The 111,873-nt window shown below is 39.4% G+C and overlaps 1 protein-coding gene across 19 annotated transcripts; it reads left to right on the top strand.

Annotated features, from left to right (window-relative positions):
* Positions 1 to 8,705: 8,705 nt before the first annotated feature.
* Positions 8,706 to 103,959, top strand: RUFY3 (RUN and FYVE domain containing 3). Of its 19 annotated transcripts, none has more exons than XM_025289936.3 (19): positions 8,707 to 9,294; positions 48,385 to 48,438; positions 68,934 to 69,107; positions 69,909 to 70,026; positions 70,854 to 70,955; positions 75,802 to 75,925; positions 76,973 to 77,034; positions 78,585 to 78,650; positions 80,572 to 80,641; positions 84,515 to 84,607; positions 86,283 to 86,366; positions 88,593 to 88,760; positions 89,453 to 89,550; positions 93,893 to 94,012; positions 95,728 to 95,830; positions 96,914 to 96,993; positions 99,681 to 99,708; positions 100,486 to 100,557; positions 102,510 to 103,959. In XM_025289936.3, exons 1-19 carry the CDS (start codon positions 8,946 to 8,948, stop codon positions 102,651 to 102,653), a joined length of 2,109 nt encoding a protein of 702 aa, XP_025145721.1. In that variant the 5' UTR covers positions 8,707 to 8,945; the 3' UTR covers positions 102,654 to 103,959. The 19 variants fall into 19 exon arrangements, with proteins under 19 accessions (XP_025145724.1, XP_025145727.1, XP_025145731.1 ...); XM_025289937.3 differs by having other exon boundaries at positions 8,708 to 9,294; positions 96,914 to 96,978; XM_006069324.4 differs by lacking the exon at positions 8,707 to 9,294 and adding an exon at positions 28,436 to 30,337.
* Positions 103,960 to 111,873: the final 7,914 nt, after the last annotated feature.

Raw genomic sequence — 111,873 nt, 5'->3', positions numbered from 1 at the left:
CTAATTTTCTTGAAGTGATCTCTAGTCTTTCCCATTCTGTTGTTTTCCTCTATTTCTTTGCACTGATTGCTGAGGAAGGCTTTCTTATCTCTTCTTGCTATTCTTTGGAACCCTGCATTCAGATGCTTATATCTTTCCTTTTCTCCTTTGCTTTTCGCTTCTTTTCTTTTCACAGCTATTTGTAAGGCCTCCCCAGACAGCCATTTTGCTTTTTTGCACTTCTTTTCCCCCATGTCCGCACAGTGGCTGCGCGGGCGCAGGAGGGCCCAGAGGAGCTATCCCACGTTGAAGGTCAGGAAGGGCGGCAATGAGGAGATACCCCTCGTCCAAGGTAAGGAGCAGCGGCTGCGCTTTGCTGGAGCAGCCGTGAAGAGATACCCCACGCCCAAGGTAAGAGAAACCCAAGTAAGATGGTAGGTGTTGCAAGAGGGCATCAGAGGGCAGACACACTGAAACCATACTCACAGAAAACTAGTCAATCTAATCACACTAGGACCACAGCCTTGTCTAACTCAATGAAACTAAGCCATGCCCATGGGGCAACCCAAGATGGGCAGGTCATGGTGGAGAAATCTGACAGAATGTGGTCCACTGGAGAAGAGAATGGCAAACCACTTCAGTATTCTTGCCTTGAGAACCCCATGAAAAGGCAAAATGATAGGATACTGAAAGAGAAACTCCCCAGGTCAGTAGGGGCCCAATATGCTACTGGAGATCAGTGGAGAAATAACTCCAGAAAGAATGAAGGGATGGAGCCAAAGCAAAAACAATACCCAGCTGTGGATATGACTGGTGATAGAAGCAAGGTCCGATGCTGTAAAGATCAATATTGCATAGGAATCTGGAATGTCAGGTCCATGAATCAAGGCAAACTGGAAGTGGTCAAACAAGAGATGGCAAGAGTGAATGTAGACATTGTAGGAATCAGTGAACTAAAACGGACTGGAATGGGTGAATTTAACTCAGATGACCATTATATCTACTGCGGGCAGGAATCCCTCAGAAGAAATGGAGTAGCCATCATGGTCAACAAAAGAGTCCGAAATGCAGTTTTGGATGCAATCTCAAAAATGACAGAATGATCTCTGTTCGTTTCCAAGGCAAACCATTCAATATCACAGTAATCCAAATCTATGCCCCAACCAGTAACACTGAAGAAGCTGAAGTTGAAGGGTTCTATGAAAACCTACAAGACCTTTTAGAACTAACACCCAAAAAAGATGTCCTTTTCATTATAGGGGACTGGAATGCAAAAGTAGGAAGTCAAGAAACACCTGGAGTAACAGGCAAATTTGGCCTTGGAATATGGAATGAAGCAGGGCAAAGACTAATAGAGTTTTGCCAAGAAAATGCACTGGTCATAACAAACACCCTCTTCCAACAACACAAGAGAAGACTCTACACATGGACATCACCAGATGGTCAACACCGAAATCAGATTGATTATATTCTTTGCAGCCAAAGAGGGAGAAGCTCTGTACAGTCAACAAAAACAAGACTGGGAGCTGACTGTGGCTCAGATCATGAATTCCTTATTACCAAATTCAGACTGAAATTGAAGAAAGTAGGGAAAACCACTAGACCATTCAGGTATGACCTAAATCAAATCCCTTATGATTATACAGTGGAAGTGAGAAATAGATTTAAGGGCCTAGATCTGATAGATAGAGTGCCTGATGAACTGTGGAATGAAGTTCGTGACATTGTACAGGAGACAGGGATCAAGACCATCCCCATGGAAAAGAAATGCAAAAAAGCAAAATGGCTGTCTGGGGAGGCCTTTTAAGAATCAGTCCAACATAATTAGATCAACCTTCAGAAAAGGAAATTACTCATTCTAACTGCTGTACACCAATGGAGTTAGATTAAAAATAGGGGGATGAAAACCAGCTAGGAGTCCTTTGCAATAACACAGGCAAGAAGAGACAAAAATTTCAATTAAAGAGGACAGATTCAAGGAAAGATTTGAGAGAAATTTTGAAGGAAACTTGGAAAAAAAAATGAAAATTGAAACAAAGTGTGGGAAAAGCCACAAAGCAAAGTAACAAAGGTCAGCAAAAGCAAGTAGCCATGTAGTTTCAGCAGTTCTATTAAGATATTGAAAATCTAAATAGACTCAAAATAATGATAAGCTCCTCTAGGGTGCCTCTCGAGTTCCACAGTATACTCAACACAATTTTGCTGTGAATAGATCATTAGAAAGATATAATTATCAATCTATTAATAAAACAGTCATTCAACATTTTATTTTCTATTATAAAAGTAATATATTCATTATAAACTTCTTAAAAATGCAGAAAAGTAGAAAAATGGAAAAATACATCCATATTTCTACCACCCAAAGAAAAGGGCCATTGTTTGATCTTGATTAAATATATTGCTTGGGTTTTCCAAGTGGCCCTGTGGTAAAGAATCTGCCTGCCAGTGCAGGAGATGCAGGTTCGATCCCTGGGTTGGGAAGATCCCCTGGAGGAGGAAATGGCAACCCACTCCAGTATTCTTGCCCAAAAAATTCCATGGACAGAGGAGCCTGGTGGGATATAGGCAATGGGGTCATGAATCAATGGGTTCAAGAGTTGGACATAACTGAGTGACACACAAATATATTGCATAAGAGAAATATATTTCTTTAGAGTCCATTGTACTCTTAATAAGAGTATTGCATTCAAAGTAGTGATCATAAGAGGGGTGGCCAGTTGGTACAAGTGGGAAGACCCTGAAGTCACCTCCAAGACACAGGAAAGTTACAACTACTTAAAGAGTAGTGACCTAGGAGAACAACCTTAAGATTAGCAGAGAAGATTTCCCACAACTAAAGACATAAGGAAGGAGCCACAGTGAGACAGGAAGGGTAGAGATGCAGTATAGTCAGGACCCACATCCCCTGGGTCTGGTGACCCACAAACAAGAGGAATATTTTAATCACAGAGGTCTTTCCCCAAAGAGTGAGGAGTCTGAGGCTTGTACCAAGCTCCCCAACCTGGTTGTCATGGATCAGGGAGATGAGGCCCCAGCATATCTGGCTTTGAAAACCATCAGGGCTTATGTTCAGTAGAGCCAGAGGCTTATAGCAAACAGACTGGACTCTTAAAGGGCATGTGCAATATCTCACATGTTCCAAGTCCCAGCACAGAGGCAGTAGTCTGAAATGAACCTGGATCAAACCCAGTTAGTGAGGCTCAAACCTTGGTGAGGCAGGAGGCAACTGGGACTTCCCTTTGAGATAAAGACACTGGCAGCAACCATTCGGGGAGCTCGTTCTACTGTGATAACATTGGTGCTGTTAAGTTCAACTTTGGAATCCTCCCTCTGGCTTATTAGCACCAGAGACCCAGCCCTGCCTTACAGCGGGCCACAGCAGCCACAGCACAAGACACAGCCTTGCAGCCAAATGGGCCGGGGGCCAGCTCCTCCAACCGTACACCTGCAGGAGTCATTTACCACAAAAGAAGGGCACACACAGTCTACCTGGAGTGGGCACCGCTAGAGCACTCTGGTGACCAGAGGGGAGCATGTTGTTGGACTTCACAGGGTTTCTTTTTCAGAAGGCCACTTGTCTGAGATCAGGAAATGTAGGGAGCTCCCTGGTGTCCAGTGGTTAGGATTTGGCACCTTCACTCTCACAGCCTGGATTCAACCCCTGATGGGGGAACCGAATTCCACAAGCTTTACTGCAAAGCCAAAAAATAAATAAATAACAAGATCAGGAAATTTAACAACCTACCTGACACATAGGAAATAAGCATAGGGAGTTGAGCAAAATGAGACAGAGGCATATGTTCCAAACAAAGAGGCATAACCTCAGAAAAAACTAAATGAAGTAGAGATAAAAAACCAACCTAATAAAGTGTGTGTGTGTATCTGTGTGTTAGTTGCTCAAACATGTGCCCATGAACTGTAGCTTGCCAGGCTCCTCTGTCCACGGGATTCTCCAGAGAAGAATACTGGAGTGGGTTGCTATTTACTTCTCCAGGTGATCTTCCTGACCCAGGGATCAAACCCAGGTCTCCTGAATTAGCAGGCAGACTCTTTACCGTCTGAGCCACCAGGGAAGCCACCAACCTGATAAAGAGGTCAAGATAAGACCACAGAGATGCTCACCGAACTGGGCAGGAGGATAGATGAACACAGTGAGAATTTTAACAAAGAGAAAACATACATAAGACTCAGAGCTGAAGAAGATAATAACTGAAATAAAAATACACTAGAAGGAATCAACAGTAGATCAGATGATATAGAGAAATGGATGAGTGATCTAGAGTAGTGTTACTCAAGCTGAACAGAAAAAAAATGTTTTAAAAATGAGGATATTTTAAGAGACCTCTATGACAGCATCAAGCGTACTTTTATAAGCATCCCAGAAGAAGAGAAAGGGACAGAGAACTTACTTGAAGAAATAATAGCTGAAAACTACCCTAACCTGGGTAAGCAAACAGATATTCAGGTGCAGGAAATACAGAGTCCCAAACATGATAGGCCCAAAGAGGTCCAAACAAAGGCACATTAAAATTAAAATCCCCGGAATTAAAGATGAAGAGAGAATCTTAAAAGCAGCAGGAGAAAAGCAACTAGGTACATACAAGGGGACTTTCATAAGGCTGTAAAGTTTTTCAACAAAAACTTTGCAAGCCAGAAGGCACACACACACACACACACACACACAAAGCTACAACCAAGAATACTCTACCCAGAAAAATTATCATTCAGACTTGAAGAAGAGATAGAATTTAACAGACAAGCAATAGCTAACAGAGTTCACCACCACTGGGAAATAGATGGGGAAACAGTGGAAATAGTGTCAGACTTTATTTTTGGGGGCTCCAAAATCACTGCAGATGGTGATTGCAGCCATGAAATTAAAAGACGCTTACTCCTTGGAAGGAAAGTTATGACCAACCTAGACAGCATATTCAAAAGCAGAGACATTACTTTGCCAACAAAGGTCCGTCTAGTCAAGGCTATGGTTTTTCCAGTGGTCATGTATGGATGTGAGAGTTGGACTGTGAAGAAAGCTGAGCAGCGAAGAATTGATGCTTTTGAACTGTGGTGTTCAGTCCTGGGTGTGCTGGGTGTTCTTTGGAAGGAATGATGCTAAAGCTGAAACTCCAGTACTTTGGCCACCTCATGAGAAGAGTTGACTCATTGGAAAAGACTCTGATGCTGGGAGGAATTGGGGGCAGGAGGAGAAGGGGACGACAAAGGATGAGATGGCTGGATGGCATCACTGACTCGATGGACGTGAGTTTGAGTGAACTCCGGGAGTTGGTGATGGAGAGGGAGGCCTGGCGTGCTGCAATTCATGGGGTCGCAAAGAGTCGGACACGACTGAGCGACTGAACTGAACTGAACTGAAACCAGCTTTAAAAGAAACCTTAAAGGGACTTCTCTAAGCTGAAAAGAAAAGGCTGCTACTACTACAAATATAAAAAGTATGAAAGAAAATTATCTCACATACATGTACTGAAAGTGTGAGAATGGAAAAGGTATTCCATTCAAATGGAAATTAAAAGACAGCTAGGGCAGCAATACCTATATCAGACAAAATAGACTTTAAAGCAAAGACTGCAAAGAAGGACATTTAGTATGATAAAGGAATCAATCCAACAAGAAGATGTAACAATTATAAATATATATGCACCCAACATAGGAGCACCTAGATATATAATGCAAATATCAACATATAAAGTGAAAAACTGACAATAATACAATAATACTAGGGGGAATTTAACACCCATTAGGGGGAATTTTCGGAGAAGGCAATGGCACCCCACTCCAATACTCTTGCCTGGAAAATCCCATGGACGGAGGAGCCTGGTAGGCTGCAGTCCATGGGGTCGCTAAGAGTTGAACACGACTGAGCGACTTCGCTTTCACTTTTCACTTTCATGCATTGGAGAAGGAAATGGCAACCCACTCCAGTGTTATTGCCTGGAGAATCCCAGGGACGGAGGAGCCTGGTGGGCTGCCGTCTATGGAGTCACACAGAGTTGGACATGACTGAAGCGACTTAGCAGCAGCAGCACCAGGGGGAATTTTACATCAATTGACAGAACATCCAGACAGAAAATTAATAAGGAAACAATGGCCTTAAATGACACATTGGTACAGATAAACTTAATAGCTATTTATAGAAGATTCCTTATGAAAACAGCAGAATATACATTCTTTTCAAGTACATATGGGATAGATCACATGCTAAGCTACAAAATAAGTCTCAGTAAATTTAAGAAGACTGAAATTTGAAAAAGAATATCATCCCTTCCCAAGTGATATCTTTTTTCCAATCACAGTTCTAAAAAGCTTAGCCTAAAAGAACATCCATGACATGGATCTTATAAAATTTTTAATATATTCTGTGTCATCCTTAAGATCACCAAAGGGTTTCAGAAAACTGAACATGAATAACTAAAAACAAAATGCAAATAAAATTGAAAAACACCTTTTGCTTTATTTCACAGCAAAATTAATAGAACTTGATTCTTACAGTGGTTTGGATTTTAAAACAGTATAGGAAGTTGTTCACTTCATAAAGGAACATCAAGATTAGCCTCATTTTATAACCTGAGCTTCCCTAAATGTTCCAGCTAACTCAGCCCTTTATGTCTCTAAACCTTATGTAGAGCTGTGATTATAATATTGATCCAAAAGCTAAAAGCATAAGAAACTAGGAACTTGAATATCATCCACCTTTAAAGAAAATCCCTATAAACAGCCTTGCCTGTAAATTTTAAAGGACTCATATGTCAGCTGATCTTCTATATTCATTGTATATAGAATGTACATGGTGAACTCTTTTAGCTAATTCATTGTAACTGATGACATAAAGCATAAATAGAATTGTTTTAAAAGTAAAGAGGCACAAAAGACTCCATATACTGCAAGGTTCCATAGCATGTCAACATTTCTAACACCGTAGGTAACGTGGCTAACTGGAAAGGAGAAAGCTGGTAATTTAGATAACATTTTATAGTTTGTTAACTTGGTGACTCCTTTGGCTACAACTGGCGTTTCTCAAAAGTCTGATCTCTTTTCTTCTACCTACAATGGGATTGGTATATATTCTTGTTAAATTCTTTACTGAAAAACTGCAAAATATCTTTGTGAAGGAACCTGACAAGAACATGATACTTATAAATTTCTGCATGCAAAAACATGGTAAGAGAGCCAGTTAAGGATCACTTTGTTATACAGAAGAAATGAGCACAACATTGTAAATCAACTATATTTCAACTAAAAAAAAAAAGCAATTAAAGACAGGTAATAAAATCATATATCTGGAATGTTATAGTTTTTCTCTTCAAGGCATTATAGTTTATAATTCCTAAAAGGCAATTTTATTTTTTATCAAGACTCCACCCTCAGACTGAAAAGGAAAGGCCCAGCAAAATTCCAAAATGCTACAAAATAGGATGAAGAAGCTTTCCCCCATTTTGTTTTTATTACTGCAGGTTGTAGGCTGTTTCAATAAAACAATAATACATAGTTAATAATAACAATTATTTCACCCTATTCCAGAACAGGAATCCAGGTTCACAGGACAAATAATTTAAGTAGGCAGTAGCACTGGAATCAACAGGTCAGGAAAATGCCAGAAACTGAATAACTACTAACTTCTTGAAGTTAGCTTCTTATAAACACCTTTTAAAATGTTTTGTTCAAAAGATTTGGTGATAGTATTAGAAGTCTCACGATAATTTCTTGTAATTTCAAGATGATTTTCAGAGAATAACAACAATAAAAAGGTTTACTTTCCCTTTCAGAGAGGGATAACGACAGAGGGAAAGGCAGACCAGAGAAAGAAGGAAAATCAGGTGGACAAAATGTTACACAATAGTGATTTTTAATTACGAGTCAACATGGATTCTATGCCAGCATTTTGCAGCCGGAACACAAAGCTAAACAGCTGGGAAATACTCGGGCACGTTCAAGGAATCTAGCGTAAGGAATAACAATAGTAACTGGAAATTGTCTTATTCAAGAAGGAAATGTTTATTTATGGGAATTACTGGATCAGTAATCGTTGATTCAAATATTCAAGATAAAGCAACAGTGGCCAATTACTAGCGAGACACGGGCGATATCAAAGTGAAAACCTGTAATAGATGCTTGTCATATAAATTCTAAGCTGTTTGGTTTAAAACGCATTCATGCGCACCCGAAACACCGGAAAACCAGGGAGTTCAAGTCAAAGCAAATACAAGATTTTTATACAGGGCACATGACAGCGAACAATAGAGGTGGGGGAAGGTGGACACCCACCTCTGGTTTCTCACATAAAAAGCTCATAAATCAAAACCTTGAATGAACGGTTCAAGTTGTAGTGTGTGCAAGGCAAACGGTACTGTTTAATAAGAGGGTGGGGGGAACGGGTAGGTTCCTATTTAAAATTAGCTTTCGCCTCTTTTTCAACCCAGATCTTTGTGCCTCCGTGCTACTGATGAAGTTGGGCGGTTACACACACAAGCGCCGCCAGCTATTTCGCCGGGTCTCCCACCGTTCAAGCACCGGGGGTACACACACCTGACCGCTTAGGAGGGCCGTGCCGGGGGCGGGTAAGGACCGGGCTCCCGGCGCCGTCTCCACCCCCGGGTCGGGAGGGAGCTCAGCGCCGCGGGAGCCGGGCGGAAGGTGGGCACTGGGAAGAGGAGGAGGTCGCCCCCTAGGGGAGCCGCGCCGCAGGCCCGGGGCCGGGGCGGGAGGGGCGGGCGGGAGGAGGCGGCCGGTAGGGAGACCGCGCCGTCGGGCGGGGCCGGCCCTCCAGCTGGCTCGGACCCCGGCGGGGCAGGCCGTAGACGGAGCGGCAGGGCCCGGACACCGGGTCGTAACCCAGGAGAAAGGGGGCGGAGGCGCGGACGGGACGGGGCGGCGGCTGCCCGCCGTGACCCTCTGCTCCCCCACCCAGGTCCGGGCGCGAGTCGGAGGCGGCGGCGAACGAAGGAGCCAGCATGGCTGAGACCTCGCCGCCGCCCACCGCCGGCGCGGAAAGTTGTAGCGAGGAGCCGGCGAGGGGTGGGAAGCAGCGGCCGGAGGAGCCGCGCCGCGCTCCAGCCGGGGGCGCAGACCGGGAGGACGAGGCGGGGCCGCCGCTGGCCTCCCCCGCGGGGCAATCGGAGCCCGGCTCTCCGGTGGCCGCCCCCTTCTTCCTGCTCTACCCGGGAGATGGAGGCGCCGGCTTCGTAGCGCGCCCGCCGCCGCAGCAGCAGCGCTCCTGGAGGACCCCGCCGTCGCCGGGCTCCCCGCTGCCCTTCCTGCTGCTGAACTACCCGAGCGGGGGCGGCGGCGGCGGCAAACACCGTGAGTGGCGGCGGGGAAGGGAGATGCCGGCAGGGAAGGGGGGCCTCGGCCGGGAAGGGCCACTCAGGCTGCGCGGAGCTCCGCCTCCCGCAGGCTCCCCGGAGCGGAGCGGGGCGCCGGGCCAGCGGGGAGGCAGGGGCGCTGGGGGCTGCTCTCCGGAAGCTCGCGTCCCGGGGTGCAGGGGTGGCGGGGGTGAGGGGGACGGCCGAGGTCCGGGCGCCGGACTGTTTACCTCCGAGTCTCCCCAGGCCTCAGGCTCCCGCCCGGCCTCCCCACCACTCCCCTCCCGGGCCGGGCGTTCGTCCTTGCCAGCCTCCCACGTGCTCGCGGATCGCAGCCCCGGGTTTCGGGTGGGAGTCGTCCCGGGAGGAGTCAAGGAGGGGGCGGCGCCCGGAACCTGGGCCGCCGGGCAGGTCAGCCGGGTACGGGCTCCCAGCGCCGCGGCCGCCGAGTAGGTGTGGCTGCTGCGCCGCCGCCGCCGCCCGCGTGGCCTCGGTTGGACCACTGAATTTTTTACGAGCGTTCAGTCTACACGCGTAAATATCACAGATCCGTCCTCCCACAGTGGGAAGAGAAATCGGGAACTGTGTGCGGGGGTGATGAGAAGGGAAAGTGTGGCTTGGGGAGGGCACCTCTCGGGATGATCTCGTTTGACAGGAAGAGGCCTCCACCTTTTTAAGAACACTGTCACCGGAGCCCTCTGAATGCAGAGGACCCACTTTGTGCTGGATCGGTCCAGAAATGTCTGGCGCTCCTTGCTAGTGAGCGCGGCCCTAGAGTAGGCAGTGTGTACACAAGACTTGCGGGAGTGTGAAGTCTGGTTTAAGACGACAGGATCTTAGAGTGTGAAAATGTGACTGAGGATACAAGACATGAAATGATTGCCGAAAACTTGGCTTGTATGAGTTCTGAAAAGGGAGACTTGCCTAAGGGGAAGAGAGAATCAGTCTATCTCTGTCTCAGGTCTGTCTCAGAGCTAGAAATTTCTTTTTTAGCACCAAAGCAAACCCTTTAACTGTTCTGCACTGCCAAGAAACCCTGACATTGCCCTTTCTCCCTCTGATCCGTCCCCTAGAAAAAGATTAACATTAGTTGAATATTTTCTTTGTGCCTGTGCTGCGATCATCGTAGTTAACCCTCACATCGCTATATGTCAGTATGCCGCTTTTTCAGGTGAGGAAACTGAAAATCAGTGTGTTTAAGTGATTTGTCCTAAGTAACAGTATGAGAGAGGAATGAAGTTGACCATATTCTGCCTACCGAGCCCAACGCTCTTTGAGCGAAGAGCAGACGTGATTGGATGGTTCTTCTCTAAATTAGGGTCCATTGGGTTCTCCTGGAGGGAGTCCTTTGTTAGCTTCTCTGTTTTACTTACCTAGAATGGGGGCCAACACTAACTATTGACTAAGAGTCTTAGTAAAATCTTCCTTTGGGTGTTGCAGTAATCCACTAATCTCCGAAAGGGAGTGTCTAATTTTGTCAGAAATGAGTCTTTTTATAAGCAGAGGAGGTGAAGGTAAGAGTATTCTCAACACTAGTTTTCATTTTCTAAGGAATCTGCTTTCTGATTTGTTCTTTAAGCACTGCCTTCTTCTTCCTAAAACTGTATTTTTGTATACCGCTTATTAACCAGTCATTGTAGAATGAAGAAGATCCTCCCCTCAGTTCTTTATAACTCTGTGTAACAGTTGTGGTAGAAGGTGTAATGTAGAAAAAATTTTCAATTATTGGCCAGGATCTGTTATGGGCATTACCTGAATTTCAATTGATTTATTTGATTCCTTCCTCTTATGAGGGCTGACTTTTTTTTTTTTTTTTTAAGTATTTTCAGAAAATTGGGGCCTTAGCTTGATCAAGATCAGCAGTGAGAATTTAAAGCTTAAATTTTGTAACTGTGATTCCTTGGTCTCTACCTTACAATAGTAGATATGTGGCATGATTTGTCCACACATAAAGTTCTCCTGTCCTTTAATTTCTGAAATAGTTTATATGTGTGTAAATACCCAGAAAAATTATTGGGGAAATATGTGTCCCACTTAACACTTTTTATAGACCAGTCACTGAGGGACAGTTTATATTGTAAAAGATCACTGATACTTACTTTATTCAACTATAAAATTGTCTTCAAGTGGTTCTTATTTTGTACTGTTTTTATTTTTACCTGTTATTTTAACATATACTTTAGAATACACAAACTTGGAAAAAGGAATACCCTAGATATTAATAAAAATACTTCCTTGTTGCTACTCTGTAGAGGCAGTGCAATATTGCTTTGTGTAATGTACTTGGATATCAGAACATGGGGTCTTCTGATTCCTCATTTGAGCAACCTCAGACCAACCGTTTTTAGAAGACTTCTCACTTCAGTTACCAGGGCAGTACTTAGACTCAACCTCAACACGTAATGAATATTTGCCTCTTCAACACCAAATTTTTAACTCTTGCTAATGTATTTGCCAGAAGTGTATACATATACAGTAATTTTGACAGGGTGTCTATTAAGGTATTATTATCTCTTCATTTTAGAAATCTTGACTGTACTCAGAGATTTAAAAAAGTAACCTTTACGTTTGACTTTAGAAGCTTTGTTGTAAATGACACCGATGAAGAATAGCAAAAATGTGTGCAGAGGAAGTAGCCTAAACTGTGTAGGAATCATGATATATAAGGTTTCAGTGTAAAATCTTGCAGGATATACGGTCTATAAAATAACTCAATGAGCTTAAATGCAATATGAAACTTTTCTGATGTGCCTTGTCAGATTGTGTCACATTCTGACTCTGTGTGCTAGTAATCTGCTAAATTTTTATGCTTCTAGCTTTTAAGTCTCAAAATTCTACCATGCCTTTTTTTAAAATAAAAATTACAAGTAATGCATGCATCTGTTCTTACTCTTTAAATGTTTTATAGTGCAAAAGTACATTGAGCACCAAAAAAAATAAAAAAGTACATTGAGCACGAAGTGAACTTTCCTCTTTGTGGGCCCTCAAGCCCTCCTGTCCCCCAGCTTCTTCCATCAACACCATAGTTTATTATCAGAGAATACCACCTTTGAGTTTGGTGAGTTTTCTTCCAGAACTTTTGCATGCATTCACACAACTGTGTGTGTTCATATTGCATGGGGCATTCTCCCCCTTGGCATATGACTGTTCATTCCAATTTTTCATCAGCTCTCTGAGAAGGAGCTTCTAGCATGCCACAGCCCAATACTTTTGAAACCGAGTCCCCCTAAAACACAATTCTTATGCCGAGTTTAGGGTTAAACCCTCTATTGAAGACTTCATTCTCTTTTTTGTCCCACAACTGTTCGCCTCAGGATCAAATAAAAGGGGGGATTGAAACCAAGCAGGACCCTGTGGGGCCTTTCCAGGAACAAAAGTCATTCTGTGTCCCCCATTTCTTATTTGTTAAAAAAAAAAAAAAGACTTTAGACTCAGGCTTTTCCTGAGTGCCAAAGAGCAGCCTCAAGACAAGGACAGGTTAATGAAGAGGACAGTAGAGTCACAGGATTCCTAGTTTCTCCTGAAGGGATATAGATAACAATCTGACACATACCTTTGAATTGTTCTGTAGAAACTAAGACCCCCCCACCCAGGTGGAAGATGTCCACCACATGCAGATCTCAAGCATGGTAGACCCCAGACTGGTTGGAACCAGAAAGTTGAGATTCCTGAAACTTAAGCATGTTATCAGCCAATCAGAAGGTTCTTGAGCTGATCATGCATCCTGTGACCCTCTCCTCTTGCTGAAAGCCATCCAGGAGTTCAGGTCTTGTCAGCATGAGCTGTCCATTTTGCTTGCTTGGCATCCTGCAAATAAACCCATACCTTGTTTCAAACACCTGTGATCAGAGTTTGGCTTTCTGTGCCAAGAGCACACCAATAACACTTTTAATGCCTTCCTTTTCCATCTTAACTTTTGAGATGTCTTGTGGGTGGACAGAATGGACAAGAGATGGCTTCTCCTTCCTTAGTCGGAAGGAAAAAGCATCCCTGCCATCTGCATGGTTATCGGCTTCTACTGACAGCTCTTTTTCCTCTTTCAACTCCCAGAGCCACCACAGACATTTGTGTTTAAGGCAGTGCCATGCAAATAGCCCACATCTCTGCCATTTACTCTCTCGAGTACAGCAGTGTACAAAAAAAGTCACACTTTCATAGAAGCAGCTTTCTGTATTTGTGTATGCTGTTTTGAGATGGGAGGAGGGCTAGGAAAGGAATAGAAAGAAGGGAGAAAAAGCCTTGGGGAGGACTGGCAGCGTTGCTATGACTACCCACTTGAAAGTTGAGTATATGTAACAGTGAATGCCTTGGTTGAGCCCTGCAAAGTGCAGAGGACGAGGCTTCTAGAAGCATTCAGCTGTTTCTCACAGATGCACTTTAAGAGTCCATGATTTAGGGAAGGAACTTTCTCATTTACGTATAAAACCATGAATGTGTATTTAAGGGGAGAAAGTCAATTTTATGTTCCCAGTTTCGTACACACATTTACTGTATAAATATATATATATATATATATATATATAATATATATATAAGTGTGCATATATACATTATTTGTATATGTATGTATTCATTGACTTTAGTTTATTCAACATGGATATTTCTATTATTATGTCTCTCTCCTTTTTTCATTGTTTAACAGTACTGTAGAAAACATTACACCTGGTTAGGAGTTGAATACACATTTATCAGTTCATCTGCTGTTTGCTTTTTAAACTTTGAAAAAGACAAAAGTACTTTCTCTGGTTTTGCAAATATAGAGGCCTCTGCCCCAAATGCAGAGGTATGAAGGGAAGGGTCCAGCCATCAGAATGGAAAAGTTTTGCACATTCACCTCATTAGTAGGTTTTTGCTTGATTTGTGACTTTTAAAAAGACAGCCTTTTGTCATAATCAATGTAAAGCAGTGCCTTTCTTTACAGCCTTGTGATTCACAAATCTATAACCATCAGCTCTTTTTCAACTGTGTTCAGAATGCAAGGAGCCACTTTCTGATCCATTAAATGCCATTTTGTCAAATGGCAGCTATAAGGACTCGTAAGAAAAGGGGGAAAACCTCAGAAATGCAGCATCTAAAGTGTATAATTGTTTGTAGCTTGGTGACTACCAGAGACCTGTAGTTTAATTCTTGACCTTGCTCAGTTGCTGAGTCCTGTCCGATTCTTTGCGACTTCATGGACTGTAGCCTGCCAGCCTCCTCTATCTATGGGATTTTCCAGGTAAGAATACTGGAGTGGGTTGCCATGCCCTTTTCCAGTTTAGTCCTTAAGAGTATCTATTACTAAATCCCGGTGCATCTTTTCTACACACAGTTGAAATTACCTGGGATCCTGAGCATTTCAGGCACTGGGTTGTGCCCCAGTTCCTGCCTCATGACTAAATTAGCTGTCTACCTCTTGCCTTCCTGATGTCACTTTCATCACCACTGCTGCCCGGACTCTCACAGTTGTCTCCAGCTGTCTTCTCCCCTTCTTTTCTGCCTACTTTCTTTTCTTTTACCTACTCTTCTGGCCTGGCATTATCAAAAACTCCTGTTAGGCTCTTAATGGACAAAGCAACAGTTTCAGAATAGTAAATGTAATCTCTGAGCCTTTGACTTTGTTTTGGCTGCTCTGCTAGTGGGTTCATTCATTCAGAGTTTTCTTATTTCTTAGTTCTAATCTTAGCTTCATTTTAGATACTATAGGATCCTAAAAGGCTGTTCATTAGATGACAAAAATTTTACTGTAGTTCTTTAACCCAGACAATTATGAATAAAGAACATGACTAGCAAGCTAGTCATGGTACTTAGTGGCTACCATTTCTATGAATAGAATATTTTATGTGCTAGGCAGGCAGGCAAAAACTTCACATGTATCAGTACTTACCAGTTTGGGGGGTTATATTTATCAGGTATTTCTTAGAATTTCCATCTGATAGAAGAGCCAATACACAAAACTACTCACTTAACAATGAAAGCTGAAAAGAAAAAATGGGGAGGAGGAGTAGTGCATATAGAATTCATACAGGGAGATAGATGGGTGCAACAGATGTTTGTCATCAGAGTATTTGACTCAGTCTCTTAAGTGCCTTATCGAAACTATTACATAAAATAAATTCTGATAGTAACCTTGGATTTAGAAGATTATATTCTGGAGATACTGATTTTTTGGTTTTAGAGAGTCTTATCTCAAACCTTAGCACACATCAGAATCACCTGGTGGTCTTGTTAACAGAGATTTCTGGCCCTGTCCCTAGAAGTGTGTGTGTGTTTTGTTTTGTTTTTTCTGTTTTTACTGAGGTATAATTGACATTTTTAATTTTATATTAGAGTATAGTTGATTAACAATATTGTGTTAGTTTCTGGTGTACAGCAGAGTGATTCAGTTATATGTATACATGTATCTGTTGTTTTTCAAATTCTTTTCCCATTTAGATGATTATAGAATATTGAGCAGAGTTCCCTCTGCTGCACAATAGGTCCTTGTTGATTATCTGCTATAAATATGGCAGTGTGTACACGTCAATTCCAAACCCCCAATCTAACCCTCTCCCCACCCATCCTCCCTTGGTACCTATTATTGACATATTATGTTAGTTTCAGGTACATAACTTGATAATTCAATATTTGTATATATTGCTTTTTTTAAAAAACTGAAGGATAGAGAATGAATTCACATTCCTGAATAGTCTGAGTATCCAAAGCTCATGAGTTAATCACGGTATGCTCCCTCACCAAGGCCTTAAAGAAACCAGTTTGGAGAGAGGGCAGTAAAAATAGTTGCTGGGTGGGAGAGACAGCAGAGAAAAGATGACAAAGAAAGCAGCTTTTCAGACTGAAAGAATAGTATTGGCCAAACATGTTCACCAGAATGTATTTTGTCTCACATCTTTTCCCTTTGTGACTTTTTAAAATTTATTTATTTTTAATTGGAGGATAATTGCTAGACTGGTTCCAAATAGGAAGGAGTACGTCAAGGCTGTATATTGTCACCCTGCTTACTTAACTTATATGCAGAGTACATCATGAGAAACACTGGACTGGAAGATGCAAAAGCTGGAATCAAGACTGCCGGGAGAATTATCAATAACCTCAGATATGCAGATGACACCACCCTTATGGCAGAAAGTGAAAAGGAACTAAAAAGCCTCTTGATGAAAGTGAAAGTAGAGAGTGAAAAAGTTGGCTTAAAGCTCAACATTCAGAAAACGAAGATCATGGCATCCGGTCCCACCACTTCATGGGAAATAGATGGGGAAACAGCGGAAACAGTGTCAGACTTTATTTTTCTGGGCTCTAAAATCACTGCAGATGGTGACTGCAGCCATGAAATTAAAAGACGCTTACTCCTTGGAAGGAAAGTTATGACCAATCTAGATAGTATATTCAAAAGCAGAGACATTACTTTGCCAACAAAGGTCCGTCTAGTCAAGGCTATGGTTTTTTCCTGTGGTCATGTATGGATGTGAGAGTTGGACTGTGAAGAAGGCTGAGCGCTGAAGAATTGATGCTTTTGAAGTGTGGTGTTGGAGAAGACTCTTGCGAGTCCCTTGGACTGCAAGGAGATCCAACCAGTCCATTCTGAAGGAGATCAGCCCTGGGATTTCTTTGGAAGGAATGATGCTAAAGCTGAAACTCCAGTACTTTGGCCACCTCATGCAAAGAGTTGGTTCATAGGAAAAGACTGATGCTGGGAGGGATTTGGGGCAGGAGGAGAAGGGGACGACAGAGGATGAGATGGCTGGATGGCATCACTGACTCGATGGATGTGAGTCTGGGTAAACTCCGGGAGTTGGCGATGGACAGGGAGGCCTGGCGTGCTGCACTTCATGGGGTCACAAAGAGTTGGACACGACTGAGCGACTGAACTGAACTGAACTGAACTGCTTTACAATATTGTGTTGGTTTCTGCCATACATCAACATGAATCAGCCATAAGTATACATATGGCCCCTCCTGCTTCAACCTCCCTCCCACCTTCAGAAACTAAGAGAACATATTTTTCTATTGTAGGTCGTAGGTAGTAAAAAGTCTAGGTGGATGATGATAAGAGTTTAGCCTTATTAACTGGATGAAATGATGATAACTCCTTGTCAGCTAATATTTTAGAAAATTCCTGAAATAATTAAACAAGTTGCATAAAAGACACGTTGCTTCTCTGTCATTGCACAGGCAACTGGTAGCCATCATAAATAAAAGTAGAATCCCATTTTAGTGAACTTTGCAGAATATCACACCTGTCACATTTCTACACAAATCTTATTAACATTATAATGTCTTCTACAGTGCAAAGTCGGAGAAGGCAATGGCACCCCACTCCAGTACTCTTGCCTGGAAAATCCCATGGACAGAGGAGCCTGGTAGGCTGCAGTCCATGGGGTTGCTAAGAGTCGGACACAACTGAGCGGCTTCACTTTCACTTTTCACTTTCATGCATTGGAGAAGGAAATGGCAACCCACTCCAGTACTCTTGCCTGGAGAATCCCAGGGACAGCGGAACCGGTGGGCTGCCGTCTATGGGGTCGCAGAGAGTCGGACACGACTGAAGTGACTTAGCAGTAGCAGCCGCACAATGCAAAGTAGCTCAAATATGAGCTTTTAAATTTATTCTGGGAATAATTTAATAGTATACCAAAGCATTAAAGAATTGATTTGAAATTATGTGAAAAAAAATGCTTTTAGATTTACAAAAGCAGTGGTACTTGAGAGGGTATGTATCAATATGGTCATGCCCTCTACTGTAGCTATTTGAATAACTGTGCAAAGTTAATTCATAGTCTTCCTAAAACATAACAGATCAGGAATCAGGCGCTGCTGGGCCAAGATCATACTCTTTGCAAAGAACATCCTAAGTGTGTGGTTCTAGACTTGCTCTATACGGAGTGGACATGAAACTCCACATGTGTCGGGAGAGTGGCGTGAATGGTGGGGCAGAGGTGGGAAGTTTTGAAACCTCACAATCCATAAGGAAAGGAGAGATTGGCAGACTGTGACAAGTGGCACATAGGAAGCAGAAGAAATTAATTGGTTCAGTGTGTTGCCTTTTAAAATGAGGTTCCTCTCTAACCGTACAATCTTTTTAGGGACTCTCCACAGACATTTATCTGCTTCCCCTGCCTTTTTTTATGAACTTAGGAGATACAGTCACCGGATGTGAAGGCTTGGTAAAACTCTGACCCCTCTCCTCTTCCTTCCTCAAGGCTCAAGAGTTACCCTAGCATACCCTTTGCTCAGATCACCTTTTTACTTTCCTCTACCTTAGTCCCTTGAACATTGATCCTTACTGACTCTTATTTCATGTGATGATAGGTTTTTATTTATATTAGAGTATAATTGCATTACAGTGTTGTGTTAGTTTCTGCTGTACAACAGCGTGAATCAGCTATGTGTATATATATATATATATATATCCCCTGCCTCTTTTTTTTTTTTCCCAGAACTCTCAAAGGCAGAATCACTTGTGAAAATGATGATAATGGCTGCCATGTACTGACTGTCTGCTTTATGCAAAGTGCCATGCTGAGCATTTTACTTATGTTATTTCATCTAACTCTGAAGTAGTTAATAGGAGTATCCCCATTTTGTCACTGAAGAAACAGGCGCCGAAACAAATACTTTGCCAAGGTTACTCAGCTTCTAAGTGGTGGACTAGGATTCACTGTGGGATTCTGACTTGAGTCCACATGCTCTCAGCCTCCTTCACTGTCTCCCATAACTGGAATCACATTCTAAACTGGAGGCTCCTCCTTAGGCAGCAGTGGTTCTGCCCAGCAAAGCCCTATTTGCTTTAAAAAAAAAAAAAAAGAATGAATGTGAAATTCACAAGATACCAGTGTGATAGAAAAAAACAGTTATATATGTAAGTAACACTGAATTAGCCATGTGTGTGACAGGGACTTCGGAATTCCTTAAACACCCATAATTTTCTGTTTCTTGTCTATTGCCTTTGTTCTTTCTTCATATCCATAGTGACTAGCACATAATACCTTATACATTGTATGGCATCATCAACTCAATGGATATGAGTTTGAGCAAACTCCAGGAGATAGTGAAGGACAGGGAAGCCTGGCATGCTGCAGTCCTTGTTGTCACAGAGTCGGCACAACTGAACGACTGAACAACAATACTTGTTAAATGATTGAATTTGTTATGTATAAATGAATAAAGCCTGTGTTAGAATGAAGTGTCTTTTGGGGCATAAATATAGCTTGATTTTCTAGAACTTGGGGTTTTCATGACTGAAGTGAAACAGGAGGGTGGAAATACACCATTGCAAAAATATAGAGTACTTTAAAGTTTCATATCTATACCAGCAAGTATCTACTGAGAGTCTAGTATTGGGAAGGTACTGTTTTAAGCAAGTGTGTAATGGTGTGCAAAACAGGCCAAGTTCTTACAGAGCCTGTGGTCTTGAAGCTAGTTATTTATTTCCTTTTTAATATCTGAATGAATTGAGATAAGAGGATAAATTTCTCAAGATGGCCTACTAAGCAGTTGGTAGCTTTACATCTGTAAATTATTACCTCCTGCCACTTAGCCATGAAGTCCACTTTAGTTATTAAGGCAGGAGTTATTTTTGTCTTGTGTTGGTTAATTTTAACAAGAAAAATGTGCATTATAATATTACTCCTGGTGGTGTTTGGCAGTCAGAGTCTGGCCGTCATGACTCAGCTTCTCAGGTTACTCATTGTATATAATATCATTCTTGGCTAATATCTAACCAAGTAGTACTGAGCTTGCCAAATGTATAAACCTAAACTTGCAGCAATCTCAACATCAGCAGTAGATATAACGGAGCTTTGTCTGGGAGAGGGAAGGAAGTGGAGGGAGGATGGGAACATGTGACAAAGTCATGATCACTCAATTGGATAATCTTATAATTTAGCAGAAACATCTGGTCTTTCCCATGTGTCATCATGATGATAATTCATCGAGAAAAACACTTTTGTGCTAACAGCAACTAGTGAAATTTGAGGGAAGGTAAGACTTTTCTTCTTAAATTGTAAAACCATGACCCAGGAAGCCTTGGGAAACAGAACTTGTGAGCTTTACAAACTGATTTAGTTGCACAAGTTGACTGATTTTAAGAAGCACTATTGTGTGTAGAATAGGAACTCCGTAATAGGAGTAGTCAGCTAACTATAAAAGGAATAAGTGAAGTGGTCTCTTACCTTCAAAGCTGTTGGAGAAGAATTGGCATACCTACCAGAAATCTATTTCTGAAAAGCAACTAAATAATACCATTTAAAAATGAAAATTTATTAGAAATAAGCCCAATGCTCACCAGTGTGAAAATGGATAAAAAACTGTTTATATATAGAATGGACTATTACCTTGTAATCAGCAGCCCGAAAGGTAAAGTACAGCTACACACTACAGTATTAAGATATTAAGAAGAGATGGCAAGAATACACAGAAGAACTGTACAAAAAAGATCTTCACGACCCAGATAATCACGATGGTGTGATCACTGACCTAGAGCCAGACATCATGGAATGTGAAGTCAAGTGGGCCTTAGAAAGCATCACTACGACAAAGCTAGTGGAGGTGATGGAATTCCAGTTGAGCTATTCCAAATCCTGAAAGATGATGCTGTGAAAGTGCTGCACTCAATATGCCAGCAAATTTGGAAAACTCAGCAGTGGCCACAGGACTGGAAAAGGTCAGTCTTCATTCCAATCCCAAAGAAAGGCAATGCCAAAGAATGCTCAAACTACCACACAGTTGCACTCATCTCACACGCTAGTAAAGTAATGCTCAAAATTCTCCAAGCCAGGCTTCAGCAATATGTGAACCGTGAACTTTCTGATGTTCAAGTTGGTTTTAGAAAAGGCAGAGGAACCAGAGATCAAATTTCCAACATCTGCTGGATCATGGAAAAAGCAAGAGAGTTCCAGAAAAGCATCTATTTCTGCTTTATTGACTATGCCATAGCCTTTGACTGTGTGGATCACAAGAAACTGTGGAAAATTCTGAAAGAGCTGGGAATACCAGACCACCCGATCTGCCTCTTGAGAAATTTGTATGCAGGTCAGGAAGCAACAGTTTGAACTGGACATGGAACTAGTTCCAAATTGGAAAAGGAGTTCATCAAGGCTGTATATTGTCACCCTGTTTATTTAACTTATATGCAGAGTACATCATGAGAAACACTGGACTGGAGGAAGCACAGGGTGGAATCGGAATTGCCGGGAGAAATGTCAATAACCTCAGATATGCAGATGACACCACCCTTATGGCAGAAAGTGAAGAGGAACTAAAAAGACTCTTGATGAAAGTGAAAGTGGAGAGTGAAAAAGTTGGCTTAAAGCTCAACATTCAGAAAATGAAGATCATGGCATCCGGTCCCATCACTTCATGGGAAATAGATGGGGAAACAGTGGAAACAGTGTCAGACTTTATTTTTCTGGGCTCCAAAATCACTGCAGATGGTGACTGCAGCCATGAAATTAAAAGACGCTTACTCCTTGGAAGGAAAGTTATGACCAACCTAGATAGCATATTCAAAAGCAGAGACATTACTTTGCCAGCAAAGGTTTGTCTAGTCAAGGCTATGGTTTTTCCTGTGGTCATGTATGGATGTGAGAGTTGAACTGTGAAGAAAGCTGATCGCCGAAGAATTGATGCTTTTGAAGTGTGGTGTTGGAGAAGACTCTTGAGAGTCCCTTGGATTGCAAGGAGATCCAACCAGTCCATTCTGAAGGAGATCAGCCCTGGGATTTCTTTGGAAGGAATGATGCTAAAGCTGAAACTCCAGTACTTTGGCCACCTCATGGGAAGAGTTGACTCATTGGAAAAGACTGTGATGCTGGGAGGGATTGGGGGCAGGAGGAGAAGGGGATGACAGAGGATGAAATGGCTTGATGGCATCACTGACTGGATGGACATGAGTCTGAGTGAACTCTGGGAGTTGGTGATGGACAGGGAGGCCTGGCGTGCTGCGATTCATGGGGTCTCAAAGAGTCGGACACGACTGAGTGACTGATCTGATCTGATCTGATCTGACACACTACAGTATGGATACATCTTAGAAAATGCAGTTTTGAGTGAAAGTGTGTTAGTCGTTCAGTCATGTCCAACACTTTGCAACCCCATGGACTGTAACCTGTGAGGCTCCTCTGTCCATGGAATTCTCCAGGCAAGAATACTGGAGTGGGTTGCCATTCCCTCTCCAGGGGATCTTTCTGACCCAGGGATAAAACCCCAGTCTTGACACTGCAGGCAGATTCCTTATGGTCTGAGCCACCAGAGAAATCTTAGAAAATGCAATATTGAGTGAAAGGCTTAGATTATATATAGTGTGAAGCCCTTTTTGCTGAAGTTAAAAGGCTGAAGCTGAAATACTACTTGAAAGAAAGTGTTAGTTACCCAGTCATGTCCAACTCTTCGTGACCCCATGGACTATATAGCCTGCCAGGCTCCTCTGTCCATGGAATTCTCCAGGCCAGAATACTGGAGTGGATAGCCGTTCCCTTCTCCAGGGGATCTTCCTGACCCAGGAATCAAACCCAGGTCTCCCACATTGCAGGCAGATTCTTTACCATTTGAGCTACCTGGGAACCCCAAGATATTGTTTAGGCATCCATTATTTGTAAAAATAGTTTTAAAATAAAGTAATGGTTTACACAAAATTCAGAGGTAGTTGCCTCAAAAGGGGAGGCAGAAATTCAAAAGAGAAGTGAAAGTTGCTCAGTTGTGTCCAGGCCAGAATACTGAAATGGATAGCCTTTCCCTTCTCCAGGGGATCTTCCCAACCCAGGGATCAGACCCAGGTCATTGCAGGAAGATGCTTTACCAGCTGAGCCACAAGGGGAGCCCAAGAATACTGGAGTAGGTAGCCTATTCTTTCTCCCGCGGGAACCAGGGTCTCCTGCATTGCAGATGGATGCTTTTAACAACTGAGCAATTGGGGAAGTTATCAGAAGAAAGAAGGCATGTGTAAATGTAAGACACTGGTCTATTTCTCCAGCTGAGCAATGGTTTCATGGATATTACTGTGGTTTTTTTTTAAGACTTAAAATTACGCATTGAAGTTTCTTGTTTAAAGATGTTCTGAAATGAGTCATTTTAGAGAATAGTTCCCCTCTTCATTTGTCTTCTCACACTTCTGAATGTATCAGGTATTCTTAACATGTTCACCTGAGTAAGTAAATGTGGCAGAAACTTGGCAAGGTGGTTTTTTCAGCTCTTAGAGAGGTGGTACAGTAAGCAAGTGACATCCTTCACGATAGGAAGAATTCGGTTGATCCTTTGCCAGCACAAGCAGAAAGATCCATACTGGATTCGCAGCTTCTCAAAAAATGCCCACTTGGGAATTCCGTGGTGCTCCAGTGGTTAGAGCTTGGTAACTTTCACTGCTGGGACCTGGGTTCAATTCCTGATCCTCGAAATAAGATCTCACAAGCCACACTCCAAGGCCAAAAAAAAGAGGAATAGAAAAAAGGCCCACTTGTTAAGAACCTAAACTAGCTATATAAGGGTGACTAAGTAGAATATATAGTTTGTGAAGCATTAAGGTGTAAAGTATGAAAGCTGATAACATTTTTCTCTTCTTCAAATCTTAACTTTGTTGAAATTGATGTTTAGGAAATTTCAAGAGTACCTTGCCTGTGTTACTTTGTTTTTGCTTTTATTTCCTTTTATTTTCCCTGTGATCCTTGGGGTGAAGTGCTGAAGTTGCCAAGTGTAGAAGAAAACATGGACTTCAGGGGCATTCTAGAAGCAGCTGGAAATCCCAGATCTGCCACTTGTTAATTGTGTGATCTTGGACCAGTTAGGTGGCTCCGCTTGGCTTCCTTGAATATAAAGAAGGAATATCAGTATCTACTTTGCAGGAGTCTTGTGAGGACCTGCTATAATAATTATGAATGAAGCACCTAACAGAAAAAAGAAATCCAATAAATGATAGTTCCTTAAGTAGTGATAATTTTTCCACATTGTATAACAGGGACACTGAGCATGACAAATCAGTCTTTGTCTTAGGAGCTGAGTAAATATACTTCAAAGGAATGTAACTACTAACTTTGAAAAGTGAATCTCATTTGCTTTCAATCATAATGTGGAAAATTCGAGCTGTGTAAGCAGCTAGAACATAGGTATTATTCAGATCATTATCTTGAATTTAAACTTTACATAGTCTTGTTAATTCTGTTTTACGGCCACAGACTGTACCCCAGCCCCTCACAACTATTTTACAAATATATGCTGTTATTCACAAGTGCACTCACGTGAGAAAATAGTCCAATACAGCTTATAAGTAGTATGTTTATGAGAAAAAAGTTCAAAGTTTGTATATCTTGCCAATGACTTAATATTGCCTTTATGTTCTAAGCTAATATGTTTACATAATAAAGACCCAAATGTGAAAACACGACTAAGCAATAATTTAAATTACTTTTATTTATTGGAGAAGGAAATGGCAACCCACTCCAGTATTCTTACCTGGAGAATCCCATGGACAGGGAGCCTGGCCTGGCAGGCTACAGTCCATGGGGTCGCAAAGGGTTTGACACAACTGAGCGACCGAGCATAGTTCTCTATAAATTGTGCTGGTTTTCATAGTAAATGTATTGCTTACGAACACTGAGCAACTGTCATGTTGAAGACTCAAGAGTGTTTACCTGCAAACAGATGTAACTTGGTAGAAGTACAGGTTTTCCTGCCCATCCACAGTTCTTATTTCTGAAATAAGTGTTAACACCTCCTCAAACTGATAGATGTGGGAAACTCAAGGGTAACCAGTGTGTACACATTTTTCTCTCCTGGGCAAAAGTTTTAGTTGCTTTGGACTTTGCTCCCTGCGCCCTCCACCTGAAGAGAAGGACCTTGGAAGGAACGTTAACCAAGGTACTCTGCTTGTTGACATAGATGTTCATTTTGTGCTCCTATGTTGTAATGAGTCCAAATCTCCTGTTCAGTGTTAAATAAATGCTTTACTGTTTGATTGATGGGAAGATTGTCCGTCACTGTTTGTGACCTGCTGGATTCATATATTGGTGTACTGTGCTTAGTCACTCAGTCATGTCTGACTTTCTGCAACCCTGTGGACTGTAGACTCCTCTGTCCATGGGACTCTCCAGGCAAGAATACTGGAGTGGGTTGCCATTTCCTCCTCCAGGGGATCTTCCCCACCCATGGATCGAACCCATGTCTCTTAGGTCTCCTGCATGGGTAGGTGGGTTTTTTTTTTAACCTGCTGATACCACCTGGGAAGCCCAACACAGGCAATCCCAGAGCATTCAGATTAATTTATATAATCACTGTTCTATGTTTTAAGAATGTATCAGTGACCTAGAATCTTGATGTCATATGTACAGATAGCCAGGGTTGTTGGATATTGTGGTTCCAGGAACTATTCAGTGTAACTTTGAAGATTTTCAGTTCAGTTCAGTCACTCAGTCGTGTCCAACTCTTTGCGACCCCATGAACTGCAGCACGCCAGGCCTCCCTGTCCATCACCAACTCCCAGAGTTTACCCAAACTAATGTCCATTTTGATGCCATCTATCCATCTCAATCTCTGTAGTCCCCTTCTCCTCCTGCCCTCAATCTTTCCCAGCATCAGGGTCCTTTCAAATGAGTCAGCTCTTCACATTAGGTGGCCAAACTATTGGAGTTTCACCTTCAACATCAGTCCTTCCCAGGATCACCCAGGATTGATCTCCTTTGGGATGGACTGGTTGGATCTCCTTGCAGTCCAAGGAACTCGCAAGAGTCTTCTCCAACACCACAGTTCAAAAGCACCAATTCTTCAGCGCTCATCTTTCTTTATAGTCCAACTCTCACATCCATACATGACCACTGGAAAAACCATAGCCTTGAGTAGACAGACCTTTGTTGACAAAGTAATGTCTCTGCTTTTGAATATGCTGTCTAGGTTGGTCATAACTTTCCTTCCAAGGAGTAAGCGTCTTTTAATTTCATGGCTGCAGTCACCATCTACAGTGATTTTGGAGCCCCCCAAAATAAAGTCAGCCACTGTTTCCTCTGTTTCCCCATCTATTTGCCATGAAGTGATGGGACCAGATGCCATGATCTGTTTTCTAAATGTTGAGCTTTAAGCCAACTTTTTCACTCTCCACTTTCACTTTCATCAAGAGGCTCTTTAGTTCTTCTTCACTTTCTGCCATAAAGGTGGTGTCGTCTGCATATCTGAGGTTATTGATATTTCTCCCAGCAATCTTGATTCCAGCTTGTGCTTCATCCAGCCCAGCATTTCTCATGATGTACTCTGCATATAAGTTAAATAACCAAGGTGACAATATACAGCCTTGACGTACTCCTTTTCCTATTTGGAACCAGTCCGTTGTTCCATGTCCAGTTCTAACCCTTGCTTCCTGACCTGCATACACATTTCTCAAGAGGCAGGTCATGTGGGCTGGTATTCCCATCTCTTTCATAATTTTCCACAGTTTCTTGTGATCCACACAGTCAAAGGCTTTGGCATAGTCAATAAAGCAGAAATACATGTTTTTCTGGAACTCTCTTGCTTTTTCGATGATCCAGCAGATGTTGGTAATTTGATCTCTGGTTCCTCTGCCTTTTCTAAAACCAGTTTGAACATCTGAAACTTCATGGTTCATGTATTGCTGAAGCCTGGCTTGGAGAATTTTGGCTATCACTTTACTAGCGTGTGAGATGAGTGCAATTGTGTGGTAGTTTGAGCATTCTTTGGCATTGCCTCTCTTTGGGATTGGATTGAAGATTTTAATGACTCCTTAACTATGTTTTAAAGTGTTGCATGGCTTAAAGTTCAAACTATAAACTATCTCCCTTTAAGCTTTAATATAAAAAGATGGAAATTTGTCTGGCTAGAAAGAAGTTGTGCTATAATCAGATGTGAATGTGTTAAATAAAGGCTTATATTCTGTATTTGGAAATTAAGTTTAGTCGCTAAATTGTGTCCAATTCTTTGAGACCCCATGGACTGCAGCATGCCAGGCTCCACTGTCTTCCACTATCTCCTGGAGTTTGCTGAAATTCATGTCCATTGAGTCAGTAATACTATCTAACCATCTCATCCTCAGCTGCCCGCTTTTCCATTTGCCTTCAATCTTGCCCAGCATCAGGGTCTTTCCCAACGAGTTGGCTCTTCGCATCAGGTAGCCAAAGTATTGGAGCTTCAGCTTCAACGTCAGTCCTTGCAATGAATATTCAGGGTTGATTTCCTTTTGAATTGACTGGTTTGATATCCTTACAATCCAAGGGACTCTTAAGAGTCTTCCAGCACCGCAATTTGTTGGTGCTCAGCCTTCTTTATGGTTCAACTCTCACATCTACAGATGTGATATACATGACTCCTGGAAAAAACCATAGCTTTGACTAGCTGGACTTTTGTCAGCAAAGTGATGTCTCTGCTTTTTAAAAAGTTGTCTAGGTTTGTCACTTGTGGCTCAGCTGGTGAAGTATCCACCTGCAATGCAGGAGACCTGGGTTCGATCCCTATGCTGGGAAGATCCCCTGGAGAAGGGAAAAGCTACCCACTCCAGTATTCTGGCCTGAGGATTCTATGGACTATACAGAGTTGGATGCGACTTTCACTCTCACAGATTTGTCATAGCTTTCCTTTCCTAGGAGCAAGGGTCTTTTAATTTCATGGCTGCAGTTTGCTTCCTTGAAAAAGTGATCTTAAAAAAAAAAAGTGTTCTGATCTTACTGCTCCATGCCGAGTGCCTGGCATGTGGAGTACTCTTAGTGAATATTTACTGAATGAATGAAGGAATGTCTGGTCCAAATATAGAGGTAATGTTGGAAGAGATTTAAACAGAAAAGAATAAACCTACCTGGAATATTTTGTTTTCCTTATAACTTGCTGATTTTCTTCCTAATTATAAATAAGTATATTCATATACGCATTCTTACATTTTGCCAGTTTGCCTTCCCTCTAACAGTGTGAAAATGCGTTTACCTACAGAATCTGGTTCTTAGTATTTTTTCCTTTGAGCGCAATCTCAAATTTGGGTGGAGGCATTTACAAATTTTTTTGTATTTGTTGTAAACACTTTATTCCAATACAGCTTTCCTTTTCATTTACTTTTTAAGGAATTTTTGTTGTTGTTGAAATATAGTTTAATTGTAATGTTGTGTTACTTTCAGATATACAGCAAAGTGATTCAGTTATTTATATATATGTAACATTTATGACATTTTAATAATACTCAAGAAGAAATTTTTCTTTCAGTTGTTAGATATCCCTCTCATAAGAAATCCTAGAACAGAATAATCGTAAGAAATCCTAAAATAGAATAAATCATCTTGGGACATATTTCTTGAAGTTTTATGTTCCTCTTTAAAACCAGACCCTTCAGCAAAAGAAAAAAAACTTGTTTGCAACCATCCAAAGCATTTTCAAAGAAAATCTCTGTCATCCCTTATTTTTTTAGCTCAGAAAACAAGTACCTAAGTTTTCACTTCCAAGGCACAAAGGCCTCATTGGATAATATAGATATGTAGAGGGGTAAACTGGTTGATTGGTTTAAGATAATATGATAGGACTTCCCTAGTGGTCCAGTGGTTAGAACTCCACACTTCCAGTGCATGGGGCACAGGATCAATCCCTGATCAGGGAAATAAGACCCTACATGCCTTGTGGTGTGGCCAAAAGATAGAAAAATAAAATATGCAAAATAGAGAGAATATGATAATGTGCACTTAGGATGTTCCAGGGTGGGAGAAATTTTAAGATGTAGCGTAGTTTTATCCTCTTATTAGAAACAATCTAATGTAGAAACTCGGTGAATACAGCAGTGTCAGAAGTGAAGGAGGGACTGCCATAAATCAGGAAGAATTTAACTTCTAGGTTGGTTTTTTTTTTTTTTTTCCTGCATTTCTGTCCAATCTGAAAAATTAAGTCTTTGTATTTTGGAGAAGGAAATTATGAATGCCTGAAAGTATATTTAAATCAAAAATTTGCTTTAGTTTTTCTTAAAACACCACCTTTAGCAGAGCAAAGAATTTTGATAGCTAAGTATATAAGGATAAAAGAAGTGAATTATGTGCATGTTAAATTAATCCAACTACCTCTTTTACCATTTTTACTGTGCAGCGTTACCCAGTATTAATTGTCCTCCTGTTACCCAGCCCTTTTATCCTACAGCAAGGGGAATTGATGAGAATACGTGCATTGTGTTATGTCTGATCACAGTTTGACTAGCAGAGTCTGGAAGTGGGTTGTGCACGATGAGAGCAGGCAGCCTAATTGCTCTCCCTGCATCAGCAGCATCTATAAAGCATCCTGGGAATTGCTCGCCCTACGTTCAGAGCAGCTGGTCACATGAGCTTGAATTTTCAGTTCAGTTCATTAGTCAGCCATTTTGGTCAACACCCTGCTTACTGCGCACAACCAATCCTATTAGAACTCAGCATCCCGGCTCCTCTGAGCAGATCCTGGAAGTGATTTCTGCAATTCAGGATTTTTTTTTTTAAGCTAAACAGAAAATATTGGTTTATTTTTTGTTCATTTTTTTCTTTTGTATTTTTTTTTCTGTAAAAAGAAGGAGGATTTTTCACTTACTCATACAGAGGCCAGTTTTTTTTAAAGCTAACTAAGGTAGCATCGGCTGTGCAGGATTTCAAGCCTCTGCCTCAGCTGAAAAAGAAGGGGGTAGGGAAGGGAAGATAACAGGAGAGAAGCTGGAAGAAGATAAGCATCATCTTATTTTGCTATGTGGTAGGAACTGCCTCTGAGAAAACATAGCATAGAATTATTTATCTTGAACACTTGGTGCTTAAAGCATAGGTATTTTTCCGCCTTTTTTTTTTTTTTTTAAACCCTCACCTGCCTCTTTTCTTGAGAGCTTTGTTGCAGAGCTTCGGATTTGGGGGTTATTTATTTTTGTTTGGGGTGTGTGTGTGTGTGTGTGTGTTGTGGTCCCAGCTGAGTCATCATGTCTGCTCTGACGCCTCCAACCGACATGCCAACCCCCACCACTGACAAGATCACACAGGCTGCCATGGAGACCATCTACCTTTGCAAATTCCGAGTGTCTATGGATGGAGAATGGCTCTGCCTGCGAGAGCTGGATGACATCTCACTTACACCTGACCCAGAGCCTACCCATGAAGGTATGGTCAGAACCCGTCCTCCAGTATCTCACCAGCATCCTCATTGTTAATCAGGCTGGGAGGGTCAGGGAGAGGCAGGAAGAACCCATACTCTAAACTAGCTAATGGCCCTGAAAACCTTTCATCCTTAAACCTACTACCAGCTCCCCTTCTCTACTTTACTGGGGGAAAAGATTTTTTCCCTGCCCTCTGAGGTATCCTTTCAAAAGATGCTGGTGCTTGCTTAGAGTTCTTTGTCTTGAAGGCTGTAAAGAACATTTGAGATCACTTATCACATCTGACCCTAATCAACCAATGGAAAAGCTGTTAATTCTGATTAGATACTAACATATTATAGAAATTATAGTTGTTTTTAATAGAGTAAGGTAAAATTGCATGACTAATTAATTATAGGAGCGTACGTGATATGGTTGAAGCACTCACGAAGGGTATCCTATCATCAAGATATAATGGTAAACAGGCTGTGGTATCTAGAAAATACATGGTCAAACATTCTTTTTTTAAAATAATATAGATTGTAAGGTTAGATGAGAAAGCAGTTTTACGTTCAGTGCTTATTTAATGAATATGGTCTCAAAAAAGCATAATACCTTAAAAGGTTAAGCATGATTGATAAGGTAATTTCTACCTATGGAACCGATGGGGCATTGCTTTTTATAAGTTGTTTGTGGTAACTGTTGACCCATGTGAAATCTCCACTGTCAGTCCCTTTGAGACCTTTGTAGTCTCTTGACTTGTGTCTTTCTCCCAGAACCTTTTCTAAATTCTGAGAGGCTTTTATCTTCTACCCCTAAATTTTGTGAACTTAATACCATAAGGAAGAAAATTAATTTGAATCAAATTGTTTTGTATTTTTGTGTACTGGCCTCTTAACTAGTGTTTGTTCTCTACCCTTAAAATAATGAAGAAAGAAATGCTCACATATGAGAATAAATTTTACATAAAATCTGCCCAGTGTTTAGGCATACTGCAGGACAGAGGGCACAAGGTGAATTGCACCTAGCAGTTGGGTTAGAAAAAGTGATTCCTTGCCCTTGACCAAGCATTGCAATCTTATCATGACTCAGATTTCACTCTTTGTTTCTGAAAAGGATTTTATTTTCCCAGTTAGCCGCTTTTAGAGAGGGTTAACATCGAAGCACAAAGCAGTCATTTGGGTGTGTCTTTAAGGGCAATGTTTAAGTAGTTTCTGAGGCCCTTTGCACCCTTTAACAATTGGTTTGTCTGTTGGACAGCTTCCTTTGGCTCTGAGTTTCAGAATGTGCCGCATGGCGGTCAGGAGACATCAGCTGGAGGCACATACAATGCCAGTACTGTTTAGAACAGCCTCTCGAGCTTTAAAAATCTTTAGGGAATAAAAGTACATTTTGAGAATGCTACCAAGAAGTCTTTTCAGCGGATGCCTCAGTCTGCATATTTTGTTTTTAAAATATTTATTTTGAAAGTCACACAATATCATATATTCCCTTAATTATAAAATTTAGTGTGTCATTGTCTCTAATTTTGAACAAATTTAATCATTTGAATGGGCTTCCCAGGCGGCTCAGTGTGCAAGAGACACAGGTTCAATCTCTGGGTCGGGAAGATCCCCTGGAGAAGGAAATGGCAACCCACTCCTGTATCCTTGCCTGGGAAACCCCGTGGACAGAGGCGCCTGGTTGGGTACAGTCCTGTGGGTATCAGGAAGAGTCGGACTCTACTTAGCGGCTGAACAACAGCAACAATCGTTTGCATACCTATTTGTTTTTTGAGCAAGATTCCTGTGAGTAAGCAAAAGTGAGCTGCTTGGTTCACGTAAGCATTTGTAGTGGTGCTCTTTGAATTCTCTATGGAGAAATCGGTGATGGAAACATATGAGGGCTGCAGCCTAAGCTCAAGTGACACATCCTTGGGTTAGGGGAAACAGACAAATAGAAAGTTTCCAACACCTTAAAATCAGCTGGAGAATGGGTGGAGGAAAATAGAGAAAGGCTGGCAATGAATTTTGGAATTCTGCCTTCAACTGGGTAAAAGAAGCAACAATTTCAAATTATTAGTACTAGAAGTAATAAAAGAAAGTCCAGGCCCAAGAAAACATCCATAGGTTTAGTGATCTAGGAAGCCAGGTAAATAAAAGACAGGGATTTTATTCTACTGGCTAACTCTGGATGTCTAAACAGTGACTTCAACCCAAGAAATGTCTGCCTTAATATTAATGCTAGAGACAGTTGTTAAGTTTAATTTAGCTATTAACCCTTAAGTGGTGATTGCTGGACCAGTGATAACAGGAACCCTACTGTGTTGACAAAAAATGGAGCACTCGGTGCCCAGACACAGTGAGTGTTCACAGAACACTTCCCAGTTGATTTGTAGACACAAGGAAGGACATCTGACTGTGCAAATTCTGCGTTGGGGCCCCCGACTCCCACGAGAGAAAACTGGCAAAAACGTCATGTATCTTCTTAAGACGATAATCTCATTGTGGCCTCATTGGTAGAAGCTTTGAGGTTTCCAACTTGTGTTTTCTGAAAACAGCTCTTGTCTTCACTCTGCTGGCCACAGTGTAGACCAGACCCAGAGTTTTAGCCCACCTTAATTCTTAAATACATGGGAATAAAAACTTACTTCATTAGTTTAGTACTTATTGGTGGTCAAGGAGATCAGCTATCTCTCATTTCTTTTAGTACACTTTTGTAAAAACCTGGAACAAATGTCCAGATCTTTGATTGCATGAAGAACATTCAGGAAAGGCTTCATCCGGCAAGTGACACTTGGACTAGGCTCCACCTTGTGTGATAACTGTAGGATCACAGGCAGATACTATTGTGGGTGGGGACTGGAAGGGACGTTTCAAGCAGCACACAGTGAGATGCTGGGCTGGACTATAGTAAGTTGTTAGGAATGGTAGTCACGATAGTAAGTTAGGAGCATTAAGCAAGATATTTAATGTAAGATCAGTTCAGTTCAGTCGCTCAGTCGTGTCCGACTTTTTGCGACCCCATGAATCGCAGCATGCCAGGCCTCCCTGTCCGTCACCAACTCCCAGAGTTTACTCAAACTCACGTCCATCGAGTTGGTGATGCCATCCAGCCATCTCATCCTCTGTACCCTATAAATGTTAGTTATTTGTGTAATAGTTATTCATGAAACAATGGTTTGAACTTCAACAGTTGTAAGCCCCATTGTTAAATCTCTTGCCTTTTTAGTATGTATTTCTATTTTTGTTTCTGTTTTTGTATTTAACCTTTTGGAATAGTCTAAGCTAGACTATTCCAAGCTTAAACTATTCCAAGCTTAAAACTCCACAAGCTTAAACAAGTCTAAGCTTGTTTGCTGGACAGACTAAAGGTGGTTAGTAGCTTAAATTCACATTTCAGCATTGTCCTTTCTTGGGCCTTTGCAAACAGGAAAATAATTGGTTAAAAACAAAAGTCGGTTATCAAGAAATACTTGTTTTCCCATTAACTTTCTTTTAAAGAAGAGGAATCTGACATTGAGAAGTGAAATAGATCAGTTTAGTACAGTAAAATAGGCCATTTGGTTACAAAGGTAACTCTTAAGATTTGAATTATTTTTTGACTTAGAAAATACCTTTTTCATATACAGATAGTAAGAGGCAGACTACAAAGAAATGATACAGCAGCAGACACATTAAGAAGAGAACCTCTGGTCAAGCCTTTGATTTTCAAGTTACAGAGAACTTTGGTTATAGAAAACCGTGTGTGATGACTGACTTCAGACACGCTGTTACTGCATAAGTGTCCAGTTTTCCCCTGGTAGTCACATTTTGCTTTAGTGTGCATTTAGAGTATCTGGCACTTACACAGTAATGTATAAGGAGCTAGCTTGTATGTAACATCTGTGATTGTAGTAACGATACTGTACTACATGTAAGGATCCTGTACTACTGTACTGCATGTGTTTGGTCTGTCAGTTGATCAGAAATATTTATTGAGCATCCCTTGATGCAAAATCCAGTTCTAGAGACTGAGAAATAATGGCCTTTGCCCTGAGTGAATTCACAGTCAAGGAAAAAAGATGAAACAACAATGTCAGAGGCTGCTGTAAAACAAGGGTAAACTACTTAGTTGCTAAAGGACAATCATGTTTCATAGGAACTGGACATGGACTTCTAATCCATAGTGACCATACTTCCCAAGGGACAGTATGGGTGTAGATTTCAGATCAGGTTTTCCCATATAGTAGGGAATAATCTGCTGATATAAAAGCAAGGAAAATAATCCCCTGAAGATGAAATAGAAAGTGTGTGTTTTTTGGTGACTGCTGAAAGTGTCTGGTTCTGAGATAACTCCATTGACATTTCCTAATGTATTTTTACTCATTAATATCAGTGCACAAGAGTAAAACCCCATTCTGCCTGGGAACTGCATATGTTTTAATGAAAAAAGTGCATGACCCAGCAGGCATTTTGGCAGGGGAAGCCAAATCGCTGTTGACCAAGAAACTTCATAGCATCAACTCACTACAGTCTAGTTGCAGGGCTTCTAAACCTGGGAAGAGGATCCAAAAACTTATATATAAAATTTTTTATGTGTACTTTATTTTTCCTGGGGAAGAAAAAACCTTAGGAACCATTAGTATCGCCAAAGAAAATAAATGTTTAGAAAAACATGCATAATTTTAATCATGAGATCAGACCCTTGGCCCTTCATTCAGCACACACTTAAGTGTCCCACCTGTAATTTATGCTCCATGCTATGCTAGGTCCTGAGGTATAGCACAGTGCCCAAGCCTGCTCCTCTGTATTTTCTGAGCTTATTGACAAGCAGGAGGTGGGGTACTTCAACAAGTATTGATAAAATGGCTTCCCAGGTGGCTCAGCGCTAAAGAATCTGCCTGCCAACACAGGAAATGCAGGTTTGATTCCTGGGCTGGGAAGATCCCCTGGATGAGGAAATGGCAACCCACTCCAGTATTCTTGCCAGGAAAATTCCCTGGGCAGAGGAGACAGAAGGGCTACAGTCCATAGGGTCACAAAGAGTCGGACATGCCTGAGCATCCATGCATGAGTGCTATGGTATAGAGCCAAACATGTTTTATTAGGAAGGTCCAGGGAAATTTTCCAGTTGAAGTAAGTAATGTTTGAACTAAGACCTAAAGGATATGCAAGAGTTAATCAGGTTATAAACTGGAGGCAAGGGACGTTAAGGGTGGGGAATAGGGAGGAGACAGCATTTGCAGAGACCCAGATACCAGAGCTGAAAGATTTTCAGTCTCTCCAATTTTCTTTCCAGCAAGTTTTCACTTCTTTGAGAAGAAATACTAATAAAACTACATGCTCTACCAAGGACAAAATGTTAGGGTTAGTGAAGAAATAGTATATTTCTTCTTTTCTGATTGTGTATGTTATTTTTTAACAGTAAAATCTGAAGTGTTTTAATAGTGAATAAGTTCATTAGTGTGTGTGTTTATTTCCATACTTTAATAAAATAAGTATATTTTAAATCATCATATAATATGTGAATTTTAATAGCCCTCTTGAATAAGGCTTAAATAAGAATTTCTCCCAATTAATAGAAAAATAAAATATCAATAATAAAATAATATTGAATACCAGTAAAGTTTATAAAATAAAATAAGTATATATTAAAATATATATATTTAATATATACTTATTTTTATAAAATAAGTATATATTAAATCATCATATAATATGTGAATTTTAATAGCCCTCTTGAATAAGGCTTAAATAAGAATTTCTCCCAATTAACAGAAAAATAAAATAATCAATAATAAAATAATATTGAATACCAGTAACATGCAAATTTGTGAGAAGACTTTCTATTTTCACATATTTATGTGTGAACCTTCCCTTATATTTTTTATGATGAACATGTATTTTCTACTAAGATAATTATAAACCATGTGAAGCTCAAAGATTCTTAAATGAAACCGCTTTAACTGAAGTTGATGAAAAATCAAGGCTTCAGTTATTTTCATAAGTAAACATATGTTAATGATATCCAAAGCATCACTTAGCTATATATAAATGATCTTTTCTGCATTTGTGTGTGTGTGTATGAAATTATATAAACTGGATTTAAGGCATCCAGCTATCATAGTTTTCTATTATGATTAAACAAATAGTACTATATGTGTTAGGGCATAAAAGAGAGAGAGGTGCTCTTTTCCACCTCAAAGACTTAATTTTGTCTTCCCTTTTCATTTCCACAACCACCAGGATCTAACTCTGTCACATTCAGATTCCCACACCTACTTTCAGCTTTTCTCCAAGCCATTTCTCTTCCTATTATACTGATTCATTCTTTATAGAATTGCCAAGTAAGTCTTCATGAAAATAAACTTTTCATTCTTGTATAAGAGTCTGTTTCAGACAGTCTTTATATTGAATGTAGAATATTCTTGAAAAAGTGATGGCGACTGGTGTAGGAAGAGATGCTGTCTTTTATTGAGCAGCTACTTTGTGCCAGGAACTGTTTCCTCTAAGTAATATATATATGTATTACCTCATTTAATCTGTACAAAAACCCACTGAGCCTAGGTACTGTCATCCCCATTTTACAGATTGACAGAGATGTAGTAAGTGGTGGAGCTAGGAGTCATTTGGGCAGCCTGGATCCAACCTACATGCAACTTTGCTATACCAGAATTCAGTGAGTGTAAGTCCAGCAATAGACCCGCACATAATACGGGACATCTTCTTCCCAGTCTCTGGTGACATATTTCCATCCGTTTTATACACAGTGGAATGTGGCATTGGCCAGCTTATGTCCAGGGAGCACCCAAATGTGTCCAGAAGCATGCCGTTTGGCATACTTGGCAATTGCCATCAGTTAAATTGGATACCTTAGCATTTTATCCACTTGGTTTTTTTCTTTTTTCTCTTTCCATCCATTTTTATAAAGTCTATGAAAATATTTATATGATTGTACAGATGCTGTCAAACAATAAAAATAATACACTGCTGAGACTGACCTGGCGGGCAGGTGGTACCTTTATGTGTTAAATTTTAAATGTTTCTCAAATCAATGTGCAGTGACATGGAAAGCTGTTTGTGGTAGCAGTAATGTTTGTGATTATGGATTGTCAGAAACAATAACTATGTTGAATCCTTATTCTTTAGCGAACTAGTCCCATGTCCTTCTTTTGGATAATTTTACTTATCAAATGTTTTTTTCAAACTCCTTTTCAATACTTGCCTATTTCAACCAGGCTGTGATTCTGTACTTTACCGAAAAAATGGTTATTCTTGTTGTTAATACTATTTCTGCTTTAAATTCTTCTCACTGACATTAAATTAGAAACCAGAAAGGACCCCTGACTCCCTTCATCCATGAACCTTCTTTAACAAGTCCAGTATCCTTCATCTCCTGAATCGTTGGGTTCTGTCTCCATCACTTGATTGAATACACTTGAAATCATTCTCTGATGATTTATTTTAGCCTATGTGATTCATACTTTTATAAAATTATACAGAAAGTTCTTTAGGGCAAAACTTTTCTTTTGTACCCTTAAGAAGGCCTCATATTACTGTATATACTATTTATGGTAGCTATCTAATACACTTTAGGTGAACTCAATGCCCATATGGCACTAGTAGAATCCACCTGCCAATGCAGGAGACCTAACAGACTCGGGTTCCATCCTTGGATGAGGAAGATCCCCTGGAGGAGGAAATGGCAACGCACTCTAATATTTTCAGAGAATCCCAGGGACAGAGGATCCTGGCAGGCTACAATCCATGGGGTTGCCAAGAGTCAGACATGACTGAGCATCTGAGCACACACACACAAATGCCCCATAATCCCCAGAAAATGATCACTTTTAAAAGAAAAGACTGTTGTAATACCTTACCTTCCATTACACACAACTATGGTTTTTGGATATTAAAAATTTTTTTTGAAAACACTTAGTTCACAATTCAGACACATTGTATTTTATTTTGAAAATAGAAGTTTAGTATAACAAGTAATTTTTTGTTGAACATATCTGAATACTATTCAGTGCTGATGAAAATAATAGGAAAATTCAGGTGCTGGTAGAATATTTATTGGCACAGATTTTTGAAAATCGCTTTATCAGTGTGAATCAGGTGCCTCAAAAATTAAGTTCCAATGGTTATACCAGACATTTATCTCAATGAAATAATCAGATATGGGCAAAATATACAACTATGTATAATCATCACAGTATTATGATTTATAGTAGCAAAACTTTAAGTATAACTTAAATAACCTAACAGGAAAATTATTCAATAAATTGTAGAGCATCAGTACCACAAACATTGATAATGATGTTGTGGAATACTTAGTGGTCTAGGGTATTGTTTAAAGTATAGTAAGTTTTAAAAGCTGTCTCCCAAGCCACATATACAGTGTGATCACAAATTGATTTAAATATAGATACATGTACACCCAAGTGAAAGGAAATGTACCAAAAATATAAAAAGTGGTCTTCTCTGGAGAGTGGAACAACAGAGGGTTTTTATATTCTTCATACTTCTTTATGTCTTCCAAATATTCTCGTTAATTGTTCAGTCGCTTAGTTGTGTCTGACTCATTGTCACCCCATGGACTGCCACACGTCAGGCTTCCCTGTCCTTCACTGTCTCCCAGAGCTTGCTCAAACTCATGTCCATTGAGTCAATGATGCTATCCAACCATCTCATCCTGTTGCCCCCTAATATCCTATAAGAGGGTATATTACTATAATCAGGATACTATGTTGTTTTTTCTTTAAAGAAAAAAGCTTTATGAAAGCTCTAAAGTACAGACGGATGTACTCATCCATCTGTCTACCTCAGAGTTAAGTATCTTCCGTTACAGTTTCCCACATCCACGAACAGGAACCATAGCTCTAAAAGCAGGACTACTGCTTTAGATTCAATGTCCAGTATAATTTTTTAATATTTCTAGTTAGACATTTAGAGTTTTTCCAGGTAACAGGCCAAAAAACATTACTTTTTGGCATACTTTGTTTTCAAAGCTGACTATACGCCGCATACAGTGCACGTGTGGCCCACAGTGTCTAGACTTGGGTGCATTCAGTACAGCATTTAATTTACGCCTATCCTATGCTCAGAAAATAAAACCTGAGTGGGTCAGTTCAGTTCAGTTGCTCAGTCGTGTCCGACTGTTTGTGACCCCATGGACTGCAGCATGCCAGGGTTCCCTGCTGCTGCTGCTGCTGCTAAGTCGCTTCAGTCGTGTCTAACTCTGTGCGACCCCATAGACTTCAGCCCACCAGGCTCCCCCGACCCTGGGATTCTCCAGGCAAGAACACTGGAGTGGGTTGCCATTTCCTTTTCCAATGCATGAAAGTGAAAAGTGAAAGTGAAGCTGCTCAGTCGTGTCCAACTCTTAGTGACCCCATGGACTGCAGCCTACCAGGCTCCTCCGTCCATGGGATTTTCCAGGCAAGAGTACTGGAGTAGGGTGCCAGGCTTCCCTATCCATCACCAACTCACAGAACCTAGTCGAACTCATGTTCATTGAGTCGATGATGCCATCCAACCATCTCATCCTCTGTCATCCCCTTCTCCTCCCTTCAATTTTTCCCAGCATCAGGGTCTTTTCCAATGAGCCAGTTCTTCGCATCAGGTGGCCAAAGTATTGGAGTTTCAGCTTCAGCATCAGTCCCTCCAAAGAATATTCAGGATGTCCTTTAGAATTGACTGGCTTGATCTCCTTGCAGTCCAAGGGACTCTAAAGAGTCTTCTCCAATGCTACAGTTCAAAAGCATCAATTCTTCAGTGCTCAGCTTTCTTTGTAGTCCCAGTTCTCACATCCATACATGACTACTGGAAAAACCATAGCTTTGACTAGACGGACCTTTGTTGGCAAAGTAATGTCTCTGCTTTTTAATACGCTGTCTAGGTTGGTCATAGCTTTTTTTCCAAGGAGCAAGGAGCATCTTTTAATTTCAGGGCTGCAGTGAGTAGGATTGTCTATTTTATAGAATCATGTTACTGTTCTTTCCTTTGGCACGCCTCCTTTTGTAATCTGCTCTCAGTGAGATTACTGGAACATTTGTTGCTACCAGCCGGTTAGCCTCAAGTTTACATGGTCAGGTTCTCTGAGTTGTGATTATGCATGTACAGGGCAGTCTTTGTGAAATTCTTGCAGTGAATAGATTATAGATTCTATTGCCATCTCAGAACCCTGCCAGACAAAGTTTTTTGGACGGGGTTCATTCCTTCTTGTTGCTCTGATCTGGAAATAGCCTGGCTTGTCTCCCTTGTATGGTAAGTTTTACCCACTTGCTTCTGGGATTTTATAGAATCCTGAATTAAGGACAAATGTCAGCAGGGTTCTCTTTGCACCCCAATTCACAAATGAAGCACTAGAACAGCTCCGTGCTGCCTCTGAGCTGATGGTAACCTGCTCTCCCTAAAATTAGCTTTCTTCAGGTCTACTTTCAGTTTCTTCCCAGCTCCTTGTTACTCCTGTCACTGGCATCTGCTTTAGTGCACGGTCATTAATCACGGCACGTTTCTACTGTCTTTGCTCTATGTTGGTGAGCTTTTTCTGGACCTTTTTTGGATGGAGCTTTTAATGTGTGCCTTTCTTTGTAGTTCACATCATTAATAACTCTTCTGTGGCTCATCAGCTTCCAGTGCCAGAACGTCCTGTGTCCTAAGGTAATCACAGACGTTGTGTATCATTTTCCAGAGGTAAATGCTGTACCAGATTACGTAACTAGTACTCAGTGATGGAGCTCAGGAATTCAAGTTTTTGGATTCCCAGGCCTGGGCACCTGTGAGACCTTTTTGGGAAGAGAGCATGGTTGTCATTTGAGGGAACCCACAGTATTCTCTGCTCTTTACTTGTTTAGTTGCTCAACAGTATCTGACTCTTTTGCGACCCCTTGGATTGTAGCCTGCCAGGCTCCTCTGTCCACGGGATTTCCCAGGCAAGAATACTAGAGCGGGTTGCCATTTCCTTCTCCAGGGGATCTTGCCAACCCAGGGATTGAACCCTCATCTCCTTCGTTGGCAGGCAGATTCTTTACAACTGAGCCACCAGGGAAGCCCCCTCTTCACTCTGGTTCTGTATTATTTGGGGTTTTTTGGTTGTGCCCCTTTTGGGGAAGGTAGAGAATATAATGGGGCATGATTTTCCATTGTGATTGTTCCAGCTCCCACCAGTCACTTGGATTGCTATGAAGTGCTCTTGAGTACAGGGAAGTAAATATTAAATTATTTCTCTTGCAGTTTTTCCTATTTGAACTTTGTCAGAGAACAAATAGAAGAATTTGATGAGCTTAAAAATACTTGTGTAGAGGGACAATGAAACAGACTTATTGTGAAATAGCCTCTAAGTAAATATTTTCCCCCATAATTAAAATTAAATCAGTGTATTAGAATTAATGGGGTTCTTCTAGAAAATACATTTAGTATTACTATGTAATATTTTAGTGAAAACAACTTTATTTTTCTAGTTAAAAAATAATATATTCACATTTAAAAGGTCACAGAATACAGAAAAGTAAAAAATATAAAACAGAATTCATCTACAATTCTAGTACCTATCAATAACCACTAGTAGGATTTAGTAACCAGATTCTCTTTTTTAATATATAGACATGGAGTTCATTTACAAACTCACACAATCTTATAAGTTGTGTGTATACCTTTGTTGTGTGACCTGCCTGTTTTCTCTCCACATTAATAGATGGAAATCTGTACCACCTCCTTTAATGCCTTAGTTGTTTGGATGTGCCATAAATTCTTTATTCCCTTATTACAAGCATTTAGGTTATTTCTAAATTAGGCTACCACAAACATTCTTGGTGTATCATTGTGTTTCTGACTTGAACAATTTTCATTTTTAGAAGTGGAATTTCTGGCTCAAATAGTAATGTATTTTAATTTTTTATACACATTTCCAAGCTGCCATAAACATTAAAAAAACTTTAATGCCATGGTATCATGAATGTTCCCATTGGCTACCTCCTTGCAACTCATTTTTGTCTGTGACTGCTGTAGTTGGTTGTGGTTTCTCACACTGATTAAAATCTCAACTCTCCAAGGAAACAGTGTGGTTTTTTAGGACAGTTGATTCAGTAGCTGTAAACTGCATGACATTTTATCTGTTTTTCTGTTTTCTTTAAGCTAGTAACAATGTTCTGTGCAGAAAGGAATGAGTTTTACTTCTGATTGTACACTGAGAAATCCATGCTTCTCTAAGATTGCTAGCATTTACTTTCTGGGGTTAAAAAGGCTGCTGGGGCTTCTTTTTTCTTTCTTCTAGAGGTGTAAAAGTTAGGATATTTCTGAGATGTACTGTCTTATCTGAGAATGTCACCGTGTCCTGTTCTATGGGCAGCAGCTACCCAGTTGAGGTCCACAAAAACACTTCATTTCTGACATTTCTTGTCACCAAATGTGTGGGGTTTTTTCCAATAGCAGCAATTCTTTAACAAGGTCAGGGTGTCCCACAGTTTAACTCATTTCTAACTCTGTTCTCCTGGAGATAGCATCAGATCCCACAGGTCAAGGGCTCAGATCCTCAAGACTATTCCCTGACCCCCACCACACACAGGCTTTGGCTGCAAGTGGCAGGTCCCCAGGTTACCCACCATTTCTAGCTGACTGGGCTACAAATCGGAGGTTCCCATGACCTTCTCTCTCTTGAATTCAGTTATTTGCTAAACAGTCCATACAACTCAGGGAAACCTTTACCTATGTTACCAGTTTATGAAAGGATGTGTTGGAGGATACAAACATACAGCCAGATGAAGAGACACTAGAGTGAGGTCTGGAAGGCCCAGAGCACAGAAGCTTCTGTCCCTTTCTAGTTGATGTACGTCACCCTCCTGGTTCATGAATGTGTTCACCAACCTGAAAGTTTTCAAACCCCATACTATTGGGATTTTAAGGAGGCTTCCTCATATGGATAAGACCCATTATTAACTCCATTTTTAGCCCCTCTTGTCTCTCCAGAGAAGTGGGAGTGGGGTGCTGATAATTCCAAACTATTAATTATGGGAACCAACTCCCATTTGAGAGACCCCCAGAGTAATCTCATTAGAACAAAAGATGTTTGTAGTGTTCTTATCACTTAGGAGTTTATAAGATTTCAGGAGCCTGTGTCAGGAACTGGAAATTAAAACCAAATATACATTTATTATTATAAATCACAGTATCACAATAACTTAATTTTACTTTTTCCAGGATTGTTTCTATTTCCCTGCTAATAGTTTTTTTTTTTTTTTTTTTGTTTACTCTGGGAATAAAATGGACCTTGGCCTAACTTACTGGTTAATTCTAACAGGACCTCTTAGCTTTTTTTTTGTTAGCTTGATAAGTTAGCTTGATAGCTCCTTTGCTAATATTTATTATTATGTCACCAACCCAGTTACTGTTAGTTTAACAGAGCCTCAGTTGCTAAATTTGTCCTTGGTTTACTTAACATTGACTTATGTTATTTCTCTATGTTTAATAATTAGTTTATTTATTTTTTTCAATCCAGTCTTCTCTATCTCCTTTAAATAAGTATGGCAAATACTTAGAGGACTCTAGTCTGTAGCCAAATCAAAATACAGGGTATGCATTGGTTTCTTGTAAATGTAAAGTTGACATTTATTACCTATGATGCACTAAGTACAGGTACTCTTAAGTAACAATTATGTTCACAACAGTCCTTCAAAGAGTTATTTGTGATCAGTGATTGGGTTTCAGGAAGGATTTCCCCTCAAGAAACTGTAATAAACTTTCAAAAAGTAACACTCTAAATCAAAGACACCTTGGAAGCACCTTAAATGTCCATCAACAGATAATGGATAAAGAAGATGTTGTGTGTGTGTATATATATATGTCTGTGTATATATACATACACACACAATGGAATATTATTCACCCATAAAAAGGAACGATATTGGGTCATTTGTAGAGACCTGGATGGACTTAAGAGTGTGTCACACAGAGTGAAGTAAGTCAGAAAGAGAAAAACATATATTGACTCATATATATGAGTGGAATCCTTTTGTATAGCACAGGGATCTCAGTGCTCTGTGGTGACCTGAATTGAGTGGGGTGGAGGGAGACCCAAGAGAGAGGGGAGAGATGTATGCATATAGCTGATTCACTTCATTGTATAGCAGAAACTAACACAACATTGTAAAGCAGTTATACCCCCAATAAAATAAAAAGAAAACACACCTAGCCTCAAGGAGACAGTGTAACTTGTCTCTAAACTGGACTGTAACTCAGTTGTCTATACTACAGACCCTATGGTAATAATACTGAAGAGAGAATATATCAAGAAGAGGGATCTCACGAGCATGGGTACATAAACAGCGGAGAGGCACTTTGTGGCTATTCCAATGCGTCTCAGGAGGGAGGGAGCTGCAGCCCTACCCCGCCCGCTCCATCGTTGAGAGAGAAAAGGAGTAGCTATGCAAGGCCCAAAGTCAAAGCCAGGGCCTCTTTCCCCAGACACACTGCATCATCACTGAGTCACCATGTACCATAAGAGCAACTGTCTTACAGTATCACTAAATTAAATATTTAATTCAAGTAAATTAGTCTGCTCATTTAGCCAGGAAATAAGCTATGCTTCCTTGAAAATTCAGAGCCTTTGTACAGTTGCAGCCTGTCTCTTTGTCTTTTGACTTAAAGTATGTCTTCATTCAAATGGATCTTAAAAATAAGATGATAGAGTCAGTTAGGGGCAGCATTTTGCCATTTAATCCAAGTGCTTAGAGTGGAGTGGTGGTCCTGATGTTGCGTTGGTCTCGTGGCAGCAACCCTGTGACAATCCACACCCCTTTCTTTGTGAGTCAGTGTTCTGAGTGAGAACTGAGTAGCTAGCGTAACTTTGGAAGCACCCGTTTACCACTCGACATTTAGAGTGCATGTCTGTCACAACTGTGATCTCCACAGCTCTGAACTATGCTTTATCTAGAGCAAAATTTAATCCAGACCTTATCTTCTGTATCAACGAGTGAGGCTCTATATTACTCTTCTTTGCAATCTGTGAATATGTATTATGACAAAAATTCAAGGTAATATAGCTTTTTAGATCAGGCGAAACATACTCGAGGCAACAAACTGCTACTCCTCAAAAAAGGAAATGTTCTGGGAAAGAGACAGGAGTTGGCTCTGCTGCCTCCCACCTCTTTGATTCATATATTAGATGCTTTTGTTGTTGTTGTTGTTTTAACAAGTTGAACATATTCCAGAGGGCACAATTTTTTAAAGAAATCTTTTATAAATTCTTCTTTGGGGGTTATAAAAGAATATTGTGGTATGCATTCTTTATTACAGTACAATTCGGAGCATGCCAAGGTGAAGTGGGGAACAACTTTAAAAAGAGAACACATACCTATTACCTTCCAGGGAGCAGGGCTGTCTCTTTTAAACTGATTCTATCACTCTGGCACTCATGATTTTAAGTGTTGTTTTAGAAACAAAACAAAGTAAGTGGATGGAGCAGAAAAGTGCTCTAGATGAGACATGCCAAGGGAGAGTCAGAGAGACCCCTTGTACCCATCACCCATTTCTACCTAGAAATTCACTTTCCTGAGCTCTTCTTTGCATAGATCTTGGAGGTTCTTTATATTCTGCTTAATAAGATAGACTTTTATTAGGTGACAAATGTAGTTTTTGGTTAAAGAAATGCAGGCTAAAATAAGAATAGTCCAAGTCTATACGACAGAGGATAAGATGGCTGGATGGCATCACTGACTCGATGGACGTGGGTCTCAGTGAACTCCGGGAGTTGGTGATGGACAGGGAGGCCTGGCGTGCTGCGATTCATGGGGTCACAAAGAGTCGGACACGACTGAGCGACTGATCTGATCTGATCTGATCTGATATAGAAAAATATCATGACTGTTAGAAAAATAGGTTCTTATAAATCTATAAGCCTACACAATATAAATCTGTAGCACATTATATTTTCAGAGGATTATACTTGAAAATCATATATGCAAAGATGTCTGTATATGATGTATTTTAACACAAATTCATTGTAAAATAATAGAATTGTGCTTTTTCTGTATGAGACACTTTGAGTATTCTACACATACAGATCCACAATCATAAAATCCAGTAAAAGCTCTGAAAGCATTTTTCATAAGTTTGTCTGAACTTATTTGGTGCTGAAATACGACCTAAATTTACGTGAGGCTATTTATAGTCTTTATTGATTCTTTTAATTTGAATATCCATCATTTCCTGCAGAAATACTAATGTGCTTGCTTGTGACACCGCCCCAGGCTGTGCTAGTTCTGCATGTTTGTTGGCCTCAGTATTGCCATTTCACCTTTCTAAAAAAATAAAATTCTGAATTTCAAAGTTCATTTGGCCAGAAAATAACTAGATAAAAGATTTTGGACTGATGTTTACTCTTTTACTCGTTGCAACAGTTCTGTAAGATAGATACTGTTCTTGTCCGTGTTTTATAGATGAGGAGACTCAGGAAAAAGAGATGAAGTCTCTGGACCAAGGTCATAACAGGCAGTGAGGGGTGGAGCTGGGATGTGAGCCCGGGCAAAGTCATTAATGGAAAGACAATACAAATGTAATAGAATAGAGATACTTGCTTGCTTTTTATATTAGCTATCTTTGGGTCTGACCTAACAATAATCTTTTTATATGTAGTTTTCATTCCATTTTAATCACATGTCACCTTACTAGATCCCCATCTGCTTCCCTGTTTTCTGAATTTAAATTTAAACTTTTTCTATATTTTTGGGTTTTTTGGTACATTTTTACAGGATAACTGACCGTATATTTGACACTGGAATGTACCCTTACACGCCGCTTGAAAATCACTATGCCACATGAGAACCAAAGTTAACCAGTTTAATTACAGTGATAATTTAATAAACTTGTGAGAAAAGGACAAATGGTAAATTCTTTTTCTAGATGGTTATTTCAAGTTATTGCTTCAGATCCAATGCTGACTTCCATGATAAATTTTTTAAGAAAGAGGGCTTATCATGGGCAAAATATTCTTTGCTCACTTTCTTATTTTTGCTATGCTTTATCCTCTGAGAACTTACTTTTATATGCTAAGTATTTATACATATAAAATTCACATGATTTTGTGAGTTTAAGTATGAATGTTGCAGTTGTGTGTAATGGTTTCAGTTTCTGAAGGATAAAGCTAATCCATTTTTTAAAAAATTTCTGTAGGTTCTCAAATTTTATAGAACAGATAATGATCTTACAGCTTAAGACACTGTCAGAAGAAACTATAATGAAGTATCTTTTATATTTGAAATCTTGACATTCTTGTCCTTTTGCCTCACATGGAATATTCTGTATACAAGAGTATTGAATTTATAGTGGGGAAGGAAATCCAAAAAAGAGGCTATGTATACATATAGCTGATTCACTTTGCTGTGCAGTTGAAACTAACACAACATTGTAAAGCAACTATGTGCTAATCAAATTTAATTTTAAAAAACATTGAATTTATAGTAAGAGGAAAGAGTACTATACATTAAATTGAGTAAACGTCTATCTTTATTGAATTATAAGTGATTTATTTTGTCTTCAAAACAGCAATTTTTCCTTTATTTTTGTTTTGAGGAAGGAGAACCATCGGGGTGGAAGGCTTGAGACAAGTATTTAGATTGTTCTTTAATTATTTTTACTGTCTAAGCCACCATTTATTTTAAGAAAAGTCACTAGTTTTCCATCATGATATTTGGCCTGAGTCTAAAACACACTCCACATGCGTTTTAGCTTCACGGAAGGTCAAAATAAATATTAAATGAGGTCAATGGTATGCACACTTAGAATGCAAATCTTGATTTTTGGTGGGAAAAAAAATCTGTTACTTTTTATGGGATGTACATCTTTTTCTCCTCTGATGAGAAGCTTTGAAATTGTTAATCTTAGCTTTGAGACATGTTTAACAGTCATAGTTGATTTATCTGCTTGGTTAGTGTCGCATGGCTCCTTGGGTACGTTCCCAGCACTTTTCACTGCTAATCTCCTGGTTACGCCCAAAGAGTTCTAGGAATCCCCCTTTCAGTTACCCCTTTTGATACCTTGTTTTTGATAACACTTTTCTTTCTTGGCTTGCATGACATTTTATCTTTCTTTTCCTTTCTTTTTGCCGTTTGCAAAGACTCTTGGGAGGATTTGACAGATTTGGTGGAGCAAATGCGCGATGATACAGAAGGTGCGTGCCACACCAGCATCTTTCAGCTTTTTTTTTTTTCTTTCTTTCTTTTTCTTTCTTTTAATTTTCTAACCACCTTTTGATCGTTTTCCATAAGAGGAAGTGTCCACTTTAGGTTTTATTTCCCATTGACAGTAGCTGGAGCAGTAAGCATGTTTGCCAGATTGTCCATGCAGGTGCTTCATACAGGAGTAGGATTTTCAGAGTCTTGCATTTAAAATCTTTATGGTTCCAAGTAAAGTGGCATTAATATATGTTTATGCTGTTCCTTCAGGATATTTGTTAAATGACATGTTCAAAGGGGACTTTATTTCAAGATTGTATCAGTTTTTTCTGTCTGTTTTTTCATTTGTTTCTTAGGAAAATGTAAATGGTTTTATATCATTCATTTAAAAATGTATATATACGTGTGTGTGTGTATGTGTGTGTGTGTGTGTGTGTGTATATATATATATGAATATATATATATGTATATATATATATATCTATGAATTCCACAAACAGTTTAAAAATAAACAGACCCCTGGAACATCAAGTATTTGGTCTGGAATGTTGCTCTGATTTGTAGATTTCCATCACAGTAAGCACCTTGAGCTTAGTCATCTTATAGCATTCCTTTCTGGTGGAATTTCTTTGACAAGTAGCATATACATTTTAATGCATGGAGGCTCCCAAACCAGTAATTATTTCTTCCATAATCGGTACCTTACTTTAAGGAGCTCAAGGTGATTTGCACTTTTTATAAGAAAAATTGAAGTCTGGCTCCACTTCACTGTATCATTTTACTTCCTCCCACTTTGGCTGGGCAACTGAAAGCCCCCCAGCTTCAGTGTACATTCTCTTAGCACACGACCACCCACCGCTCTGCTCACACTGGCCTTTCCACTGACTGCATGAGCTGCACTCAGCCTCCCCTTCTGCCTTGTTCCCATGACATCCCAACCAGAACATTCACTCCCCTTCTCCCTGCCCCCAGCTCCGCACCCCCAGTCTCTTCATGAGAACCCTATGGAAGCACTCCCTGACCGCTTTGACACAGTTCATTTTTCCATAAACTCAAGTCCTGCAGAACCTGAAGCTTAAGGTTTTTTACTTGTTCTCTCCTTCTTGTGTGTTTACATTCATAGCTAAAGTGTAAAATCCTTGAGAGCAGACCCCGTCTTAAAATTCTTGGTACTCATATCAGTTTGGGACAGTATTGTCCTTGATAGATTTGGTCACACGGAACAAAAATATAAGTCAGTTTCTCTCTCCAATGATGCCCAATAGTTTCTTCTTCAGCACTTTACTTTCAATGAGTCAGTTATCCTGAGTTTCATGCCATTTCCTAGAATCAAACTATCTTTTTATTCTGTCTTGGTTAGCTATATGTATTCTAAAGAAAAAAACAGATCAGTATTATCTAGTCCTGAGAGTTTCTAGACAAGGAAAAAAAGAGCCGTGTTGATTCATTCAGTGAGTAGTGTCTGCTATGTTAGCTGCCATTTTGCTTATGATTATTATTTACCAGACACTAAACAGGTTTAAGGTTTTGATTCCTTTAATAGACTTCATACATAAAGGCCAACAAATCTGTGTCCTTCTTAATAGACTTCTTCTCTATGACTTAGTCCTGGCAAAATTCTGTTTCTTAGATATGAATTACTGCTGTAAGAATCAAGCCTACTGTGGGAGTCAGCCTCCTCTTTTTCATTTCTTTTTTGATGAAATTTTTGTGAATCATTAGAGGGGAAATCAGAAAGGGAAAAAAAAAACAAGATATGAATTTTTTTTTAAGTATAACTGAACTATATTGTATTAATTACTGCTGTACGGCAAAGTGACTCAGTTATACATATAAAGTGAAAGTGAAAGTGAAGTCTCTCAAGTCGCGTCAGACTCTTTGTGACCCCATGGACTGTAGCCCACCAGGCTCCTCCATCCATGGGATTCTCCAGGCAAGAACACTGGAGTGGGTTGCCATTTCCTTCTCCAGGGGATCTTCCTGACCCAGGGATCGAACCCGGGTCTCCCGTGTTGTAGGCAGATGCTTTACCATCTGAGCCACCAGGGAAGTCCATACATATATATGGGTATATATATATATATACACATCCTTTTTCATATTCTTTTCAATTATGGTTTGTCACAGGAATCTGAATATAGTTTCCCGTGCTATACAGGAGGACCTTGTTGTTTATCCATTCTATGCGTGCCAGTTTGCATCTGCTGATCCCAGATGCCCACTCCATCCCTCCACCAGGGCCCTCCCCTTTGGCAACCACCAGTTTGTTTTCAGTGTCCCTGATTCTGTTTCTGTTTCATAAATAGGTTACTTTGTGTCATATTTTAGGTTCCACAAATAATAAGTGATGTCACATGGTATTTGTTTTTCTGATTGACTTAGTGTGATGATCTCTAGTTGAAACCAAATAGCAAATAGCATTATTTTGTGCTTTTTTTTAATAGCTGCAAAGAACATTATTTCATTCTGTTTTATGGCTTAGTAATATTCCATTGTATATATGTACCACATCTTATTTATTCATTGCTCTGTTGTTGGACACTTAGGTTGCTTCCATTTCTTGGCTATTGTGAATAATGCTGCTATGAATATAAGGGTGCATGTAAGAAGATGTGAGTTGTATTACTTTGATGATCCCTACCAGTAAAGTGGAATATGGTAATGTTAGCCAAGAACCTATTTACAGGAAAGTCTTATTGCAATACAGCTTAAAAAAGAAAATCAGATTCAAGGAAGGAAAATGGCTTTACTTGTTAACTCTGTTGAGTTTTTTGTTTTGTTTTGTTTTGTTTTATTGAATTCAAACTATTTACTGTTGTAAACATTAAACAAAAGCATTATGAGTTCTAAATACAGTCTTTGACAATTCCAACAAAATAAGTGGTACGTTTAAAAAATAAAGCTGATGAGCAATAGATCCACTCTATATATTTTCTTTCAACAGTTCCAGCAGAGAGAGCAGAGTTATTTTAAAAAAGTATACAGCAAGGATTGTTCCTATTGTAATGGCAAATTCTGGAAACTGTAAATACAAATAGTCATTGAACAGTCAGACGGTCATATTCCTAATTCAGGAAGAAGTAATGTAAGAACAGTCTGCAATCCAGTTATACTCAATTGTCAACAGAGAATGCTTTTTCATAGTTCTTTTCTCAAGAAACAGCAAAACTTTGGCAATTGAATGTATTGAAAATATATTTTCAAAGTTCAAGATACAGTCATAACATTGTGTGAAAGGTGATCTGTACACCAAGGCTCAGAGGTTGGTAAAGATAGCTTACAAAGCTGCTGGAGCAGTTACCAGCAGAATCTTGAGTTCTATTTGCATAGCTCACACATCCCTGGAATGTGGAAAGGTATGCTATTTTTTTGGCAAGAGCAAAGGAGACATCCTTGCCTTTGTATAGAATTTTCTGCATCTTGTGTTTCGTTTCAGTTATATGAAATACTAGAATTTATGAGTCAGGCTTCCGTGATGGCTCAGATGGTAAAGAATCCGCCTACAATGCAGGAGACGCTGGTTCAGTCCTTGGGTCAGGAAGATCCCCTGGAGGAGGGCGTGGTAACCCACTCCAGTATTCTTGCCTGGAGAATCCCATGGACAGAGGAGCCTGGCAGGCTACCGTCCATGCAGCCGCAAAGACTCGGACCCAACCGGGTGACTAACACTTTGACTTTCACTATGGAGTATTACCCACACATAACAACCATAGCAGCTCAGGGTCAGGAGAGGAGCCTGCAGTCAGACCTGGAGAAAGCTACTGATGTATGTAGGCTCAGATCTTTTCAGGAGACCCTTCACTGCTGAGCTGTTGTAATTATATTTCTTATCAGTTATTATGGCTGTGTCAAAAGAGGTGGCTTTTTAATAGGCAAAGTGTTAACACTAGCTTCCATTTTCCTGAAAAACTGCTCTTTAAAATACCAAACTCTAGGAGGTCACAGATTTAACTGTTCATTTTGGTGTTTGATTTTTCTTGTGTTTTATTTTGATTTTGGCCAGATTGAAGGTTTTTCCGGTGAACTGATTTCTTACAGTGATGGTTGGTTTTACAGTCAACATGTCTATAACTTACGTCTGGAAGAATATGAAATGTCTTCTTAGGACAGAATTGTATCATGTTTACAACATTGGTCAATCATCTTACATATCATCTCATATGTGCTATTAATTCAGGCTGAAAAGTTTTGAAACTCACTAAAAGATTATGAAGACTAAATGAAATAATAAAAGCACATGGTTTACTCTCTTTAGTTCTCACTAAACACTGAATTCCTATCTGTACTTATTACAAACCTTTTAAACAGATTCTGTATATTTGCAGTTACCCAGATTACTCATCTCTTTGAGCACTGGAGTGGCTGGGATGTTATTTGAATTAGGGAAATAATTTACTTGTGTGAAATAATACCTGATCAAGATGGCTTACTGGTCCCTTGATGTATTTCATGAGTTAAGATTTGATGTCCGCCATCTTGAAAAATGAAAGGAATATATCTAAGAGATTTGTTTTAGCATCTAGTACTATATCGGGCTTCCCCAGTGGCTCAGACGGTAAAGTGTCTGCCTGCAATGCAGGAGACCCGGGTTCGTTTCCTGGGTCGGGAAGATCCCCTGGAGAAGGAAATGGCAATCCACTCCAGCACTCTTGCCTGGAAAATCCCATGGACGGAGGAGCCTGGTAGGCTATAGTCCATGGTGTCGCAAAGAGTTGGACACGACTGAGCAACTTCACCTTCACCTTCAGTACTGTATCACACACATGTTCAATGAAGGTTTTCTTTTTTTAATTTTCATTTAGTTAGTTTTGGCTGCACTAGGTCTTTATTGCTGTGTTACTTCTCTAGTTGCTGTGAGCAGGGACTACTCTTCTACTTGCGGTGCTTGGGTTTCTCACTGCGGTGGCTGCTCTTGTGGAGCACAGTCTCTAGGGCACGTGGGGTCAGTAGTTGTGTCACATGGGCTTAGTTGCTCCGGGGCATGTGGTATCTTCCTGGACCAGGAATTGAACACAAATGCCCTGCATTGGAGGAGAAGGCAATGGCACCCCACTCCAGTACTCTCACCTGGAAAATCCCATGGACAGAGGAACCTGGTAGGCTGCAGTCCATGGGGTCGCGAAGAGTTGGACACGACTGAGCAACTTCACTTTCACTTTTCCTTTCATGCATTGAAGAAGGACATGGCAACCCACTCCAGTGTTCTTGCCTGGAGAATCCCAGGGATGGGGGAGCCTGGTGGGCTGCCGTCTGTGGGGTCACACAGAGTCGGACACGACTGAAGCGACTTAGCAGCAGCAGCCCCTGCATTGGCAGGCAAATTCTTAACTACTGAACCACCAGGGCAGTCTCTGAAGGCTTATTTTAAATTAAATACAATTGTGTAATTTATCTATGGAGGACCATAATACTTTTGAAAGCTAACAATTTTTTATTCTTAGTACAGTCTAAGCATTTCTAAATATTTAACACACATGAGCTTGTTTAATCTTCAGAACCCTATTATCATCTAATGGATAAAAGAAGTAAGGCCTGCAGAGTTAAGAAACTTTCACAGTGTAATACTACTCAGCAATAAAAAGGAACAAACTATTGATAACCTGGATGGATCCCTCAAGAATTATGCTGAGTGAAAACAAAAAAATAAAGCCAATTTTAAAAGTTACATATTGTTTGATTCCATTTATATAACAGTCTTGAAATGACAGCACTACAGAAATGGAAATAGATTAGTAGTTGCCATGGGTTATAACAGGGTAGGAGGCAGGAGGGAAATGCTTGTGGCTATAAAAAGTCAAAATGAGGGATCCTTGTGACACGGTTCAATGTCACATCCTGGTCATAAGTTACTCTAGTTTTGCAAAATCTTACCTTTGGGAGAACTAGGTTAAGTGTACACAGTATCTCTCTAGTATGTCTTACAACTGCTTATGAAGCTACAATTATCTCAAAATGGTAAGTGCCAAAAAAAAAGAAAGGAAAAAAGAAACTTGCTTAGGGTTACACAGCTAAGGGAAAAGTTCAAATGCCAGCAAACAAGTTTCAGAGCTGTGTCACCCACTATACCAAAGTTCAAACCTAGTTGACTCTCAAAAATACTTTTCATCAGAACTCCACACACACATCATTGATTTCTACAAAAGTTTCGTGAAACAAAAACATAACCTTAATATATGGGACTTACTATAATAAATCGATTTTTTATACCCCACTAAGGAGTTGTGAACTTTAGTTTGATAGTCCAGTTTCCTGTACTGCCTCTCTGTTATATATCCATTTTAGCTCTTGCTACCAAGATATAAGCAAAAGAGCTCTTCCAGCATTGCCAGTATGTTGCGTTCTGTTCCAGCACCCTTTAAAGGCTGAGCCAGTGATCTTGCATCCTTCTGTTTTGCTTTAAACCATCTCCTCTGATGAAAACATCTTATTTCTAATCATTGCACCCATTATCCCTTTGCTAGTAATTATCCAACCCCAAACTTTAGTTTGTATTTATAACTGTGTGATAAAAATTATTATAGAATGCTTCCACATCATTGGATCCTTTTTTTTTTTAACCCCTTACTTCCAAAACAGTTTTGGAACTGTTCAGTGTTTTTCATTTCCATTTTTAGCACAGTATTCCAGGCTTACAGGGTGAACATGTTAGGTTATTCTTCACTCCTGTTTCCTTAACAGGTACGATTCTTCAAGTTAAGCCATTTTGATCCTCTCCCCCAAATTATTCAAATTTACTGTGCATAATCCTTTTAAGGAGCTTCCCAGGTGACGCTAATGGTAAAGAACCCGCCTACCAATGCAAGAGATGTAAACGATGCGAGTTTGATGCCTGGGTTGGGAAGATGCCCTGGAGAAGAGCATGGCAACCCACTCCAGTATTTTTGCCTGGAAAATCCCATGGACAGAGGCTGGTGGGCTACAGTCCGTAGGGTCACAAAGAGTCAGACACAAGTGACTTAGCATGCATGCAATCATCCTCAAACAGCGTTTTAATCATATGACTTCCCTGCTCAGAACCCACAGTGGGTTCCCATTGCCTGCTTCCTGGATATGCAGGTCTAGTGTTACAGACCTGTCATTTAACTCTACCCTTCCTGTTTTCTAGTTCTCCCCACCAAGAAGAGTGCTCCCCACCGTGTTCTTATCTCCCTCACCTCATTTCACATACCCATTCCCACCACGTGGAATACTTTCTTCCATGTTGTCTGTGAGTTCATATTTAGGTTCTCCCTCAAATCCTGTACTGCAGTTATCATGCTTTTATCTTCATATTGCTTTTGGTATTGTCTCATTTGGAGCATGAGTGTACAGTATTCCAGGAAGTTAAATTAAGGGTAGAGATTATTCCTGTATTTTGTCAAGGTTGGGATTTACTCTGCTTACAAACTAAAAAACCATCCTATTACTATTTCTTGGATACTGGTAAAGGATACAATGAAAGACTTTATTATCCATGACACAGTGGGCAGCCTGAGCATCAGCACATTAGTATCAGTTCCTCTTGCATCAGAGTTGCACCTGGGAGCATCAGGGAGATGCTGTGTGCGTGGTGTTTCTGTGTTGCAGCTGAGGAACACTGAGTTTGGGGAACAGATGCTTTTATAGGAAGCAGCAGGAAAGCCTCATCATCTCTCACAATGATCAGTTGCAGAAGAAACCCCAGGAAATGGCCTGGGTAATAGAGCAATCAGGGCCTGGCAGTCTTGGTACAACCCATGAAGACTTACAGTAGTGCAGGAAGTCCCAGAAGGATTGTCCTCTCTCCGTATCTTACAAGTTAGATAAAAAGACATGAGAAATTTCCCCAGCATCACTCAGGGGATGTGAGAAATACAGCTCTAACTCTTCTAGATCAGAGATCTAACTGTTTTAAGTCACAATGTGCCCCCTAATCTTTAAATTATTTCTATGGAATAAATTGAGCAGAGCAAGGAGCTCTTGAATTTGTACTTAGCACCTAAATTTCTTATGTTGCATCAAAACAAAGAAGATTGACAATTGTCCCAACTTCTAGATGTTCCCAGAAATAATCTGGGTATTCTTCAGTGGTGTGGAAGGAATTCTTCAGGTAAAGGTACTTGAAGAAGCCTGGGAAACTTGCCGAAACTAAACTTCATTATAGTGTCCTATGGGAGCCCAGTGAAGAGGAGATCAGTGTGATTTCCTAGGGAACTGTTGGACAAGCTGGATTAGAAATGAACATCTTTTAAAAATTAGAAACAGTTACCTAAAAGAAAGCAGTGTTTTCCTCTATTGCTCACAGTGTTCTGACTCTGAATGCGGGTTTTTTTTTTCTCACACCCACCAGTTCTCCAACATCACTTCAATTCGGACTCTATCTCCCTGGGGTTAACACAGGCTCCACAAGACGCCCTCTCACTTTTAATGTGGATCACAAGTCTAAGTTGTCATCAGCATTCACTTTCTATTCACCCTTCCTCTCAGTTCCTGACAACTATACTAACCTACTTCCTGTTTCTATAGATTTGCCTCTTCCAGACATTGCATATAATGTTTGTGAAGAATTGGCATTAATTCTTTAAATGTCTGGTAAAGTTCAATAGTGAATCAATCTGGTTTTGGCCTCTTCTTTATGGGATGTGCTTTTTATTATGAAATTAATATCTTTACTTACTATAGTTCTATTCAGATTTTCTATTTCTTCTTGAGTCAGTATTGTCCTTGGTAGATGTGGTCACACCGAACAAAAATCTAAGTCAGTTTCTCTCTCCAATGATGCCCAATAGTTTCTTCTTTAGCACTTTACTTTCAATGATTCAATTATCCTAAGTTGTCACCCATGCTCTGATCCACCAGCTCTAAGTTAGCGGTTTTCATGACCCCCTCCTCAAGTTTTATAATTTGCTAGACTAGTTCACACAACTCAGGAAGAGTTTACTTGCTAGATTACAGGTGGGTTCTAACAGAAAACACAACTCAAGAACAGCCAGATGAAAGAGATGCATAGCAGCACAAAACTTCCATATCTTCTCTGGGCACATCACCCTCCCATCACCTCAGTATGTTCAGAAGCTCTCTGAACCCTTCTGTTATGGTTTTTAAGGAGCCTAATTATGTAGGCCTCAAATGATTATGGTTTAATCATTGATTAAAACCTGGTTCCCTGTAGCTCAGATGGTAAAGAATCTGCCTGCAATGCGGGAGACCCAGGTTCAATCCCTGGGTCGGGAAGATCCTCTGGAAAAGGGAATGATGACCTACTCCAATATTTTTGCCTGGAGAATCCCGTGGACAGAGGAGCCTGGTGGGCCACAGTCTGTGGGGTTGCAAAGAGTCAGATACGACTGAGACACAACTGAGCAAATAATACTGTTACTACTCTTACGATTGCACTCTCCAATCTCCCGCCCCTCTCCTCTCCCTGGATTTGTAGGTGGGAAGTGATGGCTGAAAGTCCCAACTTATCGCACCACTGGTTTCCCCTGGCCACCAGCACCCCCAACACCCCCACCCCCACCCCGGTGCTTCGGAGGCTTTCTAAAATTCACCTCACCAGCATAAACTCTGATTGAGAGGAAGTTGTTAGGAATAACAAAGATACTCCTTTTACCTTTGATGTGGAGCTATTTCAGGAACTAGAAAGAAACAGAATATATCAAAAGATGCTCTTATGGCTCTTATCACTTGGGAAATTATTAAGATTTTAAGAACACTGTATTAGGAAGTGGGGACAGAGAGAGAGAAATTGATTGATCTCTTTATTTCACAATACCTGATTAAAAATGAGTACGAGTATACAGGTGAGTGGCTTTGGAATACTAAATATCCAGAAAAACTTATTCATTTCAATGCTAATGGCAATCAAAAGGGGTTTTTTTGGTTATGTTCAGCGAAGAAAACAGCACTAAATTATTACTGGAGGCTAGCAGGTAAACCATGACCTGAAGCAAGAGAAAGCAGAAGCTATTTTTAATTATGGAATTTTCCAAGTATATAAAGTAGAGTAACATAAAAACTCTTTAACTTTTCCATCACTCAGCTTCAATTATTATCACTGTATGCTGATCTTATTTCATCTATCACCCCCCACATTTTTCTAGAAGTTTTAAAGCAAACTCTAAACATTGGTTTATTACCTGTAAATATTCAGTACCACACCTAACAAAATTAACAATAATTTCCTAATAGTATGTACTATTCAGCCCATTTTCAAAGTCTGCTTGTCAGTGTTTAAAAATCAGGATTCATATGCTATATTTTATTATGTCTCAAGTTTTAGTTTTTTTTTTTTAAATTAAAGCTTTATTGAGGTATAACTCACATATCATTAAGGGTTACCACTTTAAACTGTACAGTTTAGTGGTTGTTAGTATATTCACAGAGTTGTGCCTTCATCACCACTGTCTAATCCCAGAATATTTTCATCGCCCTATAAAGAAACTCTGTACCCATCAGCATTCACTCCCTATTCACCCTTCCTCCCAGTTCCTGACAACTGTACTAACCTACTTCCTGTTTCTATAGATTTGCCTCTTCCGGACATTTCATATAATGTTTGTGAAGAATTGGCATTAATTCTTTAAATGTCTGGTAAATTTCAGTAGTGAAACAATCTGGTTTCGGCCTCTTCTTTACGGGATGTGCTTTTTATTATGAATTTAATATCTTTACTTACTATAGTTCTATTCAGATTTTCTATTTCTTCTTGAGTCAGTTTTGGTAGTTTATCTTTCTTAAAAATTGTCCTTTTTATCTAGGTTATCTAATATGTTGGCATACAGCTGCCCAGACAATCCTTTTTGTTTCTGTGAGGTCAATAGTAGTGTCTCCTCTTCATTTCTAATTTTAGTAATTCTTTTTCTGTTGGGCAGTCTATCCATTTGTCAGTGTTACTCATCTTTTCAGAGTCAACTTTGAGTTTCATTGATTTTTCTCAGTAGTTTTATTTGCTATTGATTTCTACTCTAATCTTTATTATTCTTTTCTCCTTAGGGCTTTCTACTGATAAATGTATTTATTGATTGCCCTTGAGGAATCTATCTATGAAATCATGGAATTAGGACATGCTGGAGCTAGAAGCACCAGTTCACTGCTTCACAAACATCAATGCGTATACCGATTGGTTTAGGTTTTGGTTGAAGTGCAGAATCTGATTCAGTTGTAACATTGGAGGGCAAGTTTTCCCATTTCGCTTCCAGGCGATGCCAATGTTGATATTCTAGGACCACACTTGGAGTGGTAAGAATCTAGGTCATTTGGTATCAGAGTTGTTAGTGGGGTTTTTCAAACCATGTTGTTTCTCCCCATTCCAGGCATATTAGTGTGCCCCCTGCTTGAGAATTGGTGCTGTGATTAGTTATGAGTGATACAGGTATGTGATGTCTCTTAAAAAAAAAAATTACTGAACAAGTAATTTTACAATTGAGGAAACAGGCTTCAAAGAAGTAAGATTCCGTGCCTGGCATCATATAATAAGCTAATTAGCACAGATGATTCAGGTCAAATAGAGTAAGGCTATTGGGTGGATATAGTCTTTCTGCTGATAAGGCTTAATTTTAGCAAAATATATCTTTGAGTATGCTATTACTAAGAAAAGGTAACAATCAGGATAAATAGCAAAATATTTCTTTGAGTATGCTATTACTAAGAAAAGGTAGCAATCAGGATAAATAAATTTATGGTTAAATTTATTTTATTTATTTATTTTTTGGCCCTACTGCACAGCATGTGGGATTGTAGTTCCCCAACCAGGGACTGAACCCATGTCCCCAGGAGTGGAAGCATGGAGTCTTTGGAAAAAAAAAAAAATTAATTTTAACATAATGTAGAAACTGTCAAAACTAGGTCTGAAAATATTTCAGGTGGGTAAACTGACAACATGGAAGCATGCAGTCTTAACCACTGGGCCACCAGGGAAGTCCCTCTAGTTAAATTTTCTTAACTCCTTTAACAGATTTCAACCCAGAGAAAATATTACTTAAGTGAATTTCCTCTTTATTACTCTTGAGTAGAAGCTTATTTGATATCTCAAATGACATTAAGGAGAATAGATACAGATATAGATACATAGATAATCTAAGGGCCCTAAGACTTTATTGATTATTTTTATTTTTTTAATTTATTTTTTAATTGAAAGATAATTGCTTTACAGGATTTTATTGTTTTCTGTCAAACCTCAACATGAATCAGCCATAGATGTACATATATCCCCTCCCTTTTGAACCTCTCTCTCGTCTCCCTCCCCATCCCACTCCTCTGGATTAATACAGAGCCCCTGTTTGAGTTTCCTGAGCCATACAGCAAATTCCCGTGGGCTATCTATTTTACATATGGTAATGTAAGTTTCCATGTTACTCTTTCCATACATCTCATCATCTCCGCCCCTCTCCCCATGTCCATAGGTCTATCTTCTATGTCTGTTTTTCCATTTTTTCCATTGCTGCCTTGTAAATAAATTCTTCAGTACCATGTTTCTAGATTCTGTATATATGTATTAGAATACAGTATTTATCTTTCTCTGTTTGACTCAATTCACTCTGTATAATAGGTTCTAGGTTCATCCACCTCATTAGAACTGACTCAGATGCATTCCTTTTTATGGCTGAGTAATATTCCATTGTGTATACATACCACTTCTTTATCCATTCATCTGTCAATGGGACATCTAGATTGCTTCCATGTTCTAGCTATTGTAAATAGTGTTGCAAAAAACAATGGGATACATGTGTCTTTTTCAATTTTGGTTTCCTTAAGGTATATACCTATGAGTGGGATTACTGGGTTATATGGTGGTTTTATTCCTAGTTTTTTAAGGAATCTCCATACTATCTTCCATATTGATTATTTTTAGATGAAGATTGAATAAAAATTCATAATTCTTTTGTATAAATTTGTCATCAAATTAGTTAAATGGTGTTTTATTACAAGATCTTTTTAGTACTTTCAGTAATTTCTTTCACCGTAATGGGCAATTCATTTTATGCTTAATTTTATACTCTTAAGAACTGTTACAACAGAAGTTCAAAATAGCTTTATTTAGGAATTATTGGTCTTCAGTCATTTTGAACTTCAAGTAAGCTTTCCTTTCAATATCTTTCTGTTAGTTGGTCATTTTAAGTCTCATATTAATGCTTTTAGGTATCATTGGGAAATTTCTCTATGACAACTGTTTTGTTTCACATTTAAGATAAAAGTTATTGTACTACATATGAATCATTCCCTCTTTACCAAGAATTGGGTATGATGTAGCAAACTTAATCGGAGAAGGCAATGGCACCTCACTCCAGTACTTTTGCCTAGAAAATCCCATGGACAGAGGAGCCTGGTAGGCTGCAGTTCATGGGGTCGCTAGAGTCGGACACGACTGAGCGACTTCACTTTCACTTTTCACTTCCATGCATTGGAGAAGGAAATGGCAACCCACTCCAGTGTTCTTGCCTGGAGAATCCCAGGGAGGGGAAGCCTGGTTGGCTGCCGTCTATGGGGTCACACAGAGTCGGACACGACCGAAGCAACGCAGCAGCAGCAGCAGCATACTTAATATTAACATGATGTTAAATATAATTTACTTTCCTTCAGTTATTAATAAAACATTTCAGTATTTCTCCATATGCGCATTCATCTTTGCATTGTGAAAGTGAAGGTCACTCAGTCATGTCTGACTCTGTGACCCTATGGACTATACAGTCCATGGAATTCTCCAGACCAGAATACTGGAGTGGGTAGCCGTTCCCTTCTCCAGGGTATCTTTCCAACCCAGCAATCAAACACAGGTCTCCCACACTGCAGGTGGATTCTTTACCGGCTGAGCCACCTGGGAAACCCATCATTGCACTATAAGGAGGTAAAATAGGATCTTGGAGAGATGATTGGTTTGCAGAATAGTGTGACTAAATGTCACTTAGCGATGTGACTTTGGGTCCATTTTTGTCACCGCTATTGACTCGATGAGCCACATGACTGTAAAATTTATGAAAACTTCCTCTTATGGAAATTAGCAGCCTTAAAGAAGTGTAGCCAAGACCCAAGTGCTCTTAAAAGGACTTTGATTTGAAAACCAATGTAGTTTATTATAACTGCAGTCGTTTCTACAGGGTTTCTGTAGTCCACTGCTCCTGCTGTGTTTCCCATCAAGACTGTTTATACCACCATCCAAATCTAGAAACAACCAGATAATTACCAAAACTAGAAACGCAGAAGTTACATTCCATTCTTTCTCTTTCTTCTTTCAATCCACATGGTCATCAAGTCGTGAAATTCAGACATTCTACCTCTAGAAGTCTCTCAAAGCCAACTCCCTCTTCTCCACACAGCACCCACTGCTCTAGTTCCAACCCTGATCATAATTTCTCTCCTCAGCTTTTGCAGTAAACCTTACTTGCTCTTGAGCTCTGAGTTCTTAGTCCCTGCTGATCCATCTTCTACAAGGCTGCTAGAACAGCTTCTCTAAAATTCAAATCTGTGACATTACACCTCACACCAAAATCTGCTGGCTTTAAGGTAAAATCCATGTTCCTTGAACAAAGCCCTTAGCATCTCTCCCTTACCTATTTCCCTTGTCTCATCTCACAGGTCTTACTTATATGTATCATAAACTTACTGCATTTTCTTCAATTTTGTTTTCTTCCACATGCTCTGTTCTTTCATATTTCTGTGCCTTCACCCTAGCTGTACTTCATTTCTGCTCCTTTCATAGCTCTCCTCCTAACCCTTCCTTGCCTTATTTCTCTTTATCCTTTAAGACTCAACTTAAAAGTCTCATCCTGTAGTGGTTTCTAGTGGCATCTAGTGGTTTCTATATGTTAATTTTGTGCTCTGGTACCTCTGTGAATTATTATGTTTCTGTAAAAATTTTAGTTTGATTTTCTGGGTGTAACATTAGATTGTTTGAGAGCAATAATACATGATCCATGGTTTTACAGGTTATATGTTTCTTTGTCTTCTCTAATTGCATTGGTCTGCCAACCTCAGTACAATGTTATGTAATAGGCATGGGTAATAGATATTAAACTTTTCTGAAGAATACATCCAATGGCCGAGGAAATTGTATTGGACTTAGAACTTGCCTGAAATCCTACATTAATATCATATCTACTGTCTTTACCATCTGAGCCACCAACCCCCTGGACAAGGGAATGACTACCCACTCCAGTATTCTTGCCTGGAGAATTCCATGGACAGCCTGGTGGGTTACAGTCCATGGGGTCGCAAAGAGTTGGACACAACTGATCAACTCTCACTTTCACTATCTTAGCTTTAAATATATATAAAATTTACATTCGATTCCATAAAATGGGTGTATATGGCTTAACATGAAGACATTTTAGTTGTCCTGTAATAAAGTTAATCGTTGTTGAAGATGTTTAATGTTTATTCCGAAATTTCAAGCATTCTCTGTAAGCTGCCCAGTTTTGTTGTTTAGGCATCTATTTACCCAAGTTTGATGAATAGTAAGCACTTCAGTATTGAGGACTAGGTCTTTTATCACTGGGTTCCCAGCATTAAATACAGTGTCTAACACCCAGTAGATGCTCAATATTTATTGAACAGATGAATGAATAAACAAAAGTTCAGTTTTGGAGAAATTGTGTTGAATGTTAGCATTGTGAAAAATTAAAATTTTAATTATTTTTTCTCATAGAAAAAGTATGACTAACAACATTGTGAAAGTTATGCATTTAAAAATAATTTTTGGTCTATACAATAAAAACAGAACTTTTAAAAACCTTTAATAGTTATAAGCCTAAAATAGAAAAGATCACATTATAAGTATTCAGCTCAATCAATTTTTAAAAAATATTCATTCATTTAATAACTAACCCTTTACATGTTAACATAGATAACTTACTTTTCATGAAAACTGTATTTCTTCCCCCAAAATGTTGCAAGAAGGTGTCATGTGTTATATTTGGGGAAATTTGTTTAATGTCTGGCCTCAGAGAGGACAGCTAGAATCTTACATCTACTTCCACATTTCTTTTTTTTTTTTTAATTAGTTAATGTTTTAGGTCCCTGTTGGCTATCTATTTTATTTTTTAAAGCACATTTTGATGTGGACTATTTTTTTAAAGTCTTTATTGAATTTGTCACAATATTGCTTCTGTTTTATGTTCTTGGTTTTTTTCTGTGATGGATGTGGGATCTTAGCTCCCAACCGGGGATGAAATCTACACCCCCGACTTTGGAAGGTGAAGTACCAACCATTGGAGGTTCCTAGTTGTTTGTTTTAAATAGAGCAATGTGTATATGTCAGTCCCAAACTATCCCTCTGCCCAACTCCTCCTCCATGGTAAACCAGACATTTTTTCTCTAAGTGTGTGAGTCTGTTTCTGTTTTGTAGATAAATTCATTGGTATCATTTTTTTTTTTTTGATTCTACACAGAGGTGATAACATATGCCATTTGTCTTTCTGTGACTTCACTTGGTATGATAATCTCCAGGTCCACCCATGTTGCTGCAGATGGCGTTATTTCATTCTTTGTGATGGCTGCAGCTCAGTGGTTTTTCACATACTCACCAGGTTCACCAAACTAACACCGTATCAAGCAGAACTTTACCTCCCCTTCATAAGTCCCTCCATACTCGCTTCCAGTCATTGCAGCCCTTTTTAACGGCATACATTAGTTACACAAAATCATTTTATACTTGAGTACAATTCAAGACAAGTAACAAACTGACTAGAGCATTTCTTATGACAAATCAAGCTAATGATGTAATATTCATCGTTAGTAGCCAGAGTTATAAAATGGAGAAAATTTATAAGTACTAATTATTTTCAGTAGTTCAACCAACCAGGAAACAAATGTAATTGTAATGACCATACTCTTATATACTGCTAACACAAAAATGTTGATAATAAAGCATGAAATAATCATTTGACTTTTGTATTAAATAATAATGAGCAATAAATTCTTTTGAGCTCTTAGGTCTAGTTGTCAAATTACCCTGATTTTTGTTTGGCTTGCTTTCATTTGTTCAGAATAATAATTCTCCACAGGGAGAAGATGTCCTTTGGCAGACTCTTGGCCGTATCTGGAGATATTTGGGGTTGCCATGCCTAGAGGGTGCTACTGACATCTATAGGGCAAAGGCATCCATTACGACTAAATTTAATTCACAGAACAGCCCCACACAAGAAGGAGTTATCTGGCCCAAAATAGTAGTAGTGCCAAGGTTGAGAGTAATATTTCCTAAAGAATGGGAGGGCTGTTTATGTTTGACACATGTTAATTCAAGCAGGTTATAGCACCATACTAACCGGAGTCTAAAGTATTAGGAATTTAATTTCCCTATGCAAACTGCGTTATTAGGAATTTAATTTCTTTCTGTAGTTTATGCATCCTAGACACTATAACCAGTTGTCTTAAACATTCCTGCTACTGATTACAACGGGATGAGGCAATGTAGAAGAGCTGGTACCGCCACTTCTGGAAAAATGCCTCAAAGCCTGGGGTTTTGTACTTGTTCCAAATCCAGCTCTCCCCACGTGACTGGTTGTCACTAGGTTGGAGTTAGGTTGTGTACGTTGACTAGCAGCATTGTTTAATTTTGTTGTTGCTGCTAAGTCGCTTCAGTCGTGTCCGACTCTGGGCGACCCCATAGACGGCAGCCCACCAGGCTCCCCTGTCTCTGGGATTCTCCAGGCAAGAATACTGGAGTGGGTTGCCATTTCCTTCTCCAATGCAGGAAAGTGAAAAGTGAAAGTGAAGTCGCTCAGTCGTGCCCGACTCTTCGCGACCCCATGGACTGCAGCCCACCAGGCTCCTCCATCCATGGGATTTTCCAGGCAAGAGTACTGGAGTGGGGTGCCATTGCCTTCTCCGGTGTTCCTTGTTACTACCTCACAAAACAACCACAACCAACCGTCTTATCCTAAACCCTAATTTTGTTGTTAGGGCCCTGAATTAATGGTCTGTTGAGGTCCTCTAATGGACGGGAACCTGGTGGTCCGGAGTCGACCATAAAAAAGTAAAAGAGAGAGGCTGATATTCCCTGGTTTACGCGGAAAACCAATAAAGTCCTTGACACAGGGCTTGCATCGCTCACGAAGACACCGGGCGCCCTCTCGAGGCGGTGAAAGCACAGTGCGCCTTCTCAAGAGGGTCTTGGAAGCCCGGGTAGGAGAGTGAGCACAATGGGTTTCTACGCTCCAGAGAACTAGCTGGAGGGAGAGAGAAGAAAGAAAGACACTGAGACCCAAGCTCTGATGGAGCAAAGGTGTTTTATTCAACATAGCGTGGGTATATATACTGTCTTACAAGGTAGCTATTTTCAGCAAAGATAAAGATCAGAAGTCCAGACTTACAAATTATCAAGGCAATCCATATCATCAAAGAGAGAGGGTTGTAAATAATCACTTTTACTGTATGGTTCATAAAAAGGAAGAGGGTCGTAAATAGTTACTTATCACCATATGGAAAAACTAAGAAAGGAAATGCATGCATTCCTCAGCCCTGGGAGCGGTTTGCCACCCCTCTTAATTCCTCAATATTCAGGAATTAATAAGGAACAGAGGGTTCATGACAGATCCAAAACAGCACACAGGATGCCTCCTGTTAAATGCCTCCTGACAATGGTCTACAGACCTGAGGCCAAGAGAGTGGTACCTTATGGACCACTAGTTAATCCAACTCCAGCCATGTTTTCCTGCATTAAGTGGGGAATCCAGCAGCTCTCCACAAACGTCCATGCAAGCCCACACACCCCTGCCCTATTCCTTTCTCCCAGGGATTGTGGAAGGTCGGATACAGTACAGTGCACATAAATGCTAGTCATAGTGTTGGAAATTAATATCTGATAAAGTTCTTCATGGCTTTTTTTCAGGGATAGTTTTTTTGTGTATTTCATTGTCCCTTGGGAGATTGTTCCATTCTTGACAAGTTTGACCTGTAGTAAACAGAGAAACCAGATTTGAGCCATGGTCCTAAAACATTTATTGGTGTGCAAGAATTAATGGCAACATAGAAGTTCTGACCTTCCTAATAAACTATCCTCTAAAGAAATTACCTCGGAGAACAGTACAACAAACCAAAATTTGTATAAACCTCAAGTTCTTAAACTTAATGGAGAAGAAAGTGAGCTTAGAATTTGGCCAGTTGATTCTGTTCCATTTAACCATGAAAGCAGATATAAATGAAAACATTGTGTGAAGAAAATTACTTGGAACAATTTGAATAAAATAATCTCTGCTTTGTTTCTATTATGGGAGCATGGGCTTTTATTAGTATTATTTTTAGTCCTCCAAAAAAGGTAAAACATTTCATAGTTCTCTAGGTCTTTTCCAATTTGTATGGAAATTTAACATATTTGGTGTTTGGAAGGATGCAGATGTCATAGTGGTAAGAGCATTAAAGAGCATTTCATGCTATAATACATCCAGGTCTATATTCTGCCCCTTAGGAAGTGTTTGGCCTTGGATCTCTAAACCATTACAGGCCGGCTTTAGCACCTGAAAAGGGGAATAGCACTTAAATGATGGAGTCACAAGAATTAAATAAGATAACTGTAAAAGAATGGTCAGCAGGAGGGAAGGATGCACATCATTTGGAGTCGCCGATGCGTTTGTAAGTGGATGATAGTTGTCAGGAGCACGTGGTTTGAAGTCAGAGAGACAGAGTGTAGACTCTGACTCTGTCATTTGTACTGGCTGTGCCTGGGTCAGCTCCTTTATTCTCTGAGCCTCATTTCTCTGCTCTATCAATTGGTGCTCTTGGTGTACCTGTCTCCTAATGTGCAATGAGGAGGTACTGAGGTCTTCATTGTAAGAACCCACAGGACCAGACACAGGGTACGCACCTGTGGAACAAAGATGATTCAGACTTTTGTCAGGTAAAATGTGGTATTTCTTCCCTTTCCCCAGATGGTGTAATTGGTTGATGAGAGCCACGTTAAGTCTATGTTAAGTCTTAAAAATAATTTCGCAGTTGGTGAAGTTCTAAGACTGCATTATACTGATAATGTTAATTGTTCATTTAAGAATGCTCAGTTTAAATAATAATTCTACCTAGTATAAATATTAATAATGCAAATAGCATGTTGGGAACAAAGTTTAAGCACTTTATCCTTTTTTTCTACAGTGGCTTTATTTTTTTTTGAACTTCACAAGCTGTAGAGAATGGGTGGGGCGGGGCCAGGGTAGAAGTGGCCTGTGTGGGCGCTGTGCAGTACTGAGTTATGACCAGCCTAAGTCAGGGTAGTGGCAAAGGCGTTGGTAAGAATATTAAAAGACTGTACTCAAGGTTTAAATTTTCATAAAATAAATACACCTTTTAGTGTTCTGCCAAGAATATTCCCAAGGAAGATTGGCATCTCTTTTTTTTTTTTAAATAGCAAGTTCATGGTGGAGAAGAACACAGCAACTATTACTATAATTTGGGGTCACTGCCTTGATTCTTGCCAAGACACCAGTAGTCTTACCCACTGTGACTTTTGCACCATCAATGCAGATGTCAATGTAGTGAAATTAGACTGAATTTTTAAATATGCTATTTCCAGTAACCAGGCTCCATGCTCTCCCCCTTGGGTTTGCAGATCCTAATTATCTCATGGCTAACGAACGCATGAACCTGATGAACATGGCCAAGCTGAGTATCAAGGGCTTGATCGAATCTGCTCTGAACCTGGGGAGAACTCTGGATTCCGACTACGCACCTCTGCAGCAGTTCTTTGTGGTGATGGAGCACTGCCTGAAACATGGCTTGAAAGGTAGGCCGTGGCCTCAAAGTGAGAATGCGCATGCACCTGTGTCCTGGCAATACGTGTCCAAGAAGAGAAGCTTTTCTTATGGAGCCAAAGAATAAGAAGCCTCTTGAATTCATATTAATCCACTGGGATTCGACATGTGGGTACAGAATGTCGGTACATGTGCGTACAGAAATATGTTTGACGGTATAAGGCTTAAAAAATATGGATCCTGAAAAGCTAGAGCTGGAAGCACTGTTAAAAGTATCGAGTTCAAGATGACAATTGTGCTTCACTGGTGGATACAGCTCTAGAGTGGGGCATGATTTGCTCAAAATCCCACAGCAAGTAAGGGCGAAGCAAGTGCTAGAACTCTGATGTCCTGACTCTTGCTTCCATGCTCTTCCCACTTAGCCATAAGCTTTCAAGGGCAGGACCTGGTGTTATTCACCTTTGCTTCTTTTCCTCCCCAATCTTTGATAACCTGCTCCTGAGTTACATATTCTTTTCCACTGGACTGTTTTCTTCACTAATACCACACAGCTTAAAGCACAATATTATTAAAATATTTTATTGCTCATATACAGGTGGGCCATAAATTCCTCCTGAAAGAGGAAGAACTGAGTCTTGGGAAGTAGGGAATACTTTATTTTTATGAAATGTTATCAATTCTGAAAGCATGAATAGTTTTAAGACTGTCTGATAATCTGGGATTAATTCCCTGAAAAGCACACTGAATAGCTAGTAGGGTATGTTTGTATGTGTGTGTTAAGAGTATGTTTATGTAAAAAATATTAAACTACTGCTTTGTTTTTATCACCTTAGCTAAGAAAACTTTTCTTGGACAAAATAAATCCTTCTGGGGGCCTCTAGAACTGGTAGAAAAGCTTGTTCCAGAAGCTGCAGAGATAACAGCAAGTGTTAAAGATCTTCCAGGACTTAAGTAAGTTTAAGGTTGAATTCTATGTGTCAGGGAAAACATTCTTCTCAACTACTTCCTTTAGGAGTGAGACTGAAGACAATGATGACCATAATAATGTATTTTATAACAATCCAAAATGCATAATGTTGTTATGAATAGACATTGTTAGGAGGGCCCTGGTAATGTAGAATATTGAGAAGTGTGAGGGATAATTATTATTGACCTAAGAGAGGTTGTCTTCATGTTAAAATACCAAACATTCTCTTATTTTTTCCAAAGCACTTGTGGATATCAGCTAGTGAGTCTCAAAAAACTAGATCTAGGGAGGTGGCATGTTAGACTTGTCTTCTGGAGTTTGAGAACCACAATTAAAACAGTTATCAAGTGAACTGCAGGAACTGACTGATATCCATAACCTGCCTTGAAATTTGAAAAAGAGTAGGTGATTACCTTCCCAAACTAGATTGGCCTAATTTTAATCAGTTATAGGTCTGAATGACCTGTGTCCTTGTTACTGTTATTTGGGTACTTACATGATTCATACTAAACTTAGGATTTATCAAAACAAATCTGATGGGACATTTTCAGTTTGGCCTCCCAGAGGTCTTCAAATTGTAGACTCATTCAGTAATGAATTCCTCGCAAGAGCATTTGTCCCAGCACACCCCTGGCCCCCACCAGCCCTCACAGAGCTCCTCACATAGGAGTGTGGTGACAGGGGGGCTGTGTGTCAGGAGCGCCTCGTACACACACTGTGCTGAGGGGTCATTAGCAGGAATGAATGAGCCTGTCTCACCGTGGCCTCCGCCGCTGCTTCTACTGGTTTTTCGGTTTCTGTGTTTTCGTAGAACACCTGTAGGCAGAGGAAGAGCCTGGCTTCGTCTGGCACTAATGCAAAAGAAACTTTCAGAATACATGAAAGCTTTGATCAATAAGAAGGAACTTCTCAGGTATGAAGATCTTCTTGTTGAACTTTCTCCTTTTCTCAGTATGTTCTGTATCATATTAGGTTGAATCATATAAATTTATCACTTTTGTGGATCAGAAGCAGTTGATTCATGACAGTTTTACATAGTTCAGCTAATGCCTTCTCCCACATCAAACACACACACATGCTTAAGATTAGATGCTTTTCTATTAAGTGTGCTCACACTGTCGCTGTGGCATAGGTATGGTCCTTGCAGGACAGGTCAAAACTTAACACCTTCAGAAAAACAGGAAAGGCTTTGACACCCTCACATATACCCAGGCTCTGTAAGACAAGAAGTTGACATGTAACATTAAATTCCAATGCAGCACACAAAATAGTTTCAAGCTGGATCATAGGTACAGATGGAAAAGAGAAAACAATAAAACTTTTAGAAGACACATAAAGTACACCAAAATTTCTCAAACAGGACACAAAAAGTTCTACCTATAAAGGAAAAAAAAAAAGAATAAATTAGTTACCTTAAAATGAAGAACTTCTGTTTATCAAAAGACACTCTTTAGATTAAGAGTGAAAGGCAACTCATTACTCTAAAGGAGATATTTGTGATATGTAATACATATATTCAACAATGATGCATATTTAGGGTATATAAAGAACTCAGTCCTTCAATCCAAAAAGAAAAAGGCAAATGAACAAATATAAAAATGGTAAAGGACTTGAACAAGCATTTCACAAAAGAAGAAATTGAAATGACCAGTAAACACATGAGAAGATCCCTAACTTCACTAGCCATTTGTACATATGAGTTAAAACAAGAGTGTGATAACCTCACACAACCACTAGAATGGCAAAACTGAAAAAGATAGATAATGCCAAGTGTTGGAGAAGATGTATAGTAACTCTGCTGGTGAGTTAATTAATATAGAAACTTAAAAATACTGCCATCCTCTATAAAAGCTGATCATAGGCATTTCTTGTGACCAAGTATCCCACTTCTATGAACAAGAATGTTTATATCTATTAGAATGTTTGTACCAGCCCCAAATATTTATAATAGACCCCGAGTGTCTATTCACAATAGAATGGGTAAATAAATTATGGTGTACTCATACAGTGAAATACCATATAGCAGCTACACACAGCCATATGGATTAATCTGGTTTTGTTGGAAACCAGACATGGAAAATACTTGGAAAATACTCTGTGTATTATTCCATTTATATAAAGTTCAGAAACATATACACCTTACCTTTCATGGTAGAAGAAGTCAGGAAAGAGCTACCATTGGTGGGGTGAGGGTACTAAATCAGGAGTAGAAGGGAGCATAACGTGGTTTTGGAGGTTCTGATAATCATACTGTTTTTTAATATGGTGGTGGTTACATGGGTATGTTCTCTTTATGAAAACACAGTCTGCCCTATTGTATGATTTGTGTACTTGTCTTTATGTACCTTATAGGACTTTAATAGTTACTGAAAGAAATACAAATATAGCATATTGCCTCTGAGAAATAGTATAAGAACAAGTAACAGAATTTGAAGACATGATTGAATTTTCCAAAAGTCTAGTTTCTACAAGAAACTACAAGATTGCACTACAGAGCCTAATATGGAGCATTGTTTTAATGTTGCTGCAGCTGCATATGCTACTGATTGCTGTTTTCTTGCCTAAGAAAATTAAGCAAATCAGGAGAAAGAGAAACAAGAACCATTCGGGAAAGCTTATTTATTTCTACAAAGAGAAGGCTCAACTTTCCAAGGGTCAAGCTATGATGAGGCGTAGGGTCTAGTGTTCGAGCTGTAAGTAGCTACAGGGGAGTAGAAAGAAAGTGAGAAAGTATTAGTCCCTCAGTCTTGCCCGCCTCTTTGTGACCCCATGGACTGCAGCCTGCCTGGCTCCTCTGACCATGGGATTTTCCAGGCAAGGATACTGGAATGGGTTGCCATTTCCTTCTCCAGAGGATCTTCCCAACCCAGGGATCGAACCCAGGTCTCGTGCACTGCAGGCAGATTCTTCACTGACTGAGCTACCAGGGAGGATACAGGGGACTGTCTTCAATCAAAATTATTTGAATCAAAATTATTGATTTAAAGTGAGGTCCAAAGAATTTGATCTTTACCCACAGAGCACCAGAGTTAAATGGGTTCAGTCTTATGAACTAGACAGAACATTTTCAATCACTTTGACTCAGCACTTTCACACCCTGGGTATGTCTTAAGAGAAATGCATGTGTATATGTACCAAAAACCATGTACAGTAGTGTTCATAAAAGTACTGTCGACTGTACAACTGAAAGAGCAAATAAAATGGATCCACTGTAGTTTATTCCTACCATGGAATACTGTCCAGCACTGGAAGCAAATGAACTACCATTGCATACAACAATATGTACAAACCTCATATATAAAGCACAAGGGAAGCCAGACAAAGGAAAATGTGTACTGTATGGTTTTGGGGAGAGAATAAAGCATTAAAGAACCTTGTTCATTCCAATTCTTAGTTTTCTTCACAGGCTATTAATATGTGTGCAGTTATCAAGAGAGATGGTAATTTGCAGATTATCCATGTGCTGCTTTTGAAGTGTTTTACCATTTGTTAATATTTTTAATAGAGAATCAAAAAGAAAAGAGAAACTCACATCAATGAAATGTATTATTACCAATCATTGGGGTTGACCATGAACAGTCAGTCCCAAGTGACTTTGTTGAAAACAAGTAGATTGCAGTGATGTTTCAGTTATGATATCAAATTGGTTGAAATGAATATTTCAAGTCATTTCATCTGTATGTAATGATAATTTGGGTACATCATGAAAGAATATTTAATTATTCAGGGGTCTTCTAGGATTTTTATCCATTCAGAATCATTCAAGTACTTTGCTTCTCTTTTACTTTTTTATTTCAAAGTCATTTTCAGCACATTATGCCTGGTCTGTGGAATTAGTTGTGGGAACAGGCCAAAACTAGCCTAACTGTTGATTAGAGAGTTGGCTAAGGAAAAGGAAGTTTTGGCTGAACATTCTTATACTACAGTCATACAGTGGAATGGTATAAAACCAGTATAAATGAAACTGCAGAAAATTATCTATTGAAATAGATAATCACAGTATTGTTAAGACAAAAAGAAATTCACAATGATTTAATGGTATAATGCCCTTTTCGTCGGAGAAGGCACTGGCAACCCACTCCAGTACTCTTGCCTGGAAAATCCCATGCGCGGAGGAGCCTGGTAGGCTGCAGTCCATGGGGTCACTAAGAGTCGGACATGACTGAGCGACTTCACTTTGTCTTTTCACTTTCATGCATTGAAGAAGGAAATGGCAACCCACTCCAGTGTTCTTGCCTGGAGAATCCCAGGGACGGGGAAGCCTGGGGGGCTGCCATCTATTGGGTCGCACAGAGTCAGACACGACTGAAGCGACTTAGCAGCAGCAGCAGCAGCCCTTTTAGTATCCCTCAAAAATAAGTATCAGTTCCCTTCAGTTCAGTTGCTCAGTCGTGCCTGACTCTTTGTGACCCCATGAATCGCAGCACACCAGGCCTCCCCGTCCATCACCAACTCCCAGAGTTCACTCAAACTCATGTCCATCGAGTCGGTGATGCCATCCAGCCATCTCATCCTCTGTCGTCCCCTTCTCCTCCTGCCCCCAATCCCTCCCACCATCAGGATCTTTTCCAATGAGTCAACTCTTCACATGAGGTGGCCAAAGTATTGGAGTTTCAGCTTCAGCATCATTCCTTCCAAAGAATACCCAGGACTGATCTCCTTTAGGATGGACTGCTTGGATCTCCTTGCAGTCCAAGGGACTCTCAAGAGTCTTCTCCAACACCACAGTTCAAAAGCATCAATTCTTCGATTCTCAGCTTTCTTCACAGTCCAACTCTCACATCCATACATGACCACTGGAAAAACCATAGCCTTGACTAGATTAGATGGACCTTTAGTATATGTCTCCATAAATGATCTGAAACATTATATATCAAGGTCTTAACAGGTCATTGGTGGGTAGAATTACAGGGTTTCTTGTGTACCTCTTTTTGTGCTGTTTTTTTGGTAATGAAAACTGATTTTATTAAATAAAAGATAACAAGCATTTTAAATCATCCTCAACCTATTATACATGCTTGTTAGGCAACTTCTGCTAATTAGCCTAAAGCGAAAGAATGTAACTAATATGACAGTTACATTTTTTAAATGTTTATTCACTATGTTAAAGGAATGTGGTACTTAAATAGAATTTAAAATAAAGCAGATCGAGGGGGGAGGGATAATTAGAAGTTTAGGATTGACATGTACACACTATTACATATAAAATAGATAACATGGACCTGATGTATAGCACAGGGAACTCTACTCAATACTTTCTAATCACCTATATGGGAAAAGAATCTGAAAAAGAATGGATATATGTATATGTATTACTAAATCACTTTGTTGTATATCTGAATAACATGATATTGTAAATCAACTATACTTCAATATAAAATAGAAATTAAAATATGTATATTTAGTAAAATAAAAACTAAAGTAGATCAAATAAAAAGGTAGTTTTTAAAAACAAACTTAACGATTTTTTTAGATGCATGAAAGACTGAAAAATTATCCCCTGGTGCATTGCAAATATAAATATGTGGGAAAGCATGAATACTCACTTCAGTGAAAACACGGTTCTGATCACTTTTCTTTCTGCTAGTCTATTTTCTAGAGTCTGTTCATGTACCTGTTATCTAAAATTAAGTATCCAAGTAATATCATAGGTGACCATATTTAACCACAAGACAAATGCTTTACTTCTTGTCTCATGATTACATCACTGGATTCTTGAGGTTTTATTACATAGAGCATTCCTTGGATTTCTCTTGCAGTGAATTCTATGAACCCAATGCCCTCATGATGGAAGAAGAAGGAGCTATAATTGCTGGTCTGTTGGTGGGCCTGAATGTCATTGATGCCAATTTCTGTATGAAGGGAGAAGATTTGGACTCTCAGGTATGAGAGATACTCGGTGGCCTAGTGTATCAGTCTGAGTTATCTCAGAATTTGGATTCATCAGATTATACTAACCAAATTAGCAGAAATTCTGAGTCATAAATAGAATTTTCTTTAATTTTGATGTGAATATAAAAAATTATACATAATGAATATTTTTCAAATTCTTGTCTTAACAGTGATTCCCATTAAAAATATTTTCCCATTAAAAATATTAAATATATATATATAGCTACGTGGTTCAGTGGCAAACGTACACACACACACACACACATATAGACCAAAATATATACACAGGAATTTAATAGTAGAATATTTGAAAAAAGAAAAAGAAAAAAATGTTAAACCTTAATTAATTAATTTATTTAATATTCAGTTAACCTTAAATTTGGGCTTCCCAGGTGGCTCAGTGGTAAAGAACCTGCTTGCCAAGCAGGAGACTCGGGTTCGATGCCCAGGTCAGGAACTGTAACTGTAACTGGTGGGTTACAGTTCATGGGGTCACAAAACAGTCGGACACCACTTAGTGACTGTAGCCCACCAGGCTCCTCCGTCCATGGGATTCTCCAGGCAAGAATACTGGAGTGGGCTGCCATTTCCTTCTCTAGGGAATCTTCCCGACCCAGGGATTGAACCCAGGTCTCCTGCATTGCCGGCAGGCTCTTTACTGACTGAGCCACCAGAGAAGCCAAACAAAACCTTAAGTTTATGTTAAGTGTTCTGTTGACTTTCTTCGTCATATCCTACTGACTTAATCTTGAGTCTTACAACCCTTGTCAATTCTTGATTATAATAAAGCATTAAGTTTTTATTAAAATTTCCTAGTAATTATCATGACTATAATACTGTTTTTAAGCGCCTAGAAAGAGACATTTTGTTTGTTGTTGTTCAGTTGCTACGTCGTGTCCGACTCTTTGCAACCCCATGGACTACATTGTGCCAGGCTCCCCGGTCTTTCCCTGTCTCCCAGAGTTTGCACAAATTCATATGTTATGGCTTGGTAAAAGTATCTAATTTTATATTAAATTCTGAAAATTCTCTCTGTAGGTTGGAGTTATAGATTTTTCAATGTATCTCAAGGATGGGAACAGCAGTAAAGGTAGTGAAGGGTATGTGCAAAGAAAATTTGTTTTCTTTTTTTCTTCAATGTTGTTTGATAGTGTTTAAAGTTTACAACTGTACTGCTTTAAGAGATTTGCTGAAATTATTTCTGATGATATATCTCTAATAGAGTCTTATAAAAAAATATCTATTGTGCCTGCTAAACCCTAAAAGGGGTTTTAGTTCAGTGAATTTTCCTGGTATGTGGTTGAGAGTCAAATAAAATAAAAAGTTTTATAAAGGGAATCTAATGTTCCATCTCTCAAAAGTAGTGTTTGAAAACATGGTCTTCTTGACCAGAAGAACTGCATTCTCAGTTTGCTTAAATTTGCCCTCTGACATGTGCATCATGGGATTATGTAAAATGTCAACATTACGGGGAGCTGAGTATATGGGAACTCAGCACTAAACTTCTGTAACTCTAAAATGATTTTAAAATTGAAAGCTTTTAAAATATTCATACAGTACCTTGCAAATTAGCAATCACGAGCTTACCCTTTACGCATTATAAATGTGGCTGCTGCTGCTGCTAAGTCACTTCAGTCGTGTCCGACTCTGTGCGACCCCATAGATGGCAGCCCACCAGGCTCCCCCGTCCCTGGGATTCTCCAGGCAAGAACACTGGAGTGGGTTGCCATTTCCTTCTCCAGTGCATGCAAGTGAAAAGTGAAAAGTGAAAGTGAAGTCGCTTAGTTGTGTCCGACTCTTCGTGACCCCATGGACTGCAGCCCACCAGGCTCCTCTGTCCATGCGATTTTCCTGGCAAGAGTACTGGAGTGGGGTGCCATTGTCTTCTCCATAAATGTGGCAGGTGAAAGCATAATTGGCCTGCAGTGTTTAACCTTAGGCATTGAACTAAATTATATTGCTTGTCCTTTAAGTAGTCCTAGAGGTATGTGGCCTTGAAGTTTTCTTTCAGTTGAAAAGTCTGTCTAACTTTTGTCTGTTCTAGATTAGCTGTTCCCAGAAGTGAACCTCCATTTTCCCACACTTGATTTTCTCATGTAATAGTAAACATTTGATCTTTGTGAAAGCCCTTTAAACCATTCATTGTGAAACTAAATAGCACTTAAAGGCAAATATATTGCCTTTGAGAACAGTTATTATTTTACCCAAATAAGCTTAATTCAATTCCTATGACAAATGGAAAATTGTTCTTATAAATAATACTAGCAGGTCGCACTAGCAGGTCGCACAGAGTCAGACACGACTGAAGCAACTTAGCAGCAGCAGCAGCAAAGCAGAAAAAAAAATCTTTGAATTGCAAGAAGATAATTTTTTTTCTTTAAATGCCTCTAATAGATTATACATTATACCTGTAACCTAAGTTAAGGTGTGTAAGCCATAAGAAGGGCTTTATGAATATGCTGGGAAGGTCTTCACAGTTTTAAATCTCCAGGTCTCTTGTGTCAAGGAAGTTCTAATCAGGTCTGTCTTCTGGTTCAGTGTGTCTGAGCCATAATTTCCTTCCTGTTTTATGAAAATATTGGAGGTGGGACATCTTAGTATTTCTAATGTTATTTACTTTTTCTCTATTTTTTATCTTTTTTCCCTTCAGAGATGGCCAGATTACTGCAATTCTGGATCAGAAGAACTATGTAGAAGAACTCAACAGACACCTGAAGTAAAGAATGAATAAATACTATTACTTTCTGGGGATTTTGGTGTGGAGGAAGGGAAGGGAAGGATAAACTGATGATGAGCAGTTAGGATAAATTCAGACAATACTCAACAAATATATATATAGGATTCCTGCTAGCACAGCTCTGAGCCTAGGCACTGGATATGTGGCATTTACCTGTTTTGGTGGGCTTTAATGAAAGGTAATATAAAATTAATATATAATTAGAGTTTTAGTGATTATGTAAACATACTCAGTGAAGAACTCTTAAATTTGTGCCATAGACACTTGAAATTGGAGGTCTTGGTTCAGTAGAGCCAGTCATGTATTTCAGGACCGTGTCTTAGGTGAAGCACTCACCGCTGTAGTACCTTTAGGTTAATGATTTCTCATTGGCCCCTTATATTTTTCATATAGTGAATCAATAGTATTAATTTACCCTCTTTTCACCATCACTACCATTAATTTACCAAGTACTCACCAGGTATTTTTCATAACCAGAACATAAAATAATCTCTCCTCTCCTGAGGAGAGCTGTCCAAAATTTATTGGTATTCTCAAGTACGTTGATGGTCTAAAAAACTGTTGAATAATTCATAAAAATGAATATATTCATTTAATTATCTTACTTATAGTTCTCTTGTGAAAGATAATCATTTTAAGTGATAAAATGTGATTACACCAGTATGAGTATAAATTACAGTCTTGGTTCCATCTAGAAAGCTCAAAAACAATTTAAGTACATTTTTTCTGGGGACCAAGTACTAATAATGAACTAATAGTGACCTGTGGAGATGTTAGCAAAGATATGGTTACAGTTGACAGTGAATGTGCTGGGCTATGCGTAGTCACTCAGTCGTGCCCAACTCTTTGCGACCTCATGGACTGTAGCCCATCAGGCTCCTCTGTCCGTGGCGGTTCTCCAGGCAAGAATACTGGAGTGGGTTGCCGCTCCCTCCTCCAGGGATCTTCCCAACCCATGGATCAAACCCAGGTCTCCAGCGTTGCAGGTGGATTCTTTACCATCTGAACCACCAGGGAAGCCCAAGAATACTGGAGTGGGTAGCCTATCCCTTCTCTCCTCCTGACCTAGGAATAGAACCAGGTTTCCTGCAGTGCAGGCAGATTCTTTACCAGCTGAGCTACCAAGGAAGCCCCTGAATTATAAATATAATAGTATTATTTATTTTTTCAGTGCTTCTGTTTCTTTATGTATAGTTGGAGGTGCTTAGCACACGGGGTTGTTGAAAGGAGTAAATGAAATAGTGCAAGTAAAAGCATTTTGTGATGTGACAAGCACATCATATTCCCTCTGAAAGTGAGGGAATGATGTGACAAGCACATCATAATTCGTGTAGCCTACTATTATTATTAAATAAATAAACCTTGAAGTACAGTGTAGTGCATGAACTTTTTAATTTCATCAACAAATGCTTGTTAAGGAAGTTCCCTGGCCGTCCAGTGGTTAAGACTCTGTGCTTCCACTGCAAGGGTCGAGGGTTCAATCCCTGGTTGGCGAACTGAGATCCCACATGCTCCATGAACCCTGCAAAAAGCCTTTGGGTGTGTTCATTTTGATCTGGGGGATGAGGTATTTATAGACTGAGAATAAACCCTAATTGACTCACTGACAGAGAAGTAACCTCTCAGGGGCCAAATACTTTGGCTGGATGATTAACATGAACAAGATCTCAGTAAACAGTACTTTTCTTCCAAGAGAAAAAAAAAAACACACAAATTTTAGTGCCAAGAATGTAGCAGGTAAGACACCCATCACCTTGTAAGTGTCTTAGAGCCTGTAAGCCTATTGAGAATTGTAGACAGTAAACAATGAATGATAAGTATTATGGGTGTTTTAAAAGAAAGTGTAGGATATTGTTCTGCATCTCAAAAAAGACTGTTAATTTTTTTCTTCTCTTCATAGTGCTACTGTAAACAACCTTCAGGCAAAAGTGGATGCATTAGAAAAATCCAACACTAAACTGACAGAGGAGGTAAGTGTTCTAGAAATTGTTCGATTGCCTTAATAGAATTTAGTAAAATGCATTAGTGGAAAATAGTTTCTCTGAAGCCTTAGAAATATAGGACTTGATTTTTCAGATAATATCTACCCTAGTACTCCTTGTTCTGACCAAGAGTGGCCAGCTGGCTTATCTCAAGTATCTCAGTTATCCAGTTGGACTATGTAGGGTTAGAACCTGGTTTGATCAAATATTTTGCTTTCTTGTGTGAATGTTTTGTCTGGTCTAGCCTAGAGTTAATGTTTAGTAAGATAATGTGTTTATCATTTATTTATTCATTGAACATTTTGGATACTATGTATGTCCCAGAGCTAGACAAAGACTCAACATCTGCCAGGCATTGATTTATGTGTGCTGGATTGGCAAGTTCCCCCCTTTACAGGTTTTATTTTCTCCTTGGGGTGATAGAGTGATGAGGTATATAACCTAAAGAACACTGGTCAGAAGACCGGTAATTCCTGCTTTACATGTCATGCTTTAACATGTCATGTGCTCCTGAGCAAGTAAGTCACTTGACCTTCAAGAGACCCAGTTCCTTCTCTGGCAAAGTAGAGTCTTTCCCCTTTTAGCCTTACAATTACCCTGAAGATCAGATAAGAATATGCATGTGAAAACTTTTAGGAAAGTCCCTAAAATAAGAATTAAAATATAATGTCATACTTTACTTCTGATTAATATTTTTTCCCTAGCTTACCAACAATATATTTTTTTCTTCAATAGCATTAAATGTTTCTATGAGAAACCTTAAATAAAATTTTTCAGATGACAAAGACTTTATCTTCTCTTTTTCAAATTATAACTATCCTATAGTGAAATAAAGTTGGTTAAATACCACAACATAGATGGACCTGGAGGCTATTATGCTTAGTAAAATAAGAATGAGAAAGACAAATACTGTCTGTTATCTAAATGTGGAATGTAGAATCTAAAACATGAATAAAAAAATGAATATAAAACAAAACAGAAACAGACTCAGAGATAATAGAGAACTTGCTAGTGGTAAACAGTGGGGAGGGGGCAAGATAGGGGTAGAAAAAATTAAGAGGTACAACTATTATGTATAAAATAAATAAACTACAAGGATATATTATATAGTAAAGGGAATATGGCTTCCCTAGTGGCTCAGTTGGTAAAGAATCAGCCTGCAATGCAGGAGGCCCGGTTTTGATTCCTGGGTCAGGAAGATCCCCTGGAGAAGGAAATGGCAACCCACTCCAGTATTCTGGCCTGGAGAATTCTGTGGACAGAGGAGCCTGGATGGCTACAGTCCATGGGGTCACAAATAGTCGGACACAACTGTGTGACTAATTTTCACTTTCAGAGGGAATCTAGCCAATATTTTATAATTTTAAGGTTATAATATATAAAAGTATATAATCTATTGTATATACAAAAGTATAACCTATAAAAATATTGAATCACCATGTTATCCACCTGAAACTAATGTTGTAAATCATCTATACTTCAAAAAATAATTTGGTCTTAAAAAAACAAGTTAGGGACTTCCCTAGTGGTCCAGTGGTTAAGACTCCCTAGTTTCCACTGCAGGGTATATGGGCTCAATCCCTGGTTGGGAAACTGAGATTCCACATGCTGTGCGGCATGGCCAATAAATAAATAACTAAAGTAAAAACAGAAAAGCAAGTTAAAGCACTAGTTAAGAAATGCCATCTAATCAGATTTTTTTCAGAACTAACGTTTTCACTGTTATGACTTTAAAACACCTCCCTTATTGCTCAGTTCTGTGGACCTTATGTTTGGACATAGATTCTTAAATTATATTAAAACTTTTAATTTATGGATACGATCCTTAGAATGTTATCCCACAAGGCTTTCGAAACATTCTGCACAGAAATTTTCTACTGTGGTTCTACTGCTGGTATATTGGGGTGATGTGGGATAGCAGTTAAGCATGCTCTCCACAGCTAGGCTCTTTGGGTTTCTGTCCCTGATCTGGTGCTTGGTAGCTCTCTGATCTGGGGCCAGTTACTTAAGCTTCTGTTGTTTGGTTTACTTATCTGCAAAATGGGGCCAAGAATGATAATAAACTTTTTGTGTGCATTAAATGATGTTAATACATAAGGGCCTGGATAGTGGGCTTCCCTGGTGGCTCAGCTGGTAAAGAATCTGCCTGCAATGTAGGAAGACCTAGGTTTGATCCCTGGGTCAGGAAGGTCCCCTAGAGAAGGGAATGGCCACCCACTCCAATATTCTTGGGGCTTCCCTGGCGGCTTAGAGAAGCCTGACGGGCTCAGTCCATGGGGTTGCAAAGTCGGACATGACTGAGCGACTAACACTTATCTAGATCAGTGCCTGACACATCCATCATATGCACTCAGTAAATAAAATCATTAATTTTATTTCCTAAGTCACAGGACTTGTCTTCTTGGCCTAAGTTTATTTTACCAGCAATATTAATCATGGGCAAGTACTGTGTGTGGACTTTATAAATAACAGATAAGGCTAATACGGTCTTCCCTCTCTCATTTCCATCTATTTTGGATTTAAAGGGACCAGTTTAAAAAAAAAAACAAAACTAAACCTAGAAAGACCTCTCTTCCCTCCTGAAATCTGAGCTAGTAGAACAAAGGTGGCGCTAGTGGTGAAGAACCTGCCTGCCAATGCAGGAGACACAAGAGACACGGTTCATTCTCTGGGTTGGGAAGATCCCCTGGAGGAGGAAACGGCAACCCACTCCAGTGTTCTTACCTTGAAAATCCCATGGACAGGGGAGCCTGGCAGGTTACAGTCCATAAGGTCGCAAAGAGTCGGACACGACTGAAGCGACTCAGCGCACAGGACAAGATGAAAAGAACTGAGCAGATGAGGATAAATAAATATCCACTTTGTGTTGGTAAAGCTGACTTAGAGTCCACTTGGGTCTGGAGTCGTCATTCCTAATGTTTCTTTGATGATGAGACCTTGGAAGAAGCCATCTGAGGTGTGCTTGGATCAAGAGCGCCAACCTGCTTGCCCAGAGTCACTTCTGAGAGAAATGGGCTGTCAGACCCACCTCTAGAAAGCTCACCAGAGCCTGGCTGCTGTACTTACACAGTAGAACAGGAGCCAAGCAGAGACGACAAAAAGGGAGACCAGCGTGGCTGAGAGGAGCTGCTCAGCGCCTTTCCCAGCCTCCTTCAGGCCCCTCGCCGTTCTCTCAGGAGCTAATCTCCACACATACAGAGAAGGAGAGTGTTTCCACCGCATTCTTCCCTCCCTTGGGACAGGGTTATAAACATGTCCCCTAAAGACACACTGCCAATAACATTACCTTGCCTTTAGGCACTGAAAAGAAACAGAAAAATCTCTTCGATGTTTAAAGGCATCTTTTCGAGTGAGAACTTTGGTCTTTTTGTCTTTTTTTTTTTTTTGGCCATGCCACAGGGCATTTGGGCTCTTAGTTCCCTGACCATGGATCAAACCAGCCCGCCCCTGCATTGAAAGGGAAGAGAGCCTTAACACCACTGGACCACCAGAAAAGTCCCTAAAAACAGGTTTTAATGAGGGTGTGTAAGATGGGTCCCAAAGCATGAGGTGACCTCTCAAACATTTTAGAACATTTTAGGTTTCGTAGCTAAATAGAATTATGAGTTATCCATGGGGACACCCTTGAGGTAAATGATCATAACTTAACATTCTGTTACTGGAAAAAAAAAGTTTTTACACAAAAAGCAGTAATAAGAGATATTTGTCTTTCAAGATAGCTCTCCTAAGTTTTTGTGGAGTTATAGATAGTTTTCTTTCCTTCTAGAATACCTAAGCGTGAAAATCATGTCCTTGCAGATTATGAATTATCTTAGTCTGTGTTTAATAAAAGAAAGATTATTTTCAAAATTTTATCAACAGCTTGCAGTTGCAAACAACAGAATTATCACCTTGCAAGAAGAAATGGAACGAGTTAAAGAGGAAAGCTCCTACATATTGGAATCTAATCGGAAGGTGAGAGCATGTCACTGTGTTAACAGTGGGGGTGGGGGTGGGTGGGTGGCACCCTCCAGAGGGCTGCTTGGAAGCAGTGAGCCTTTGCATATGTTAAGTATGTTAAGCGCACTGCTTTCCCTGAGACTGGGTGCAAAATTGCTTGAATGATGAAGGTTATGGGAGGTTGATGCCCCTCTCCTATTGACATTCCTTGGCTTCACCACCATGTACATCTGTTTTGAGACTTCAAGAAGCAGTCTAATTCAGTGTCTTTTTTTATATACACTATTGCATTTTATATACATTATATACATTTTTATATAATGATTTGTACTATTTTTAGAAATTATGGTACTGTTTTATAAGTATATCTCTGCTATCACTGGGAAAGAGTTCCCATATAAATGAATTTTTTAGATAACTCAGTCCCTTTTATATATGTTTCAACATATTTTGCAAACCTTTTATGTATTGCACAATTCTAAGCCTTCTTAAGTAGAGGATATAATTTACTCCATGTAGCCCTTTATGGTGACTGAAGATCATAGTTATCAACATTGGCGATTCTATACTATGTTATAATGGTGCTGCTCAAGGGGGCTATTGAAACTGATAGAGCTTCTAGAACCTATACTTAAAATATTCCCAGATTCCTTTTTTTTTTTTTCTGCCTTTTATTTCACTGGCATCTTTTATTTCTTACTGCTGTTAGCATTACTCTTTTTGGAAATGTCTCCCTACTCCTTAGCCTCATGTTTCTAACCAACTGTGACCTAGGAATCCAGAAATCCAGTTTTTTAAATTGCTCTTGAAGAGTAAGTACCTAGGCTCTGAGTGGGGACCAACATGAATAAAAAGAAAGTGAAGTCACTCAGTCGTGTCCAACTCTTTGAGACACTATGGACTGTAGCCTGCCAGGCTCTTCTGTCCATGGGATTTTCCAGGCAAGAGTACTGGAGTGGGTTGCCATTTCCTTCTCCAGAGGATCTTCCTGACCCAGGGATTAACCCATGTCTACCCACATTATAGGCAGATACTTTACCTACTGAGCCACCAGGGAAAGTTTGACTTTAATGCATGGATTTTGTAAAACAAAACAAAACAACTGTGACTGCTCAGAGTTTTCTGGTGAACTGTTCATTTCCCTGATGGCTCAGCTGGTAAAGAATCTGCCTGCAATGCAGGATACCTGAGTTCGATCCCTGGGTTGGGAAGATCCCCTGGAGAAGGGAACTGCTACCCACTCCGGTATTCTGGCCTGGAGAGTTCCATGGAGTCGCATAGAGTCAGACACGACTGAGCGACTTTCACTTTCCTTCATCTTTCACTCTTATCTCGCTGTATGGGTGGAGATACCAGATGTGAGATCTTTTGGAGGAGGACTGTATAACTGTTTGAAACTTTGGCCCAATTTATAGTTTACAGTGACTGCTATTTTGTTTCTTAGAGGCTGATATTTTGAGACTTCTACCACTTGGTTTGGTAAGCTGCAAGGACTTGAAAGAAAATGACAAAAAATTCCCAGTTCAGCTTAGAATATTTATAGAACCTCTGCAGTTTCTTTATTGTCTTCGTTCATTGTCATATATGCTTTGATGTGATCATTTTCCTTACTGAATAGCAGTGTTAGCGTCCAATAACTGTTGGATTCTCTAAATCCTCAGATGTGTACTATTTTACTTATCTTTTCAAGGGTCCTAAGCCAGACCGGACTTCAGAAGGGCAAGCACTGAGTGAAGCCAGGAAGCACTTAAAGGAAGAGACACAACTGCGACTGGTAAACTGTGCTTTTATGTCCTCATGGTTCAGCAACATGTTAAAATACCCCATTTAGGGGTTTTATATCATAGATCAAGGGAATATCAGTAGTAGTCTAACAAATTTTATGGATCCTGTGAATTTTTTTCTCATTCTTTTAACCCATATTCCCTATAGTGTTTCCTCAGTCCTTGTTCTGAGTATTCTCAACAACCAATGGAATTTTGCCAATCTTCATTTTTAATTTATTTTTGCTTTTATAGTTTGTGTTGCAAAAACACTAGGTATATAGAACCTACTTTTTAAACTGTATGATCTGTCTTACTGCCTCAGTCCTCACCCCTGCAAAGACATGTCTCCTCGGATAGGTCAGCTCCTCTTCTCCTTACTAAGAGTCATCAGCATAGACTTGTCCTCTTTTACTTTTAGTTGTTATTTCTGAATTTATTCCTGTTTTTATACATAAATAGAAAAATATGACATCAGTATTAGTCTTGAGATATTCGTAGAAATTAATTTATATACATATATAAGAATGTATAGTAAGGGCTGAAATACTTCTGCAATTGATTTTATCCAAATATTAGTATAATAATAAACCTGTGTCTTCCCAGGTGGCACAGTGGTAAAGAATCCACCTGCCAATGCAGGAGACGTGAGTTTGATCCCTGGGTTGGGAAGATGCCCTGGAGAAGGAAATGGCAACCCACTCCAGTATTCTTGCTAATGTTACTTTAGCAATGTTATTTTAACATCCTTGAAATAATTATCATTTTCCTTCTATATGTTTGTAGATTCAGTCTCAAAATACTTTCCATAAAGAAGGTCCTAGAAATAATGTATGTCAGTGTTTAAAGATACGGTTTGAGTTGCCTTCTGTCATGGTCGCTCCGTACAGTGGAGTGCCTCAGTTAAGGAGCAAATGAAAAAAGGGTACAAAAAATTTTCCACTTTGCCATACCACATTATGATAAATGTTTTGTTAACAGAGAAAGAAACCAAGCAAGTAGGCAAGGTTCTAGATGTGCCCTGGGCACAGCGTGGATGCAGAAGAACCTCAGGTCTTTGTATCTGTGATCATCCAAATAACACAGCAGTAATAAGGTTGAAACAAAAGCAGGCCTCATGTTAAGTGAATATAAAAGTTCAGTTAGCCACTATATTTGTTTATTGTAATAATAATAGCCAAGGTTTATTTGACTTTGTTTTATGCTGAGAACTTTATATAAACATACATGCATCTTTTTCATGTACTATTTTTAAAATTTCAAGATGATAGAAGTAAATGAGCACAAATGTATTACATCACTTTCCCTTTCAGGACACTGAAATAGATCCCACTTAGTGTCAAGTCCAAATTGCTGTTTTACTTTTAGGAACCTGTATATCACCTGCGTTTTCATTCTAATAGTCATTGGACATTGAATTCATTTCTCTTAGTTTCATGAAGTCTCTTTTTATTCATCCAGCCATACTGACCTCCTTTCTCAATTAGAGCATATATACAAAAAGCAGTGTATCAGTGATTTAATACAGAGCTCTGTGTTCAGCCTATTTTTATGTTTGAGTTAGCTGCTATATTTGAAATAGATAACCAACAAGGACCTACTATAAAACACAGGAAATGCAGCTTAATCTGTAAAAATGGAAAAAGAATTTGAAAAAGAATAGATCCATATACATGTATAACTGAGTCACTTTGCTGTACACCTGAAACTAACACATTGTTAATCAACTATGCTCCAATATAAAATAAAATAGAAAAAAACTCAGCCATATTGACAGTTCCCAGTAACTGAGATGTTACCTTGAGGACCCAAAGTATCTTTTTGGTCCCTTGGGATCTTGAAAATGTCAACAACCTTCAAACTAAAGAGAATTCCAGATGCTTAATTTTGTGCTGGCTACTGTAATACTTCATATTTTTATAACAGGACATGACACAGTTGTTTGTTTTAATATCTAATGATGTGCCTCAAGTATGTGTGTGTTTTAGGCATATTAGATAGCTCTACCTTTGGCCTACCATGTTTTTCAGATTTGTAAATTATTCAGTAAATATTACTATAATTATCCTGGTTATTCTTATTCTTAGTGTTAATGTCTCTGTATTCAATGATGGTTTACATCTGTTTTGCCAGACTTCAGACCTGAGAATTTAGGCCTGCCTTTTCCTGCAGAATTTTGTAGTTTGTACATAGTTAAGGAAAGAGAGAATAAGTAATTTGTCTCCCTCTGGGGGCAGGATGTTGAAAAAGAACTGGAAATCCAGATCAGCATGAGACAGGAGATGGAACTGGCTATGAAGATGCTGGAGAAGGACGTCTGTGAGAAGCAGGACGCCCTGGTGTCTCTGCGGCAGCAGCTGGACGATCTCAGGGCTCTTAAGCATGAACTTGCCTTCAAGCTGCAGGTACGAGAAGCACAAGAAATGGGCTCACTGGCTCCCTAAATCCCAGGGCTTCCCTCTGTCCCTCTTCTTCTCTAGAATCACACTTTAAATACAAGAGGAAAGAGTGGTGTCACTTTGAGGCTGAAAAGTGAAAGTGTTAGTGACTCAGTCATGTCTGACTGTTTGTGACCCCATGGACTGTAGCCCGCCAGGCTCCTCTGTCCATGGGATTCTCCAAGCAAGAATACTGAAGTGGGTAACCATTTCCTTCTCCAGGGGATCTTCCCAACCCAGGGACTGAACCTGGGTCTCCTGCATTACAGGCAGATGCTTTACTCTCTAAGCCACCAGGGAAGCCCTAGCTGCCAATAAACCACTTTAGGAATCAGACCATCATAGGATCCTGTATGCTTATTCTGGAAAGCCACAGCCACTTTTCACGTTGTCACATCTACTCTCAAGTCTGACCTACCAACTGAGTTATATAGATAAATTTATGTACTTTCTGATGTTGATTTTTGAGACAAAACTGCAGATAACAACACTAATATTAAATGTTGCTTCCTGCTTTTCTCTGGGAATTAACTGATGGACAAATATTAATATATAAGCATTTCTATTTCTTTACTTCCCATTAAGGCACGTGTGACTTTTTTCAGGATTTTACGTTCTATATAAATGTAAACATCACTCATAATTGTTTTCTGTAACAGAGTTCAGACTTGGGAGTAAAACAGAAAAGTGAACTGAACAGTCGCTTAGAAGAGAAGACTAATCAGATGGCTGCTACCATTAAACAACTGGAACAAAGGTAAAATTGCTGTTTCTCTAGTGAAACACTTAGGGCATTCAGTCCTGGAAGTGAGGAGAATGTGCTGTGGATTTGACAGAGAGTATGTAGAAATCGCCCAGCTTAGCACCAGGCATGTTCGTAGAAAGAAAGCCAATTAAATGTTGTTTTTTAAGATGTGACTAAAAACCATTTCAGTGTCATGTGTTAGAGGAGGGATACGTACAAGGATGAAAGGACTTTTAAATCTGTGTGTGATTCTGTTACTGTTTATTACTGAAGTCTTTGAAGACTCTAGTGCTAAGTGATAGAGGGGTACTGTGAACTTCTTGCCCTCCTTTTTCATCTCCCTATTCTCTCTGCTTTCTCCTCAACAGTTCCGCAGCTTCCGCTGTCACCTCCTGCCCACATTGCTTAGATCTGTCGATCTCTAGTTCTGTCTTCCATCTATATTTTCATCCCCTGACCAGCTATTTCCCACTAGTGCCTACAACTCAGTCTGCCCAAAGTACATCTTCTTCCTATGCTATTCTTCTGTCTTTCTGTCTGAAATCACCACATTCTTGCTAGTGACTCAGCTGCCAGGAGAAATGGCTAAGGCTTCAAGATTAAATGAGCCACAGTACCCCTGGTCATGAAAACTTTGCTACCTGTAACACCCACTGATCACCCTTCTTGCACTTGAGCAAAACTACACTACTAACTGGCCCCTGGACACACTTCCCATATTCCCCATCCATGTCTTTCCTAATTGTTGTTGTTCAGTCATTAAGTTGTGTCCAACTCTTTGAAACCCCGTGGACTGCAGCATGCCAGGCTTCCCTGTCCTTCACTATCTCCTGGAGTCCACCCAAACTCATGTCCTTTGAGTCAGTGATGCCATCCAACCATCTCACCCTCTGTCGTCCCCTTCTCCTCCTGCCCTCAATCTTGCCCAGCATCAGGGTCTTTTCATTGGAAGAGCCAACATTGGCTGTTCACATCAGGTGGCCAAAGAATTGGAACTTCAGCTTCAGCATCAGTCCTTTCAATGAATATTCAGGGTTGATTTCCTTTAGAATTGACTGTGTTTTCTAATAGTTTCATCAAATAGAAATGTCCTTCCTCTTTTCACTCCCTTGGTCTTCAGATACATCTTTTATGTTCAGGCTAAAATGCCACTTATCCAAAGCTTCCTCTGATACTTCTTCCCAGCTAAAAATAAACTGCCAGTTTGTCCTTGTTGGAATTCCTATAGCCTTATATCTATACCTAGCCATACTGCTCATAGCACTTCTCATTTCCTGTCTTACCTTATAAACCTTTATATATGTATCTTATCTTCGGATGAGAATGTGAGTTCCTTGAAGCTAGTTAACTGTACCCTTTAGATTCCCTTGTTGGATCTATCACAGTGCCAAGTGTCCAAAGCATTCATTGAGTAGACATGTAAATGAATAGGTGAATGGATGATTTCTTTTATTCAAGTGGTTCTTGACCAGGGTAGGTCCTGAACAGCACTGCATATTATTGTTGACTCAGAAGTTAATTGTAAATTAATAAATAAGCTTGAAACCTCTGGCTTGGCTGATTGTAAATGAAAAAGTTATCAGCCTATCTCAAAAGTTGTCTTGTTCATAAAAGTTGTATGTTTATGATTTAACAAATCAATATTAGTGTTCGTAAATTGTGTTTTTGAAATGTGTCAGATGATTTTTCAGTGGATTTTTGTTTTGGTATTTAAAGCAGACAGAACTGAAATAATGACTTATCTCTTCAGGTATTAAGCTGACTTATTCTCTTGCTATTTTTTTCTTCCCTATTTATTCATTTTCTCATTCCCCTTTCACTCCATTTTTATTTTTATTTGTATTAACATAGTGAAAAGGATTTGGTGAAACAGGCAAAGACCTTAAACAGTGCAGCAAATAAACTGATCCCAAAACATCATTAGGCATTTTACAGCTGGTCACCTCACAAGTTGGATATCACGACTTAATTGTAAAAGGAAGAAATCTGAAAGCGATTGCATTTATGCTCTGATTCTATATAAAATGTCACCAAAAATTGACTTTGAATTTGCTGGACTTTAAAAAAAATAGTTTGATATATAGGCTGTGTTTTTTCCTTCTTCTTTATTTTCTCCCCAGAGGTAGCAAATTTAGTATAAGTTCTTAATTAATTACCAAATAAACTTTGAGAAATTACTTCTGAGTTGACCAATATATAAACACCCCATTAAAAAAAAAAATCCTAGGGAATGGAAGCTCTGTACATACGTGATTGCTGCCTTTACAACCCAGTCCCCCATAATACCAGTTCTAGGTACAATGTCTGTGTCAGTGAGCCTGTTCTGCCGTTGCGATGTAATGAACTAGAGGTGACGACCACACGGTTTTGGACTCTCCTAAAGTAGTTCTGTATCTCGTAGGCCATGACCCCTTTTCACTTTGGTTATCTAGGTTTAATCCCCAAGCCAAGGATAAGTACTTAGTATTTCACTACAGTCCTCTTCTCCATAACCAAGATTGCTTGCAACTTTTTTGCCTTAGTGACTTCAGGGGGTAAAAAACAGCATCCTTCCAGTTCTTTAAAGTCATAGAGATAAATTTAGTGATTAGGTAACTTATGATAACATAATAATATGGAAGCTTGGGAAAACCCTCCTAATATTTGTCATCTTCTACCTCTTCCATTTTCCTGCAGTTCCACTTCCTATTTAGGTAGCTCAGAGAAAACAATTTTAATACAGACACTCCTCTCCTATATAAAAAAATATGCTACACACTTTTCAAATCTATTCTGCTTTTCCTTTTGAAGTAAAGATGACAAGGCATGGACCCAAGTAATGGTTCCCTGCCTCTTGTTTCTTGTTGACAACCTCTACTTAAGAGTTTCTATTACTTTTTGTTCAGAAAGGAATTTGCTTAAGTTTTCAGAAAAATAACAATCTATTAGAAAACCATTTCAGAGTAGGAAACAGACAAATTTAAATAAACTTATATTTGTTATTATTTAGTCTAAAAATAAAGATTCCCAGTAGGTATTCATAAACAGTAATTAGCAAGGCTTCTTTTTCTAAGTGACCACAGATCTAATCCTTCCTAGACTTTACATTGTAATAATCCTATAAATACTTTGATTTTTATAATGATTTGGGGGTACAGGCATTACATAAGCCTTTATTCCTTCAAAAAAGGCTTGGCAAAATTTTTGTTTTTCTCTTTTTTCTCATTCTGATGGGATTTGCAGCATTTCAGCTGCTTAAGTGGGGACAAAGATAACCCCTTTGCTTCCAGCTGTTGAAATTCTTTATCACCTTAGAAAAACCAGAATTAAGAGGGTAAGATAGATTTTTATAGGTGTGTTTTTATAGGTCCTTGCAGACTTGAGCCAAAGTCAAGTCAAAGAGCCTATGGCCAACCTCATGGAAGCTCCTGTGCTTTTGAACTTAGTTTATTTCTTATAATTTTGCATCTACTCTTATCTTCATCACCCTTTTATGGTGATGAGTTGCCTTTTCTATGAGTATTTGGAAGGAGTGCTTAAACACCAAAATAAAACGTTTTAAAGACTACACATAGCATGCTTCCAAATTCTATTAGAGAGAGCCCCAAATACTTCACCTTAGAACATACTTTTTATAGGTGCAAAGTTATAGGATATATGGGAGAAAACATTCATCAGAATCTTCCAGAGAATATGGTCAGGAATCTTAGGCAGGCCCAGTGCTGAAATGCTTGTCCACTTAGTCACACACTATGTGGTAGATATGGAAAAGGAAAGAGATGGCCAGACTCTGACAAAGGCTTTTCATTATGTAAAAACCCGAAGCCTGGGTAAAGGTTGATGTATAGTGTCCAGTGATTTAATATATTTGTGGTTAAGGAAAGGGACAAGGAAGATGTTCTAATTCCGTATCATAAGAAGGTAGTTGCCCATTTGCAAGTTCCAGTTATGAGTGTAAAACAGAAATATAAAGTACCAAACCTATTAGGAAATAAAAACAAACAAAAAAAGTGGATTTAACTTTAATTACTGTGTACTTGAAGTTGGCTTTGGTATGGATTTTCTAAAAAGTGATGTTTTATTGTTTATCATCTAATGGCTGTAAACTGTAGTACTAGAATAAAAAAAAAAAAAAAAGGAAAATCAGCTTTTCCTCTGCCTGGTTCACCTTCATCTTGCTTTTTTTGGTTAAAGAATTTGTTCCTCCTCCTTTTTTCCCCCCATAATTTCTCCCCATGTCCTGCAGAGTTTATTTTCCTCTCTCTCTATCTCCATGCCTTCTTCCTTGGGTTGTTTTATTTTGTGTTGTGAACTTGGTCTTCCTCCCCGTCATGGCTTTTGTTTTTTATCACACGTTCATATGGCTCACATCCAGATTGCGCCAGGCTGAGCGAGGCCGCCAGTCTGCTGAACTGGACAACCGGCTCTTCAAGCAGGACTTCGGAGACAAGATCAACAGTCTGCAGCTGGAAGTGGAGGCGCTCACCAGGCAGCGGTGAAGAAAGCGCAGCTTTGGTGGCCAGGGCGGTCGTGGGAAGTACTGATGCTAGACAGCCAGGGGGTAGGGGGGAGTCTCCTGCTCCAGCCATTTCCATTCTGTCTCTGCCAAGTCCTTTCTCCAGAACTAGAATCCAGAAAGCTTCACATACACCAGCATTCCCCAAATCTTGTCAGCATCTTTTGCTATCAAAGAAACAGGAAATTAGAACCCAAGATCCCAGATAAATAGGATGGAGTAAAAGACTGTAATGGCCAATACAACACTAATAATAACAGGATTTCCTGAATTCTTACTGTGTGCAGGATACTTTACTAAGCACTTCATATGCAGTTTCTCCTAACATCTTCCCCTCAACCCTGTTTGTGATCTCATCACCCCTACTTTCAGATGAAATGGAAACTTAGAGGGGTTAAATTGTCCAAATTCACATAGCTAATGTGTAGCCACATTCAAAAAGCCTATTTCTCTGACTCCAAGCCCTTAACCATTCTTCCACGCACGTGCATGCTAAGTCAGCATATCGTGTGTGGGTGCTAGGTCACTTCAGTTATGTCCGACTCTTTGTGACCCTATGGACCGTAGCATGTCAGGCTCCTTTGTCCATGGGATTCTCCAGGCAAGAATACTGGAGTGATTTGCCATGCCCTCTTCCAGGGAATCTTCCTGACCCAGGGATCAAACCTATGTCTCTTGACATCTCCTGCATTAGCAGGTGGGTTCTTTACCACTGGCACCACCTGGGATGCCCATTCTTCCATACCGTCTCTCAAATGAGACTCAACTCTGTGCCAAAGGCACTAATTTCAAACAAATATAAGTTTGTTGTTGAATATAAAAGTACACAGCTACTAAGGACACTAGTGGTTGAGGGTGTAACTGGGGATTGACTGCATAACTGTAAGGAGCTAATTAAAATGTAATGGGACTTACAGTGTCAGTGCTTTCATACTGTATCTTGAGATTTTAGGAATACTATCTTTCAGTTATAGTGAATCCTACCAGCATTCAGTTGACCATAACTATTCATTAAGAGTTCGTGTTAATTGTCAATACTCAGAGTAGTGCCCGCAGGCACTGGGAGATCCTAAAGTACATTCTTAATCATCCCAGGAAGCTTAAATACGTCGAATGTATTCTAGTACTACTGGTTTTATTGTATTGTATTTTACTTTAAAACCTGGTTGTCCATATATACCTGGTATACAGGTGGCACCGGTGGTAAAGAACCCACCTGCCAATGCAGGAGACATAAAGAGACGCCAGTTCAATCCTCTCGATTGGGAAGATCCCCTGGAGGAGGGCATGACAACCCACTCCAGTATTCTTGCCTGGAGAATCCCATGGACAGATGAGCCTGGTGGGCTACGGTCCACAGGGTCACGGAGTTGGACACGACTAAAGCAGCTTGGCACACATGCACTTTAAAACCTGGTTGTCCATATATACATGGTTGTTTCTATTGTTGTTGTTCAGTTGCTAAGTGCTAAGTCGTGTCTGACTCTTTGCCACCCCATGGAGTGCAGCATGCCAGGCCTCCCTGTACCTCACTGTCTCCTGGGATTTGCCCAAGTTCATGTCCATTGAATCAGTGATGCTGTTAATCAAGTATTAAAATTTCATTACTGAATTCTAAGAAAAGGGTTTGGCATTCTTTAGAAAACAGTACAGAAATCCAAATTTTCATCATTTTTTTCTCCCACCCATCCCAGGAATCATCTTGAGTTAGAGCTAAAACAGGAAAGAGAAAGAAGGTTACAAAACAGCAGGAGCATCCCAGGAAAGGGATCCCAGAAGCCAGAAGAACCCAAAATGGTAATGTTTGTTATTCCCTTGTTCCTTTACTTCAGAGTAGGCAATGGCATCCCACTCCAGTACTCTTGCCTGGAAAATCCCATGGACGGAGAACCAGTTTTTAGAGGTTACCTTGATGGACCAGGCTATTTTCTCTTATGGAACACATTTCATTACTATGGCCTAGAGTACCTAGGTGGTAGGCAGGCGCTGGGGTAAACACTGGAGGCTTGATTCTAAGTCTGCCTCTAGGACACTCTAACTTGAATTCATTTGGAAAAGGAGACTGATAACCATAATTTCCAGTGACCATCTTTTCGTTGTTGTTCAGTCACTAAGTCATATCTGACGCTTTGTGACCACATGGACTGCAGCACACCAGGCTTCCCTGACCTTTACTTCTCTCTCCTACAGTGACCATCTTAATCCTTTCAATTTGTTAAGATTATTTTAGTATCTAATATTTTTAATAATATGGTATCGCCATCCGTCCCTAATCCTGAATTCCCCTTTAACAGAATTGTCTTAAATGTTGATTTGCTTCTGTACACCTTTTTCCAAGTCATGAAGATTTCAAGTTCAGCATACTCAAGGTGCTTCTCTTGAGAAATTTAGAAAAAAAGAGAACTAGGCTTGGGAAATGGGAAATAACACAGAGTGGTTTAAAGAGCAGGAGTAGAAGCTTCTAGAGAATAGTGTTAGGAAAGAGACTTCTAGCACCTATAGTGGTGAGAGAGCCAAAATTGGATCATCCCTGGGACCCAGGAAACAGGGTTTTCTCCTAAGAAGTAACTGATACCTTGAGCCCATTTTGTAAGTAAATAGGATATATTCTGAATTTCATTTCAATCTCAAGAATTAAAGAAATATCTACTCTGAAAATCATTTGTTGCAAGTCATATCCAAACAATTTGTTAAGAAACTACTCGGAACAAAGAATAAAGGCAAATATCTTGAAAGTTAAATTTCTCCCCTAACCTTAAAAAAAAAAAAAAGCTGCTTAGCTTCGTACCAAGCTAGGACAATACAGAAGAAAATGTCTGCATGGTTAAACTTGTTTGGCAGTCTGAACAATTAATAAACTGGGCTATTTTCTTTTGGCAGGATGGGAAGCACAAAATCCAAGAGGAAAATGTTAAACTAAACAAGCCCCTGGAAGAAAGCCACAGGTGTTTACTAATAAAGTACTAAGATATAAAGCTCTTTTGGGGTGGTGGGACAGAGGGAGCTTTTGTTAGACATTGGCAGTGACTCAGATCAGACACTGACTTGTAATATTAATATTCCAGAAAGACATTTTAAAGGGAGAGTGAATAAGGAATAAACCAGTTAACACATATTGAACCAAACCCATTTAGTCAGTTTCAGAAGAAAGAAAGGTGATCAGGCTGTCTTTTGATTCTTTCCTGGTTAATCCCCAAACTATCACTTAAAAGATTAGCTCTAATCTGATCTCTACTGGATCAGTAGGAAAAGTGAATGAAAGACAAACCATAGCATTTCCTGGGTTCTTAATGTACTTGAGCATGACCTGCTTCCACCTGTGTGCTAAGTGAATGGAGGCTATGTTTCAAATAAATTCCCTAAACTCTTCATCTCATTTGCTCACTGAAAAACATGGGATCCCTTCCAGGAAGTTGACTTTTAACAAATTACTTTAATAACAAAATATTACACAGTGCCACTATATTAAAAAATGAAGGAGGTCCAACTATATGACCTTCTGGAAAAGGCAAAACCATGGAGATAGTGATTACTAGGGATTAGGGGATATGGATAGATGAATTGGTAGAGCACAAAGGATTTTATAGGGCAGTGAAAATACTCTATGACACTGTAATGATGGATACATGTCGTCATACATTTGTCCAAACCCATAGAATGTACACCACCGAGGGAGAAGCCTAAGGTAAACTGTGACTCACAGCATGTCAGTTTAGGTTCAGTAACTGTTCGTATCGGGTACCATTCTGGTGTGGAATGTTGATATTGGGGGAGGGTGGGAGGTCCAACAGAATATATAAGCAATCTGTGTCCTTTCTGCTCAGCTCTGCTGTGAACCTAACACTGCACTAAAAATTAAAGTCAATTATAATGACAATAACAAAAGATTAGTATCAAGGAAAGATACCATAGAGGAGTTTTGAGAGACCTATATACAGTATATATTTTTGGCAGCTGAATCTGTCTAATCTTTGATGCCCTAAGAATGAAATAATATGTCATCTGGAGTAAGACTAGCTGCTGGAGAAGATAAATCACACAATCCAACAACAGGATGATTTTGCAGGTGCTTAGCCTAAACAGTCCTTCCTTGCCTCCAAGGCCAGAGTGATTCCAGTACCTTTAAGTTTTACTCCCAAGAGAACATGGTCTGATCCAGGACCAGCCTTAACCTCCAGTCCATCTAACATTACAGACCATCATGGGCTGTGGGAAGGAATTAGACCATAAAATTAACCAAGGCTTAAAAGGGCCTTTCAGAGTCAGCTCATGCCAGACAAAAATCAAGTCATTTACTTTCAGGAGTGTCTTACATGACAGGTTCTGATTTTAGGCCCTAGAAATAAGAGACAATACAATGACTATCCCTTGGTATCCAGGGTTCCAGGAGCCCCTTCAGATATCAAAATCCACGGATGCTCAAGTCTCTTACAAAAAATGGCCTGGTACAATGAACATAATGGGCTGTATCTGTGGATTGTGCCTCTGGGATTTAACTAACCACAGATGTGGAACCTGAAAACCAGGAGGCATGAGTATACTACCTTATATATGTATTGTACTCTGCAGCTTAAAAAATGCGTCACATTCATTGTCTCCTTACAAATTTGCTACTGCTAAGTCACTTCAGTCGTGTCCGATTCTGTGCGACCCCAGAGACGGCAGCCCACCAGGCTCCCCCGTCCCTGGGATTCTCCAGCAAGAACACTGGAGTGGGTTGCCATTTCCTTCTCCAATGCAGGAAAGTGAAAAGTGCAAGTGAAGTCGCTCAGTCATATCCGACTCGTAGCAACCCCATGGACTGCAGCCCACCAGGCTCCTCTGTCCATGGGATTTTCCAGGCAGGAGTACTGGAGTGGGGCGTTACAAATTTACTTCTCCTTAAAAAAGCTTAATCATCTACTCCTACTTTACAGGTGAGAAAAATGAGGCACACAGAGACCCAAGTTGCCTCTCTTTATCATGTCTTCGTCTTCCTCTGCACTAAATAAAAGCTGCTTCCAGGGCCTCGCCTGGCAAGAACTGCCATCCTAAGACATACCCAAGTTGCCTTGGATTGTGGTCCAAGGAACAGCTGCCAAGCTGGTCATATTGATGGTCACACTGCCATTCAACTGAAGAGAATTGGAATCATTATAGATCTGTGGTCCATTTTCCCCAGAATTGAATGTGGGCTTTGCTTCTCTTGTATAAGTTCTGTTCCAAGTTGGGAAAATTGGGGTTAGCTCAGCTGGTCTCATGAAGAAATAGTTCAATCTAAATGGATAACTTGGGAGAAGGGACTAATACATGACATACGAGAATCAGCAGGTTTCCATAATACTAGATAGGAAAAAAAGCTATTAAAATGCATGGCCTCAGCCACTGGGGCTTTGTAGGTTGGGAAACATGAAGACTATTTTCTTGATAGTAGGAAGGAAACAAAATATAACTCTCGTCTATTTTTAAACAGGAACCTAGACTAATATAGGATCTTATCCTAGTAATAGATTTAACAACCAAAATTTCCTCTCCTCGGAGGTCAACATTAATAATTACTTTGGTCCCAACAACATAAAAGAACCATGGTATTGCTTTCTCCGTGCTTTTAAAATGATAAAGGAAATATAAGCTGCTGTTAGTTACTGTTTTTACTTTCCTGTTATAGGCTGCAGTCTCACCCTGTGGATCAACAGGTAACTGAGTCTCCTGTCCTAAAACGTCTTGTAAAAAATTAGGTAGGTAGTTGGCTGGGCCCTGCCTAGTTGTAAACAGGGCAGCAAGGGAGGTAGGTGAACGCATACAAGTCTCTGTGCCCCATCCTTTTAATATCCTAAACATGCATTTCCCCGACACTCTCACAGCAAGTAGGACAGTTTTGAGCAATTTACTAAGTAAAACAGCAGTGCTCACTCCCTATTTGAGATTCTCTTTGACTTACTGTGAGACCTCAGAGAGCTCACCAGACCTCCCTTGCCCTTAGCTTTCCTTTAAATAAAAGGAAGAGAAAAAATACCTCTTGATCACTTGGAAATAAGCAAACATCAATGGTTAAGAAATACATTACAAAATATAGTGGTAACTCCATGAGAAAGATGATAAATGCTACTATGTCTGAGTTACCATGGTCTTTTATTTACTAGGTATACTGAAGCCTACTCCCTTCCATTCCTCATGACAGAATAATACAAAAGGGATGGAGCTTTTAACATTTATATACATGAATTTCTTTATATCAGTAAAATTGCATGTTACTTTATTATAAAAATTAAGAGGGTCAACAAGGATAATGATATTATCAGAGTTATATTAAGGTGGTAAGACTATATATATATATATATATATATATATATATATATGTAACTTGTTTTTCTAGTTTCCAGTAGTCTGCAGTGTGATTATATAATGCATATTCTGAAAATACTGATATTTCTGGGGCTAAGGGAGACTGACTGGCTCACTGTGTGGTTTAGGATCAGCTGTTGCCCTCCGAAAAGCCACCGAAGTATTGTCAGCTATGCCAGGAAGACTGCAGCCTAACAAAGGTAACAGTGATGAGAAACAAACAGGTTCTTCGTAGGGACGCCCACTGCATGACTAGCTGCTTCTGATGGCAGGGACTTCGCCATGTAGAGTGCAGAGTGGGGGGTGGGAAGCAAAAGGAACAGCAGTGAGTGTGTACCTATTATTTTCAGTCCTATTAAGTCATGTCAGTAAATCCCCATTCAAATATTAAATACAAAATTTACTACATAATTTAAAATAAACAAATTATAAATTTGTTCATTACAAAAGGATAATGAACAAAGTGTACATGAAGTCCTGGTCTCGTTAAGCTTATGTCCTTTGTGCCATCATTTTAGGAAGAGCCTTGGGCTCAGAGGTGTCACGTGCATTTCCCAGTTACTGAAAGCTCAGATGCAGCCTGATTTTGGCTGCAAAGTCTACACTCCTTCCAGTACTCCATCCTGTTTAGAACAGAGAAGACAGGTTAGGGAAGGGAATCCTTTGAACTAGTTGGGGAAACACCCTCTGAAAGGAAAACAAGCTCTCTTTCCACCAAAACGCTTGTTTTCCCTTTGGATCCTCAAGGGTCTCTGTCTGAGCACCTTCCCAGCTTGTCATTCTAGAGTCAGCTGGGTGAAGGAAGCATGCAAGGAAGAGTAAGCATCTTTGACGGCCACATCTGTGCCTTGCTCACAGTAGGATCCCCCAGTATCTAATATGTGCCCAGTTCATAGCAGATGCTCAAGAAATGTTACAGACAAATGAGTGTCAGGAACAAGTGCATAGAGGAGATGGAAACATGCCCAAATTCTACATTACAACCTACATGCCAGTGTCTGTGATCATGCTAAAATTTTAACAAGCAAAATTGTAGTATGACCTAGTCTTAAATTAGCAGAAACATAAAGATGGACTGCCTTTATAGAATTGGAAGTTGTAGTTAGAGAAATGTGTTCCGAAACAGAAGAGGCTGCTAATCTAATTCTGGCTTTTCTTGTCTAAGACCTGCAAAGTAACTGCAATATGTCAGAGGAAACATTCCTCCCAGGCTTTCAAATAAGATTGATTCCCCCCTACTCCACTGCACCCTCAGAAAGATGAATTGTTTAGGAGGAAAGGAGCATTATTTATGGGGAAAAGTATTCTTCACAGCCTTTATACAGGGCACCTTGGAGCTGTGTGTGCCCTGTCCTGTCAGTCTCTGTGACATGGCCATAATGACCCACATGCTGTCCCACAGTTTGGCTACTAAAGACTCCAAATGTTAGTCACTCAGTCGCCTCCGACCCTTTGGACTGTAGCCCACCAGGCTCCTCTGTCCAGGGAATTTTACTTAAGTGGGTTGCCATTTTCCTCCGCTAGGGGATATTCCCAACCCAGGGATTGAACCCGCATCCCTTGTGTCTCTTGCGCTGCAAGCAGATTCTTTACCCCCTGAGCCATCAGGGAAGCCTTTGCTTAATAGCTTAATTTCCCAAATAGAAAGGAGGCAGGCAGCTGTGCCCTGCTGCACTAATATCCCAAAAGATGTGCTCGCAGAGCATCACAGGAAAACATTAAGCACATCATGTATTAGAAATTATGCTTTTAGTTCATGCTCAGCAAAGTTTCTAAGTGTTTCGCTGGTTACCAAACCCACGGCTAGGTCATCGCCTGCCTTATTTGGAGTATGCTTAGGTAACAGCAAACTAATTTTAGAACTAGCCCACCTAAAAGTGAATGTAAATGGAAGTATATATTCTGAAGATAAATAATTTGTGTATTATCTGTTCATGTGAACTCTGTGGAAATGCTTCTCTTCATTTAGATCTAAGAACTAGACTGTACACTTTGTAGACAGGTTGTTTGGTCCGATACTGTGTGGCTACAGCACATATTCAGCCAGTATTTTATTGGACGTTGAGCATCCGTGATATTTGGCCTCCTGCATCCCATGCATACTTATGCCCTGCTCTTCTGTTACCCACCTGACCTCGCTTTCTCTTTGTAGAATGTATGTAGGAACTGCAGAGGAACCTTCTGTAACATCTGTTCAACAAACGAACTGCCTCTTCCTTCAAGTATCAAGCCTGAGCGAGTTTGCAATCCCTGCCATGAGCATCTGATGAAACAATATTCTACCAGTCCATCGTAAGATGGAGGCCAAGATCTGGACCAGAATGTATCCACCCACGTTAGATGTCAGAATCCCCTAGAGCAGACTTTAGAATTAACTCGAGTTGATAGGAATGCTTTAAATAAACCAGGTCCAGGAAGAAAAGGCAGTGGTTAACAGTGCTGGAAATTTTGTGTTTTCTCTAATGACTGTATGAATAAAAGTTACTCATTTGAGCCTCTCTCTGCTAAATCTAAACAACCTCACTTTGAAGCATTGATCTGATAGCTTGTCTTTGGAAGGGCTATTCATTTTTATGAATAGTGATATTAATACTGAGCTGCATGTTAAAGGAGAGAGGGTCCTTAGTGAATAAGAATAAAAAGGAAAATGATCATCCCTTTATTATATTTGGAGATTCAAGAGGGAAAGATCATTGTTAACCGAGATTGAAATGATAGAGGTTACATGTTCTCTCAGGTGCTGCTAGACATAAACATTATTTCCTCTTTACCCCTCCTACCTACCTCTTCTTTAAAGGATCTCTACCAAACTGTGAACCCAAACTCAGGGAAAAGAAATTAAAGAGTAATATAAATTTTGAATGTACTTAATATTATAATGTATTCTAGTTTTAGGACCAGAATTTTCTAGTTCTGGCCTACACGTTTTCACTATCAGAATAAGGAGGAAGAATGTTTGCCGTTTTTCCACTTACTGACTTCAAAAGTAAATACCTGCCCTTTTCAGAATCTGCTACGCAACAAGCCAGCTCTTCCCCAGTCTCCCTCCTCTTTGGGTCATGGAAATTATAAGGGGTTTTAAAGATAGGGTTTGACTTTTGCAAACAGGAAGTACTAAAGCAAAGCCATGTCAGGTGTAGAGTGAAGAAATTTAATTTGTCCATGGCTGAGAATAATTAGCTGAGAATATTTGTTAAATTCTTTTGTGAATAAGGGATTCCTTATTCCAAGCCAAGATTCAGAACTGGTAGACAGGTTTTTTGGAAAATATACTCAAAACAGTTCTTAGCAACAAACCCTTTGGGGGGAAAAAAAAAAGAGATGTGCATTCAGCAGGGGAAAGCAGGAGATGGTCTATGCTCCTTTGATTATGTTGCATGTACATAGATTGTTTGATTCCAATTAAGACCTAAGAAGATTCTGTTAACTGGTTTAGAGTTATGGGGTGGAAACATCCTGGAACTATGATATTTGATAAATTCTGTCTCCTAAAAAGAGTGACAGCCCAGGAAAGTTGTTATTCCAGAAGTCTGACCTGTTACTTGGTGGATCTGAATTTTAAGAGTCCTAGGAAGAAATAAAATTAGTTAATTCCAACGTCATTTGTTGTCATTTTTTCTCTTTAAATAATATCTATTGCTTGTGATTCTCCATCTTCCTTATTTTTGACTACATGTATATGTCAGCACTGTTCTAGGCTCTACAGAAAATGGCGGGGGAGGAGGGGGTGGATTATCCTAAATTAGCAAAAGTTATTTTATAATTAGTTTTGAACTAAATTGAAGAGGCCACTCTGTACATGGCATGTAAGGAGGAATAAATAACTAGCCACTTGAGATTTGTTTTGGAAATGCACATAAGCTGTTTAGTGTTTTGGTTATTTTTTTAAGACCACAGCTCCAGAGATTTGTTATTAGTGCATATGCCCACGAAGCAAGGGGACCAAGTCATGAATACCTTGACTATTATAAGAATAGGCCTTTCTTCCTTAAAAATTGTTTCTACTGTTTACAATAGTATCACCAAGAATAACATATTAGGAATACACTTAACCACAGAAGCAAATGACTTGTATACTGAAAACTAAAGCACTGCCAAAAGAAGATACCAGTACAGGAAAGACACCTCATGTTCATGAAATGGAAAGCTTACATTATTGACCAGATGTATTAATACGTCTTTTGTTACCCAAATGTTACTGACCAGAGACATATAAATACATTTTTAAAGAGTGATACAATTAACATCACTGTGCAGAGTTTTTAGAATGTAAAATTGATCAAGGGTTCATTATACAGCTTAAGATTGTCATTATCATTCACATTTTACTGTTAGGTTTTTGTTCCTACTTTGTGTATATTATAAACATAAGTTTTTAGCATAAAACCTTAAAAAATGACACATCGTGAAGTTTTGAGATAAGAATTTGTCTGTGGTTTTATGCAGATACTTTTGATTGTCCAAGAGACATATATACTAATGTCTCAGAAGATGGTATTCTTCAGAATATAGTTGATTCAGATGATGTGAATGTTACACACACACAAAAAGCCTTAATGACTGATTCTAATAGAGAAAGTGAAAATGAGACTCACAGTGCTGGAGACGACAGGTATGTCAGGTATAACTATTGAATGTAATAACCCACAAAGTGTTATAACACAATTGTGGGCCGGCCAAAATAAAAATCGCTGACCACAGGCTTTAGTTTCTGAAAAATTCCCTCAGTTGATAATGAGTTTGTATCTTTTAAATGTCAGTACTACCTCAACCATCTACAGATTCAGTGTAACCCCTATCAAAAATCCCAATATCTTTTGCACAAATAGAAGCATTTATATGGAACCTCAAGAGGTGCCTAAACAGCCAAAACAATCTTGAAAAAAAGTTAAATGTCTCACACTTCCTGATTTCAAAACTTACAGAGCTACAGTGCTGAGGGCAGTATGGTAATGGCATACAGACATAATGAGCCATCGGAGTAGAGAGCCTAGGAATAGACCTTCACATCTACACTCAAATGATTTCTGACAAGAGTGCCAAGACTATTCAATGGAAAAAGGATAGAATTGTCAAACCTGATACTGGGAAAACTAGATATGCACATGCCAAAACAACTAAGATGGACTTTTATACCATATACAAAAGTAACTTGAAATGGATCAAAGATCTGAACATAGATCTAGAACTATTAAATTCTTAGAACAAAGAGGAGGAAGATTCATAACACTGGGTCTGGCAGTGACTTTTTTGGATAAGACCAAAAACGCAAGCAACGTAAGAAAATAGGTTAGCTTCGTCAGAATAAAAAAATCTTTTAAAGAAACTGGAATCCTTGTGCACTGTTGGTGGCAATGTAAAGTGGTACAGCCAGTACAGAAAATAGAATGGCAGTTCCTAAAGAAATGAAAAGTTCCATGTAATACAGCAGTTCCACCTCTGGATATATATACCCAGAAATGAAAGCGGGGTTATACCCACGTTCATGGCAGCATCATTCACAATAGCCAGAAGGTGAAGCCACCCAAGTGTTCATTTATCAGTGAATGGATAAACAAAATATGGTAGATACATTCAGCCTTAAAAAGCAGGGAAATTCTGACACATACTACAACATGGATGGACCCTGACATGAGATAAGCCAGTCACAAAAAAACAAATAGGATTCCACCTATGTGAAGTATCTAGTTAAATTCACAAACAGTAGAAAGACAGACAAACAAGTTACCAAGGACTTGGGGAAGTGGGAAATGGATAGAGTTTCAATTGGTTGGGGGCGGGGGGGAGGGGGGAGGGATGGGGATGAAAAGTTCTGGTGATGGATGGTGGTGGTGGTGTTCGTACAATATGAATGTACTTAATGCCAAAGAAATGTACACTTAAAAATGATTAAAATGGTAAAATGTTTGTATATTTTACAACTTTTAAAATACCACGCTTTCCAATTGGATACAGAAAATAGATATGTATGTGTATATGGGTGGGTACACAAACATATATCCCCATCTGCTCTGAGGGTCTGGAAGCTGACACCCCAGTAGCAATGGGCACATCCAATGCCCGGTCTTTAATCAGAAACCAAAGCTTGGTTTATAATACCATTCTTCAATAAAAGGAACCAGGATTCGTTGGAGAAATGGCTGGTTCTAGGTCTGGGGCATCTTGGAACATCAAAAAGTAAGGAAGTGCTATTGAAAAAAAAAAAAGGAGGAAGGCATAGCAAAGGTATACAGGAGAAAACTAGACGCTTCCAGTGGGTAAAGCTGAAAAAATGCGAGCAAAATAATGTAGGAGTATTACCCAGAGAATAAATGAGTCCATATTAATATGAGATTAAATAAATGACAGAGAAGTATCATGTCTCCTACAAAGAAAAATTCCAAGAAATTTATGTAGCTACTATTCCTTCAAGAAGTGAAGCTTACCTCCCCACCTTTTGAATATGGGCTGTGCTTAGAAATTTGCTTCAAAAAAGTAGAATATAGAAAGAGAAATAAAGGGGCTTTTTAGTAACCAAGGAAACACTGTTTTGGCCACGTGATCAAAATTCACATGGTCAGTGACGTCATGTTGATAACAAGAATCCTTGATAAGGTGAAAGCAGTGAGAATAATTCCTTGGTATTCTTCCTCCCAAAACCAATAAACCTAGTCTAACCATGAGAAAATCTCAGAAAACTCTGAGGGACATTCAACAAAATATCTGACCAGTACTCTAAATGTATCAGGTCATCAAAAACAAAGACTGAGGTTAAGGAGACAGGAAGACTAACATAATGTGGGATCCTGGAATGAAAGATACTAGGGAAAAGCTAATAAAATCTGAACAAAGTGTGGAATTCAGTCAATGGTTATGTATCAGCATTAACCGTGACAAATGTATTGTAGCAACATAAAATGTAAACAGGGAAATTAGGCCAGTGTTTACAAGAATTCTACTGCTTTTGCAACATTTTTGTGTATCTCAAAACTATTCCGAAATAAAGTTTATTTAAATTTAAAAATTTGTGCTTTCATATTCCAAGCAACTATAGGTCAGACTTTACAGAACTTGATTGAACTCCCTAAATGCAGTTTATTTCCAAATAGAATCTGAGGATTTTCCTCAGCATGAGGATTTTAAATCAGATCTGTAGTTCAGCACATGGCTCTTTCATTGTTTACAGTCAAGTTATAAAAATGATAATTTGAAAAGATACATGCACCCCTATATTCACTGCAGCACTATTTACAATGACCAAGACATGGAAGTAACCTAAATGTTCCATTGACAGATGCAAGGATAAAGAAGATGTGGTATATATACACAATGAAAAATTACTCAGCTATAAAAAAGAATGAAATAATGCCATTTTGCAGCTACGTGGATGGACCTAGAGAGTATCATACTCAGGAAGTAAGCTAGACAGATACAAGACAAATACATGATACCGCTTATTTGTGGAAACTAAAAGGATAAAAATTAACTTACAGGGACTTCGCTGTTGGCACAGGGGCTAAGAATCTACCTTGCAATGCAGGGGACTATAAACGAGATCCCACATGCCACAGAGCAACTAAGCCTGCACTCCTCAACTAGAGATCCCACATGGAGCAACAAAGACCCCGAGGGCCCCAACTAAGACCTGATGCAGCCAAATAAATACTTTAAAAAATATATACAAAATACAATACAAATAGACCCACACACAGAGAAAACAATGATTATCAAAGGGGAAAGCAGCAGGGAGAGAAATTAGGAGTTTGGGATTAACATATATATACTACTACATATACAATAGATAACCAACAAGGGCCTACTGTATAGCACAGGGAACTATCCTCAATACTTGGTGATAACCTATAAGGAAAAAAGGATATATGTCTATAATATTTATCCATACAGATATACATGTATAACTGAATCACTTTACTGTATACCTGAAACAAGCACTTTTAAATCAAGTACACTTCAATTTTTTTTATAAAAACTTAATAAAAAAACTGCAAACTTGTTAATAAAAAAGTGAAAGTTGGAAAAAAATGTATGAAACTCTTAAAGGGAATTTTAACCATTCTGTGAAAGGACTCCAGGTATAGCCTACTGATTTTGAAGTAACTCTCAGGGCTACCATCTATATTACAGCCTCATTTCAGCTTTGCCCAGCAGACAATGTAGGCCTTTCTAAAGAACTGTATTTCAGAAGTAGCACGTTTTGATTTATAGTAAAGCATCTTGCTAATAACTTAGCCTGCTGCTGCTAAGTCGCTTCAGTCGTGTCTGACTCTGTGCAACCCCATAGACGGCAGCCCACCAGGCTCCCCCGTCCCTGGGATTCTCCAGGCAAGAACACTGGAGTGGGTTGCCATTTCCTTCTCCAATGCAGGAAAGTGAAAAGTGAAAGTGAAGTCGCTCAGTCATTCTAATAACCCCCAAATGTTCTCCTGGGTCAAATCTTAATGAGTCTTAGACTTTTGTTAGCTTGGGGACTGCCCATTATTAAGGTCTTCTATTTTATTCTCACCATTCCTGAGGACAGCTGATTTTATTAACACATTAATTACTTTTGTATATGAGATTTGTGCAAGCATGTCAATCTACCAAATCAAAAATTAAGTATCTGATAAGGAGTTCTACACCTATAATACAAGATAAACTTTATTCAAAGAGTGTATCACCTTGAAATGTAAACTTAGTCAAAAACAGAACCAGTGACCAGCTGTAAGCATTGCTGAGCATGTAAGTAAGCTTGGTAAAGATAACTCGGGCCTCCAATGGGCAGGTAGGGTGGAAAAACCTGCTTGTCTCCAGATAGCCGTAGTGCCATGCCATCCTGGGATGTTACTTCTCAGCACAATGCTGCTGTGCTGCTAAGTCGCTTCAATCGTGTCCGACTCTGTGCGACCCTATGGACAGCAGCCCACCAGCTCTTCTGTCCACGAAATTCTCTAGGCAAGAATACTGGAGTGGGTTGCCATTTCCTTCTCCATCTCAGCACAATAGTATCATTCATATTCAATTGTAAGGTCTGTCACCAATAGTTTGTTCTTGTAAATTAGAGGTTAAAAATTAGCCCAATATTATCACCTGTATTCCCCTATTTGCTCTCTTGAGGGGGCAAGAAATGGATGGAATTATAGCCAGCCTACTAGAAATTCCAAGTAACTCAGCTTCTTATTAGTTCTGGTCTATATTTCCAAACGTCATCAAGTGACAGAAAGGTTGAGAGCCTCTGTATTTCAGTTAGAACAAAGTGAGTTTTCAAATCACAAGTCTTTGAATGTATTTGTGAAATTTCACAGGCTTCAGATTTAGTCTGGAACATTTGAAAAGCTTATTCTTTAAGTACTATAGTGATGTTTCTGAGTTTCTCGGAGTAGTCCATATCCTAGAGTCAATTTGGCTACACACCTTCATGCGTTTACCACCAGGTGCTTTCAAAATCACTTCACTGGAACCTCCTAGTTCTGACACAGAACCCAGAGGCCATAAAAAAGGGAGATTTAAAAACCTACCACGTAATTTCTGCCATGAAAAGCCAATAAAGTGACAAACTGGGGGGCGGGGAAGGGTGTGTTTAAAGCCAGCTCATTGTGAGAAGCCAGCTCTTGCCACTTAATTAAGAAAAAGACCACACACAGTAGAAAAGTGGTCATTTGACATCACTGAAAGGCGATCAGTGAAACTCAAACTCAGCCTGTGGAAACCGCTAAAGGTTCACAGCATTTCTCCAATAAATAAAATGGAAGGGGAAACATAAAAGAAACAAAAAACAGGAACTTCGATTTTACTTAAGATATTTGGTCAGTAAGCTTACAAAAATATGCTTAACATCACTGATTGGGACAGTAAATTAAAACCTTTTGTGTGTCTTATTTTACACAGAGAATGGCTAAAATTACAGGCTGGAAATATCAAATGGTGAGGATATGGACCAACTGGAACTGTCATATTGTTTGGGATATCTAAAATAGAATGATCACTTTGGAAAAGGGTACGTCAATTTCTAGTAAAATTAAATATATATCAACCTTGGGACTTCCTCAGAAGTCCAGTGGTTAGGATTCCACACTTCCACTATAGGAGGCACAGGTTGAATCCCTTACTGAGGAACTAAGATTCCATATGCTGTGTGGCATGGCTAGGAAAAAAAGAAAAAGAAAAAAGAAAAAAGAAAAAAAAAAAATAATATATATCTCTCTCTCTCTCTATCTCCTTGCAATTCAGGATAGTCCACTAAGTACTTACCCAAAAGAAATTAAAACGTAGGTCCACAAGAAGCCTTGCACATGATATTCATAGCAACTTTATTCATGATAGCCAAAAAATAAATAGCCCTTCACCAGACCAGTGAAAAATTAAACTACAGCATATTCATACAGTGAAATACTACTCAGCAATGAAAAGGAACAAAGGGCTGACACACAAAGATGAATGTCAACAAATGCAGAGTGGGAGAAATTTACATAAGAATACATAATGATTACATTTACAGGCGAAACTACGGTGGAAACAAAATCCTAACCAGAAAGGACGGAGGAGGAACAGGAACTGACTGCAGAAATGTTCTGATGTGATGGAAATGCTCCACAGCTTGTAAGGGGTTTGGGTTACAGAGTTATGTATCAACACTCATCAAAGTAACATTTGTTCACTTTACTGTACATTTTACCCCAAGAATAAGAAGTCTACTTAATAATACGGGTGCTACAAAGCTTAAGATTCAAGTATAGATGTCTACAACTTGGACACACATAAACAAAATGCATTGATGGAAGCATAAATACATGAAGAAAATATGGTAAAATGTTACTTCCAAAATCTAGGTGGTATTATGTATAGGCATTCAATTTTTCCAAATATTTGAAGTTTTTATTAAAATTTGTTATTAAAACATGTTGCAGAGGAAAAAGAGACATAATAACCACTGCAGGGTATGGACTGTTGCTTAGATCCTGATTCAAATGTACTTTTTGAGAAATTATTTGATAAGAAATTAGTATTTTTAGGAGTAATGGTTATTTTTAAATTTGGGGGGGTTGAGCAGCATGTGGGATCTTAGTTCCCTGACCAGAGCTTGAACCCACCCCCCCCCGCCCTGAATTGGAAGCACAAGTCTTAAGCCAAGAAAGTCCCTAAAGTCCTATTTTTAAAAAGAAATATAGGATATACATATATTCAGAAAAAATGATGGTTATCTTGAATTTGTTTTAAAATTAATGAGGATAAGTAGATGGGGATTATAAGAGAAAAAGAAATATGGGGAGAGGCTATGAACACAAGTTCATACAAAAGAAAATCCAAAAGCCTTTAAACATGAAGAAATTGTGTATTTTTAACCTTGGCAGATTGGCAAAGAGTAGATTGCTAATACACTGTTTGAGGGGGTTGTGGAGAAATGGGGACTTGCATTGCTGGTGCAAACTAAGAAAAAACAAGCTATAGATAGAAACTGAATTTTAGATATAAGTTTACAAGTGCACATGCTCTGACCATTTATCCTATAGAGAAATTTATGCATGTACAAAATGATCTAA

This window comes from Bubalus bubalis, chromosome 7, assembly GCF_019923935.1.
Source record: "Bubalus bubalis isolate 160015118507 breed Murrah chromosome 7, NDDB_SH_1, whole genome shotgun sequence".
NCBI lineage: Eukaryota > Metazoa > Chordata > Mammalia > Artiodactyla > Bovidae > Bubalus > Bubalus bubalis.
This window is presented reverse-complemented; position numbering and strand designations above follow the sequence as displayed.

What these genes read in the sequence shown, in the direction of transcription:
- RUFY3 (XM_025289936.3), top strand. Translation starts at nt 8,946, where the DNA reads ATGGCTGAGACCTCGCCGCCGCCCACCGCCGGCGCGGAAAGTTGTAGC. An exon ending in AGCAGTAAAGGTAGTGAAGG is followed by an intron (nt 77,035 to 78,584) that starts GTATGTGCAAAG and finishes TTTTCCCTTCAG; the next exon opens with AGATGGCCAGATTACTGCAA. An exon ending in CACAGGTGTTTACTAATAAA is followed by an intron (nt 96,994 to 99,680) that starts GTACTAAGATAT and finishes TTCCTGTTATAG; the next exon opens with GCTGCAGTCTCACCCTGTGG.